This window comes from Coenobita brevimanus, chromosome 24 (genome assembly GCF_032717465.1).
Source record: "Coenobita brevimanus isolate Jiangsu-jjx chromosome 24, ASM3271746v2, whole genome shotgun sequence".
Classification (NCBI taxonomy): domain Eukaryota; kingdom Metazoa; phylum Arthropoda; class Malacostraca; order Decapoda; family Coenobitidae; genus Coenobita; species Coenobita brevimanus.
The window spans coordinates 822,223-966,401 of NC_136977.1; the positions used below are offsets into that span (position 1 = coordinate 822,223).

General features: G+C 41.8%; 4 protein-coding genes across 9 annotated transcripts in view; 1 reads left to right on the forward strand and 3 right to left on the reverse strand.

Annotated features, from left to right (window-relative positions):
* Positions 1-47,260, reverse strand: part of LOC145393465 (transcriptional coactivator YAP1-like) — a 156,921-nt gene extending 109,661 nt beyond the window's left edge. The window contains exon 1 of the mRNA XM_080267568.1: positions 46,690-47,260. Coding sequence (XP_080123694.1) covers positions 46,690-47,198 — 509 coding nt within the window. The 5' untranslated portion in view covers positions 47,199-47,260. The remainder of the gene's footprint in view (positions 1-46,689) is intronic.
* A 1,584-nt stretch (positions 47,261-48,844) lies between these two features.
* Positions 48,845-64,814, reverse strand: yps (Y-box binding protein ypsilon schachtel). 4 transcript variants are annotated; one of them, XM_080267564.1, is made up of 7 exons: positions 64,647-64,814; positions 58,081-58,316; positions 56,950-57,224; positions 55,909-56,104; positions 55,579-55,620; positions 54,439-54,516; positions 48,845-50,695 (listed from the first exon to the last, which is right to left on the reverse strand). In XM_080267564.1, the coding sequence occupies exons 1-7, from the start codon at positions 64,717-64,719 to the stop codon at positions 50,600-50,602; spliced, it is 996 nt and encodes a 331-aa protein (XP_080123690.1). In that variant the 5' UTR covers positions 64,720-64,814; the 3' UTR covers positions 48,845-50,599. The 4 variants fall into 4 exon arrangements, with proteins under 4 accessions (XP_080123690.1, XP_080123692.1, XP_080123691.1 ...); XM_080267566.1 differs by lacking the exon at positions 54,439-54,516; XM_080267565.1 differs by lacking the exon at positions 55,579-55,620 and having other exon boundaries at positions 64,647-64,813.
* Positions 64,815-80,782: 15,968 nt separating this feature from the next.
* On the forward strand, positions 80,783-106,806 carry LOC145393401 (organic cation transporter protein-like). Of its 3 annotated transcripts, none has more exons than XM_080267495.1 (11): positions 80,783-80,997; positions 87,742-87,877; positions 88,863-89,040; positions 91,260-91,363; positions 93,817-93,971; positions 94,421-94,589; positions 95,233-95,380; positions 96,443-96,606; positions 103,106-103,278; positions 105,511-105,695; positions 106,369-106,806. In XM_080267495.1, the coding sequence occupies exons 1-11, from the start codon at positions 80,814-80,816 to the stop codon at positions 106,795-106,797; spliced, it is 2,025 nt and encodes a 674-aa protein (XP_080123621.1). In that variant the 5' UTR covers positions 80,783-80,813; the 3' UTR covers positions 106,798-106,806. The 3 variants fall into 3 exon arrangements, with proteins under 3 accessions (XP_080123621.1, XP_080123622.1, XP_080123623.1); XM_080267496.1 differs by having other exon boundaries at positions 80,783-80,993; positions 88,874-89,040; XM_080267497.1 differs by having other exon boundaries at positions 80,952-80,993.
* Positions 106,807-121,426: 14,620 nt separating this feature from the next.
* On the reverse strand, positions 121,427-142,371 carry IntS3 (integrator complex subunit 3). Its single transcript, XM_080267498.1, has 14 exons — positions 142,276-142,371; positions 137,928-138,092; positions 136,503-136,771; positions 135,634-135,781; positions 135,045-135,168; positions 134,098-134,243; positions 132,990-133,221; positions 132,729-132,808; positions 131,659-132,290; positions 129,210-129,359; positions 128,312-128,799; positions 123,624-123,810; positions 122,517-122,994; positions 121,427-122,349 (listed from the first exon to the last, which is right to left on the reverse strand). Exons 1-14 carry the CDS (start codon positions 142,348-142,350, stop codon positions 122,281-122,283), a joined length of 3,243 nt encoding a protein of 1,080 aa, XP_080123624.1. The 5' UTR covers positions 142,351-142,371; the 3' UTR covers positions 121,427-122,280.
* Positions 142,372-144,179: the final 1,808 nt, after the last annotated feature.

Sequence of the window (144,179 nt, forward strand, 5' to 3'; positions counted from 1 at the left end):
GAGAGGCTTCTGTGAACAAGGGACATATATGAAGCAGTCATTTTCTTGAAGCCTCTCTCTCACAATTCACTACCTCATGCTTACTCACACTTGCTCTATCTCTCGCTCTACTACCCTGTCTCCCTCACTCTCTCACTCTACTACAGTATCTCTCATTCTATTACTCTCTCACTCATTCACTTAATCAGCTTAACTTCTCTCTTACTCTCTGTTACTGGGAACTACTCTCTCTCTCTCTCTCTCTCTCTCTCTCTCTCTCCCCCCAAACAATATAACGTCGAAGCGAGTGGGAATATAAAAAATAATAAAAAACACAGGAACTAGACGAGAGGGGAGGGAAGAGAGGAATGGAGAGGGAAGAGGGGAGAGAAAGCAGGAGAAATGGAGAGGGGAGAGAAAGGAGGAATGGAGAGAGAAGAGGGAAGAGAAAGGAGGAATGGAGAGGGAAGGAAGAGGAAATGGAGTTGAACAGATTGGAGAAAAGAAGGGAAGAGACGGGAGAGAATGGGAAAGGAAGAGAAAGGAAAGGAAAGGAAAGGTAGGGAAGGGAAGGGAAGGGAGAGGAGAGGAAAGGATGGGAAAGGAAGAAAGTGGAAAGAAGGGAGGAAAAGAGAGAGGAAAGGGAAGGGAAGGGAAGGGAAGGGAAGGGAAGGGAAGGGAAGGGAAGGGAAGGGAAGAGATAGGAAAGGAAGGGAAGGGAAGAGAGAGGAAAGAGAAGGGAAGGGAAGGGAAAGGGAGAAAGAGGAAAGGAAGGGAAGGGAAGGGAAGAGAGAGGAAAGGGAAGGGAAGGGAAGGGAGAAAGAGGAAAGGAAGGGAAGGGAAGGGGTGTGGTGGTAGTGTTTGTGGTGTTAACTGGAGGGAGGGAACCAACACGAGGAAATGAGTCACCCACTACCACTACTACCATCATCACTACTCGCCTTTTTACTACCAGGCTACTACTACTACTACTACCACTACTACTACTACCACCACTACTACTACGACGACTGCTACCACTACTACGATGACTACTACCACTACTACTAGACTACTCTTGCTAATACTCACTACTACTATTACGGTATGCGGTACTATAACACGTTGCTATCATCACTATCACTAGGATTACCATCAATACCACCACTACTACTACTATTACTACTACTACTGCCACCACCACCACCACCACCACTACAAACACACCACTACCACAACACCACCACCACCACCTTCAGACCAACACCACTACCTCTATCACTACCACACCACCACACACACCACAGCTACCACAAACATTGACCAACATTCCAAAACCATTACTACCACCATCGACAACAATGCCACCACTATTACCAACATCTCTAACAATAACAACTGCTTACAACAATCATACCATCACTACCACAACTACCACCACCAAGAGCTACCAGTCACTACCACAACTACCACCATCATCCACAACTACCAACATTTCAATACATATATAATTATTACAAGCTACCACAACTACCATCATCATCAACATCCTCCCCAACCACAACTACCACCATCAACTATACTCCCAACCACAACTACTACCATCATCCACCACCATAACCACCACAACTACCAGCATCGTCCACAACTTCTAAAACCACAACTACCACAACCACCATCATCCACCACCACAACTACCAGCATCGACCACAACTACGACAACCACCATCATCCACAACAACTACCAGCATCAACCACAACTACCACAACCACCATCATCCACCACCACAACTACCACAACCATCATCCACCACCACAACTACCAGCATCAACCACAACCACCATCATCCATCACCACAACCACCACACCTACCAGCATCAACCACAACTACCACCACCATCAACAACAATCTCAACCACCATTGTGCCCCATTACAATCAAATCAAGACCACCCATTCCCTTAACCTAGCGTCACCCCCTCTCTCTCTCTCTCAACCAATCTTCCCTCTTTTTTTCAACCAACCTCTTCTACAATCTATCTGTCTATCTATCTATTCAATATCTTTACCTTATAACCAAACCTATTCCTTCAAACAGCTCTCTCTCTCTCCCTCTCTCTCTCCGCCCACCCCTGTCTCTTCAACACCTCTCCTCCCCCCTCCCAACACCCCCACCACCCGCATATCAGACCCCCCTCCCCCACCTACCTGTTAAAGTATTACCACACACACTCTTTCCCCTCCCTCCTCCCCCTCTAAAACAGCCTGCCTCCCACACCCCTCCCTCTCCCTATCTTTCCCCCCTCCTCAAACCCCACCACCATCCTACCGCCACCCTTTCCCCCCCTCTATCCCCACCACCAACCTACCCCCTCCCTCTCCTCTTCTCTTCCACCCCCACCCTTCCCCCTTTATCCTCACCACCAACCTACCCCTTCCCTCTCCTCTCCCACTTCTACCCTCCTCTGCCTCTTATCCCATCTCCCCCTCCCTTCTACCTCCTATCCAATCTCCCCCTCCCCTTTTTCGCTCCCTCACCCACCCTGCTACCACACCCACCCATCCTCCCATTCACCTCTTAACTTCAATCCACCTATTAACCTAATACTAATTAATTACCGATTCATTCAATCCTCTTTTCATCTTAACCTGGCCTAAAACTATCTACCTACCAACCTATCTATCTATCCTGAATGCAGTAAAGCGATAGATTAACAAAGGAATATGGCGATAGACACAAAATGATGCAAAGAAGTAGTATTGTCTTTTTCCGCCAGTGACCTATGGAAAATGAGCTGCAACAGGACGACAATTTCTGTTCACTTAAAATAAATCAATCATCGTATTTTTAAGAACCACATATAACGTACTGGCCTTGGTATAAACACACACACACACACACACACACACACACACACACACACACACACACACACACACACACACCTTCCCACTAACCCATCCCTCCCTCCCCACCATCATCAGTTGTACTCTACTACTACTACTGCCTACTACTACTACGACTCTAACTACTAAATCTACTAGCCTACTTTTCTTTGTATTTCTGGCATATTGTGAAAAACTGGTTAGAATTATTTTTATCATTTTTTAGGTATAATAGTAAATGACAATTACATTAACATCTACTACTATGACTAGGCCTACTACCACCACCACTACTAGCCTACATCATCTCCACTACTCTCTCCACCACCATCACCACCACTACCACACCATCTCCACCACCACCACCACCACTAACACCACATCATCATCACCACTCCCTCCACCACCATCACCACCACTACCACAGCATCTCCACCACTCCCTGCACCACTACCACACCATCACCACTCCCTTCACCACCATCACCACCACTACCACAGCATCTCCACCACTCCCTGCACCACTACCACACCATCACCACCACTACCACAGCATCTCCACCACTCCCTGCACCCCTACCACACCATCACCACTCCCAGCACGACCACCACCACCACCACCACTACCACAGGATCTAATTCACTCAAATACTTTCTACTGTTCAACACCACGCTATTGGCTACAAAATGAACACACATTATCACTACTATTCTCCTTTCACTTTTACTTGGCCTAAAATTGACATCTCTCCTTCGTCAGTGCTGCACTACAACGAGAAATTCACACAAGAACACAGCGCTAGTCACGAAGAAGTGCCGTGGCAATGATATGGTCGCATTATCTTATTCTGCCACCGAGCTACGTGATAAAATAACTCACAAGGTCGAAATCTGGGCCAAGTTAACGTGAAAAGAGTATTACTGTCACTATCAAATCAAACACCACACTGTTCCAACCACTATCATCACTATCACCATCATCAGGATAGTAACACCATCATCTATCACCATCATCAGGATAGTAACACCATCATCTATCACCATCATCAGGATAGTAACACCATCATCTATCACCATCATGTCACTATAACCACTATCATTTTCACTATACGTAATAAATTCATCACTATCACTACACGTCTCTCTCTCTCTCTGTTACAGCTCACCCACACCACACCACACCACAGCAACTACATTACCTCATCACCACCCAGCTATCCACCCCCCATCTCTCTCACACACACACACACTCAGTCTCTGCATCACCACCACCCATCTCTACACTCATCCACACCCACACACACTCCACCCCGTCTCTTCACCACCACACCACATCATCATTCAGTCACCTCAGCTATGCATCATTCTCCACCCCAGCACTCACAACCCCACCCACACCATCACACAGCATAATCTCATCTCCCACACAACCCACCCGCCTCCCACCCACCCACCTCTATATACCCACACCCACACTAACCCACTGCCTCTGCTGCCCACAATTACGCTGCTCTACCTTCAGTCATACCATTAAAACACACACACACACACACACACACAACTACCTACCTACCCACCCACACACACACACAACTACCTACCCACCCACATCCACACCCTCACCTCTCCCACCCACATCCACACCCTCGAGTGGGCCTGGGCATCGCCAGTTTAGTGATCAGGGGTGAGGCGCCAGGCAGACTGTGGCGTGGGTGGATGTGTGTGTGTGTGTGTGTGTGTGTGTGTGTGTGTGTGTGTGTGTGTGTGTGTGTGTGTGTGTGTGTGTGTGTGTGTGTGTGTGTGTGTGTGTGTGAGAGAGAGAGAGAGAGAGAGAGAGAGAGTACCCTTGAAGATGACACTGGCACCATGACAATAAACACTACCACAACTACCACCATCGCTACTACCACTGCTACTACAACACCATTATACCCACAGCTACCACTATCCCACTACCACATCATCACAACAACTACCAATAGCGCTACTACCACAACCACCACACTATCATTACAGCCAAACTACCATCATAGCTACAACTACCACCACTCCTACTATCACAACTACAATCATCACTACTACTACAACTACTACTATTAAACACAACGACCACTACTACTACAACTACTACTATTAAACACAACGACCACTATTACACACACACACACACACACACACACACACACACACACACACACACACACACACACACACGGACTCAGATGCCAACTTAAAAGGAGAGAGAGGGAGAGAGAGAGAGAAATTCTGCTTGAGACAGATAGACTGTACACAGACTGGTAGACAGATAGACACACATAGATAGACAGGTATATAGTGTGTGTGTGTGTGTGTGTGTGTGTGTGTGTGTGTGTGTGTGTGTGTGTGTGTGTGTGTGTAAGTGTAAGATGGGTGGCGGGGAGTTGGGGAGGGGGAGGGGAACACGTGGGGACAGTGGAGTTGTTGTTATTGTGAGGGGGAGGGGAGGGGAGGGGAGGGAGAGAGACAAACAGGAAGGGGGTATGGGGAGGGAGGAGGGGGGAGGCAAGAACAAACTGGGAGAGCGAGAGGGAGAGGTAGGGGAGAGAACGGAGGGGGGAGAAGAAAGTGGGGATGGGAAGTGGGAGAGGGAAGCAGTATGATTTTGAGGGGAAGAGAAGGGGGAGGAAGAGATGGGTGAGAAAAAGGAGGGGGGGGGAAGAATGAAGAGGGGGCGGGGGCGGGGGGGGGAGACAAGAAAGAGCACACACAACACTCTACCCCTACCCTAACCCCCCCCTACCTTACCCTTCTCTTGCTCTCCACCACAACTACAACCACACTACCACCACCACAACTACCACAACCACAACTACCACCACCAGTTCCCAGCCAAATGTACCACTACCTCAATCAACCTCTACCACAACTACAACCACTACCACCACCACCACAATAACAAAACTACGACTACAACTACTGCTACTACCACTACCACAATTAGAACCACAACTACCACCACATTAACCACATCTTCCTTTTTCCTTCCTCTCATCCCTCCTCTCCCAAGCCCCATGTCCTCTCCTTGTCTTAAATCCTTCCTCAGTTTGATTTATTCTCTGTCTGTCTGTCTCTCTCTAACATAAACAGGCCTTGATTATGAAAAAAGTCACCGTACTGAAGGGGTTATTTAAATGTGTGTGTGTGTGTGTGTGTGTGTGTGTGTGTGTGTGTGAGAGAGAGAGAGAGACACACACACACACACACACACACACACACACACACAGGCTTCTGGCTAAGGAACAACAATTACTTTCCAAGAAGACCAATTCGTCAACGTGATACACAAGTCTTTCTTTAATCAGTTCTCCTTCCTGTTTTGGTCTTGATTTTCTTTATTTTTTTTCCTGTTTTCTTTTTTTGTATTTTGTCTTCCTGTTTGGGTCTTGTTTTGATTCTGATTTTCTTTAATTTTCTTTTCTTTTTTCGCTTTTTTTTTATATATATTTTTTCTTCCTGTTTGGGTCTTGTCTTGGTCCTGATTTTCTTTTTCTTTGATTGTCTTTTCTTTTTCTTTCTCTTCTCTTTTTCTCTACATAAGACAAACAATTAGACAGACGGAAGACAGCCAGCCTAAGACAGCCGCCGAGGGTAGAGTGAAAGAGAAAGAATACCGTATGTTAGTTTACAAGCGAGAACTTCCCTTTAGAAACGTGGGCCTCTCTCTCTCTCTCTCCTGAACTCCCATAGCTACCACGTGCTCCCTTCTGCCTTACCTTGTCCCCTCCTCTCTCTCTCTCTCTCTCCAAAATCTTTCACGTTTCTTCCTTCTGTTCTCTCTCCTCGCTTCTTTCCTCTCCTTCCTCTTCTCACCTTTCTTCCCTCCCTCCTCCTGTCTCTTTCTCTCATCTTTCTCCCTCCCTCCTCCTTTTGCCCTTCTTTCCTTTCTGCGTTCCTCCTCTTCTCACCTTTCTCCCTCCCTCCTTCTCTTCCCTTTCTTTTCTTCCTCCGTCCCTCCTCCTCTCACCTTTCTTTCCTCCGTCCGTCCCTCCTCCTCTCACCTTTCTTCCCTCGTAAGTCCCCCTCTCCTCTTCCTCCTCCCTTCCCTCAATACCCGATGTCAACAACGGATCACTCCAAAAACCGTTACTCCCCGATTTTAAAATCCATCTATATCAACCGAAGATGCCGTTTATCCTATTTAAACTTACCCAAGACTCCCAAATAAACTTTTACAAATGCTAAAATAATGAAAAAACTATAATTAGATGGGTTCCAATTCACAGAAAACCCAAAACCGTTACTACCCGATTTCAAAATATGCCTACGTCACTCAAAACACCTTTTTCTATAATCAAACTTACTCCTGACTCAAGAATAGAAAATGGTTTTAAAAAAGATAATTAGACGGGTTCAAAGGCGTACAAAAAAAAAAGGCCGTTATTCTGAATTTTAAACACCGCTACGTAACTCCAAGCTTATTTATTATTATTATTATTTTTTTGCAATCAAACTTCCCCAGCCTCCCTCATATACTTACAAAACGGTGAAATAGGAAAAATATATGAATCAGACGGTCCCAAGTCGTAGCTACGGACAAGGACAGGTGGGAGACGAAGGCGGCCGTTAGGATAAGTACAACGGTGGGGGTCAGTGTTCGAATTTCAAACTTGAACTACGGCATCGGCATCATTTAAAACACAATACTCTTCATTACCCACAAACTCACGCACACTCACCCAAACTACCCACAAAATCAACCTCTTCCCACACCTTGCCAATTAAATACACAAATCCAAACGCCAAACACGGACACAAACACACACACACACACAAAAAAAAAACACGCATTATCAAAGCCAAGACTAAGGGGCTTGAAAGTACACACACACACACACACACACACACACACACACACACACACACACACACACACACTAAAAAAAACTTGCCGACCGAAGACTACTTTCTCCCTCGGCTTAACTAAATCGCTTGCTCGCTGTTAATACGGTATAATAGTTGCACGATAACCTAAATATTGCTCAATGCTTTCGTAATCAGCGCAAAAAAAGAAAATGGAAATTCCCCCCCCCCAAAAAAAAAAACACACACGCTAAGTCAAACGATACTAGTGTGTTAATTAACCTGTTTAGTTTGCTTAGACGTGTGTGTGTGTGTGTGTGTGTGTGTGTGTGTGTGTGTGTGTGTGTGTGTGTGTGTGTGGCTGATAATGCGAAAGAGACGGGTGAATTAAACAACACACACACACACACACACACACACACACACACACACACACACACACACACACACGCACGCACACACGCACACACACACGCACACACACACACACACACAGCCGGCAGGTATTCACGATTAACCAGACAAGCAAGAGGACAGGTAAGGAAGAAGGGAATGGGAAGGGGGAGGAAGGAAAGGGAAGAATGAAAAAAAAAAGGGAGGGGAGAGGGAAGGGAGGGGAAAGGCAAGGGCGAGAATGGAAAAAGAGGGAGGGGGAGGGGGAAGGGGATAGGGGAAGGAGGGGAGGGGGTAGGGGGTAGAGCAAATGAAGGGAAGAGAAGGGAAGGAAGAGGAACAGGAAGACATAAAAGACCTAAGAAGAGAGACGAGAAAGAGAGAAGAATTAAAGTGACGGAAATGAACAAAAAATAAAGATAGGAGTAAGAGAAAGGCAGAAGTAAAGACGTAAAGGAGTAGAGGGTAGAGGGGGAGACGTGTAGCAGAGAAGAGAAGACAAGAGAAGAGCAGAGAAGAGAAGAGAGGGAAGAGAAATGGGCAACAGAAAGGAAGGCACTGGAAAAGAAAAGTGGCAGAAGTTAAGGAGCGGACGGTAGATGGGGGCAAGTGGAAGAGAGAAGTGAAGAGTAGAGAAGAGAAGAGGAGAATTAAAGGGAAGGCAAAGCAGCAGAAGTGAGGAAGAGAATTAAAGGGAAGGCAGAGCAGAGGTAAAGCAGTAATGGAGCAGAGGGAGTGGGTGGGTGGGGGGGAGGTGAAGCAATCAATAAACAGGTATTGTCAACAAGTTATGAGGTGAGGAACACTAAGGACAGTCCCGCTACGCACTCAACAACCACTAGGCACGGAACACCCCACGGAACAACCACTAGGCACGGAACACCCCACGGAACAACCACTAGGCACGGAACACCCCACGGAACAACCACCACGAAGCACGGAACGCAAGCAAGGAACCATAAGAAGCACGGAACGCAAGCACGGACCCACCACTACGTAAGGAACACCCCACGGGACAACCACTCAACACGGAACGCAAGCACGGAACACGCCAAGAAAGAACCACGGAACAATTTCTTTTTATACATTTATCTATACCTTTCATTTATTCATTTATTTCCGGCTCATTACAGAACCAGGTGTGCACTCAATTTATCCTTCAATTCTACGTATTTTGTAACGTATGTGTTTACTTCTGGATAAGGCAGGCTATTTCTGTCATTGCGTGTGTGTATGTGTGTGTGTGTGTGTGTGTGTGTGTGTGTGTGTGTGTGTGAGAGAGAGAGAGAGAGAGAATCACAACCTCCATAACATCGACAACCAATATACTAAAGAAAACCTCTCAGTCATGGCACTGTCGGTACGGCACTCAAGTAGCGGCGGGAATGGTTAGACAGCAAGCAGACGGGTCAATACGAGACGGTTTGTGCTGAATTAAAACTAGGTCTCTCTCTCTCTCTCTCTCTCTCTCTCTCTCTCATACAAGCTGATTTTTAACAACTACGAAAATAACAAAATGTGTGTGTGTGTGTGTGTGTGTGTGTGTGTGTGTGTGTGTGAGAGAGAGAGAGAGAGAGAGAGAGAGAGAGAGTTAAAGAGCTAGAGTGAGTGATTTAAAAGACCGGAAGGGATTTAAAGGGAAAAAGCAAGGAAGGTGGATTTTAAAATGGAGACCATTTAAACGAACAGGTGGATTATTTTTCATTCAATACGACGACGCCACCACCACTACTATTACTAACAACAACTACTACTACTACTACTACTATGACTACTACTACTACCACCTCCAGACAATTATATTTACCTTATGACCTCTAGGCTACTAAAGAGTGTGTGTGTGTGTGTGTGTGTGTGTGTGTGTGTGTGTGTGTGTGTGTGTGTGTGTGTGTGTGTGTGTGTGTGTGTGTGTGTGTGTGTGTGTGTGCTGAAGGGTTAATGAAGGCTGTATCTAACCCCCCCTGTTCGAAGCGTCCTAAGCTGAATAAAATCGTCTGTTTGAAGAAAAAATATACTGAGAAAACGATTGCTTCGAGGGATTTATGACCATACATCAAACCCCGGTCGCTCGAAAAAAAATCTCCTATCGCTGAAGAAAATAGTATGTGGGTACCTAGAATAACATAAAGGCGTAATCGTACTGAAAAGGTTAAGGAGGAGAAGTGAATGGGAGTGAAGGTGGCAAAAGGAGAGACGAAGAGACGGAGTATGCGGGGAGGAGGAGGAGGTGCGTGGGAGGAAGAGCAGAGATGGGAGGGAGAAGAGGGTGATGGTGGGAGGGTGCGTGGAGGAGGAAGAGAGAGAGAAGGATGGAGATGGGGTGGGGGTGGGGGGATAAGAAGTGTGTGTGTGGGTGTAAGAGATGAGTTAGAGAGGTGTGTAGGTGTGAGGGGATGGGAGAGGGTGCGTGGGTGTGGGTGTGTGTGTGTGTGTGTGGTGGCTGCGATAAGAGGAGGAGGGAGAGTAATGGTGACGTGGGCAGGGAGTTAAAACAAGACACACACACACACACACACACACACACACACACACACACACACACCACCTATCAATACACAGACACACACCACCTATCTCCACCTATCAACACACACACACACACACACACACACACACCACCTATCAACACACACACAGACACACACCACCTATCAACACACACACACACACACACACACACACACACACACACACGAGGTAAAATACACGGTACAATTAGGCAATCCAAATCCACAGTGATAAGGCAGGATAAGGCAAGGTACAATATCAGTTTTATCAGTGTGTGGGGGGAGGGGGGGGAGATATCTACTCAGCCCTGGAGCAATACTGTTTGGTGGCAGAAAGAAATATGACTGACAGAATGGGTGAGAAAGATATGAACCTATTTTAAAAGTATATGTGACTGGTGATAGCTGAGAGAGAGAGAGAGAGAGACGCACCCCTCAGACATAATACTCTTTTTACGCTCTTCTCCCTTCTCTGAGTCTCACTTCCTCTTCCTACTCTCACTCTCTCTCTCTCTCTCTCTCTCTCTCTCTCTCTCTCTCTCTCTCTCTCTCTAGCATTAAAAGCATCTTATTTGCCGCGGCAGTTTCGGAGACAACTTTGCTCCACCATCATGCAATGTGCAAAAGAACCATCATGCGGCAAAAACTTAAAGCAAAAGAATGAAATACACAACGACATGAGAGTACGAGTAATTAAATGAACAGGTCAGTCTACGATAAAACTAAGTAAAAAAAAATAGTACAAAAAAAGAAGTTGAACGAGAAAAGCCAAGAGAAAGGACAAGACGAAAAAATTAAAACAACGGAAAAAAAAAAACCAGGTAAAGTGCACAGGTAAAACATTACGGTAGGCAGCTTATATTAAAACACAAGAGTCAAGGGATGTCACACTGCTGGCTAGTGACGGCCTGTGCTGCACCGTGAAGAGGCTCAACTAGATAGAGATACACCTGGTTCGCGCGAGCAGAGGACTGGGGGGTCAATTCAACTGGACTCCGGACGATTTTCCTCAAAGGACTCCCGGAAGTCAAGGGGTTAATCAAGGCTGTGTCTAACCCCTTCATGTCTTAGGTCTAACGCCTCTTCCTTAGCGAGTTATTTTTTGGATATGGCTGATTAATATCCTTTTGTACGTTATTTATGCAGAGTATGGCAATATTGGAAGGATTTATACAGAATAGGACGGTACGGTGTAATGAGCAAATAAATCGCAGAGGAAAAGGTGTTAGGGAGCTTCCTTAACCGACGAGAATACGGGCCATAGAGGAAGAAGGAAGCAGGAGGTAGGGAACATGAAAGGGGGAGGTATAAGAGAGGGAGGGAGGAAAAAGGAGGGAAGAGGTAAGAGAGAGGGAGGAGGGAAGGGGAGGGAAGAGGTAAGAGGGAGGGAGGAGGGAAGGGGAGGGAAGAGGTAAGTGGGAGGGAGGAGGGAAGGGGAGGAAAAAGGTAAGAGGGAGGGGTGAGTGGAGAGGAGGGATGAAAGAGGGAGGGTGGAGGTAATACGTAAGAAGGAGAATGGAGGGAAGAAGTAAGGAGGGAGGGGGGAGTGAAGAGAGGAGAGGAGGGGAGGGAAGGTAAGAGGGAGGGAGGGAGGGGTGGGGAGCCAGCTGCTAGTACCAAAACTGACGGTTGAAAATAACACCAGGCTGAAGGTGAGGAGGGGGAGGGGTGGAGGAAGAAGGAAGGAAGAGAAGGAGGAAGGAGGGAGGAAGAAGGAAGAAGAAAGAGAGAGAAAAAGGAAGATAAAGAGAACAGTAAGAAGATTGAGAGGAAAAAGGGGGGAGAAAGAAAAAAGGAAGGAAGCGAGGAAGATGGAAGGGGGAGAGATGAAGGAAGAGAAAGGACGAAGGAGGGAAGTGAGGATGAAGGGAAGAGAGGAGGTAGGAAAGACAGCAAAGGAAGGATGGGAGAGAAGGAAGGAAGAGAGGGGGATGAAATGAAGAGAGGAGGAAAGGAGGCAAAAAGGGGAAGAAGAGGAGGAAAGATAAAGGGAGGAACGAAAGGAAGAAGGGGGATAGAGAGGGAGAGAGAGAGAGAGAGAGAGAGAGAGAGAGGAGAGAAACTGAAAAGGAATGAGGGAGGGTGGAAAGGAAGAAGTCAAGAAAAAAGGTATAAATGAAGAAAGGAAAGATGCGAGAGGAAGAGAAGAAAAGAGGAAGAAAAAAAACAGGAGAACGAGAAAGAAAGAAACAAAGACAGAAAGAAAAAAATATGTAAAGAATGAGGCAGGAAAGATGGTAAGAGGAAAAAATTTGAGATAAAGAAGATGAATGAAGAGGCAAAGGAAGAAATGGAGAATCAATATAGAGAGACAGACATAGAGATAGATATAGAACTTACACAGCGTGATTACTAGATAGACAGACGGAAAGTAGATAGCCACATGACATAATACACGGATAGATAGACAGACAGGGATAGACAGTTGAATATTCAGACAGGAAACTAAATGTATATACAAACAAACAAACAGACAACACACAGACAAACAACAATAAAATGCACGACAAAGGAAAAAGGAGACATGAGATTAAGAGCTAAAGACGATAAAGCCGTCAAAGCCACGATAAAGGGTGACTGTGGGATGAATAAACACATAAAGGGAGAAGGAGGAGGAGGAGGAGGAAGAGGAGGAGGAGGAGGAGGAGGAGGAAAGAAAAATAAGAGTAACATATAAAAGCAGAGATGACGAAGGAAAGGGAAGAGGAGATGGGAATGGAATCGAATGGGGAGGGGAAGTGAAGGGAAATGAGGGAAAGAGAAGGAAAGGAAAGGGAAAGAAAGGCAAGAAATGGAAAGGAAAGGGAGAGAAAGGCAAGAAATGGAAAGGAAAGGGAGAGAAAGGCAAGAAATGGAAAGGAAAGGGAGAGAAAGGCAAGAAATGGAAAGGAATGGAAAAGGAAGGGAAGGGAAAGGGAAGTGGGGAAGAGGTGAGAGATAAAGAGGATATATATACCGGGAAGAAGAAGGGGAAGGAGGGGGGAGGGAGAAGGGAGGGGAAGGAAGCTGCACCCAGAGGAAATTATTGCGGTAGCAGCTGGTGGGGGGAGGAGTGGGGGAAGAGGAGGGGGACGGGAAGGTGAGGGCTATGGAAGAAGAGAGGGAGAAAGGAGGAAAGGCGAGACAGGGGGGCGGGGGTAGAGGTAATACGCTACGGAGAGGGGAGGGGAGGGGAGGGGAGGGGAGGGGTGACAGAAGACAAACGAAGAGAGATGGGGGAAGGGAAGGGAGGGAAGGGGACGAAAAGGAAGGGGAAACGGAGCGAGACAAAACGGTGAGAGGAAAGGAAAGGAGATGGGATGGAAGGTGAGTAAAGGAGAAGGGGATAGAAAGAAAGCTGATGAAAAGAGAGAAAGAGAATGGGAAGGAAGAGGAGAAGACGTGAGAAGAGAAGAGAAAAGAAGGGAAGGGAAGGAACAGGAAGGGATGGGATGGGAAGTGAAGTGAAGTGAAGTGATGGAATGGAATGGGAAGGGAAGGGAAGGGAGTGGATGGGATGGGATGGGATGGGACGGGACGGGACGGGACGGGAAGGGAAGGGAAGGGAAGGGATGGGGGGGTCAGTAAACAAAAGAGGCACAGCTGTTCTCTCTTCTCACATCATCAACACCATCTCCTATACCACCTAAATCATTATACCACGTACACCACTACACGTAACCACACACATACACACAAAACCAACCTACACTTACACCAAAACCACCACTTACACCAACACCACCACTTATACCACAACACCCACACCATCATACCAGCTACGTCAATTAATCCTTCCCAAAATTGAAAAAAAAAAAATAAAATCAAATACAAAATAAACCAATAAAAGTAAAAATAAATCAATAACCAAACGTCATCGTCCTGAAATGGTCTTACAGATACTTAAAATCCTTCCTATACTCCTTTCACCTTAAATTGGCCAAGATTTTCGTCTCTTTGCAGCTTATTTCATCCTTAGCCTTGCACTTCTTCGTGACTAGCACCATATTCTAATGTTAATCACTTTTACACCTCAGTATTAGAGAGAGAGAGAGAGAGAGAGAGAGAGAGAGAGAGAGATTTACTTACGGACATACAGCCACTTCGGTAACTCACCTGTAAAAAAGGAAAGGAAAATGAGTAAAAAGATGTGATTATACAAATTCATAGAGAGATAGATAAATGGATATGGAAAGATAGATTAAGACAGAAGTAGATACACAAACAATAACCAACAAACAAACAGACAAACCAAGAAATCACAAAATCAAAGTAGCAGCTATTATTAAAAAGGCCAAAACAACAACAACAATAATAACAATAATAATAATAATAATAATAATAATAATACGTTAATAATAGTAATAATAATAATGATAAATGATAATAATAATAAAAATAATAATACGTTAATATTAATAATTACAATAATAATAATAATAATCATAATAATAATTGGTTTACCGTACAAAGCATAAAATGGAAGGTCAACTAAGATAAAATACTCAGCTCTCACTAAACGTTACCCTAATTTTGATATGTAGAATAGGTTATAAAAAGGCGGTGACCATTCTATAAAAAAAAAAAATGATCAGATTATTATACCGTACAGCCTAAGTATTATGAAAATGATGAACACAGAAAATAAAGGCATGTTAAAAGAAGAAATTAAAAAGTACGAATTTTAGAAGCTGCTCTCTCTCTCTCTCTCTCTGGTAAAGGGCTTTGTACTTCTTGCTATACAGAAATATATGCTTACGAAGGCTGGAGGTAAAAGGGGAGGTGAGGGAATAGGGGAGGAGGGAAGGGAAGAGGAGAGAGGGGGGGGGGAAGAGGAGGGATGAGGGGGAGAAGAGGAAGGGAGAGAGGAGAAGGGAAGAGGAGGGGAGGGAGAGAAGGATAGAGGAAACGAAGTGAAAGGGAGGATAAAGAATGAGGAAGTGAGGAAAGGGGAAAGGAAATGAGGAGAGAGAGAGAGAGAGTACTGTTTTGCTTGTGCAGTGCAATGAAGTAATTGTGTGTGTGTGTGTGTGTGTGTGTGTGTGTGTGTGTGTGTGTGTGTGTGTGTGTGTGTGTGTGTGTGTGTGTGTGTGTGTGTGTGTGTGTGTGTGTTTTACTGGTACAATGATGCTGAGAGAGAGAGAGAGAGAGAGCCGGGGGGGGGGGAAGGCTGACCTTGAGACCCCAAGAAGACCCGCGGGCCATCTTTATGCTCTCTCTCTCTCTCTCTCTCTCTCTCAAAGTTATGGTAGGGTACATACACACGTCTTCAAAACACTTGTATGATCTTCTCTCTCTCTCTCTCTCTCTCTCTCTCTCTCTCTCTCTCTCTCTCTCTCTCTCATCTTCATATCGTTGTCAAACTATAGAATTCTCAAATTTATTCATTCTAACCATCTTTCTTTTTTCTATTTCCACCAAAGTTAATCTTAAAACAATTATTATTATTCACATTTTCATTTCATTTTCCTCAGCTCACTATCATCACCTTCCTTCTCCTGTCCATAATATTTCGACCTGTTTCTCTTGCGCTCACTCTCCTGTTCACGATTTTTTGTCCTATTTTAGTGTTCACCATTTTCACTTCCATCACTTTCCTGTTCCATTTCCTTTATCACTGCGTACACTATTTATTTATCATTTTTTATTTTCTTTATCACTGCCTTCACCATTTTCTTTATCACTGCTCTCACCATTTTCTTTATCAATCAGCATCTTCTCTATCACTGCTTTCACCATATTCGTTTTCACCTGTGTTTCTGTCCACCCTACACAGGTAACTTCCGTCATTTTCACTTTCCCATGTCCATTCATTTTCCCTCCTCATTTTCCTGTCTAAAATTCCAGCTCCTCTGTAATTCACCTCACTTTCCTTACTCATTTTCCTTCTTAAAATTCCACTTTCTTGATAAATACCTTCACCGTCCTAAATGGATTAATATTTTCAGTTTTTTTATAACTTTCACCTTCCTACTTAATGTTTCGAGTCACCTTCATTGTATAATTTTCTACATTTTTTTTCCGTTCATCACCTTCATTATCACTTTCAATACTTAAATCTTTCCATCAACTTTCCGGTCATTTCCTTCATCACTTTCATTAACACTTTCTGTAATGCTTTCACCTTCCCATCTGGTCTTTTCGTTTTCAGTCTATCATCACTATCATCTTCCTATTCCTTGTAACTCATCTTCACCTTTCCCTTATCGCTATCTGCACGGTCACCTTCATTTTTCCTTTCTAATCTGCTTAACTGATTTATATTTATCACTTGCACTTCATTTTCCTTCTATTTCATTTCTTATCATCTTCCTTTATGTGTCATTCTTATCTCTCATCTTATTTTTTCTCCACAAAAATGTTCATTATTTCTATTATTTAAATTACTTGTATTTGTCACTTTCCTCTTCATTTTCCTCAGCTTCAATGTCTTAGCCTCTCTCTCTCTCTCTCCTCCGTCATCGTATTGCAGTGCTATTTTTGTGCCCACTTCACCCGTCAACCTCCCCCCCCCTCCCTCTCTTTCTCTCTCTCTACGCAATCTCTCCCCTCTCTCACTTTCTCTCAATTCTATGCACCCTTTCTTCCAGCCCTCCTTCTATCTATCTATTTATCTATCTGTCTGTTTATGTCTTTGGGTACACGAAACTCCTGAAAATTTTTGCATAAGATAGATAGAAATAGATAGATAGATAGATAGACAGGAGTAAACAGACGGATTGATAGACTGACAGATAGATAAACAGATAGATAATTAGTGTGTATCATCTATGTCTATTTTTAAGCAACTGTATCATCACCCATTAATGTTTTTAATGTTCACGTCTCTATCTATTTTACATGTCTATCTATCTATCCATCTATCTATCATTACGGACTAGGATCTGCCTCACCATCTTCACCATCATCTATCTATCTGTCTTATGTACATCTATCCACTCACCCATCTGCCTCTCTCTCTCTCTCTCTCTGGCCTGAATGCCGTGTCTGTGGTACTGTGGAGTGGGTGGGGGCGTTGCTGGGGTCAAGTGGGGTGGGGCGGGGTCACACGGGGGTCAGGGGTTAAGATACAAGAGGTCAAGGACGTGGGGGACACTCAGAAGTTGGGGGGAGGGGGGGAGGGGAGGGGGATGAACTGGAGTAGGGGAGAGAGAGAGAGAGAGAGAGAGAGAGAGAGAGAGACTAACTCGACAGAAGAGCGGATGAGTTTTAGATGGACAGATCCAGTAGAGGAAATGGAAAGATAGAAGAGTTCAAGATAGAAAGATATAAAGAGACAGAAGAAGGAATATGAAAAGACAAATGCACATATAGTGGATGATGGATAGATATATATAACCGATAGACTAGACGATACGGTACAGACAGATAGATAGATAGATAGATAGATAGAGAGGGGGGGATGTGGATCAAAATATATACTTGCAATCAGTCAGGTATATCACCATAGTTTGTGTGTGTGTGTGTGTGTGTGTGTGTGTGTGTGTGTGTGTGTGTGTGTGTGTGTGTGTGTGTGTATCCATTTCCATCTCACCTAATACACCCTATTCCACTCGGCTCAGTTCTACTCCACACACTCCACTGAAAAAAACTCCACATCATTCCACCTCTCGAGTATGCGCCAGTCTCTTGTTTGTTTCATTTGCTTGCTTTATTTGTTTATTAGTGGGTGTTTAGGTGGACGGAAGTGGAGCTGGTGGAAGAGGCTGCCTTGAAGTGGAGTAGAGGCAGGTGGAGGGAGAAGGCCGCGAGGAGGAATGGAGAGGAAAGGAGGTAGGGAAAGGGATGAGAAGGTAGGAGGAAAGAGTGTGGAGTACAGAAATGTGGAGAGGAGTGGACTGATAGGTGAAGGAGTGGTGAGGTAACTGGAGAGATGGAGGGGAGAAGTGGAAGGATGGAGGAGTAGCAGGTAGAGATATGGAAGGGGGAGGTGGAGGAATGGAGGATAACAGGTGGAGATGAGCAATGGAGAAGGTGGAGGAGTGGAGAGAGACGTAAAGGGGCATATGGGGGAGGGGGGGAGGGTTGGGAGGGTGATGGATTAAGTGGAGGGGGGGGGTGGAGCAGGTGGACGGAGTGGCACAAGAGGAAAGGGATAAGGGAGGGGGGTGAGGGGAGGGGGGAGTGAGAGGGGGGGTCAGCGTAGGGTCAAGTGGGGTGGGGCAAGTGGCTGAGGGGGGTGGGGAGGGGGAGAGGGAGGGGTGAAGGGGATAGGGGAGAGATGAAAGGGTGGAAAGAGAGACTGACAGACAGATAGATAAAGTGATAGATATAGATAAACAAGCCAATAGATACAAGTGACAAAAATAAAACCAAGAAATAATGATACAGTAATAATAATAATAATAATAATAATAGCCATCATCATCATCATCATTATTATCATCATCATCATCATCATCATCATCATTACTGCTAACATTATTATAACAATGAACTTATTTCTGACATACACGAAGCAGGCAAATTCCAAAATTTTGACAGCATAAAAGCACCTAAATCCAAAAAAAACAACAGCATAACCAAGAACAACAACAGCAACACTAATAGATAAGGACATGGGGAGAGGGGAGGGGGGGGGCAGGAAGTGAAGCATTGTATGTGTTTTATCTCTCACCCTATCCACCAATACACCCCCCCCCCCCGCAGGGTCAATGGGGGGTGTAACACGGGTATCGTTCACTATCTCTTATCACACCTGCTTATCGCTTCGGGAGGAGATCATCCGTCTGACTACAAGGGATAATCTGCTTTACCTGGTTATTGAGTCGGTGTTAACCCCTTCAAACCGGCGATCTGAGTTGTATTATTATTATTATTATTATTATTATTACCATTTTTATTATTATTATTATCATTATTATTATTATTATTATCCTCTGAAACGGGTAAGAGAGAGAGAGAGAGAGAGAGAGAGAGAGAGAGAGAGAGAGAGAGAGAGAGAGAGAGAGAGAGAGAGAGGTCAGTAAAAAAAATCTACGAAGGCAGCACCATTCTCTCTCTCTCTCTCTCTCTCTCTCTCTCTCTTTCTCTCTCTCTCTCTCTCTCTCTCTCTTGAGCTATCTTTCACCGACCCTTACCGTTTCTATCTTCTCCCTCTCACCCACTCTCTCTCCCCTTGTTATCTTTATCTCTATCTCTGTTATCTTTTCACTTCAGTATATTTCATCCCATTTTCCTTCCAAGTAGTCTCTCTCTCTCTCTCTCTCTCTCTCTCTCTCTCTCTCTCTCTCTCTCTCTCTCGCACAATGACAGGAGGTACTAGGGTGTTTGTCCTCAACGTCCCTCCCTTTCTCTCCACCTAACGTTTTTCCCTCCCCCCTCCCCTCTCTCCTTCCTTCCTCTTCCCTCCTCTTCAGTCAGTCTCATCACTTTCACCCTCTCTCTCTCTCTCTCTCCCTCTCTCCTCCATCATAATACCACCACCACCACCACCATCACTATCATCAACATTACTACCACTACCATCATCGTCATCATCAACATTACTACCACTACCATCATCATCAACACAACCAGCACTGATATACCCACTACCACCATTGATACAACCACAACTACTACTATAACTACCACAACTACCACCATCTCGAGTCGAGAGAGAAGTGACAAGTTCACCTTCAGTCACCGACCCGGCTATCTCTCTCTCTCTCTTATGACCCCCTTCCCCCTCATATCTATCTATCTGTCTATCTACCTATCAATATCCACGCATTCACTCAGTAACGCCAATATAATCAACCGTAAGTATTTATGTGTATAGAGACATCTTTATCCTGTAAATCGGTTAATACCCATTATAAATACGATACTGTGCGATTCATTACCTTAGGACCCTTTATAAATACGGTACAGAGGGATTCTTTGTCTTAGGACCCTTTATAAATATGGTACTAATAGATTCTTCGCCTTAGGACCTTTTATAAATATGGTACAAATAGGGTACTAAAGGATTCTTGTGGTTGGTACCGTTTATAAATGCAGCTCTACGGGAATCTCTACGTTAGGACTCGTTATAAATGCGGTACTGGGGGATTCTTCAGCTGGAGTCCAGAAACTTCACTTCCTCTGCCGGACTGACCAATCACAGACGGGCATCCAGGCCAGGCGGGGTTCTCATTGGCTGGCCGGGCAGGAGGGTCAAGACAACACACTGGAACACGAGTACGCCTTCCGCAACTTTTCAGATGTTCAAATACAATCGTTGAGACTTTACCACATTAGGCAAGGAGTTATTTACCGTCCCAATAAATAAATAAATAAAAACATGCCCTGGACGTGAGGAATTATACACTGCCTCAGATACACAGCGACATAAACACAAAATGAGATAAATCAGAGAGACCGTCTTCCATCAGTCACCATCTTCTTCCAAATCTTTTAAAATCACTACCTCTGGACTACATCAGCTCAGCAGGTCATTGCCGTTACTGAATCACCAAAACATTCCTGTATATTACAAATCGTTAAAAGCTAAAAGGGATACAAAGCCCACGAAAGCCAGAGCAAGTTAAACGACAACACTCCTTCAAAAACTTTCAAATTTTTCAAAACAATCACTGAGACTCGATTCAATTTACATGACTGGTCGCTGCCGTTCAAATACCGCCAAAATGCCACAGTACGTTATGAAGTGCTACGGGGAATACTGAAATGAGTTTTGTTGCGTTACTGATGCTAGCCAACATAAGTGAGGTTTGTAACAGTTTGGAAGGAAACATTAATCTATTTTTCGTGAAGGATTTCGTTCCAATTTCCATGTCAGTTTTTCCATATTGCGTGCTGATCCTTCTCACTATTTCCTGCCATTTGGGGAGGGGGTGGCTCACTGGTAGAGCGCTGGACTAGAGATCGCGCCCCGCCTTTGCTGGGAGGGGTAGCGCTCTCCTGTAATCCTAGAAGGGCTATATGATCTATCTAGGTCTAGCTCGGAGGAATAAACTTCCTGCCATTTTCGGCTGGACGGCTTGGTGGGTGGGAGAGCTTTCTTCTGTGCTATCCTTGTCATATTCAATGTCTAGCCACACTATTGAAGAAGCTAACAAGTGTGGGTCATCCAGCCTACTGCAGTTATCCTCGTCTCTTGTGTTCTTGTTATAAATATCACGTTACATAGATTGTACATGACTGACTTAGCTTTAGAGAGACTACACGATAACAGGAATAAGTTTTGTAGCGTTAGGAAGACTACAAGACTACTGAAGTGAAGTTAGGCAGAGATTTTCATTCGACCTGTTAAACTACAAGAGTCATGTACCTTAATAAAGACTACACAACTACAGAAATGAGTCTTGTAGCGTTAGGATGACTACAAGACTACTGAAGTGAAGTTTGGTGTAGCTTTGTAGTGTTAGGAAGACTACAAGACTACTGAAGTGAAGACTGGTGTAGGTATCCGTTAGGCCTGTGTCGGGAAGTGGGCGTGAAGGGAAGGGGGGAGAGGGGAGAGGCAGTAGGATAACCAATCAAAACCCAGCACTGCATCCAAGCGTACTTTATGATTGGCTACTCTCTCTCTCTCTCTCTCTCTCACACACACACACACACACACGGTTTCAGGAGTGCACAGGCAGTACACATAACAGGAGACGTACCTGTTCTAGCCCATAATGAGGGTAACTTAGAAAAAAAAAATAATAATTCCACTAAGATCCAACCAACGTGTGAGAAAAGGATACGAGAGAGAGAGAGAGAGAGAGAGAGAGAGAGAGAGAGAGAGAGAGGAGGGGGTATTTGTACAGGATGCCTACATTTTTACGACAAACAAGTGACAATATATCAACTATTATCACATCGCGTTCTCTTCCGTACTGTCACTTTAAGACGAGTAAGGACAAACCTATTTACAAATGATCTTATAAACACCTAGAGTCCTCAAAATGTCTATGAACTATTTACTTCATTTAATAATCTTCCTGTATATCACTGATGGAAAGGGTATCGATATTACGACGAGACGAATAACATACAGACGAATACCTGTTTAGAACGCAAAATAAATCGCCGACGAAGAGTTGCCACGACAGTAAGATTCAATATTCTTCCCTCAGCAAATATCTCAACGTCTCTGCATCTTACACCTTGACAATGCTATTCCTTATTAATACAAATTATGTCTATAATGTGAAAACATAAATAGCATACTAAAGTGTATTAAAGTGTAGAATTAAATCGCTGAGGAGAGATGTTACGAGGTGTCCCCCATGCCTTCGAGAATATGACTAGTTTGGAATTCTCGTACCGTCTCTGCTTTCCTTAGCATATTACACATCAAAAATCCTCGCGTGTGTTGCTGACATGTCGATACTAAAATGACATGAACAATATATACACACTTATGAGGAATGTTAAGCCGTACAATGCAGAATAAATCGCCGAGGAGGAGGTGCTAGGAACTCTCCCATGGCAGCGAGAGAATACAACTCATGATGGCACGGCTCTCGCGCTAGGGTGGGCGGCCATGTTCGTTTCCGCTCGCCTCTCTTCAAATTACCCGCCAAAATCCCACTTTTACGCCGAACCAACCCTCGAACACCAACCCTATCCCTCCATGCTATTCCAAAAATTCATAAAACGCCCTGAAATGGAGATAAAATAAGCGGAATTGGGAGAAATATGAGGTTAAATGTGAGATGAGGAGAGGGGCTGGCGCGGGTCGGGAGGCTGTGAGGTGAATTCTTGCCAGGCCAAGAATGTGGGTATCGCTAGAGGGCGTTTGTGAGGAGCTGGTTGGTACCCCGGGATGCCCCCCCACCTCCCCCTACCTCCTGTCTCACCACTACCATCACCACACCTTGAACATCACCACCACCACCACCACCACCTCTGTTCTCATGTCACCGTATAACATCAATACCCTCCCCTCACCTTCCCTACATCCTGCCTCACCATCTCCATCACCACACCTTGATCACCATCACCACTACTACTGTTCTGACGCCATTATCATCACTTGCCTTCACTACATCATCACTACTGTACCGTGAGTTCACTACATCCTCACCACCACCACCAGAACATCACCAACACTTCTCCACCTTCATGTTGCTCCTATTACCGTGTGACATCAACATTTCACCACCACTTTGACTTTACCACCTGACATCACTACATCACCACCACCCCCACCACACCCTTCCACCACTTGGATCACTTACATCAATACCACATCACCAATCTCGGGTCACCCCATCACTATTATCTAACATCACAGCAGCTCATCACCACTTCTAATTACATCACCACCACCTTGCTATCACCACCATCATATAACAGTTCTAACCTCACTTCGCCAGGTATCATTACATCACCCTCCTGACATTACAATTTCATCACCATCACCACCACAACCACCTTACATCACCAAATTAAAACACCAAATATTGACGCAAATCATCATCAGTCATCATCATCATCACCACCACACAAACACCCTGAAAAATTAACAAGAAAAAAAAATAATACGCTACTCCCATATACCTTCTGACTTACGACGCATATAAGACAGTATATATGGTGTATTTTTAATCCTCTCATGATAGGGGTAACTCTAGTATGCCATTCCACCTGACGCCAAACGATTTTATTCAGCAGTGATTTATGGGAGACACAATGCTAACAGAATCGGTAGACTAAATCCGTGCAGTTACAGGGTGGACGGCCATATGTCTTAGGCGCATCAGTTCGATTCTCTAAATGGGGGACTGGAATCTCTCTCTCTCTCTCTCTCTCTCTCTCTCTCTCTCTCTCTCTCTCTCTCTCTCTCTCATGTAATTAGGAGTATGGAATGGTATGGGTGGAACACAGCGGTCACCCACCCTTCTGTGACATTGGTACTCTATGTCTCTGACCCTCATACGTAGCACAGGGAAATGGAAGTTATTTTTTATTAAAGTTCTAAACACACACACACACACACACTCACACACACATACACACGCAAACTTCGATTACTGATAAGGTACACGATTGCAAGGCTTAACCGGTAAAAATATGCTACAAAAGGGGGGGGGGAAATCTAGGCCAAGTTAAGGTGAACGAACCATACTACTACCATCATCACCACTACTACTAATACTTCGACTACTACCATCACTACTACTACTGTCCCCATTCCTACCCTGCTCCCTCCTTCCTCTCACGCATACCCCAACTTCCTGGAAAGGTGTACAGGTGTAGTGATTTCAAACCAATTTACGGGGAAAACTAAGAAGACGAGTTTTTTTGCCCCCGCCTCATCAATCATACCCCACCCTAAAACCACCCCTTCCCTCAATATACCTAATCTGCCCTTACCTCACCCTGACTCGCCGGATTTAACCTAACTTAACCTAACATTCTCCAACCTGACCTAACATGACTTAACCTTGCTGTACCAAAATAACCTAATCTTATCATATCTACCACACCTTGACTCCTGATCTAACTAAAACCGGATGTAACTTCACCTGACTTCTACCGGATTTACCTACTTTAATCTAACCTAATTTAACCTCACATAACCCAATCTTGCTGTACCATAATAAAATAATCCTATACCTGGCCACACCTTAACGCCATACCTCACTTCAACGGGATTTAACCTAACTTGACCTGGCAGCACATAAAATAACCTAACCTATCCCTATCTGACCATATACAGCTTTATTTAACCTAACCTTATTTAACCTACACACACACACACACACACACACACACACACACACGCACACTGCTTCATCTCAACCTGGTATAAACAATCTGACCTAAGCAAACCTGGCCCAATCCAACCCTATGATGACAAACACAACCAAATGAAGCCAGGTTAAACCAACCACGCCTAACCTCACCAAACGCAACCCTAATCTGACATGACTCAACCTAATCTAACCCAACCTAATCCACCTAACCCCGTCTAACAAATTTATCTAACCCAACCCCTTCACCACGAGAGGACCTTCATAAGCAGGTAACTGAGAGGGATTTACACCTAACCAGTGACTGTAGTTCTATCGTCAAGAGGTTTCACGAATAAGACGTCTTTCTCAATCATAAAGGTCAGAGAGATTAGAGAGATTGTGTTTATCTTATCTCACAAGGAAGGCTGGAGTGTATTTCTGAGGTCTGTCTTCCTATCTCTGCAAGCATATACACGTGATAATCTCCCTCACACGTGTGGATTAAAGAGGAACAGACAGGATTTGAAGACAGCCACATGCACATATCAATAACAAGTCTCTCACCCACACCCACATGCATCCCTTCTACAAAAATTATACTACGAACTTTACGCATGTGTTTATATATACAGGTATACACATACATATATATACCCTCACCTGCCACCCCCTATTTTCCTTCCCCCCTAATCAGTCCTCCCCTGTTACACCCCCTCCTCTACACCTGCTCCCCCTCGTCTTACATCCTCCCCTCACCTGCTCCCCCTCCTCTTACATCCCCCCTCCCCCTACCCCTCACCTGCTCCTCCCCCACCTCTACCACCTGTTGCCCCTCTTATCTCACGCTGTTATCTCAACTGTGTAACTGATTAGGAGTGAGGGGAGAGGGGGATGAGGGATGGAAAAGGGAAAAGTAGGATGGAAGGAAGGAAGGAAAAGAAAGGAAAGGAGAGGAAAGGAAAGGAAAGGAGAGGAAAGGAAGGAAGAAAGAAGTTAAGGAGGATGGAACGATTGAAAGATCAAGAAAGAAAGGAAAGAATGAAAGGAGAGAAGAACGGACGGACGGAAAAGATGGAGCGTAGATGTCCCTCCAGCTGACTAAAATTGCAGTAAGAAGAATATAATACAAAATACACAAAATATAAGCTTAATACTGAAAGATGAAGCTCAGATAAAAACAATGGTGACAATATTAGGTCTGTGGCAGTATCAAGTCCACAGATAAAAGATACACTATCAGTCACACCATCACCTGGATCTCCATTGTTTACAGGTGTGTGTGTGTGTGTGTGTGTGAGAGAGAGAGAGAGAGAGAGAGAGAGAGAGAGAGAGAGAGAGAGAGACATATGAAAGTGTAAAATCTATCTATCTATTGCCAGATGCCATAATCCCGTAAGGGGTGCAACACAGCACAATGAAATAAATTAACAAACTTAGGAAGAAACCGTTGCTAGTCACGAAGAAGTGCTATGGAAAGGATGTTAGAGCCGTAGCACTTTTTCTGCCACTGAGCTACGTGAAATAAGCTACAAAATTACACAAATCTGGGCCAAAATAAGGTAACAGAATCATATGCACACACACATTACAAAAATAAAGTAATACCTATACGAATATAATGCCCAATACTCTTTAATTAATCGACAAAAATATCGCTGGGATAGTAGTATTACCCAGGTTAATAATTTTCGTGATTGTTTTTTCCCCTTAGCGATATTTACCTGCGCCGCGACAAGCTAAGCATATCAGAGCGATTTGTGATCAGTTGCTTATCGCTTTTTTTTTCTTTACACGTTTAATTGTTATGTGTGGGCGTGAATTTCCCTGCGTCACGATAAGCCGGGTATATGAGAGCGATTTGTGTTTACGTATCGGTTACTTTTTTCCCTTACACCATTAATCTTTATAATTTCGTTATTTCTTTTAACAGTATCTTTCGCTATAATAATATCTTTCCGCAGTAATTTATCTTTCTTATCACTACTACTTACTTCTTCTTCAGCTACACGCATTTCAGAATAGATTTTATGGATTATTAAGAACTACACATTCTGTGGAGTTCTTCCTGATATATATATACGATATATACTACGAGGGGGAGGGGGGGATCTGGAAGGCAAGCATTCCAAGGCCGTTCGAGATATAAACTTGAAATTTTCGGGAGTGATGTATGGTATCTTGGTTCCAGGCTTCTTTGGTACAACATTTTTTCCCAAGAACTAACACCGCACAACCGCCCTCTAGGTTATTTTTTTATTTTTTTTCAATTTTTGCCCTCCTGCGCAACAAAAACTGCTGATTCGATTGCTTTGGAAATGCTCCAGAGTGAAGTCGTCAAGGTATAATAGTTCATCTGGGTACTGATTCTGAAATCCAACGAACACTTTTTGGGATACGGTACTGAGGAAAATCAAAATGGCCGCCTCATGCCTTGAAAGAGCTAAATCGGAAAGTATGCGGCCGATTTCGATCACACTCGGTGGAAATGTTGTGGGTCATGAGTGTACATAATCTGCATAGCATGAATGCCCTTGACCTTGATCTCGTCACAGGTCTAAATCCGTCAAAAAATTGAAGTCATACCAAAAGTCCCTTAATACTAGGTCTACAATTATAACACAAGTCTTTTCATCTGGAATGTGCAGTTCTTTGAACATTGATTCAGCAATTTCAGAATTCTAGCTATTATTATTATTATTACTATTATTATTATTATCATTATTATCATCATCATCAGTATAATCATCATTACTACTACACTACTACTACTACTACTATTACTGCTGCTGCTTCTTCTATTACTACTATTATTACTACTACTGCTATTAAATCGCTGATGCTGCTACTACTACTATTAAAACGACACCTATGGTACTATTGTTGTTGTCGTTTTCATCTTGTCTCCCTCTTCATCCGCATTCCAACACTTCCTGAACTAAGAAGCAATTCTCCTCTGATGTTATATACTCACTTCCTGAGGCCCACCCCCCCCGTGTATGTATGTAGCTATGTATGTATGTCCGTACGGAAAGGGGATAAAAATACATTACGTGGGTATGGTATGTGTACGTGTGTATGATATGGGGACAATCACACAAACACAACCTGACACCAAGCCGCCCCACAGGTGTTTCGCGACCTCCTGTCACTCACTCACTCACTCACTCACTCACTCACACACACACACACACACACACACACACACACACACACACACATACACACCATCATCATGAAGTGTGTGTGTGTGTGTGTGTGTGTGTGTGTGTGTGTGTGTGTGTGTGTGTGTGTGTGTGTGTGTCATACCTGCCATGCATCCTTACATGCAAACTAGGATAAATATAACTGGTTCTGCCTGCACTATAATAGCAAAATAAGCAGCTACAAATGAATGCTTTAACTTCCGATCTCTCTCTCTCTCTCTCTCTCTCTCTCACCGGAAGGAACTCTACCTGCCCACGACGTTAATACCGATAATCATCCATGCTTGCAATTATCACAACCCCGACATTATTCAATTCAAAGTCACCTCCCTCTAATGCAACCAGGTAATCTTCAGGCAGGTGAGGACAGGTGACACGCTTGGCAGAGGTAATAGGATGGTTGTGCGTCCTGTAATTGGAGTTTTTTTTAATGCCCTCTTAGCGATGTGTTAACGGTGGGATGTGTGTTTGAAGTGTGTGTGTGTGTGTGTGTGTGTGTGTGTGTGTGTGTGTGTGTGTGTGTGTGTGTGTGTGTGTGTGTGTGTGTGTGTGTGAGAGAGAGAGAGAGAGAGAGAGAGAGAGAGAGAGAGAGAGAGGTCACTGGAAGACAGGAGAGGAGAATTTGTAAGAGGGAGAGAATGTTGGGAGGGAAGGGGGGGGAAGGGGGTCGCCAGGCATTTCCTATTACCTTCAGCTCCTGTTCCTGTGTGCCTGAGATCAAGCCCTTTGCAGTAAGTCCGCTCACAATCATCATCATCATCAATCATCATCAATATCATCATCATCACCATCAATCATCATCAAGCATTAGCAATATCATCATCATCACCATCAAGCATCATCAATATCATCAATCACCATCAAGCATCATCAATATCATCATCATCACCATCAAGCATCAGCAATCACAATCAATCATCATCAATATCATCACTATCAATCATCATCAATAACATCACCATCACCATCAACATCATCAATATCACCATCAACCATCATCAATATCATCACCATCAATCAATCATCATCATCACCACAATCTAACACGGATCTAAACGCTGCTTGTCTGTCTGTTTCTGTAATGTTTATCCCTTCCAGCACACACACACACACACACACACACACACACACACACACACACACACACACTACAATAAGTCACCCTTTCAGTCAGAAATGTCTACTTGAAGAGGCCTACAATAATTCTCATATACCGGTAAATATAAAACATAAAAGCACCATCTTCATAACTGGATAAATAAATAACAAACCATCAAAATTACCGTATTCATATTTATGCATTATTCTTTTTCGTTTACCTTCTTCATTTTCTTCAAGCTTCTTAAATATTTACTTATCACATCGTCTCTAAAATGTACATCGCTAAAAATGCTTAAACGGATTTCTTTCTGCAACTTTAAAACACAAATGTGCATACACTCATTCGCTTTTCATACCAACCGGAAGTATAATACAAATGATATGCCGGTATATACGGTAACTTTTCTCCCATCACCTATAAAATGCCCCCCCCCCCAAAAAAAAAAAAAACACTGAAAATATATATAGGCATGTAAGCTCTATCATTTATTTATTTGTTTATATTTTCGCTTTTCATTGTTCTTAGCCTGCCACCAAATTATAAAACGTTAACTTCTTTTACTACACTGACGACTAGCCTACATTATTTTTTTTTTTTTAGTTCTTCATTTGTTACCTTACCCACCAAATCAAAAAAGGGTTGACCTCTTCACTCCACTGACGATTCTAGTTCCGTTAATAATTTTGAAGATAGAGGGGTTAGGCGTTAGAGGGTTAGCTAAAACCCTCATTAACCCCTTGAGGTGCTAGGGAGTCATCGCCGGCGGAATAAAAAGGTCTGGTAGTGGCAAGAATATACCGGTATGTACTTCCTTGCCTACAGATGATAGTAATGAAAGTATTTATAGATGATGATAACAATAAAAATACAGATACAGAGAAAGAAAAAGAAAAGAGAAAAAGAAAGAAAGAAGGAAACGAAAAAACGAAAAAGAAAAAATGAAAGATAAAGAAAGAGAATAAAAAAAGAAAGAGAACGGAAGAAAGAACATGGAAAAGAAAAACGTAAACCTATTCGTTTATTCATTCTTCAATTTTATCCCTCCGCCACGTCAATTACTTTTTAAAAAATATCAGAAACTTTTTGACAACATGGAAATAAACGTAAACCCGAAAAAATAAAAATATAAAAAATGAAATACACAGTTCATATACTATGCGTTTTCAATCTTATTCCACCACGAAAATAATAATAATAATAATAATAATCACTATGGTACACAATAAGTAAAAAAATAGCACGGTATATAATTTTTTTATTGCAAGGAAGAAGGAACCACACACTAGAAGCCCGCAAATTGTTCCCTCCAAGAAAAAAAATAATACAGGGACAAATTCGTCACGTCCGCTAAAAATCTTATAAATATTTTTTTAAATGCCCATTTAGATATTTTAAGACCGATTTCCATTGCTATTATTATTATTATTATTATTATCATTATTAGCTACTACTATTACCATTATTATTATTATTATTATAATCATTATTATTGCTGCGGTAAAATTTTGTACTCGGATGTTTAAACATACTGTAAGCTACCTGATTTGAGTTTTAAGGTGTCACTTCCATTTTATTTCTTTATCAACTGAGGTGAAAGGGGTTACGTATCTCCACTATTTATGAAGTAGGAGCGAGTCTCCCTGGTTACTAGTCAAACCAACCCACCAATCTGACTACACCTCGCCATCCACCGAGGTGAAGAGGGGTTGGGGATCTGCCAGGTTATCAAAAAAATATATAAATAAATAAATAAACTAAACCACCACCCAGGGGGGGCCTTGATCTACATAACCATCCACGTTTCAAATTGTTTCGTCACTGCCTTCACTCACTCACCCATTAATGCAACTCGTAAATACTGAGGGCCCATTGTCACGAGCCGGATATTTCAACAAGGTGACATAAAGAAGGTAGATAACTGCTGTGAGTAAGAATGACAACAGTTACAAAAATAGAGTCAGTGGAAATATATAAAAAAAATATGTACGTAACTGTGTGTGTGTGTGTGTGTGTGTAATATACCGAGAAGTTACCTAAGAGGGCAACTATCTACTGAGGAAGAGTTAAGATTAGATTTAAAGATAGTGTAGCCTACTGTACAGGTCCCGTAACAGTAGTGAGTAATGAGGAGATTAATCAGATGTAGACTTTGAGGTTCGTGGTGTGGTGTGGTGTGGTGTGGTGGTATGGTGTGCAGGTTTTCTGGTGTGGTGTGTAGTGGTTGTTGTTGGTGATGTGGTGAGGTAGGGTGGGGTAAGGTAACACTCTTGAAATTGACACCTTCCTGAACCAACCACCCCATCTCACTCACCACACACTCACTCACTCCCCCTTACCCACCACACCCATTCTTTCCCCCCTTACCCACCACACACTCACTCACTACCCCTTACCCACCACACACTCACTCACTACCCCTTACCCACCATACACTTACCCACTACCCCCTTGCCCACCACAGACTCAACACATTCGCCCAACCCACTCACTCACTCCCTCACACCCACACACTCACTCCTCCCTTACCCACCGCTTACACATTCACTCACCCACCCTCCCCATATCACACTCACCCTCCCATCTCACCCCCTGACCCCCCCTCACCTGAATCATACTTTCTTAGGAAGGGATTAGTATTATGTGCAACCAGTCTCGTGTTTCATCCCTGCTTACAAAATAAATAAATAAATAAATAAATAATTACTGCTATCCTTTCTTCCACCACCTGTCCCCTCAACTTCCCTCCCTTATCCCTTAGCAACTCTCCTTCACTCATTCATCCCTGGCACCCTTTACTCACGCCTGGTATCTCTCTCTCTCTCTCTGGCAACTCCAACTCACCCCATTTAACTCTTACTCACCCTTCATTCACTTCTCCCTTATCCTTGGCACCCCCCCCCCTCGTCCCTGGCACCGTCCACCCTGGCCTACCCTACCCCCCCTTGTTTGGCAGCCTCACTTAATCACCCCTGGCACCCTCATTCACCTGTGTACCCTCGCACAGGCTTCCCACCAACTTTCAAACCACACCTAACCCAGCCAACAAACCCCTCTCAAGCCTCAACCTAACCCAACCAACAAACCCCTCACGTCTCAACCTAACCCCACCAACTACCCTTCTAACTTCACCTACCCTGACCCAACCAACAAACCCCGCTCCCTCAACCTAACCTAACCTAATCAAACAAAACCTAACCCAACTTGTCTAACCTAAGCCAGACCAATTTATCCATCTCTAACCTAAACGTTTTACTGTGAAAGATTTTACCTAAGCTGCAAGAGTCTCAAGGTAGACCACGTTACGCGATGTAGAAAGAGGCGCCATCCCCCTCAAGAATAACACAAGTTTTCTCAAGCCTGTCTTTCACGTTAGTCATGATTTTCAGAAAACATGACCAGTATATAACAGTAACAACAAACAATAATAATAATAATAATAATAATAATAATAAAAACATTCCTCTCGACCTCATTAACTAAACTGACCACCAGAGCACACTGAAAAAAAAAATAAAAAATAAAGTACTGTACATATATTCAACAGTGCCTGGAGTAATAATAAATAAAATCGTATTACCAGAGTTGTGTTTTAAAAAGTACATATATCTAATTAACTTTATCAGAGAGGAATATGCTTCACTCGTCAGAATCATGTACACTGCTCCGTTGCCCTCTCTGCTGACCGATTTTGACAGCACTTTTCATTCTCTCTTTTTATCTTTGTGTGTGTGTGTGTGTGTGTGTGTGTGTGTGTGTGTGTGTGTGTTCCTGGATCATACTAGTAATTTGGTACCGTACTAGAGGAATGCCTTCATGTGGTGGCAACGATATAACCGGACGAACCAACTGTCTTCTTACACAAATGTCTCTTAACTACGTGTACTCCCCATCTTCCGAAAGGTGGATGGGGGACTGAGAGCAGGGGAACTTAAGCCTGCTGTCCACCGGGTTCACATCTCACATAAGTCTGGCGAAACATCATCATCAACAACAACAACACTCAACCCTCTTAAAGTAATGAAAAATCAGTCTGGGATAATATGATAAACGACAATGACGAAACAAGTGATAGTCAAAGAGCGTGAAGGCTGTATGTACGTATGTATGATGTGTGAATGTATTTATCTGATCTACATGTGTGTACCAAATGTGTCTATATGCGTGTAATTACCGGGGGGAGGGGGGGATGTAGCCGGTGTGTGTGTGTGTGTGTGTGTGTGTGTAGACAACCTGTGTTCACGTGTACGTTAAGGCTATATGCATGTGGATGGGTGGGTGTGCATTACGCTATGTATATGGATGTGTGTGTGTGTGTGTGTGTGTGTGTGTGTGTGTGTGTGTGTGTGTGTGTGTGTGTGTGTGTGTGTGTGTGTGTGTGTGTGTGTGTGTGTGTGTGTGTGTGTGTGTGTGTGTGTGTGTGGACTGGCTGGAGGAGGACACAGGAAAGGGTGGGGTTGGGTGTACCTGCTGACCAACCTCCCCCACCCACTCCCCCTCCACCACCCCCACCTCCCCACCCCCCTCTGTGCCGTAACAAGTGTTTAATCCCGTGACAAACGAGGGAGGCTGGTGGTCCACAGGGGGCTGGGCCTTCACTACCACCCCCTACCACCCTCCTCACCCCCACCCTTTCACCCACACATACACACTCCTCCCCCACACCCAACACACATACCCACCCCTTCACTCACACCCCACACACATACTCCTCTCCCCACACACATCCCCCCTCCCCACACACATCCACCATCCCTACACACACACACACACACACACACACACACACACACTAGGCCTAAAACGGATAGGCCTATAGCAACAGGTGATGCATTACCGAAGCCTGTTCATGGATACAAGTACTTGAGGTTCAACTATTTTGTACTCTCTCTCTCTCTCTCTCACACACACACACACACACACACACACACACACACACACAAAGTACCGGTACCGGTATAATACTTCCGTCCTTAAATATTAGGTCAATTCCAAGGCACTGTACTTCACTGTACCTTTCCCTCTGCCTATGACCTCCAGTATTTCCCGCACAAGAAACTGGATGATATTGTGGGCTTCTAGGATTGTAAAAAAAAAAATAAATAAACACAATAATAATAATAATAATAATAATAATAATTCGTCGCTATTCTATCACACTGTTCCACTATTCCGTCCCTTTTCTCTGCATCTACCACTTCTACCCTGGCCCATCCCTGCATTCCCTTCCTTCCTTCCCTCCCTTCCTTTCCCTACCCTTCCTTCCCTCTCTTCCCATCCCTATCCTTCCTTCTCTCCCTTCCCATCCCTACTCTACCTTCCCTCCCTTCCTATCCTTACTCTTCCTTCCATACCTAACCTTCCTTCCATTCCCTTTCCCTACCCTTCCTTCTCTCCCTTCCCATCCCTACCCTTCCTTCTCTCCGTATTCCCTCTCTCTACTGCCGTGTCCTCACCTCACCGCTGCAGTGTCGCTTCCAGCAGTGTTATCCAGCCAAGACAATCAGGAATAGGGGGGAGTGGTCCACGCCCCCACCCCCTCCTTCCTCCAACTCCACATTCTGGTTGTAACTTAATATGGACGTAAGCCTTGAGGGGGAGGGGGAAAGGAGGAAAGACACGTAGAAAATGGAAGAGGAGAGGAAGCAAGGGAGAGGAGAGGAGAGGAGAGGAAGAGGAGAGACACAAAGGAAGGGGGAAGAGGACAGTGGAAATAGGGGGAAAATAAAAGAGAATATGGAGGAGGGGGAAGAATAACACAAGGAAAGATAGGAAGAGTGGAGAAAGAAGGAAGATGCAATGAAAAGAAGGGGGGAGGAGGAAGGGGGGTTATGACAGAGGAAGGGGAGAAGCATAGATGAGAGAGAGAGAGAGAGAGAGAGAGAGAGAGAGAGAGAGAGAGAGAGAGAGAGAGGAGCGTCTAAATGCTAATCAGTACCTGAGGCCCGGTCACCTGGAAGGGCCCGGAGGGAAGCATAGGAGGAGGAGGAAGAAAAGGAGGAAAAGAAGACGGTGTAAGGAGGGGAGGAGCAGCAAAGATGAGTGAATTACAGAGATGGATAAAAAGAATGTAAGAAAAATGTAAAATAAATGAGGGACAAGAAGAAAAAATGGAGGATGAGGAAGATAAAACAGAATGACATTAATCAGAAAGGTATTGAAAGAGACGAGGAAGAGGATATAGGAAGGGAGGAGGGGAGGGGAAAGTGAGAAGTAGGTGTGTAAGGGAAAGGAGGAGGAGGAGGAGGGAAAGGAGAGGGAAGGATGGAGAATGGAAGGGGGGAGAGGAGGATGAGGAAAGGGAAGGGCGAGTGGAGAATGAGAGAAGGGAAGAGGGAGAGAAGGATGGGGAAGGGATGGGGGAGGGGGACAGGCAGGCAGGGGTATTTCCAACCAGCGACCACCACCACCACCACCTCACTCCCCACCTACCGTTCCTCTTTGTGCTTCCCTGTCCTACCACACTCACAAAACGACACACAACAGACTACAGGACTTACAAAAACGACACTCAACAGACTACAGCACTTACATAAGCGACACTCAACAAACTACAGTACCCACAAAACGACATACAACAAACTACAGTACTCACAAAACGACACACAGGGAAGGATGTTCACAGAAGTAAGGCGCCGTCTATGTATTTACTCTTACGTGCTTCCTTTCCCAAACCACACACTCACAAACCGACAAGGCTCCTCACAAACAAGACCCCAAACACACCTTGCTCACAAACTCTACCTAATTCTAATGACGCAAGCTGGACATATTATTCGCTTCGTTGACAAGGCATGAGATCGATGGAAATACGGTACATAGATAAACTGAGAGAGAGAGAGAGAGAGAGAGAGAGAGAGGGCGGGATACTTAGATGCTGATAAGGAGAGGATGCTGTTTATTGGCAAGAGATAAGTCAGCCCCCCGGGGGTTGGGGATCAAAACACCCAGCAAAAACAAAGAAAATAAAGAAAACAGTGAACATGGTGCAATGGTGTGTGTGTGTGTGTGTGTGTGTGTGTGTGTGTGTGTGTGTGTGTGTGTGTGTGTGTGTGTGTGTGTGTGTGTGAGATCAAAACAGACCAAAAATGCAGAGAACATGGTGCAATAGTGTGTGTGTGTGTGTGTGTGTGTGTGTGTGTGTGTGTGTGTGTGTGTGTGTGTGTGTGTGTGTGTGTGTGTGTGTGCGTGCGTGCGTGCGTGCGTGCGTGCGTGTGTGTGTGTGTGTGTGTGTGAGAGAGAGAGAGAGAGAGAGAGAGAGAGAGAGAGAGAGAGAGAGAGAGAGAATCTGAAGGCTGGAACTGAGCACATCCACGAATAACAGAAATAAAACTCCCAAACAGATGAAAGAGAAAAGAATAAACGAAAGGAGACACGAGAAAAGATGAGAGAAAAAGAACACAAAATATGAACGAAAGGAAGAGGAAAAAGACACGAGGAGAAAAACAAATAAAAAGGAGAAATAACAGAAAAACAAATGGGACAAAGGGACGAAGAAGAAATGAAAAAAAGATGGGGAAAAGAACAGAAAATATGAACTAAAAGATGGGGAGGAGGGGGGAATTAATGATGCATGAGAAACAGGAAAAACTGAAAACGAAAAAACATAACAGAAAAGCAACTGAGAAAAACTGCGAGGGAGAAGGATCAGTGGAGGAAAAACAAAACAGGAAAAGAGGGACGGAAAGGTGCGACAAAGAAATAAAAAAAAAATAGAAAAAGAGAACTCCATGGGTGTGAAGAAAAGTGTAGAGATAAACTGACGCGAAATAATAATAATAATAATAATAATAATAATAATAATAATAAATAATGGGGAAATGAAATGTACAGAAAAAAGACGAGAAACTATAAAAACTGAATAATGAATGTAAGAATGGTGGATATGGAAGAAAGAATGGAAGAGGAAGATGTGAAAAGAAAACAGTAACAGTAAAAATAATAATAATAATAATAATAATAATAATAATAATAATAATAATAATGATAAGGAGGAGGAGGAGGAGAGTATGGAGGTAGGGACGGAGGGCAAGGAAGGACCCATGAAGAGAGGTCTTGTGTGGATGGGTAATGGGGAGGCAGAGAGAGAGAGAGAGAGAATGACCCTAGGGCCCACCTGTGAAACGTCACGTCTCACTCTTGACCTCCTCCTCTTCTCATCTCACCCCCTACCTCCTCCTCCTCCTCCTCTTCATCTCGTCTTCCGCCTCCCTCCTAACCTCCCCTTCTCTTCTCACCCTCCTCCTCACCTAACACTCTTACTCCTCCTCTTTTCACCTTCCTACTCCTCCTCTTTCCCTTCTTATCATCCCTCTTCTCTTCTCTCCTCCTCTTTCCCCTCGACTCCCCTCTTCCCCTCCCTCTCTTCTTTTCCCCCTCTCCCTCCCCTTTCTCCACTCCTCCTCCTCCCTCTTCTCTTCGCCCCCTCTCACTCCCTTTTCTCCAACACCTCCTCCTCCCCTCACCCTCCTGATTTACGAAAGGGGGGGGGGTTGGGTCGTCAGGTTACAGGGGAAGGAGAGAAGGGTGAGAGAATCAGTGAGAAAGTGTGAGAGATAAAGCGAATAAGGAAACAGGGTGAGGTAAAATGTGAGAAAATCTACGAGAGGGTGAAAGAGAAGGGTGAATATGAGAAAAATGTGTGAAAATACTGAGTCAGAGAGAGAGAGAGAGAGAGAGAGAGAAACCCCCTCCTCTGACCTCCCGAACCTACGTCCAAATTTGGGGTGAAGGAAAATACAAGAACAGGCAAATAAATACTGTAAAATCCGTAAACATAACCACACCATACCTGATGCCCATAATAATAATAATAATAATAATGATAATAATGACATCCGTAAATACACACACACCACACCTAACACCCAAATTACTACTACTACTACTACTACTATCGATGGTCTGTCTATTATTTTCCTGTGACTGAATTTTACTAAGCTAATACAATCTCTACAAATAACAATAGTAACGATCTTATTACTACCGGTGCTGTAATATTACTAATAACATGTAACTAACAATAACGACAAAACAAACAATGATAACGGCAAAAATTAGTAATACAAACAGTAATAGTAATAGTATTAGCAGTAGTAGTAGTTGTAGTAGTAGTAGTAGTAGTAGTTGTTGTTGTTGTTGTTGTAGTGGTATAGTAGTAGTAGCAGTAGTTGTAGTAGTAGTAGTGAACTATATTAGGAAGGTTGTTTTGATCTTCACAATATAATTCCCCAATGGATGGAGGTGATTATAGAAAAAGTAGTAGTAGTAGTAGTAGTAGCGGTAAAAATAAGCCTAAGAACAAGCTTCCCCCTGCCTTACAAAAAAACAAAAAAACAAACAAACCCATGATTGCAAACAGTCCCAACTTTGCATAACCACCTAACTAATCTAAACTGAAACTAAAGATGGCATGAAAGAAGCTCGTAGGCGTGTGAAGGTACGTGGATGAGAAGCAGGTGTGTGTGTGTGTGTGTGTGTGTGTGTGTGTGTGTGTGTGTGTGTGTGTGTGTGTGTGAGAGAGAGAGAGAGAGAGAGAGAGAGAGAGAGAGAGAGATGAGGGGGGAGTCGAGGTACTGTGCCTGGAGAAAGCTAGGATGAAGAGGGAGAGGGGGAGGGGAAGAGAGGGGAGGGGAGTGGGGAGAGGAAGGAGCATCATCATTACGTTGCATCACTACCACCATCACTGACGCAAGCATAGTTCACAGGCAGTGTTAATCATCACAACACAAATTACGCAAAGGCTGAAAATATAGCAGAGCAAACTAAAAATCACTTCAAAACCCAATTAATTCCAGAAGCCAGAAGGTCATAGGCAGTGGGAAAGACAGCGAGGGAAAGACAGTATTAGTGTTGAGATCCTGCACACACACACACACACAAATAATAATAATAATAATAATAATAATAATAATAATCGTTACCCCTGAGTGCGATGAGCTCTGAAATGATCTGTAAAGTGAAACAGTGTTCATTTGGTAGTGTTTGTAGTTCAGAATCCTTGGTCCGTGTGTCATATTGCATCACACAATACCACACATAAAAGACAGATACCAATAATCGCATCAGTGCTTTGTGGAAGAAATTTTAGGAGGGTAATCGATTAACAAAATTTTTACCCCACATATGAAAGGCAGCAGGTCATTCCAAAAACTAATATATGGCAATCAGAACTTTTTGAAAATGGATACGTGAAAGGCAACATTCCAAATGTATAAAAAAAAAGGCCAAGAACTCAGTCATAACAAAAATATTATACACATCAAGGTAAAAGATGATTCATTAAGATAACAGAAATCCAAAGAAGTATAGACACAGAGCAGGAATCAAACTACAAATAAACACATCAAAGTAACGGTACCACATCAAAGTAACGGGTATTTCGTATGGTAGGCTAACTGTGAAATCCGCAATACCACATCAAAAGAAACAAATAATCCTCACTAGTAACAAAGACCAACACAACGAAAGCCAGCAGAGTAAAACACATCAAGGGTATAAAGAGTAAACACAGCAGCGTTAACAGGTATCAATGGTAACAGAAGAAACACATCCACGTTAACAGTAACCTCAAAGCGTAACCGAAAGACACCGAACGGAAAATAATCGCATCAAAGTAACGAGTACTTCCAAAAGGTAACAAACGATAACTACAGAAACCATAAAAAAAAAAAAAAAAATCTAAGTAACAAGGAAAGTACATAAATAACTCCAGCAGAGACTTTAAATACCTATATAAAAAGGTAAATCGTAATTCCATGTAACAAATAATAATGATACCGGTAATAATAATAATAATAATAATAATAACAATAATAGTAGTAGTGGAGGAGGAGGAGGAGGACAGGCAGTAGGAGCAGCAGCAGGAGTAGCAGTAGTAGTAGTAGTAGTAGTAGTACCGTAACTCGAATTCAAACTACAACAAAGTCAAGATGTAATTTTAAAAGATAGGGGGGAAAAACTTAAGAAAGCAGTAAGGAGGGAGGGAGTGAGAGAGCGGTGTCTTGGAGCGCCCGACCTACACGTCTTTACTACCTCTGGAATCCACCCAGAACAAGATGGACGGACGGTAGCCAGTGGGTGGGTGGGTGGGTGGGGAGCTGCACCACCACCACCACACTACCTACACCCACTACCACCCCCTACCTACACCCACCACTACCCTACTACTTATACCCACAACCACCACTACCACCCTACCTACACCCACTATTACCTACTTGTATGCACTACCGGTACCTACACCCACAACACTACCAGTACCAATACCTTCATACGGTACTGGTGTATTCGGTATTTTTTGACCTTTTCACCACCACATCTACTTTGGTTACTGGATGACGAGTAGCAGGAGAAAGTGATGGTGACATTTTACTTCTGTTACTACCCTAACTTATTCCGGGTGTCTGCTTTAACTCATGGTGAAAAATTAACAGCCTACACTACCATTAACAGCCTACACTTAAAATACACACCTTACACTAAAAATACACAGCCTACACTAACATTAACACAGCCTACACTAAAAATACACAGCCTACACTAACATCAACACAGCCTACACTAAAAATACACAGCCTACACTAAAAATACACAGCCTACACTAACATTAACACAGCCTACACTAAAAATACACAGCCTACACTAACATTAACACAGCCTACACTAACATTAACACAGCCTACACTAAAAATACACAGCCTACACTAACATTAACACAGCCTACACTAAAAATACACAGCCTACACTAACATTAACACAGCCTACACTAAAAATACACAGCCTACACTAACATTAACACAGCCTACACTAAAAATACACAGCCTACACTAACATTAACACAGCCTACACTAAAAATACACAGCCTACACTAACATTAACACAGCCTACACTAAAAATACACAGCCTACACTAACATTAACACAGCCTACACTAAAAATACACAGACTACACTTACATCCTTCCAACTTAATATATTAGTGATCTGGCCTGTTATATCAGGACAGGTCTGCCATTAATATTAAGCCAATAAATAAAAATAAATATATGAAGAGGAAGAGGAAGAACACGGTCAATGCACAAGGCGTCTTGAGAGAGAGAGAGAGAGAGAGAGAGAGAGAGAGGCGAAATACCAACAAGGGAATTCCCCCCCACCCGACGCATCACCCCTTCGCTACAAGTTCCACCTGAGTTAAAAATAGAACCGCTGGGCCGCAGTAAAAAAGTCATCGTAGGGAAGAAGTTGCGATTATTTTTATTCGTATTTTTACAGGTCTTCACTGAACTAAAAAAAAAATCGACTAAAGATAACCGGAACACACACACACACACGAATACGGTAATTAAATCTTACCTGATTACACCTACAATTAAAACACCTGTCATAAAGGAGAGAGAAATTAAACTAGCGAGAAAAATACGGGAAATATTTGCTCATAACTCTTGAAAAACAGAAACTCACTATGACGAATATATCCATAAACAAACTCCAGTTCAAACGTTCCCTGTGTATTTCACGCACAAGGCGAGTGACAAGCAAACATTACCAAGCAAGATATCAAACACTGGCTCCTACCCCAGCAAATAGAGTCCAGCTTGATTTGAACCAACTCCATCATTTTCCACTTCTTACATCACCTATACATTCCACAACTTATCACAACTATTAACAGTATAATAATAATGATTAATAATAATAATAATAATAATATCTAAGTTACTCCCAAAGAACAATAACCACACTTATGTTAATAATAAACCCTGCAAAATATTCCAGCAAATATTACTTATATCACGTCTTATAAGTAATATGGAACAAGATACGAGGAAAAAAAAAACTATCAAAGCAAGAAAAGTAAACAAACAAGAGTATATTCAATTATAAACATCCCCATTAACATTCTCACTTTCCAGTCTAAAGGTTACTCGTACATAACCGTTTAATCACAACGGTAACAGGAAGATAAAAACAAACAGCACCAATCACAAACGGCATCAAACAATACCGCTATCTACTATTACCGTACGTGAAAAAAGACACCATGATGTATTAGTAACATTTAAACAGTATTCCAGTCCAAATATTACTTAAGGATTTCAAACCTTACAAGCAACCTGACATAACAGTAACGGAAACACAATCATCACCGTATCAAACAAACCGATATCTACCACTTAATGGCTAAAAAGTAAACACCAGAATAAATAAAACGAAGAAGCAGACATCAGAATTAAGAAAACCACAAACAATACCCACGACCAAACGTTACTTTTTAAATTTCAAGCCTTTTAAAGCAAGCTGGCACGGCGGTCATGCCGGGGACTTGAATTTGCCCTTCAGGAATGCGCCAGCCAGGCTTTGTTCGTTCGTGTGTCTGGGCCGTGCGTATGTGCGTGCAAGTATGATAGGCTCTACACACACACACACACACACACACACACACACACACACACACACACACTAGTCTTAAATTAGATACCGGCAGCAAATCTTGGGTTAAAAAGAATTGGCAGACACAAGGCTGGCAAAGGAAATCCATCACCTACCGTACCTCAAGTAAACGAATGTAACTCGTCTAGGCTACACATTTTTTGCACTGCTGTAAGATATCTAATAACGTGATATATCAGCTTTTTGCCGGTCCTAACAGCCTAACTCTAGTAATAAAAATTACACAAAATACAACTTCCTACAGTTACATCTTGTCAAACACAATACTCCTCTTTGGTAAATATATGAAGATCTGGAGCTGATTTGCAAAACTAGTGCTTTCCCCCCATTATTCCGTCCTCTTCAGTTACCTAAAGCCACACATTAAATACTTAACAGACTTACCACTTCTTTAAAAATAAAATTTCACTTTTTGTAGTATTATTATTTAGCACTATACCGGTATATTTTTTTGATTATATTCTTACTGGTAGCTAACTACAAGAATAAGCACTGCAAGTTACTTTTTTTTTCTCATGGCAGGTGTATCTGTAAAAACAATAGTCACACAGCATAAATCTCAAGGCTAAATGAAAAAGAAGCACGTTTAATTAATAGAAATACCATAGGGTTAAGACTGAAAGCGATCAAATTACCGTCATAACTATTTCTTTTAGGCTTCATGGGAAGACAAGGTGAGTGCACATAACTGTCACTTGAATTCCCTGCAAAAGACAATTTTAGTTACGAAGAATCTTGTCACAAACTGGGCATCCGAATGAAGAGAAATGCTGGGGTAAAAAGATGTTTGAGAGGAAAGTAATGTACGTTTGTCAAAGAGTACGCTACGTTGGTTATTTCGTACGTTATATCCGTTAGAAAATCAGTTACGTCTGTTCTTCTAATTATCAAAGCCCCCAAACATGCAGGTGTCGCCAAATACATGATACCTGAACTGATACGAAGCAACCGCAGAGTCGGAAATTGGGACTGGAATTAAAGAAACCTAAAGCGATGCATGAAACAGGAAGGGAAAGCACATTATGTCGTTATAGTGCGAGAATACGGTACATAAAAAAAAGGACTTTGTCAGCTATTTTAAGATTGGGACCTAATCATGCAGACAAAGCAACTGATATTAAATTACCAGGGGGCTGGGAAGTAGGATTAAAATGAACGCCGAGAAAAGTCCGAGATGGATATTTAAAGCACTGGCATATTATAAGGGTTATATTAAAATGCCGTGGCCCCCCATACAAGCAGCCGAGGCAGAAGACGTGGTAGCCTCCCCCTCTGTCCCTGCGCCACTAAAGGGCTGCAACTTTTATCCCTCAGGAATGCTGGACTTCCCTTCAGCGCCTGCGTCCTATCCAGCTCCTGTGCGCAGGTCCTCCCCTCACAGCCATGGACTCGCACGCAACAAGTTCTCCCAAATATGCACGCTTAAAAATCCCCGAATCCGCTTTCAAACTTCACCAACTTCAAGAGCTGGTATTAAATCATATCCACATACCCTAAATGAGTCTTATACTACCCAATTCAAGTAAATCACTCGAGAAAAAAAGGTGGCTTGCGAGATATTGGCTTCGAGGCTCCCTTTCCCGCCAAAACCTTCGGCAACCCCGCCGCCTACGCGAGTTCCTACCAGTTGCCACGCACCTAATATTTCCCCACATTCCTTCCCCTAAAATTTTAATGCATGACCAAAACCCTACTCGTTACTTATCACAAACACTGCCTAAAAATACAGTGACTCCGTACGCGAAGGAGGTTTTAGCGAACTGTTGATATGAACGGGTGCGTCACAGTCAAGCAAGGATAACTTTTTAAAATATTCCAGTTTCTAGCAACTTTCCAGCCCGGCATACCACCACGTGTTATGCCCCGAAAGTTCACCTCCAATACTGCTAGGCTACAACTTACAAGGAAAACCGTAAATAAATGTCGACGACCTTCATCAACGTAACGTGTTTTAACTTGGTTTCTCTAGCCTTGCTTACATCTTTAATTATAATACTTTAACAAAATGTAGAACACGTATTTAAATCCACAAATATACCTGAAACTCCACTCTAATTTAGCAGCCTGGAATTCGTTTGACATTTACGATGGAAACTGGTTACCTCATCAATGCCACACATGTAATGCCAAGTACAGAAACAATCTATGCAGGATAATATTTGATGTGGCTATCCAGTGTCATTTCCACTCCCTAACCATCCTCAATTTCACTTATATTAAAGTCGTTACTTACGTTCTAGCTCATCAAAACGGGAATGCCATAAAACGAACTGGCCTAGATGAACCTACTTCCCAAAGATTTCATAACGCCCGTTTAAAAAAGGACAATAATTAACCTCAAGACTATCGTAAAACCTCTGCCCAATATATGCCCATCACTTGAAGCCCCAGAAACATAATGCCGTACATTTTCTTATTATTTTCTCACACCCAGGATGGTACAAGGAAGTGACGCACATGTATCCTGATTTATTTATAATAATCGTGTAGCCTGAGCATCCTAGTCCCTGTCTAGCTCTTCAATAGCCCAGGGGAAAAAAAAAAAAAAAAACATGGTAAATTGTAGGCTAGTTACACCACATGTAGCCAGCCTATACTTCAAAATTATGATGCAACCTACACTCCCACTAGTACTACTTATGAGATCTTTAAACATAAGAAAATAAAACAAAAGCCGAGGTTTCAAAGTCATAGTGTTCTTAACATCCTCAAAACAGAAATCTACGAAGAATGTGGCTTTGAGAAACAGGTCGAAAGTTATATACATCCATTCACTCATCATTCGAGAATACGTAATTCATCGCTCTACCCCCACAACATCCACACAACACTCCAACAATAAAAATAACCTAAAACCACAACTCCTTCGTAATCCTTTGCTTATCCAAGTGACCAAAATATCAATGTCTTCGAGAGCAAATGTATACCATTTTCTCGAGGTTGGTAAACACACTACCGTAATCCTATAAAAAAAATAAAAATAAAAAAATCCTTGACGTACCGTAAATATATTAGTAAATCACTGAAAACCTCGCTAAGTACAAAAGAGATAAATCAAGAACTTCAACCATGTAGTATGTGGTAAGTTAAATATTAACCTTGACGTAATAAGACCTTTCTCGCCAGGGAAGGTAAGGTATAATTCGACCAAAACTTCCTTGTATAAGATATACGACAAAAAACGTAAAATTTTCCTAAATGCTAAATACTGTAAATCGCCTCTACAGATATTTGCGGCAGTGGCATTTAATTGACTTATATACTTCCTTGGCGGGAAATAAAAGTAATTTCAATCGACAATATGAAAATCGTGTGCCTACTTTATCGAGGTTGTAAGACTGTCAACACTTCCTCGCGGCTGTAAATGTATTTCTAAATAGCATCGTTACTTGAACTAATAAATACTTGTAAATCGCACTTAAACTTTGAGGTTGTAAAGTAAACCCCTTTCGCCCGGAACTAAAGCAGATCATATTCAAACTTTACCAGAGACTGTAAACAAATCGAAATCGTTTGGGAACTGACTTCTGGTTACTGAAAATAATGTACTTTAAACATGCCTCTTAACAGTAAATAATCCTAAATTGTTCCTGAACTCAAAACAAATGCAAATAACTTGGCAACTTAACATAAACACTTCCACAGGGTTAAATGAAATGTAAATCGTTTGGCAACATACTCAAATGGTAAATAACCTTGTAAATCTTTGGCAAACTTACTTGAGGTAGTAAATCTGTCCCTGTGGAGTCCTTGCCTGCTCCCAGCCGGGGGGAAGACTACCCAAGTCGTCCTGCACGTCGTAACTCTGCTGCTTGAGATGCTGGGCCACCTGCTGCTGCTGCTGCTGTTGCTGTTGCTGCTGGGCTACGGCGAAGGTCTGCTGCAGGGAGGCGGGGGAGGAGTGGTGGCGGAAATGTTGGGGGGCGGTATTGGGGGACATGGCGCCACTAACCCTCAGCCCACCTCCACCGCCATAAGTCGAGTCCGCGGAGCCCTCCCTCGAGTGGGTGACAGTGGGCGCCGGGGACTGACGGTGGGCGGGTGGCGTGAAGAAAGATGCTGGCAGGTTCCGCATCTTGAAGGGCTTCTGCAGGGGCACTTGGCTCGAGGGCTTGAGCACCACTTCAAACAGGGCCTGCAACTCACTGTCACTGTCAGCGCGCACGTGCACGATCTGGCTGCCCCGCTGCTCCATAGACAGCGAGTCATCTTTGTTCGAGCTGGCCATCTTGGCTACTAAGGTCAACACTCACACCAAGCACACACCATAACACACGCCTCCTCTCCCTCCAGCTGCCACCCGAGAACTGATGCTGGAATGTGAGTGTCCCAGCCACTGCGCATCCAACCCGCGCACGCCACATTTGCAAAACCTCTCACCAGATGGCATCACCACCTCACATGCTTTTCTGAAATAAATATTTTACATGCACTCGTCTTCCAAACGACAACATACATCAAACGCATTCTGAATATGCTTAGCTTATGATTTGCTACTGATTCTACATAATTAATGCGAGCTTTAGCTGCAATATCTTCCGTCCGGGCGATATTTTTTGCTCACTGCAATCACTTCCAAGTCAGTAAATTAATTTTTATGCATGCATCAACACTTTATTGCTTGAACTGCATTATGCCTCATATGCATTTTGCACATAAATTCAGGTTCGCTGAATGTCATACAAGCAGCCACCAGTCAATAAAAGCTATTATTGCGAAACAAAGCATTGCAAAGTGCAATAATCGCCACTTCAGTAATTATGTTTATATTTCATACGAGCCCGGGAAGGCTAGCAGTGCCTGTACCCTGAGGGGCTAAGTGGCCAGGTTTAAGATCCTTATCACCTTCAGTACGGAAGTCTGGTATATCATTCTTGCTGCTATCGGACGGTTTTACTCGCTTTAAGGGACTTGCAGGGATGCGACAGTGAAGGAATTAACGGACTACTCCCTTGCATGAGAGGTCTTCCTTAAGTTGATTAGCATAATCTGGTGGCATCAGTACAATAATGGAGTCTGTCGTCAAGCAGTTGAGGAAGGTGTTGACACTTGCTGGATTGTCTCCTACAACAAACAAAATAATAAAGACAAACTGCCTCAAAAGGACAGTGTTTGTTGCTGATTGCATTACTTCGTATTCTTCGATCTGATCTTTTTGAATTCCTCTATGGAGTAGTCCCAAGTTCCTATGTGGCCTAGCCCTAAATTCCTCAATGGCCTGGTCCTCCTAAGTTCCTCTATGGTCTGGGGTTCCTAAATTCCTTCATGACCTGATGCAGTTTATAACCTAGCCTAACCCTCAGTTCCTAAATGGCCGAGTCCTACTGCAGCACTTACCACAAGGCTTAACCCTTAAAGTTCCTCCGTGGACCTTGCAAAATCCTTTATAGATGCTAAAGTCCCGTGAGATCCCTCTGAGCTCTACGACCAGAACGATCTATTTTCTTAGTTCAATCTCTTGCTCCATTCAGTGTTCCTTTGACTATGATGATGCACTTAATGATACTAATAATGTTATACCTCATGACCCTCATTTTAAACGACAGTAGGCCGTAACCAAACTTCTCAAGGCTCATTTAAAGCCAAAGGGCTCCCACAGCTCGAAGTAAATTCTACAAAAACTGACTGCTTGTTCCTTCCTGGCAAAAGGGCAGTGACAACTGCCTCCAAGCTATCTTCTTTCATCATTCCTCTTCCTTCTCGCCAGTGTACTGCTCTACTCTTCCAGCATCTCAATTTCAATTATCATAAACTTGCACCCACCTATGGGCTTTCTTTTAGTATGTTCGTACTAAGCTATTCTGTCATACAGCAACTTCAATATACAACCCCTACCACAAAAACTCAACTAAACAAGGGTACTGGAAACATAAATTGCATTTTTATGGATTTTATTGGTTTATTGCAAATGCACATGTTGTGGCACAATGATTTCCTACAAAATTTATGTAGAAAAAGTGTCAAAATAGGGTCTTCCAAAAATAATAGCCAATGTTATATTGAAAAAACAAAAAATTTAGTCTGCTATTGCCCATACCAACTATGGAAAGCCGGCAATCTTAACTTCAAATAACAATTTGTGGGAAAGTCATTTGGGCCCCCTACATGTAAACCTGAGGACACTAACGGGACAAAGAATACCTGCGCCAAGTTGCCCAGTTCTACTAAACACCAAATTAAGACAAAGCAGTATTCTAAGTGGCATAGGAGGCTTCAGTCTCTTCCTTAGCAATCTCTTACGTATTGCACCTTTAACATATCTTGTACATATACATGTCTAGTACCAACAGTTGCATCAATATACAAGGTGACATTGGGCTGCAATATGCAGATAAATCACCAAGGTGGCATAAAAAAAAAAATACCACTTAGAACACAACCGTTTTTTTAAGAGGCAACCCTGTATCAAAAAGAGCACAGCATCCCTAGGCTTGATGTAGGGCCTACTTGAGGGGGCAATTTCATCATTCAACATGTGCATGAGGTTTAATTCTTGTGATTTTACACTTTTTTTGGTGGAACCCAACCAGCAACAAACACACCTCAGCACCATGGACATGGAACAATCAAAAAAACATTCATGAGGAATCTGCTGTAGTTATGTATATTTTTTTTTTTTTATTTTTTACCACCCATTGTAGATTATTTTGAAATTTGTTAACTGCACTTCATTCCCCACCCATAGACTAAAGGTATCTTGAAGTGTTTGTTGCATGGCGTCATCGGTGGTGTTTCGTGACAAAGAAAGGGCCATTCTTCTCTATGACTCCAACCCTTAACCTTGGGAAATTATCTGTTCTGCTCAGTGTGACCTCGTTCATTACCGGACCCGGAGTGAGGACACGCTCGTATATCCTTCTATTAGTTGGTCAGAGCCGACTTTCTCTGGTAACCGGGAGCAGCAGCATGTTGGCCTAAGTGTCGTCTCAGCCGCTACTCTGTATTACTCATAGGGTCGTATTCTTGTTGGTCCAGGAGGCTTCCTAGCACCTCTCCCTTAGCGATTTATTATGCATATCACAACTGAACATTCCCTCATGTTAAATAATTTCACTCACTGCATAATTAACATACAAGAGGATATTAAAGTGTAATGTGCAAATATAAATCGCTAAGGGAAAGTGTTACAAATTCCCCATGGCCACTCAGAATACGACCAATAATCCCTTTCTTCCGTCTCGGTGGTTTGTTTGCCGCTGGGGGTCCCGGGGGCAGTGGGTTGGGCCACTCCTGGGGGGTACTAAGGGCTGGGGGCGTGCCACAGCAGTAACCCAACCCACTCTTACATATTAGGGCCACATCCTACATGGCTTTGGAGATTTCCTACTGCCCAGTTCTCAGTCGTTTATAGTGCATACTACACCTTCATATTCTCTTGCTATCTATTTCCAGTCCTGACTGTGCCTCAGTAACATACAACAGGATTAAAAGGTGCAATATCCAAAATAAATTCACAGAGGAAAAGGCATTACAAAATCTCCAAAGCCAACCAGACACAGCCCACAGACTCAATTGCAAAGTGGCTGCCATCCACAGCAATAATTCTACCGCACACAAACTTCAGCCACTTTTCAACAGAGCCTTCTTAGCTTTGGTGGCGTGACTTGAGGGAAGAGGAGGGGACAGGGTTTATGCAGAGCTCTCAGCTGTGGTGTTCTCCACTGGCTGCTGCTGCTGGGACTGAGCAGGGGCTTGGTTCTCCTGTCCTGACTGCTGACCTTCTCCCTGTTAAAAGTTGAATTTAAGAATTAGTCACTAAGTGAAATTATTAATATACTAGTTTTTTGGTATAAAACCTTACAGCCATTACTTTAAGCTAATCAACCCAGGCCATACCAGCTTCAAATTTCCATTCCATAAAATTTCTTGATGTAAAAAACACCAAACATACAGGAAAAACTCATTAGTAATCATTTGTATAAAACCAATGTTACAATCAACCTGTACCATTAAAAAATACAAAGCTTTAATAGCTTCAAACCTCCATTCCAATTGCCTTTTCATGTAAGCCAAATAAAGGTCACACAAGGCAAAGCTACCACAGTACCCAGTGTCATGTCCTTCTGAGCCAAAAACAATCCTACTGACACTCCCATTATCACATTATTTTATGAAATGCCAAATCTGAAATTACCATAAACCAAAATTTGGAGGTTCTTACCAAGACCGATTCTCTAAGAAAATTTTTTACATAATACAACAGTTGAAACATTTCATAAAGCAATGTGTGACATAAGTATGGATGAGTACAAGTCAGGAACTGTAAAAACAATTAAGTATAGGGTCTCAACTGCAAAATGAAATGGGCAATATACCCATTCACCAGAATTATTATAACCTTTAAAACTCTGCTCCACCCTACAAGCACGCCATCTATACTATGTACATGTTAAGTTAATCCTTACTCCTTTTAAGGCACAAGAACCAGTGGCTTGGCTGCTGTACTTCCAATACATTTCTGAGTAATAAATCACCCAATGTCTACCAGAAGCATTACATGGCTAATATACTGGTCACCTCTTACTGACTGAGCACATCTGCACAGCAAGACAGGCACCATGACCTGAGGCTTTCTGTTACTAAACAACAGGGTATGTAAGTCTATGTAACACTTATGACGTTCAGCTATACTTACTGCAACTGCTCAAAAGTAATTTTCACTATGTGCATCTCAAATAATTCACACAATTCTATCTCTTAATTCCTCTTTTTGTGCATTCACCCACCAAACGCCAATATTCTTCACCTTCCACGACTCCTCCCATAACCCTAAACATATCCCATAACCATTTTGCTATGTTTATCCATACATCATCCAATCCTGTGTTGCCCCATGAGGAGCAAAGAAGCCTAGGACTAGGCAAGTTGGTCCTGACATTTAAGATGCGATTGACCAGCCTCTCCTTGAGCGGCATTACCTGAGCAATAAACCGAACTACCCCTTGCATATAAACCTACAGACTCAATCCGATTGGAGCGGCTTAATTACCCACAAAACCACCAGGTGCCATAATATGGTTATATGGTAACCACCCAGTGTAGTAAATGGTTTCCTGCTGTACAGAAAACCATTTGTCTTGTCACTCAGAGCAGTCACCCATAGGCAGAAAGAAGAGAAATGAATGAAGGAAAGAAAGACAGAAGAGTGTAAAATCACCTGCTGGCAGAAGGAAGAGGAAAGAATGAAGGAAAGACAGAAGTACACCAGAAATACTAAAATGTATATTTAAACAACAGAGAATATATTAAATAATGTTTCCTGTCCTCTGCATATGTAATCCTCACTGCCATTATCATGCCTGGCTTAGATTTTGTTGCTTAAAAAAAAAAATAATAATAATAATAATAAATAAATAAATAAAATTGTTCACTCAAGTTCCACCATACCCTCGTCATCATTGCTGTTACTAACACCAGTATAAGCAACTATCACTTTTGGCTCCTTTCACAACAATAATTCAAACAACATATTACCAAGATCTTGTCATATCATGTAATCACTTACACCATCACCCCTGGCAATTGTTAAAAATCAGTAACAACTACAGTTAATCATTCACACCACATTCTCATCCAAATATTGGTTAATGATCCGGAAAAGAAGACATGAGTGGGTGAACCATCCAAAGAATAACAGAAAAATGGACAACACAATATTTTGTGCCTTCAAATTTTTATTCCACCTCCCAGGTATAACCATATGTAATGTAATCACGGTATTTACTGTATTTACATTAAGAGATGTGCTTTACAAATCTGTTAGACAGTATCACTCCAAAGTTAGAGTAGGGGTGCCAAACCCATTTCATCAAACCAAATCAATTCCTTAGCTCTGTTTGCATAATTTGCTCTCGCACCCCCTTCCCTTATCCAACTTGGCCTACCACGCCTCAAGCCTCTGCACCCTCTCACAAGTAACAGCCTTTACCCCCATATTTATAACCACTCACCACAAAAACATTTAAGCAGTCTAACTACAGCAGATTTCAGTAATTTACTTTTCATCCAACAGTAGAATGTTCAACTCCACTCAATGCAAACTACATATTCCTTGCCAATCCCATTCTAAAGCAATGGGAGAGCCATGTTTAGCTCATCTCAATACTAGATAATCCTGTACACACACTTACAGTATCCTGAAATCCTCAATACTGTTAGCTTATTCTGACCTGCTGTTTGGACGTGGTTTAAAACATCTTGCTTAGCCAAAGTTCTGGTATTGCAAAATGCTAAAACTTAATACACAATTTTACTGAACAACTAAATCAGATTGGCTCCAGATGTATCTCGCACAAACTCTGCACCAGTAATTACTCCACTAGAGGGCTGCCAGGTTTGTCACTGGAAGGCACTCAAGAAATCAAAATGAAGCAATGTTTTAAAAGATTTTTACAGCTGCAGCTACACCACAGTATGTAGCACAACACCTTGAATGCAACAAAGGATTTTTAAATACTCTTTTTATTCCCACAAAATATTTCAGTTGAGGGAAGACTTCATGCTGAGGGGGTTACTTAAGTCTTCACAAACCCCTTCAGTACTGAACAAAGATAAATGTAAAAAACATTCAAGGTGTTAAGCTAATCAGGATAAACTACGATTTCTATAATGACAGACCACATCATGAAGTCTTTCCTTAAGCGAGAACAGTGAAATCCACTGGAATCAATTTCTGGTAGCTTTGCCTTGTAAAAGTACAGCAGGTCTAGAGCAGCATAATAAATGTTAGCATCCGAGCACTGGTTAGAGGATAACGCTGAATACTGTAAATTTATATCTAAATAATCCCAAACAGCATCTGAATACCTTCAGTATGATTATTTTCTTAATACCTCCAAATAATTTTATTCAGCTTAAGAAAGTTTTAGACCCGAGGGGGTTTAACAACAATCATACGCTTCAATATGAAATGCCTATTCAAATTTGAATAAAACCATCTGTTAATAGCAAAGGAAAAATAAATCAGTGCTCAAAGGGTTAAGACTGAGGAAACTAAGCACATGCTTATCATTCCAAAGCAATGTGAACAAAAAGCATCCCACAAAAAGTGACAAAACAGTTACAACACAATGTACAGCAGGAGAAAATACCAAATAATTAGAATCACTGGTTTGTTAAAAGTATGTAAAAACAAAGCGACTATAATCTCTGATTTGCAGCAAAAGAGATCACATTGCAATTAACAACTCCAGTCTGCTGATGTACTTTATGGGTTGATTCTTACTACTTCCAGATTTTCTTCAAAACAGGCTGGTTTCATATACAATTCCAAGTCTCCCTAAGCCTAAAATATCTGGAAGAGGCAAAAAATACTGAAAATACATCTGTAGAGTGAAGTGGTTAAATATCCCATAAGCAAACTGTAAAACATTTAAAAGATGTGGCTTGAGAATGACTGCAATCTTAGGCACTGCAAAGCATTCACTGTAAATAAAGTTTCAATATGTAGGTCGGAGGCCTAGGCTTACCACCGCTTCAGTTTGAGCTTCATGCTGCTCTCCCCCAGTCTCAGAAAATTCTCTACGCTCATCTGCTGACGCTTCAGGCTGAAAAAAGCACATGCAAAAGCTGTCTATAAAGCAGTAACAGCAATAGAGTTCACAAGCACAACTACAAGACTAATAAGCATTGAATACTTGTTCCAGCTCTTGATAATTACAGATTATAACTATCCTGACAAATCTTTAGTTTGTAAATCAACATTACTGCACAGCATCAAGTACTCTTAATCACAGTGAAGTAATAATGGAGAAACCAGTAACTAGAATACATTATTCTAAGGGAAAGTGCTATTTGGAAGGAACATTCCAGTCACATGCCACTGACGTACGAAGTAGGTAGTTGATTAAAGGACATGCGCATGAACTTTCAGTTATTCTGTGCAGTCAACCTTACCAACAATTTCTTATAGACATCAATACAAATTAAATAAACTCTTAATATCAATAAATTATAATTGTAATGCATGTACCAGTATTTTTTTCTTTTTTTTTACAATCAATATTCCTCAGTGCTCATCAGAAACCTCCTAACTGCAAAGACAATATGTAAATCAGACTTGGGCTGGCAAGTAGTACGAAATACCAGCACAATTACCACAGCTCTAGTATCAATGTTAACCCTACTAGTCTTCTTAACAAATTTTATTCAACCTGGGAGACCTCACACTAAAAGGGTGTATTAAGGATATATATCACCTGACAGTTTGACAAGTCTAACAGAAGCTGAATAAAATCAAATGGCAGGAATAAAATTATATCCCCCACCTTAAGGGGCTGACAGACATGCATCAATGAAAAAGGATGATCTGAAATGGTATAGGACTGAGAAAAAAAAGAAACCCAATACAGTATGCAAGGCAAAAGCTTCCCTTTTTGTATACAGGAAGTTTACTTTCATAAGCTTCATTCCCCCTCCAAACAGAACAGAACAGAAAAAAAAACAATGTCATAAACTGCAATATATCAAAAGCTGGCACAGAAAACCACCAGTAAACATTTCAAAGCAAAACACAAAAAAGGTATTTATGAGCCCCACAAAGTCTTGCAGTGGCTAGCCATGCAACCTGGCAGCCCAGCTGTAAGGGAAATGTTGAAGGATAAACTTGCCTTCTGTCCCTCAGCCGCTACCTGAGTCTGCGTTTCCGATGTCTGTAAGGCAAACATGCATTATGATGACATGCTTTAGTCTAAGGGATGGACTCCAGATATCAACATGCTAGTGTTAATGTCTACATAATCTACACAGTGTGGAAAAGTGCAGCTACATCTGTTTATGAGAGAAAGGAGAGATCTTCCATCCACACTTCACATAGTATTATCCTATCCAAGTCTCAACCACAGCTACACAAAGCACACTCTTCAAATTAGGTGGAGGAATATTTCTTCTTTCTAATCCTGACTTAAGGTACAATTATCACAGTACAGTAACTGTCTTACCCTGGTCTCTGGGCCGGAGAACCTTCCTCCCCTGGCACGGCCCCTACCTCGCCCCCTGCCTCGGATCCTGCGGCGAGGCCCCTCATCTGGGTTCATCTCGTCATATTGGGGTCGACCACCTCCGTAAAAGCGGCGGAAGTACCCTCGTGGTCCTCGGCCCCTCCCCCTGCCACGTCCCCTGCCTCGCCCCCTGATGCTAAGGGTGGTAGTCTCATTATGGTCTGTTCTTGACTTCAGCTTTGTGACACTCATCATATGCTTATATACTATCTCCTGTTACAACTATGCAATCAAGAGAAACAGACTGGAATTTTAGGCCAAGTTAAAATACAAATATTACAGCAATCTAGTTCCTAACCAATTCATACCTGCATAAGACACACTAGTGACTTTTTTTTTTTTTTTTAAAGGGGTGACCAGTAAACAGGACTTAAGTTATTAACTCATCTGGCAGTATCCTGTCTTGTGGGGACTGCCGAGTATGCCAGTGCGGGCAAGTGTAATTACAGCAGTGGGTGGAGGAAATGGATATATGAAGGAAAAAGGTCATAGCAGATCCATCCCCACAACAAACAAGAAACTGTCCAGCAGAGTGGACTGTCTTCATCCATTTGGTGTTGAATACATGGGAATATGGGAAATAGCACGAAGTGCTGTTCATTAGGGAATCTGGAAATTAGCCTTCCAAGTATCAATGAAGCTATATTTCTATAACTAATCAAGGAAGTAACTGGGAAAAAAAAAAAAAAAAAAAAAAAAAAAAAAAAAAAAACAAGGACATATTACATTTCTCTGGGCTTAGCAAGTTTTCTAGCACCTTTTCCTCAGCCATTTACTGTATTATACTTCACTAATAATGTATGTTTTCCATATCTTATATACCAAGTTGGCATAATTATCCTCTCCCCCTCCCTCCCCCTCCTCTCTTAAAATCACTCTCCATTCAAGCTTCTGTGGTTAACCATCTACACATGTACACTTGACACTATAAACTGAAAGTAAGACAGCAATCAATTTTTTGCACAACAAAAAACTGCACACCTGAGTCCCTCCATGCCCTCTGACACGTCCGCCTCATAGTCGTATCCCTGGTAATATCCGCCACGCCCGCCACCACGGCCGCGTCCACGCCCAAAGTAGCGGCCGCGGTAGAAGCGACGAGGGGCACGTCCCCTAAAGTTACCACGACCACGACCCCTCATGGTTGGTGCATATTCCCCTCCCTCCTCCACCATCTCCCCTTCCTCCCCCGGCGCAGCACGGCGGTAGTAGCGGCGCCGGTACCCTCGGCGACGGTCAGCAGCGTATGGTGACCCCTGTGGAGGAACGGCAACATGCTGAGCACAGATTAGCCCCTGTGGAGATGTACAACCTGAAAATAGCAACCAGTTACATGGATCACTTGCAATACAACCCAAACAACTAATTACTTCAGACTTGGAGACTGAAAACATTGCCCATGCACACAACCATGTAGCTTACCAGTTTAAGCACAATCATTTGCAATACAATTTAAATGTAAGCACTCACACATCATACTTCATCATCAATAAATATTCCAGATTTAATGCAATTCCACCAAATACTTTTCCCAGAAGCATAAACGAGCCAAAAGTATCGTAACCTCCATGACAGAGGCTGCTAACAACTAGCTACTGTAGAAACTACTGGAATGGAACAGGTCATATTTATGCATGGTTATGCAGATATAAGAGTTAAAAAGAATGTGTACTGCAGTACGTAGATTTAATTCTTTCATTACCACAGACAAAGACTAAGACAATGTAACTGCAGCCTGCTATTATATAAAGTTTATGCACTAGATATGGGGTAACTGTTATTCACTCCTCAGCTGGTCAGAATGAAGTGCTTTGTTTAACACATCAACCATGAACCAGAAGCAAATCTCAAAACTGTTTCACTTAAAGTACAGGTAGCATTTGGCCTAGTAAGAAAGGATCAAGTAAATTTAAATTCTGAAGTACAGGTACACAATACCGTGGTACCTCACTCGCAAAGCCGATGTTCAGTCACAATAAAACAATCATTCTCCCCATGACTACCACTCCAAATTCTGCCTCCTCCTCACACCTAAACATCAAGTACTGTAGGTGTAAAATACTATATTCCTAACCAAGCTTACATCAAGTTGCACAAATCCTCAGGACTTACCTTTACTGCTTCACCTCCAGGGCCAGTCACATTAGCAGCTTCATTCCCCTTCTCCCCAACGACAACATCAAACTCCACTTCCTCCCCATCGCCCACTGACCGCACATACTTCCGAGGGTTATTTTTAATGATGGCCGACTGGTGTACAAACACATCCTCTTTCGTGTCGTGCCGGTTAATGAAGCCATAGCCACTCTTAACGTTGAACCATTTTACGGTGCCGGTTACCTTGGTGGCTAGAGGGGAGGGGAGGGGAGAAAAAAAAATTACAAACTTACACAAGTGTATCACTATTAATCCTGGCATTTAAAGAAGTAGAGTATATGAATGTACCAACTTCACTTTAACTTTATAGGAATCATTTCACAATACAGTACACTCCCAATTATCCATCTCAGCACTACCCGGCATCCGACATTATCTGGCATAGCCAATGGCTGAATTAAAATGGTACCCAGCAGTAGGCATAAAATCTTTGACACTATCCAGCATGAAGGACACTTTCATCTTGCTAAAAGTACATTGTTATCCTGCATGACAACGTTTGTCCTGTTGTCCTCACACATCGAGCCATAAGAAATAAAAAATAAAATAAAAGTACACAAAAATAATGGGAGGGAGTGAGCGGTGACGGTCGGTGGGCCTAGCAGCTCACAAGGTGTTGGTGGGGAGATGCAGTGGTAGGAAAAAGTTTTGAGTGGCTGAAGCAGGGGAGGAAAAATTCTAATGCAGAGTTTTCATTTGCCTGGCAGCAGGAAGGTGAAGGTTCTCTCACTCTCCATTGTATTCCTCTGCCACTATGGTGCCAATATACAAACGAGCCTACACTGTACAATACTCTCTCTCCCAAAACATTCTTATTATTGAATGGCAATGCTACAATGGGCCTTCCAAAACCTGTCTGGCCTTCTAGTGCTGCTGTCACATTGTACTGCTGCACCCTCCCCCCCTCCTCTCCATTCTGGTGAGTACAACTTAGTGTTCTGAAGTGTATATTACTGTACTGCATACATGACTGCTGGATTATGCTAAGGCACCTATGAAATTGTATTGGAATGAAAAGTCAAACTGTGTTAAACAAGAGTTGATGAAAATGTGTTTATTTTACTATGCAAAATAATCATACTACAAAGGAACCATTAACACAAAATATTAAATCATTTAGACAACTGTTTCTTCCCAAGTGAAGTTTGTCCTTGCTACTATGAGACGAAAGTTTTGTTTTGTTCTATGTGGCAGAGTTATCTGTTTAAACTTCGACTGATGACAGTACAGAGTGGTGTACACAGTACAGTAAAATAGTGAAGCATGCTTCATTTTATTATTATTATTTTTTTTTAATTTATTTTGGGCATCATTATACAGTATTCTCCAATAATTTTAAATCATCACCAACATGAAATGTACTTCTGTACAGAAAATTACAGTGCATTTCACAATACACACAATACTAGGAATTTTTTTTAGCTGCTTTTCAATAATTTATAGTGTTTACAATGACTGTGTTTATACATTACCGCTGGGTGAAAACTGCTCTCCCAGCTGGGGGGGATTTTGATATTACCCCCATCGTCAACAAGACTGAAGCATCCGGCAATAAATAGTCAACAGGAAATTGCTTTGTACATAAAATTACTGTGTGCTTAACAGTACCTTACAGTATTTTACTATTAGGAACATCTATTTGCTGTTTTTTGATGCTTTAAAGCATTTTGTGGGAGTCATACATTGGAAAAGTGTTATAGGGTTGGGGGTTAGGGGCCCATACAGGGGACTTTTGCATAACCTGGCATTTTGACAGTATCCGGCAGCCCTTTGGCTCTATCATGCAGCATAATCAGGAGCTTCCTGTACCTGGTTACCTTGAAGATTTACTGTATTTAGTTACCTTCCCTAGTTTGCTTCAGAAAAATAAACTCGGGAAGGAATGATCTAACCCTCCAATATACTGTACAGACTAAACACTTTATACAAACCACATACACCACAGCTTATTCATACTTCAGATTAATGAAAAGAAATTATCAAATATGGCTGTATGTTCCCACACCAACTTATCCTGGACAGCCAAGGTAGTTTTAAAAGGGAACTGGCAAATGAAGCTGCTCAAACAAGACTGTCAGAACAAGTCAGTGTTAGGATGCTCTAAGTACATTTCTCTGCCACTTCAGTAACACAAGACAAGCATCAGACAGCTCACCTGCTGACTTTGATGTGGCATACAATTATACTGATATTTGTTCATCTACATATTGAACACATGAAGTTCTTGTAAGTAGCCACCTTCCCCCCCCCCCCACAATTTTTAAGTTTGAAGTTCACAGCTTAAAAATGAGAATGCACATAGTTCTACTGCTACTTGTAATGCTAACTAGCCAGTTTCCTCCAATTCACAGTACAATCTATAAAGCTGACAACGTGGAACAAATAACATCCTTTTAATAAGCACTGTACATACACAGTAAGCCGGGAAGCCCTTGTCTTTCCCAATACTCAACACTGCTGGCTCAATTTTTCACTGGTGAGTCAATCATAAAATTCACTAGTTCAAGATGTATTTTGGGATAACTTTAAACTATCATCCAGACCTCCTCTCCCACCCTACCATTATAAATACAGTTTATATAGTACATTCTAAAGACTGGTGATGTTTGGAGGCACTATAAAAGATTTTTAGGCCATTATATAAAATATGACTGTGGGAAACTTCCTTCTATAATATTAATGTAAATCCTCCAGTTCTCTCCCCTACTGTAATCATCTTGTGACATCAAATTTGTTGTACTAAAGGATAAAAATTTGACTACTTATAAAAAACAATAACACTCTCAAAAGTGTGATTTTTTCATTTTAAGGAGTTCTTTAAAAAGTTTTGTGAATTACAAACCCCTTGACCATTCCATACAAATTTATTACTGTATACAGTATATCCAAATCTTGTAATGTGCTGATGAAGGAAGAAACCTGCTGGATAAAGCCTTTATTAATCCCTTACCACTTTCATTTACGAATTTTAAACCTTCATTTCTGCTACCACCACTAATGTAGTTTTGATGTGGACTCTCACTGTCCAACTGTTGTAATACAAAATACAGTAGTGTACTTCCTAAGCCAAATATAGGCCATACTCTTGTTGGATAAGGTGACTCCCAAGTAGTTCTGCCTTACCAGCACTTTTCTGAATACAGTATATGTTAATATACCTTCTTTGCTATCCTTATCTCATTCTAGTAGTTCAGTTACTCTTCTAGGAGCTGCCTAGCATGGGCCAACCGGCCTACTGCAGTTATCCTCTCTTCTTATGTTCTTAAACCCCCAACCAGTGGGGAACGTGATATGCAGTTGTGATTTAGGTGGACAGAGGCTGCCGGGTGACGGTGCATGCCACAAGCTTCATCCCGTCTTGTTTGAATTGGCTCACGTTTGATCTCGTCACCAAAGGGTAGGGACAGACTCCCACCAGTGCACACAAGCGTGCTTCAGTCTGTCCCGTGACTTTATTAGGAGTAGAACGATGTCTTCTGGTTCCTCCTTGGTCGATTCAGTTCCCACATCATGCAGGCCCCTTGCCTCATCCACCCCTGCCAAGCCTCTGCCCAAAGATACTAGGAAGGGCTCAGTGATAGTACCATAAGGTGTGCCCTGGATGCCACTGTGTCTAGCTTATCTAGTACAGCAGTGAAGTTATTTCAATACAAGTGAAGCCAAAGTCAGGGCTGCATGCACATGCACGAAGGCATCCCACTTCAACTGCCGAAACTTGCTTGTATTCTTCACATCCTTACTCGACGCAACCACCTACAGACCTGGGGATGGTTTCTTTCGCAAGAAGTGTTTGTAATACAGTATGGTCTTTGTTTCCCTAACTGCTATACTTTCCGAGATATTAAGGCTTGAAAACTAGCAATTTTGGGAAAATTGCTCATACTGACAGGACAACCGCAGTATAGCCCAGCATCTAGGGGTTAGGCAATCTGTGCCTATCGACAAAGCCACAGCCATAAATAACAAACATGGTAGAAAATACAGTACATTATTCAAGAAGAGGCACTACAAAATTTACCTTTAAAAACCACAACCAGAAATAAAGAGAAAAAAGACAGACATAGCTGAATAATACATTACAAGGCAGCCATCCCAGAGTTGTTTCAATATCATACACGCTGTAATTTCGGGAAGAACGTACCATCCCATTAACAAACATTTCTGCTGCCACAGAGGCTCTCCCCCCTCCCAACTAAATGAGAAAATATCATTCAAATCCATACTCAAGGAAAAAAATAACGTTTTTACCTTTATCAATTAGCTATGACTGATGCTTTTTTTAAAACCAAATGTGTAATGAAATTAGCAATGTAGCAATCATTTAACTGCGAATTCATTCATGTTTGAAGGCTCCAACATGCTTGCACGCGTCAGCCTTGGTCACCTAATAACGGCTCTCCATGCTGTTCGATCTCTGGCAGCTTCCCGATTCAGTCCCTCATTCCTGAGGTCACACTCAATCTCATCCCAGTCTTTTTTGGTCTACCTCTCACAACCCTTTCCCTAACATTAACACATCTCACTTTCTGCACCCAATTATCATCCCTCATCCTCTCCCCAAGCCCAAACAATTTCAATCTACCTCTCCTCATCACAACACCAGTACATTCCAGTCCCATCCTACCCCTCAACTCTTATCACAAACCTAGCCCCCACATCTCACACTCAGGGACGCACTGCACATCCACCTAATCCTTGTCATTTCTGTACATCTGAGCCTGCAAATATCCTCTTCCTTTATTGCCCAGGCTTCACACCATACAGCATTACACTCCCAACACATGCTGCATACAAAGATCTCTTAGCATGGAGGAAGAGCCCTCCCAATGTCAGGAGTCAACAGCTCCCTGAACTTCTTCCAACTACTCCTCACTAGCCAGAGCTAGCTCCAGCCCCACTTCCAGCACACATCTCCCAAATAACAAAACTCTTCCACACACTCAAGAGACTCATCAGCAAGTTCATGCCTTTCACGCTTGACAATCTCCACCTGCTCTCCCTGACACACCGCACACATGAAATTAGCATTATTTCGCAGTCTACCTCAAATATCACTACACCTCTTATGCACTCACTGATAACAGACATTGCAAATGAAGGAAAAACTTCCCACACCCTTGTGGCAAATCGCACATGGCCACTCTCCCTCTTCTTTGATGGTACCGCCACCAGCCCTAGATACAATCACTTTTGTTTTATCTGCATTTACTCTTAAGCCCTTGTGCTCCATACCATCCTTCCACTTCCTAAATCTTTCCTCCACCTCCCTTTCAATCTCTGCAATCAACAGTAAGAATTTGAGCATCTGTGATCATAAAAGTAAAAAAACAATCAAAAATAAAAAGCTAAATTTATATCGTTCATATACTGAGCAATTGTGCAATGTGGTTATACTGTAATGCTACATATATGGGACAAAAAAATTAGTTTGGACATTCCTTGGATACCAGTTCTACCCTAACTTGCATGATGAAATGTTTGACCATCAATATTACCATTCATTTCCCATTCCTGCTTCAATCTAAATAAATAATTAACCATGAAACAAATCTATGACAATCACCCCACAGGAATAATATGCAAAGGTTAAAAAATTTCACCCAAAAACTTCCAGACTAGTGGATTCCACTTAAAAGTAGTTAAGTTTTATTAATTTAAAAATTACTGGACTAAATACAACAATTAATGCACACAGTGAATCACACTTTAATCCAACTTTAAAATTGCCACTACTTTTAGATAAGCTGATCTAAAATAAAATCTACACTAGGGAAACAACAGTAATGCATAAAGCTACCTAAGATGAACCTTCAAGTTTCCAAAAATTATAAATCTACTTATATCTATACCCTATGTCATAATGAGTTGTTACAATATCAATACTAGGCCTATACCTATCCCCAAGACAAGCATGGAAAAAAAATTTTAAACAGTAAATTTGTAAAATTCTTTTCTATTAACCTTCTGAACTCTACCAAATCAACAAAATATATACAGAAACAAGTATTTCTTAACCATATGACCCTCTGACATATATTTATAGCCGTTATCGGCCTCACAAACAACCATGGAAGCCGAAGAGGAATTTAGCGTGTAAATGTTCTACTGAAAAAAGGGTCTGCTTATCCTTCAATTTCTTCACTTTCAGAAGTTTGTGAAATCTCGCACTACTAAATCACATGACTCAGAGTTTATTAGCAGCGATTAACGGCCCCCAAAACTCTCCTAAAGCCAAAGTGGAATTTAAGGTGTGGATGCGCGCGACATCGAGGTAGCGCCCGATCAGCTGACGAGAATCAATGCTACTGGCCTGCCCAATCCTATTCCATATCACACCCTCCATCACAATTACATTACTCAAGTGATCCACCACGAATATAGATCCTGGACAATCTAGCGGGAGGCGTACATGAGTCTGCCCACCACGTGCTCTACACGCTGGTGATGGCTGCCGGTACGCCAACCTCGTCCACCATTAACCACTTATTTTACGCTTTTTCCCCACCTTCCTGGTCTCTTACCAAGGACTTCTTTTTCTTTAACTGGAGCCTTGGGTTGTTCTTCAGGCTGTGTTTGTGTCTCCGGGTCCGCCATGGTGGTATAGATGGAAAATGGGTGGTTAATTGGGTGATACCCCTTCCCTGATGTTTCCTTCACTCGGCTCTTGCTCTTCCAGCCAACATTGCACGAGGGGGCCGTAAATACACATCGGTCGAGTCGCTCCCTGATTGGTCGAGCTGTATCTACGCGACATGGAACCCCTCATCTGATTGGCTCCCTCCTAATTCCCCTTACTACCTCCTCTCCCATTGGCCCATCGGAATTGTACTGTATTCGCTTTCAACGGAGTCTCCTCATATACGGGATCACAAAACAGACTTTAATTTGTATATTACCACTATGGTGATGATTGGTGAATTATTAACCTTCAAGAAAACCCTAATGAAATTATATATCACTCTGGATATATGTATATGGAAAATTAACCTTTGCCATGCACCCTATTTATTCTATGATTCATTCTCGCTGTTTATCGTGTGGGATTAAAAATATCTGGTTCATCTTATCAAACTATGAGGTAGCAATAAACAAGTGAATTACTTTTACCCTAAATAAGTTTGAAAACTAACATACAGTCATGTAAACAAACCAAGAGTTTTCAACACTAATATTATAGAGGGAAAATAATAGTCCACTGCATTTCATTACCGGAAAAACAGTTGTGGTGCGCTGCTAAAATCAGTCAGAAAAATGTAACTTTGATAATCAGCAACGTTCATTTTCTTCTAAAGAAAATTAACATATCATCTGGCAACTAACGTATGGCAGCCTTACAAGTGCCAATGAACGTGTTGCCTTACCAGTGCTACGCAAGACGTGGCGATTTATAGCTCCCACTTAGGATTTTAAAATAGGCTCATGAACCTTTCTTTGACTGTCATTGAAAGTCAAAAATACACATGTTCCTGGGTTTCCTCTACTGTATGCCGCCTTTGTTCTCATCCAGGAAATGCAAGTAGCAACTGTTCAGCTCTAAATTCGGGGAATCGGATGCACACGGAGCTCACCCCTCCCACCTGAGCCAAGCCTGAGCACATGGCGTGAGGGCCGAGTCCCGATCGATAACTACATGAATGTTAGAGTTTGGATATACGAGTGAAACGATGAACCGTTTGCATCACTACATCTATTACTCCTGAGGTTCAGTCATCATATACAATTAGACCTGGGCCTCTATTAATGGTATCCAGCTCTGACTCATTAAACTGTGAAGATTTACCCTCAGTTTCCCTAAAACACAGTATTTCCAAGCCGGAAGACCTAACACAGTCTAACTCTACCTTCCATCTTTGACACACTGTAAATGTCAGGACGACTCATCTATCTGTTAATAGCAGGCTGGGTCAAAATTCATTATTGCCACTGACCCTTGACTCAAAGGAAAAACCCGCGCTTACATCAGCCACGTGTATCACTGCGGGATGCACCAATTATATTCAATCCCTCTAATTTAAACGTAAATCTCGGCACGTGAATGATGAGCTGTAACGGTAGACTAATCTCTCTCTCTCTCTCTTCCTTGGCGACTTATTTTGTCCTAGTACACTTTAACATTCCTCTTCATGCTATCTGAAACTTCTTTGTATAGGCATAATTTTACCAGAGGAACATACAAGACGATATGGTCCCGAATAAATCACTAAAAAGTACTGGCTAAGGAGTAGGTGTTATGAGATCTCCACATTCAGATATACGAGCTAGCCATTGCTACTGTCACGTGTCCATCCCCCATCCTCCCCCCCCCCTCTCTCTCTCTCGGGTATTTTTTTTTATTCCTCTCTCTCTCCGGCAGAGGTGTGGCACTGTACTGTACACACACACACACACACACACACACACACACACACAGCTGTACGTGTCAGCAGTAGCACGTGTGGGTGTGTACACGTTCACCTGAATCAGTACATGCTACCTCACGTCATCTGTATTTTATTAACCTCTCAGTGAACAAAGTATTCCTCATAATTTTACGACCTACGTAATTTTTCCCACTGTCAATTGTCCTCTGTATCCATGAAATTATTTCCATCGCATCATTTCCATCCTAACTTAATTTCCAACCCCCTACAGCAACTAACTTAATTCCCTTTTCTCCAGTCCCTAGCTTAACCCCCCAGCCTCAGCCTTCTTCCCCACCACTCCTATCTCCTCCCTAGCTGCTCCTTTCCTCCCCAGTTCCTTCATTCCTCCCCTCAACTCACACTCCTCCACCCGCTGTTTACGTTGGCGGGGGTATTTTTAAAACTGTAAGCCCGTGCTGAGGTTCGAATCCACGCACGCATGCAGGCCAATCAGCATTTTTATTTTTACTCATAAACTTTGCCATTTTTCGTTAGGCTTACCTTAATTATACACTCAAAATAATGTTATAAGAACAGACTAAAGCTCAATAAACACAAATTTAGAAGAAAAAATTAAAGACGCTATTAAAGAAGAAAAATAAAGATGTTCTGCGTGGGATTCGAACCCATGTTTATCTTTGGCCAGCCCAGCCAAGGGGTAATCGTACGGTTTATTTCTGACGTTCTTTTGTTTGCGGGACGGCGTGCACACCCTACCTTGTCTACTTCCAACGTTTTGTGCCTTTCTCTTAATATCTGACTTATTTTTATTTTCTCTCTCTTTCTCTACCATCCTCTTTCCCTCTCCACTCATCTCCCTTCATAGTCATTCCCCTTCCTCCTCTCCTTCCTCTTATCCTTCTCTCCCCCCTTTCTCCTTCCTGTTTCCCCCCACCCCCTTCTTCTCTTTCTCTTAACTTCCTCCTCGACTCTAACTCTTCCTCCCCTCCCTTCTCCCCCCCACACCTCTTCCCTCCTTCCTCTCCTGCTCTTCACCTTTCCTTCTTTACTCCTCCCATCTTCAGCTCCTCCACATTTCCACCCTCTCTCTTCTTTATCCCCATTCTCTCCTCCCCTCTTCTCCCTCTCCTCCTCTTCCTCCCCTCACCTCTCCTCTCCCCCTCCCCCTCTCACTGATAACCCCTTTCTTGCCTCATTTATTATAAGCATCACAGTAATCAACATCTAATTATCAATATTATGACCTTGATAATGAACACCAATCTTTTGCCTCTGTACCATCTTTTGTCTCTGTACCATCTTTTGTCTCTGTACCATCTTTTGCCTCTGTACCATCTTTTGCCTCTGTACCATCTTTTGCCTCTGTACCATCTTTCGTCTCTGTACCATCTTTTGCCTCTGTACCATCTTTGTCTCTGTACCATCTTTCGTCTCTGTACCATCTTTCGTCTCTCTGTATTATGATTTGTCTTTGTACCACCGACTCTACCAACTTTTACCTCTCTGTACCATTTTTTCCCCCTCTGTACCACGCCTCTGTACCAACTTTTGTCTCGTACCATCTTCTGTCTCTCTGTACGACGTCTCTGTACCATCTTCTCCCTCTGTGTACCCTCTTTGGTTGTACCGTTGTTGTGTATCACTGTTCACGGCACCACAGTAGTCATCATTAAATACACCTATCCTTACTTACTTACTTATAACAGTCACGTGGTTTACACTGCTGTTTACTGTTTACTGAATGAACTGTATATATAGCACGTCAGCTCTAACCTCACGAATCCCTAATTCCCTTCAGCTCCGTTTATGGCCAAGTTTGGTGAATGAATTTGGGACAGTGTGTAGGAGGAGGAAGCTGAAAGTTAATGTAAACAAAAGTAAAGTTATGGTGTTTGAGAGGAATGAAGTCACAGAGTGTGCAGTGAGGTTGGATGGTGAGGATATGGAGAATGTGAGTGCATTCAAGTACTTGGGTAGTGTGATGAGTAAGGATGGAACTTTGGGGGATGAAGTGCGTGAAAGGGTACAGCAGGGAAGAAAGGTTGTTGGTACACTGAAAGCAGTGATGAGAAATAGGGAGGTGAGTATGGAAGTTAAGAAGTCACTGCATGATAGTATTGTGATCCCTACCCTGACCTATGGAAGCGAGGCATGGACCTTGCAAGAGGGGAACAAGTCAAGAGTGAGAGCAGTGGAAATGAGTTACTTGAGAGGAGCATGTGGAGTGACGTGGAGGGACAGGTTGACGAATGAAGAAGTGAAGGAACGTTGTGGGGTGGATGTGGTTGAAAAGATTAGGAGAAATACACTGAGGTGGTTTGGACATGTGGAGAGAATGGAGAGTGAAAGACTGACTAAGAGGGTGTATGTAGGTGAGGTGGAGGGAGGGAGAGGGAGGGGTAGACCGAGGATGAGGTGGAGGGATGGAGTTGAGATGTATATGAGGGAGGGGGGGGTGAGTTGGGGGGAGGGGAGTCAAATGGTGGGTGACAGAGTGACTTGGAGGCGTTTTGTCTGCGGCCACCCTTTGCGGGATTAGGGCGTCGGGCTATAGATAGATAGATAGTAGTCAGGCTGGACAGTCACCACCACTTGTAACTCTACGTAACTCTATCCAACCTTATCTTTCCAGCCTTCCTGCTTTCCTATCCTTGTTTTTGCCTGGTAGAGTAGCTACGTAAGTTACAATCTACCTTACAAAAAACGCCTTGTGAGGAGTGATAAATCTGTTGTTTGCTTTCCTTTGTACTCTTTTGCAACTCTCTTCATCTTGGCCTTCCACATTTTCTCCCGCTCTTACACCTATCCACATCCACCCTCTCAAACCCATCCACCTCCACTCTCTCCATCTCCCTGTTTATACACACGTACTGTGTGGCTCTACTCTTTTCACCTTAACTTGGCCCAGATTTTCGTCCTTTTGCAGCTTATTTCACGTAGCTCAGGGGCAGAATACGGCAATACTACGGCTCTACATCCTCCCCGCAGCACTCCCTCGTGACTAGCATCGTATTCTAGTATTAATCTGTTGTTACACCGCAGGATTCAGGAAGGAGATATGACAATTTTAGGCCAAGTTAGGGTAAAAGGAGTATATTTTTATCTATGCACAATTACTCTACCTTCTAAGCAACAGATTTCTTTACCTTTGCTTTTTTTCTTTTTTTTTTTTTAGTATTAACCTATTATTAAAGTTTTTTTTTTTAACGAGGAGTGGAAGACCGAAAATGATGTGGAAGAGTAAGAAAAGAGAGAGAGAGAGAGAGAGAGAGAGAGATGGAGGGAGGGAGGGAGAGAGATGCATGGTGGAAGTTGGCCTGAAGTGGCGGGACAAAGTAAGTGCTGATAACCATAAACCAATGAAAAGAAAAAGATTAATGGAATTTTGATAACAATACCTAGAAGAAAAAAAGTTAAAAAAAAATAAAATAAAAAAGAAATTATGTATCCTAACTGCATTATCAATTATTATCCAGGTCTATGAAACAACTACAGGTATTTGTACTATTAATAAGCCTAAATAATTCTCTGTTACTATACTCCTATTACTCCAGCTTGGCTTAAAACTGTCATCTTTCCATCTTGAATGCTGAGGTGTAACGGAAGAACGTTATAGAATACGGTGCTAGTCACGAAGAAGTGCTAAGGAACGGTTGCAGAGCACTGTCTGTCACTGAGCTACGTACAATGATCTGCTTAAGGACGAAAATCCTGGCCAAGTTAAAGTAAAAAGGGTACAGGCGCTACAGAGGGAGGCCTTCACATGGTGGCACTGATATCGCCCCTCAACTTCCTCCCCATCCCCCAAAAGGAGGATGGTGCTGAGGTAAGCCTGGGATTCACTAGGTTTACATCCAACTGATCCAAAAGCTACAACGAATAATAATAATAATAATAATAATAATAAGCTCGAAATGTTAAAAAAAAAAAAAAAAAGTATCTTGTATGCTGATGATTTGGTGTTGATTGCAGAGAACGAAAGGGAGGCGGAGGAAAGATTTTGGGAGTGGAGAGATGGTACGGGGCATAAGGGCTTAAGGGTAAATGCAGATAAAACAAAAGTGATGATATCTTGGGCTGGTGGCGGTACTGTCAGGGACGAGGGAGAGTGGCCATGTGCAGTTTGCCACAAGGGCGTGGGAAGTAATTCCATCTTGTGCGGTGTTTGTGATAAATGGGTGCACAAGAGATGTAGTGGTATCAGAGGCAGACTGCGAGATAATGCTGATTTTATGTGTATGGCGTGTCGAGGAGAGCAGGTGGGAGATTGTCAGGCGTGAAAGGATTGAACGTGCTGGTGAATCTCTTGAGTGTGTGGAAGAGTTTTGTTATTTGGGAGACACGTGTGCTCTGTGGCTAGCTCTGTGGCTAAGGTGAGAAGTGGGTGGAAGAAATTCAGGGAGCTGTTGCCTCTCCTGACATTGAGAGGACTCTCCCTACGTGCTAAGGGGTCTTTGTATGCAGCATGTGTTAGGAGTGTAATGCTGTATGGTAGTGAGACCTGGGCAGTAAAGGAAGAGGATATTCGCAGGCTCAGACCTACAGAAATGACACTGATGAGGTGGATGTGTAGTGCGTCCCAACGTGCAAGGTCTCGGGGGGCTGGGTTTACGATGGAAGAGTTGAGAGGTAGGATGGGACTGGAGTGTATTGGTGCTGTGATGAGGAGAGGTAGATTGAGATGGTTTGGGCATGTGGAGTGGATGGGGGATGATAATTGGGTAAGGAAGGTGAGAAGTGTTAATATTGGTGGTGTGGTTATGAAGGGCAGACCGAGAAAGACACGGGACGAGGTCATTAAGTGTGACCTCAGGGTTAAGGGACTGAACAGGGAGGCTGCAACTGATCGTGCAGCAGGGAGAGCCGCGATTAGATGACCAAGGCCGACGCATGCAAGCATGTTGGAGCCTACGAAACGAAACGATATACATATATTTTTTTCTCTCTCTGGCCACGTTGCCTCCCCCCGCTATCACTGAAACAGCATTCCTATCTCTATCTCTGACCCTGTTAGATAAGAGATAACTAATCCAACAAAACAGAGAGAGAGAGAGAGAGTAGTTAGACGGGTGCTGCGTGCCCGCCGTAATGGGATCGGGAAGCAAGCAGATAGCCAGATTAGCAGAGACTGTTAATGGCAGAAAATCTCTTTCACCTCTGACCTATACCTTCTTCACTTTAACTTGGCCTAGATTTTCGTCCTTTTCCAGTTCACTTCAAGCAGATCAATGGCAGAATTAACGTTACAAGCGGACATCCCTTCCACAGCACTTCTTCGTGACTAGCCAAGTTAAAGGAGTATGGTGACAATTTCAAATACCTTTACTGTGAATGAGAGGGAGAAAGGGAGAGAGAATGATGAAGTGGGGAGGGAAGGGGAGAAGGAGAATGAGGAAGTGAAAGAGAATGGGAGGAAAGGGGAGGGGAGTAAGGAGGGAAGGGGTGAGGGGGGATATGAAGGAGGGAGAGAAATGGGAGAGGAGGGGAGAGGGAGACAGAGGGGAGAGATAATGGAGGAGGAGAAGGGGAAACAAAGAGAAGGAAAGGTGAGGGGACGGAAGGAAGGAGAAATGAAAGGGAGGAATGGAAGAGAGGGGAAAGATCAAGAGGGGAGGGGAGGAAGAGGGAGAGGAATGGTGAGAGGGGAAGGGGACGGGAGGGAAGGGGAGGTGAATAGGGGAAGTGGAAGAGGGGAATGAGGAGGGTGAAACAAATCCTTCTCCCCTCGTTTCCCCTCTTCAAAGCCTCTTAAGTCAGAAGGGGGAGGAGTGATTCTCTCTCTCTCTCTCTCTCTAACAACCATTATTTGTTCATTCATTTACTAATTTTAAATTTAAGTACTGCCAGACACGAACTCCACTACTGAAACGAGAGAGAGAGAGAGAGAGAGAGAGAGAGAGAGAGAGAATCAGCAGAGTAGCTTCCCCTTAAATTCAAAAGGCTTCACCGTTTTCATCAATTTCTACTCACGTTTTTTTTCTTTACATTCTTCTCAGTGACTCTCCTATTTTCATTATAGTCTTTTCACGTATTATTTTTCCTTAATGTGTTCGTAATTGTACTTAATATGGTTATTTTTGCCCTGTATATGCATCATTATATCCCTTTGCTGTTATCTACCCTTCCTGAGAGAGAGAGAGAGAGAGAGAGAGAGAGAGAGAGAGAGATCACTCCTTTTCAGTTTCCTCCCACGAGTCAGGTCATCGTTTTTCCCATTAAGGTGTAACAACATCCCTTGACCCTGTGTGTGGATGTGCTTTCCATCAACACTCTCTCTGATCAAAAAATGCATTATTTCTCAATTATTCCCTAGCTCTACCTCACTCATTAATTTCTCACCACGCCCGGGAACTTCCCTGCATAGTAATGAAAAAGAAGAGGATTATATTGGATTACATAGGATTACATAGGAAAGCACACAGCAACAGACATTACAGTCCTCTCGAGGCTGCTTGTTACAGAGAAAACTATGACTACAAGATCTAACTCTACATGCTGAAGGATAAGGATAGTAAAGCAAGAAGGCTCCCCCCACCCCGAAACCCTCCAGGAAAAAGTGAGAAAAACCACCATGCAGGAGGAGGAGGAGGAATAATATAAATAAATAACAATAATAATAATAATAATACGACAATTATTCAAATGATGATGGCGGACAAGGAGTAGGAGCAAAAGAAATAGGATATGATGATGATGACAATGATGGTGATGATAATGATGATGATAGTGGTGGTACACCTATCAACCACACGCGTCATTAAAGTAGATAAATAACAGTGAATTTCCACGTTACACTTAATTAGCGTCCTCTCAATCATTTTATATTCCTTCATAATCTCTCTCTCTCTCTCTCTCTCTCTCTCTCTCTCTCTCTCTTGGTGTCCTCTAATATAAGCAGTCGTTCCTGTTAAACATGTGGCAACTTTAGGTACTGGAAAATGGTGTGCGTGTGTGTGTGTGTGTGTGTCTGTGTGTGTGTGTGTGTGTGTGTGTGTGTGTGACAGACGTAAGTAGGTATAGATACATTAATACATCCTAAGACGAAAATATCCACTCCTTGTAGAAACTATACCCCCCTCACTTTTACTTGGCCTACATATGCCATTCATCCATCTATACAACCTAAAGTTGTAGACGTAGACTTCTTAGAAATTCACTCCCTTCGCTTTAACGTGGTAAATAACAGGGTTGAGTCCGAGTACAGTACCTGTACATGGACTTAAGTACAGTTTTTCATGTACTTGTACTTGGAGTTTAAAATTTTTGTTGTACTTGTACTTAGACCCTAAGTACTTGAGAAAATACCAAGTACTTTCAAGTACAATCAAGTACTGTACATTATATTTAACAAAAATATATATACTCTATTGGACTTTATAAAGGTATTAAGTAGACTTAATATTGTGTCTTAGAAGAAATGGTTTGATCAATAAAGGATACTTGTATTCTAATACGCTACTTTCTACCATGATAACGTAACCTTTAGAATGTGACGATCATTTTATTTCCTTCTTTGAAACAGGAGCACTTTTTTGTGGTATAAAGTACTCGTAATTAAGTACAATGACATGTACCTGGATTTGGACTTAAGTAAATTAGAAAAAGGCTGTACTTGTACTTGGACTTGGACTTGAAAAATTTCCGGGTACTTGGACTTAAGTACCGTATCCTGTACTTGGACCCAACCCCGGTAAATATGCCATCTTGCACTCTGATCCTGAAGCGACAAACTTTTGAAATTTGTTGCTAGTGAAGAAGAAGTGTTGATGGAATGGATGTGGAGTCGTTTCATTCTCACTGATCTAGAGGAATATAGGCTGAAAGAGGACGAAAATCTGGTGAAAAACTCTTACTCTTAAAAAAAAAAAAAAAAAAAAAACAGCAATAGCGAATGCAAGGATACGAAAGCTGGCACGATATATTTGCACCATAGCCTGATATTTAAACCTCTACAAAAAAATAAATACCCACCTCTGCAATCTACAAATATAATTCATTACAAACACCATTTAATTATCCAAATCTATTTTATATCTATCTGTAAAAGTGATCTTCGCAGGCACAATAACAACAATTAATATTCCAATTCAATTCAAACGCCGTGGTACGGAGGCTTAGACGGTACGATATGTTTCCCTTGCGACTGTGTGCAGGTGAAAAAACCGTGCAGGTGGCTCGGCTAGCTAGTGATCCAAGCCACCTCACTCAAGCCAGGAGGAAGTAGGAGAAAGCCATGGACTACTAGAATTACAAGCCATCGTAAGTAATCCACTAATAAATATGTCGCCGAGAAATAGGGGGCGTGGTGTGTATGAAAAGCAGCTGAGTACAAAACAAAGTGACCTGCGATGGAAAGTTTAGTTACAGGGAAGATACCTGTAATGTGTCACGTCACCTTTTCTGTACAGCACTTTTGTGGCTATTTCAGGGGTTACAGAGGATGAAACTTAAATAATTTGTGCTGGAAATATCTGCAGGAGGATTAAAAACGATTTGTGTTAAGTTACGAGATGATAATGGTTTGAATCCGGTCTACCAAGGACACATAATTATACGATCGAGTAACGAGTCATTAAGTATTGTGTTTGCAAGGGTGGCCACACATATATTGTTACCTTACGACTGATGATGATACGGTTAAACTCAGCTGCCGTAAAATATCCCAATTATCGACTTATTTTCTATTTATGCCATAACCTATTTCGTTTCACTTCCACAGCGGAGAAATTTCGTATATATTATAACTCCTCACTGCAAAGTCCTTCCCCAAAAATTAAACAAACCAAATCGTCCTGTACATAAGCAAATAAATGAATAAAAATAAAAATGAAATGAAAAAGACCATCGATTATTATTATATGTCAAATTAACACGGAAATATTACCATAGCTCTTTCAATTTAACTTCGCCAAATTTTCCTTTTCCAACTTGTCACAAGGGTTGAGAAAGAAGTACTGCGGCTCTCCATCCTTTCCATAGCACTTCTTCGTGACTAGCATTAGTGTTGATCCATAACAGCTCAGTATTCACGATGGAGATGGTAACGTTAGGCCAAGTTAAAGGAGGATAACTTTTAGGAATTATAATTATTTTTGTTCATCATCATCATCATCATCATCATCATCCGGACCTCCTTTCCCACCCAAGGGCAGGGTTAGGAATTATTATTATTATTATTATTATTATTATTATTATTATTATTATTACAGGCTATGAAAAGATTTATGTCCGCCTGAAATATTGATACAATTTGCCTTTATAAATTAGAACGAAATAAAAATTAATATCATCATAACTGAATATTAAATAAAACTAGAAAAAACAAATCACACACACACACACACACACACACACACCATCACCACCACCACCATCATCATCATCATCATCCGGACCTCCTTTCCCACCCTAGGGCAGGGTGAGCAGTAGCACTATCCAGACAGCCCAGATTTGCCCACTCCAAAGGGCCACGCTTCCATTCACTCATCATTCAAGCCCCTGGAATCCTGGCTCTATCTAATATGTCAGAAACCTTCACCACATATATGTAGTTTCACATAAACGTATCCGACAGTCAATATCAATACTCTGTTCACTTACCTTGGCGTAAAACTGCCATCTCTCCATCATGAATGAAGAGTCGCAGCGATACATTTACCCTAGAATTTGATGCTAGTCACGAAGAAGTGCTATGGAAAGGTTGTACAGCCACAGCATTGTCTTTTTCTGCCACTGAGCTACGTGAAATAAGCCGCAAAAGGACGAAAATCTGCGCCAAGCTAAGGTGAAAGGAGTACAGTTATCCTTTTTTTTTCTTCTATTGTCGAAACCTAAGACTGCGGTACTTAATTTATGAAACATGGATTTAAACTAATGGTGCACTACTACTACTACTACTACTATTACTACCACCACCACCATTACTACTGCTACTATTACTACCACCACCACGACCACCACTACCACAACTACTACTACTACTACCATTACCACCACCACCACCACCATTACTACTACTACTACCACCACTATTATTACTACCACTACTACTTCTACTACTACACCGGAAGTTGATAATGGCAAGTCTGACAGCGAAAAGTACAAAACAGCTAGTGACTTGAAAATCATGAGCCTTGTCATACTCCATCAAAACTTCCGCTGAGACAGGATATACTGAACTAAAAAAAGAGAAAAAGATGTAAGGTATAAAAATCCTGCACTGAAATTCACCTCTCTCTCTCTCTCTCTCTTTCTCTCTCTCTCTCTCTTTCTTATGCATATACATCTTTACCCGTCTATTTTTTTTTTTGTCTCATGCATACACATCTTTACCTCTCTCTCTCTCTCTCTCTCTCTCTCTCTCTCTCTCTCTCTCTCTCTCTCTCTCTCTCTCTCTCTCATGCATACACATCTTTACCTGTCTGTCTGTCTGTCTGTCTGTCTCTCTCTCTCTCTCTCTCTCTCAAGCAGTATACAAGAAGGTGTTATTTCATTCATTTAGCGTCTCACTCAGCTATCAGTCTTCATTATGGCAAAGATTTCAACTTTTTTACGGTCATATAAACATAACGGAAATATAAACATCTTCTTATGGTGAAAATTAATCATGCACATAAGGTCCTAAACACTGATTGGCCGATGTAATGATGACGTCACACTTAAGAGATGACGTCACCGCTGGCCAATTAGTGACGTCACCGATGAAGTGAATAATTAAGACTGATATGGCGAGATTAGACGCTTTTGGCAGCTTTCAAGTATTTCAACTATCTATCTGTCCATCCATCTATCTACTGTAAGAGTTGGCCTGAATCAAGCGCCTCCACGTCGCCCAGTCCTCTGCTATTTGGATGCCCTCCCTCCAACTCACACACACACACACACACACACACACACACACACACACACACAATCGTGACTACACCCTTGCTCGTCTGCGTCTGCATATATCATCACTGCTTTGCATATCATCACCTTTTTTGTGTACCACAATTACCTGTTATGCGTTTTTTTTTTGCGTATCATTTTTTGCGTATGTCATCGCCTTTTGCATATCTTCACCTTTTTACGTACCAGCACACCTTAATCAGTAGCCAAGGTCATACATGCATAATAATTTACGTCAAACAGCGGTATGAAGTGACAGGTTATAAATTATTTTGTTTAGTCATAGTTTAAAAGGTTCCTGTTTTCTCTACTGCTGTGTGTTTGGCAACGGGAGAATCTGAGACTAACTAGGAGAGAGATGGTGGGGAAGGGGAGGGAGGGAGGCCTAGGACGAGACTGAGGAGAAGGGGAGAGGGGGACACTGAGAATGAGACACAGGAATGGGGCGGAAACTTGAGGCTAACTATGAGTGCATGTGAGAGGTGGAGGGGAAGGGGAGAAGGGAAGACCGAGGGTGAGATGGGGGGACGGGGCGGAAAGGGAAGACCGAGAATGAAATGGAGAGATGGGATGGAGAAGTCTGCTGTTGATGGCTTAGTAACATTTCCTCGGCGATTTAATCCTATGTTACAAATGCAATGTTGATAATAAAATGAAATATATAACATGCAAGAGTTTGTCGAGTTGCAATGAGGATAATACATCGCAAAAAAAAAAAAAAAAGTGCAACGACCTCTGAAGCTTATGTCTGTAAATCTGGTGCCTGCAGTTCAAGGTCATCACTGGCTGCTTAACTCTCTGAACCGAGGACTCTGAAGTTAAAGAAGCTCCCTAACACCTTTTCCTAAGCAATTTATTTTGCTTATTACACCTTACAGTCCTATTCTGTTACATAACTCTTTCCAGTATCGCCAGACTCTGTATAAATAACGCACAGCGGAATATTAACCTACATCCAAAAGTTAATCGGTAAGGTGGTGGTGTTAGGGAGCTTTTGTTTTATGCAAGGAAGAAGGAACCAAAGGCCAGGAGCCCGCAAACCGTTCCTTCCGAGACAGAACAAAAACAATACGAAAGACAGCCAAATTCAAGATCCGTTCATTTCGAGATGCCTGGACACACTGCGTTTGAAAGACTGGAGATCGTAGGAAGTAGGATAGTTTTAGCTGACCTGTTTCATAAATGAAGGACAGGGAGTAACGGTTAACTCTTGCATTAGAGAGTTGGACAGAAAAGGGATGAGAGTTTGCTGCTAGACAGGTGCTTCCAAACCCGACGTGAATGCAGGCTCAATATTCATACACACATCTGCCGTGATACAGAATACAGACCTTGAGCGTTAGGGATGGATTAACCTTGGATTTACTGATTACATTACAAACATGGCAGTGTAACGACAGCGAACACTGACCCAAGCAAGATGGTAGAAACATATCAACCAGCCTGATATGAATACAATCGCCAGTCGTGATGGCCCACAGAATACAATAATAGTCATAGAGTTGCTGTGATCGTGAGGGAGCAAGGTTAACATATAAACACTAAGGATGGCATGGTCAAAATTATCGCAATAAGGAATGCCTACCCACAGTGTTTATTTTCTGAAGCACGTAACGGAGTGCAACGTGTCTGTCCTCTGCATATCACTGCTAACCGCACTGTACTATGGGATGCAGGCTAACCGTACTTAAGAACCACAGGCGTTCCAGTAATGACCATCACAAATTAGGGTGTTGCATTCCACTTTGTCTCACTTGAATACAATCATCTGTCGTGATATAGAATACAGTACCTGATTTGTTCCAACTGTTTATTTTTATTTATTTATTTTACTTGACAGGTGGATAAGGGAAAACAAATAAAAATAAATCCATACACCACACTATTGGTGACCTCCATTCATTAAAAAAATGCCACTGCTTTTTCATTTACTGATGAAAGTGCAATTTAAAAAAAGATTCAATTTTAGATACAACGAGCCTTTTTTTACATATGGGTGATTTTAATTACTTTTTTAAAATAGATTTTTCGAATTAATACCAGAGTACAATAATTCACAAAATAAATTAAAAAATGCTTTATCTAACAGAACTGGCCAAAAATGCAAACCCCTGATAAGTAACGCACGGGCAATGGCGGTGAAAGTGGTGGGGAGGAGAGAAGGGGGGAGGGAAGAATGCAGTCGATTTTTTGACCTTTGAGTTCTCCCTCATTGTCCTTGTGTGGCATGGTCTTCGTAACGCCTTTCTCAGCGAGTTAATCTCCATATTAAATTTTCACCTTAATATTCTCCTTTAAGATTTTTATATCGTTTTAAAGGTCAACTGTTTTTGTTTTTTCATGGAGGGAAAAATTTGCGAGCTCCTGGCCTTTGGTTCTTTCTTCCTTGCATTAAAAAAAAAAAAACATACACAAGGAATACTGAGGGGTAATGTACAGATTAAATCGCTAAGCAAATGGTTTTACGGAATCCTCAAAGCCACTTACAATGCGACCCCTTAAATGCAAGTTTTTGTGGCCTGTGTCCATGAGAGAGAGAGAGAGAGAGAGAGAGAGAGAGAGAGAGAGAGAGAGAAAAAGGAAACATGACCTTCACACACACACACACACACACACACACACACACACACACACACATCAGGAAGTGGGTGATTGGCAGTTTGGTTGGACAGTAAACAGATGCCTCTTCTCGTTTTTCGTGTGTGTGTGTGTGTGTGTGTGTGTGTGTGTGTGTGTGTGTTTCTATTGAAGCCACTGTGCAATATCTCTGGATTCTAGATATTACCATCATCGTCGTCGTCATTATCATTATCATCATCATCAACATCCACAGCATCACCATCATTACCATCACCAACTTCCTAAGCATCATCATCATCGTCACCATCACAACTAAAATCAACATTATCACTGCCATCATCACCATCATCTACAATATCATCACCATCACCACCACAGGTATCATCACCATCTTTATAACTACCAGGTATATTTTTTCTTTATCCTGCTAAGTTACAACAGGAGACGTGACTTTCTTTGTTTATCATCACTATCATCACCACCATCCTCTTAATCCGTAATTCAGAGGCATCACCATCATAACTCAAATCCTCATGTCCACTATTGCGATCCTAATCTTCAGCATCATCGTCACCCTCCTCATTAACAAAATCCTCCCCATTCCTTACCCTCCTCCTCCTCATTCATCACCACCACTTCCCTACAGTCTATCATTTCCACTAATTACTGGTTTAACACTATTCGTTTCACCCTCTCCATAACACCTGCCTAATTATATCTAAGTAATGAAATAGCAATCCCTATATATTACCCTTGCCTTTTCAGGTTTCCAACACACAGGCAGAACGGGAAAGTTAAAGATAAGTAGCATACGACGAGATGAACGACAAGGCGAAATCGGACGAACTGGAGAAGCAAATGAGAACAGAGAGCGAGGAAAAAATGAATGATGGCGTGAAAGAGAAGAGTATGGACAAAGAGGCGGGCAAAAATCAAAAAGTGACGGACATCGAAGACGTTATGACTTTCGAAGACCTGCTGACGCTGGTGGTGGGGACGAGAGGAAAGTGGAATCTACTGCTCTTCCTACTTACATGTGTTGGTATGGTGCCATCTTGATCTCCGTTTCTGCTAGTTTTTGTCTGCTTCTCCTCCTCCTCTCGCTTTACGGGAAATGGCAGGGAGGGACTTGGGGCTGGTATCTCTCTTCCTCCACACTTTGTTTATGTCGCCATCTTTGCTCGCGTCGTCTCCTTCTTCCTCTTTGTGGAGAAGGGTAGTGCTTTTGTCTAAAAAAAAAAAATAATAATAATAATAATAAAGTTGCCTCACAGCAAATTGACTAAAAATCTCTCTGGGACATGCTGCTTTTCCTCCTTAGTTGTGTTTAAAGACGTCAGCTTTGATATTTGTTTATTTCGTCTGCTACTTCATTTTCCATGGAGATAGGGTACGTCTTTCTATGCTCTCGACTTATAACCTTTCCTCATTGTAAATTAATGACTAAACTCTTTTTTTTTTTTTTTTAATAGAATCAACTGCTCTTGCTAATGACTTACTATGTGCATGGTGAAGCAGTGTGGGATATGTGGGGAAGGGTTGGTTCTGCGTTGAGATCTGGGTTAAGTGTGTGTGTGCATGTGTGTGTGCGTGTGTGTGTTTACGTAACTCGTCAATCATCTACGTGTATATCCAAACATTTGACTTGGCTTCCTCCCCCCTCACGCACACGCACATACATACATACATACATACACACACACACACACACAAAACCCATGCGTGTGTGTGGCAACATATACGTACACAATTATGATCAGTCATTGTGTGCGCGTGTGTACTTTCCTGTGTACTGTTGCGATCATGCGCGTATTGTAGTCCTCGCATGGCTGCTCCCACGGTTAGAATGTGTGTGTGTGTGTGTGTGTGTGTGTGTGTGTGTGTGTGTGTGAGAGAGAGAGAGAGAGAGAGAGAGAGAGAGAGAGAGAGAGAGAGAGAGAGAGAGAGAGAGAGAGAGAGAGAGAGCAGCGTATCTTTAACACAATCTGCCTCATGTGTATCAAAAATTGTGGAAATGTTGGGGGTCAGACAAGGATGAAGTTACTCTATTTTGAGAACACATAGGTCAGAGGTCAAGGTCACAGGAAGAGGTCAACCAAGCAGTAAGAGGGATGTTGTTCTGTGCGCTGCTCCCTCTTCTCCCATGTAGATATTTCGAGAGACGTAGCGTGGCCTCCAACGGCTTAGATGGTCTGGATTACGGTAGTCTAGGTTCGTTGGTCCACATCAGAAATATTTACGGGATGATGATGGTGATAGTGGTGGTGGTGGGTCCGAAATAGTTAGGGAAGATGGTTGTGGTGGTGATAATACGGTAAATAAAACCCACACTCGTAGTCGGAGAATATATTTACCAAACAGTTTCGGTGGACACTGCCACCATCTTCAGTGGTCAAGATAGAGGGAAGGAATGACGTGTTGACAATACAAGGGCTCCTTTTTATGCGTGTGTGTGTGTGGGAGGGTGGGGTGGATTGTAAGGGGGAAAGAGGGAACACCAGACAGGTCAGGTGTAATTCCTTTCTGACCTCACCTGTGTCGGTGCGGGAAGGGACATTTCCACCAGGGACCTCATTATAGGATCTAGCTTGTGCATGCTTTCGCTAAGGTTGAAATTTTCGTATTTTTGGATACAAATGGCTTCAATAAAACGTTCGTGTCTGGAAAGCATGACTTTCATACAGTAGATGGCTACCTTGCCAGTCAATTCTGTGGTTGGCTTCACAAACATGATTAAATATTGCATTATTCAAATTGCATGTTTTAATGCCATACTTGTGTTCCTTGATCCGTGTTTCCAAACTTCGACCTGTTTCTCCTATGTAAACTAGTTCAGTCTTTGCAAGGAATTTTATATATCCCTGCTTCTGAAAATGTTGTACATTTGTTCTTTACTAACATTGAGCTGATGGTGGAGGTATACCAAAATGCTATATTTATGTCGCTACTGTGACCTATTAACCATATTCAAGTCTGCAACGTACAGTAAGGCAAAGTGAGGAAGCGTTTCTTTTCTGTGGCGGGTTTTTAGGTACGTATTAAGATTGCCTAGCTTTAAGGTATGCTTTTGTTATGAACCATTTGGGATACCGTAAGTTTTGAAAGATTTCCCAAATGAGATTATTTTCTGACATTGTGTGCTGGACAGCAAATTCTAAGGGCTCTAAGGAGCACTGATGAGATAACAATTTTGTGGCAGACTGATGATTCGAAAAAGAGTGAACACGTTACAATTGGTTGGTTTCCTATATGCCTTAAGGCTAAGTGAATGATTTTTCATCACCATCAGTACATCAAGAAGAAAACCCCCGTTCTCCTACTCAACTTCAGATTTAATGGACGGAGCAATGAAAATACGTCATCAATATAATGAAACCGAATGAGTTGAGGGGGAGAAACTCGTGGCAGTTGTTCTATCTATATATTTCACTGCCCTGCTCCCAACTCACACCCCCCTCTCTCATATACCTCTCCACTCCATCCCTCCATCTACTCCATATAAAATGGGTGACAGCAGAGAACCCATACCCATATCACAACGTTGCATGTAGAAGTTGTTGAATGAAAAAGCATTCGAAGTCACATAACTTTACAAGTTCTATGAAACAGTCAGCCGGCATACCCAGATCAAGATCACATTCTGGCAGTTTGTTAGCCAGAAATTCCAAAACACTGTTAACGGGAATTTTGGTAAACAATGAATCGACAGTGAAGCTAACCATTTTACCGGAGAAAAGGTAAAGTATTTTCTTGAAAATCATGAACACCTGCAGTGGCCGTGTGTCAGTATTGCGCCGTGCATTTTTAGAGAGAAATAAGTCAAGGCCATTAGAAACAAACACCAAAAGATAGGGTTTTCGTTGTATTTAGTTAGCTGCAAATTTTCTTCGGATAAAACTGGGAAGATAATAGTTTCTGTGACTATATTTCTGTAGCGAAGTCGTGGTGTCTTTAGTGGTGTTTGTGTACCGAAATGTTTACAAAGACTTACTTGTGTTTGTGTCGAGGTTGTGATGTTTACACCATATTCTTCGTGTACTTTGTTTGTAGCGTTGTTTTGTGTTTAGTTTTCATGTGTTTAACACTTTTTGTAGCGGTTGTGATGTTTCTTCTTGTGTGTGTGTGTGTGTTTTCTTTGTAGTTAATGTGTGTGTGTGTGTTTACGCAATAAAGAAGGAACTAAAGGCCAGCAAACCGTTCCTTCCAAGAAGAAAACAAAAACAACAGAGAGCCAAATTCAAGATCCGTTCATTTGTGTATGTGTAGCGTAGCGCTTGTGTAGCACTGTTTTTGTATTTTAGCTTAGTGTTTGTGCATCATCGTGTCTGTGGTGGAGGGAACATGTGCTGCATCGAATTTTCTGCTCATGAAAGGATGATGATGATGTGTGTGTGTGTGTGTGTGTGTGTGTGTGAGAGAGAGAGAGAGAGAGAGGAATGCATCTCATTGCTTCCTGACCCCTCCCCCCCATCCACCCAACCGCAACATCTCCCAACATTCATGAAGACCAAAGCACCTACGAACACACACACACACACACACTTACGCGCGCGCGTTTCCTAATTAGAAAACAAAATACTATACTGTGCTTGCACCAGCACTACTACTGCTGCTGCCACTACTACTACTACTACAACTGTCATTAATATTAAAAAAATAACTAGAAAGCACTCGGAAAGCGCATACCACCGCCAGTGCGATTCCAGGATCCAGATCCACCCCTAAATTTAATCAATTATTTCCTGGCCCATGAACCATCCTTCCACAAAATTTCATTGAAATTCATTGAGAACTTTTGGAGATATCGTGTGGACAAACAAACAAACGGACATAGGTGAATACATAACCTCCTTCAACTTCGTTAGCGGAGACGGCATGACCTTGGCAGTTGCGCCGCCAGTAATGTTTTAGTCAATCAATCAATCGTTGGTGAAGGTAGCAAGTGTTAGTACCTTATATAATGTAACGTCTTCTCGTTTGGCAAATTATAGATGCCAGATTGAACTGCAGCATATGAATAAACACCTGAAAAACATAACATTTGGCTGTAGCCTATATGTGTGTGTGTGAGAGAGAGAGAGAGAGAGAGAGAGAGAGAGAGAGGTGAGGAGAACCAGGTACAAAAAAAAATCCCTTCTCCCTGTCCACATCCTCCTACCAATTTTCCCATCTTCCTTTGTGCAACCCTGGCTGACCCTATACTTTCGTAGGATGTGACGTTACGCCTCACAGCCACACACATCCCAGAACTACAAGCAGTCCTAATATACGGTGAAATTTCATCAGGGTTTTTCCTAATTCATCCATTGTCACAAGTTACTAGTGTGGATGTTTAAATACCATACATTCCATGGAACTGGTAGTGTGTAACGAAGGAGAACTGAAATACAGTATAGTAGCCTACTTGTACCTGAACACAAAGAGAAAAGAAAAAAATCCAAAATCCAAAATGTCCCTCCTACTCCTGCCTCTCCCTCACCTAGTCATTTTACCTTAATTTTGATTGTACGCTGTTAGTGTAACATAAGCTTCATATACTTTTGTGCAGGCTAACTAGAGGAAAATGTTTTTGTGCTTATGCTGGCCTACTCAGTGACACAGGTCAGCAAATGGCCATGTGGAGAGGATGGAGAGAGACTGACTAAAGAGTATATATAATAGCGAGGTGGACGGGGAAGAAGGTGAAGGGGAGACTGAGGATGAGATGAAGGGATGGAAAGAAGTATATGAGAGATGGTGGTGTGAGTTGCAGGAAGGCAACATGGAGGAGATTTATCAATGGCAGGATTAAGGCGTCTGGCTACGAATGGACAAAAAGAAAGGTCATGAATCACCAGCTTTCCACCCACTTCAGGAGTACTGTTTCTTTCGTCTGGTGCTTTAGCCTTCCCCATGTAAAGTATGACAGTTCAAATAATTGTTTTCTCAGTGGTTTAAAGCAGGAACTGATGATAATAATGATGGTTTCTCCTACTTTTAGTTTCTGTTTCTGGATCGTACTCTACCATATCTTTCAGGTGGGAACTATGGTTGGCATGATGATAATGAAAATGGAAGATGAGTTTAACTTCTACACAGCTGTGACATTGCTAATAATTCCTCAAAACACACACACATTGGCTCAGGGGTAACGTTCTCGCTTGCCATCTGGTAGACGGGAGTTCGAGCCTCGCTCAGGTTGCGAAGTTTCACTGACGAAGTGGGTGGTTACTGTCCCCCTGGAGCAAGGGGACGGGGGGGGAGGTGAAGGTCAAAGCCTTGCCCTTAGATCGGACTATATGAGCTCTCAGCTCCCTTCTGGGAAGGTAAAAGCTGACGATCACGACCATCAAGTGATCCTGACCGACCAAGTGAATTACACACACACACGCACTGCACCCTCCACCATGGCACTCACAGGTGTTCTCAGAAACACCTGCTAATAACATGGTGCTTTTTTATCTGCCTGTGGCCTTGGTAATATGTTTTTACATATTTGTGTGTGTGTGTGTGTGTGTGTGTGTGTGTGTGTGTGTGTGTGTGTGTATCCTTCATAACAATGACGTTACTTCGCTCTTGCCACAAAGGTTTGTTATAGGATTTGCCTTTTTTTTTTTTTTTTTGTAAATGCAGCCTAATGCATAGGTTAGTCTCCTACCCTTAAATGTTCTGAATTACGGAAATCTAGCCTCGGGCCGGTACACTCCAAAGGGAACAAAATGGGACTGACAGTTACCTTTACTCTTGCCTCCACCAGACAATTCTGTTCAAGGTAGCAAGGCCCTGTAGTAGTGGGGTTAATGAACTCTCTAAACCCTGCAGCTCAGTGTCTCTCTCTTTATCCCCTTCCCACCTTTTATGTTCCTCTGATCTCCATTTCCCCCATCACATTTTTATTTTTTTGTTCATACCTCAAACTTCCTCATTCCTTCAACCTTTCTCCCCTTCTCTCCCCACCCCCCTCCTCTCCCCTCTTTTGCAACACTGTCCTCCTGTGTTGAGTAAAACCATGGTATGAAGCAATTACTCTAACCTGACAGAGATCCCTAACTTCTTTCAACTCAGTTAATGGCCAAGTATAGTCGACTGGAGGGCTGATTTGACTATTAACCTAAGAAATTCTTACTTATAACTAAGGCTTACTGAATTTTATGCAGCCACAGTTCATTATGTAGTACAGTTATGTGGGAGCAGCCCAGTTTCCCCAAATTAAAACAAACCCAGGTTTGCCTGAACATGAACCTGGTAGAGAAGTTGTTCTCTTGTTGTCCATCATCACTCTTTAAGGGGACAGGTAGGGAGTTGACAGGTGACTGTATAACTAGGGAGCTCCACCTGTTATATCACTACCAGTGCATGGAGCCACTCTCTACCAAGAATATTGTACCTCATCCCATCTTTAGGTGAGAAAGAGTTCAGTATGATTGATGATGATGATACAGCTGCAGGAAACTGCCTGTCTCCCTAACAATAACCTTCATTACCATGCAGCTTTGTGCCACTGTTTCAGATTCTCTTGTATCAGTTCCTTGGTGCCAGACTGAACTAATGGTATCACACTGCCCTCTCCTCCACCATCAAACAACCATCCCTCCATCCCACACCACTCTCACTCATATACAGTTCCCTCCCCCCTCCTCTGTCTAATTCTTAATCTCCCCGTCTCATTCTATCCCTTCATCTCACATACGCTCCTAGTCAATCTCTCATTCATCATTCACTCCACAAGCATTAATAAAAAATATATGATGTTTCTTGTGATGGTAACCAAGAGTCTATCTTCCTGACAACGACTTTCTTCCCCCAGGCAGCTTGGTGGCACCATTCCAGACACTCTCATACCAGTTCCTTGGTGCCACCCCAGACTACTGGTGTAATATCCCATCCCTGGTTGATGCCAACTGGACCACCAAGCAGATACACAACTATGCCATACCTTACGAGTCAGTCACATTATGCTCTTTGTTTTTTGTGGTCTTAACCACTTCAGTCCGATACTACAGTACAGTCAGAGAAACAAGTATCTTCCCATGGTTTGAAAAATGCACAGCAGAAAAGTTGAAACATCCAAGACATGCATGAGATGAGGTAGGATTTTTGTTGTTTCATCAGGTGCAAATTTTCTTCAGACAGAAATTGGAAGATATTTGTGTCTGACTGTACATATAAGTGGTCTGATAGAAGCAATAAAGAAATATAAGATATTCTACTGAAAAGGTTAATGGATATTGCTTCTAGCTCCTTCATTACAGATGACATTTCCTTAGCTGAATATGTCTAGTATGCAGTAGTGTAGTGAGAATGAAATGCAACACTGACCATATACTGAAGCGACATACAGCTGCCCACCTTTGCATTTACATCATGACCAACTCCCCTCAGCAATGCCTGCCAGTGAAAGGATCATATAAATGTACAGATATACATAAAGATTTAGATAGGTTGATATAAATGGATGTCAATATAGATATATACAGTATATAGACAGACAGATAAATAGGCAGACAGATACCAGTAATACATTAACAAAGGTAGACAGACGAGTTAGGTATATATGGATAAACAAATGGGTCCACATACGTAGCCTACATAGAGACAAATAATTGGATGAAGCAGTAGCATGTAGCTGCCTATCCTTGCCCTGACTCCACAGTTACTAATTCTCTCAGCAGTGCCACTGGAAAGTAAGGGAAGCAAGATGTATTTGATACAGACAGACACACAGAAAGGCAGATACTGGCAAACAGAGGGATAGAAAAACTGTACATAGACAGACAGACAGCGATGGGTGGACAGACGGACACGGGAAGTCGGATAGTATGTGGATAAACAAATAGGGATGGGCAGCCAGACAGAAACAGGCAGGCAGATAGTAAGAGATGGGCTAATGAACAGACAAACTAATCACAAAATTATCGCCTCCCATAGCAATGCCACAGGGAAGTATGATGGGTGCAAGATGTACAACCACAATTACACTGACGCAGCGAAGATGGGGTATGAGATGGCCATGAGTACATTTCCTTCTCCTCCACCCTCCACTATACCATGCCAAAATGGTAGAGATTTTGACCTGTCTGAATATGAGTCCACTGTCACTATCGAGGTAAAGTTACAAGTCCAAAAAAATACAGTACAGTACAATACATAAGAATACTGTAATTAGAAAAGTAAACCAAATACCTGTAATTACTGGAAAGAATTTCCTGCCAAATGAAGCACAGCATTTCCTCTTCAGTAGGGCTGCAAACATATGTAACAAACTGCCTAGGAATGCAGTAGGCTGTAATACACTACCAATAATAACATTTTTAATAATTGCTTGGCTATGCATCTAGCTTTAAATCTTTAATTACAAATATTCATACGTGAATAATGAAAAACATGACTTCCGTGTTCTCCCCTCGTTCAGATCATCAAGAATACATCAACAATATAACATCCTTGTGCAGTTCATTCTACTTTTCCTATACAGTTTAAGTAACTATGGAATACAGTTTTCCATTCATTTTCTTGTGAAATTTCCATATATTTTTTTCTGCACTGCATGATCATCGTTCTCAGTTTTTCCAGGTAGCTTTGGCTCGAAGGATGCATGGCTGGAGGACCTGCTTGCTTTAATAACCTTATATTAAAACCACAGAATCACATAGTGTAGTCACAGTTTTTTCTATCACAAACAGCAATGATAGGATCACACAGTCCGTTGCACTTCCTTTTTGAAAGAAATCCCACCTAATGTACCAAGTGATGAAGCAGATGGAGCTCTCCATCTGCGCAGCAGCTTGGATGGTACTGTAGTGAGGCAGAATCTAGATACATCATCATTTATTTCCATCAAAAGATGGGATAAGGTAGAATCCAGAGACAAGGAAAGAGAAAGTACCCTATGAAAATGGGAGGACTATCAACAACATATCCAGTGAAATGGGCCACACACACTCATTCACCTATCAACTACGACCCAGAAATCCTGTCACCAGCTCTCAAACCCAACCATCTGTACGTGTAGTTTTTTAAATTAATTTTTGCCTTCCTAACTTGTGCAGTATGTCCTTAAAGCTTCACAATTCTTCAAAACTCAACAAGCAGTAGCCCAGGTCCTACTGTGCCTATACTCACTAGAACACTAGCTAAGACCAAACAGAATGGCTGCCTCACCAACCAATTCATCAATTACCCTCCTCGCTACAGACAGACATGAATTTCAGACACATCCACAAGTTCCCCTCTTTAACCAACGACTCCCTCTGGAAAACCACCCCAAAATTCCAGGACTTATTTTAAACATAAACTTGACCTTTTCTCAGCATACACATAACCTCAATGCCAAGGCATCTCATAAGCTCATTGCTCTGAAATAACTCGCAAGCAGTACCTTTGGAAAACGGAAAGAATCCCTAAAAACCATCAACGAACAATTAATTAGAAATATGGTGAATAACGCTAACCCAAGTTGGACCCCAGCCTCCTAGCCAGCATTGTCCTTCCTTACCAGCATTTGTCCTTTCTAACCAGAATGTTTCCTTCCTAACCAGCATGAGTCCTTCTTAACCTGCATGTGTCCTTCCTAACCAACATGTGTCCTTCCTACTCAACATGTGTCTTTTCTGATCAACATGTGTCCTTCCTAACCTACATGTATACTTTTGCAACTCAGGTATTCAGTCCTCAGTGTCATTCTATACTAATTTCCTTCCAGCCCATGTATCTGTCCTAACTTGCATAGCCTTTATAATCCGGGTTCTTTCTGCTCATTGTTTCCCTCTTATCCTGTAAACTCTTTGCAACATTATCCTTCATAACTTGTGTCTCCTTCATAACACTGTCCTTACTATAACTTCATATATTTTATAACACTCTTTCTTAACATCCATATATTTGTAACATTATGACTGTCCCTTGTAATTTGTGTCCTAAGTCCTTCCTACTATGTGTGTTGTATGCTAATCTGTGTTCTTCCTGTCTTGTATGTCTCCCTATCTATGTATCTATCTATTGCCAGATGCCCCTTGTATGTCTCACTGTACTACCCTAATTTGTGTTTTTCCTAAGTCCTACTAACACTGCTCTTCATGTTCTGTGTCCTGTCCTAATTTATGTCCCTGATAACTTATGTGTCCTTTCTAATTTGTCCCTTCTAAATTGTATGTCCATCCTAAATTGTATGGTCTAATGCAATGTGTGTGTCTTTTATCCTACATTTGTATTCTTCCAAACTTACATGTCCTCCTTAAAGTATGTGTTCATTCTAACCTGTGTCCCACCTTCCCTGTACGTCCGTCTTGCTCTGTGTGTGGTACCCATGCATCTTTGCCGGCTCAGTGGGATCTGGTGTGTGAGAGGCGGGCGCTGTACTCCACCACACAGGCCGCTGCTCAAATTGGAAAGCTCCTTGGTTACCTCACCCTTGGATACTTTCTGGACACGTGAGTGGCAGGATTCTAAAAAGGAAATGCCAAACCAAATTATGTGGTAGGTCAGGGAGAACTTCTCTGATAGGGTTTCAGGGTTTTCCTCCCAGATATTAGGGGTGCTCCTCCTAAATGTCTGGAGTGAGTGACTAACTGTGCAAGAAGTGAGTGTTTATGTGAGTGAGTGATGGTGATAATGGTACTAATGATGATCATTATGAACATGGTGATGATGACAGCAATGACAATGACAGTTAGGATATAAACTGGTGGTGTGCTGCTGATAGCTAAGGTCACTGTGTTGTGGTCCTTGAGTGGATGTGAGGCTGGTGTTTACTGCTGACTAAGGAATGGGGTAAAATGGGATTGGCTCTTACCATTTTCCATAACCCCTCGGCTGAGAACAGCATTCCGGAAATGCCGATCAGTAGACTGCATTGTATACCCAAGGAAAGTTCCGCGTTATACACTAGCTCACCACTTCAACATAGTTAATGTGAGACACATGGTAGCGAAGCAGTAGCCAACATCGTCTATCTGATAACTGTGTGAGAAGGATGGGGATGGAAGAGGGAGGGGTAGGAACTATCAGCTTCCCCAGCCTTCCTCCTCCCTTAACTTCTCCCCTCCCACAAAGTGGCATCAGACGTTTGTGTGTCTGGCTACTGCTTCACTAATGGTTGTCCCCAAGCATAATGGTCCAAATTAGCAGGCAGGTGTATAAGACGGAACTTTCCAGGGGTTTACATTCCGGAGCCGCGTGAAATATTGTGAACTTTTTGGTCATTTTTTGCGCCTACTGCATGCTTATGCTTGATGAGTGGGTCACGAATCATAAGTGGGAGTGTAAAACTTTGTCTGACTAAAATTTTATCATGTCTGGTTTAGTATATGTCAATCAAAACACATGATGAAAACACGATTTTTAAAACCCGTTTTCCCCAGCCACAAACATAAGAAATGTATAGGCCCCCGCAGCCTAGGGGTTCAGCAATCAGTCCTCACAATGTCAGAAATATTATGTTAAAATTATCACAACTTTACTCGTTTTATTTTAATCTGGCCTAAAACTGCCATCTCCATTTGAATGCTGAGTTGCAGCAATATATTAACACTACAATATGATGCTAGTCACAAAGAAGTGCTCTGGAAAGGATGTAGAACCACAGCATTGTCTTGCTCTGTCACTCACCCACACGAAATAAGCTGCAAGAGGACAAAAAAACTGGGCCAAGGTAAAATTTATATACTGTAGTACCTTATGTCTCATACTGTCAACTGGGGGTCCTAGTAAATCAGCTTTTAACCTCTTCAGTCTGGTGACCCATTTTTTTATATAATTCTTAGTCCCTTCCTATAATTTATTCAACTTAGGGCCAACTTTCCTACTGAATGGGTTAGGTTTAGCCTTTATTAACCACTACATAATAAAAAGTACTATATACCCAAAAATGAAAACAATCCCCTTGAGCAAGAATACTGTAACCCAACAAATTAGATCACAAGATTGAATGGGTTATCATTGAAACTTGATTATTCCTTAATTTCCGGCAGACTTAGCATCAAAAATGTCAAAAGAATGAATTAAAATGAGCACTTACTGTAGTAGTTGCAACCCACACTCATGTAGACCTAAGCCTAGTGAACGATAGGAAACTGGTCACTTCAATGGGGCATTCCCAGGTCTTGTCGAAGGATTACCTGCCTTGAGATAGTGTGGGAGGGTAAGTGCATTGTGGTGTAAGGGTTGCACCGTGGTGAGGACATAATGGATTGTTTGAGTTGTATATTGTGTTGGTAATGCAGCAGGGAAGGGTGATGGTGGCTTGAGTCTGGCTTACTGAGTTATAGTTAATTCATTACCAGTTGTAACTTGGTGCTATGCAGAATCTTCCAGTGTCTCTAGTTCTTCCTCCAAAAACAAGCTACGACAGAGAACCACGTGCAAAAATGTTCAGGAACTCCACCCTGAACCTTGATGCAGTGTTGTGGTACCACTGACAGGTATGGTTATGATGTGGTGATGTTGTGGCTGTTGGGTGGCACAGTGGTGGTGGTATTTGCTGCTGTCCTTAGATAGTAGCAGATGTCCACCTCATCCTACTGGTCCTGTGTTGTCAATGACATACATGATCATGGTGTGGTGGTGGTGTATGTGATGGTGTGTATAGTGGTGGTGGTGGTGGTGTCTGCTGTTATACTGCTTTTACTCCCTCTTGGCTTAAAATTGCTACCTCATCACCCTGAGTGCAAAGTTGTAATAACAGATTACCATAATACATGTGCTAGATTTTGATATTAGTCACAAAAAAGTGCAGTGGAAACTACATAGTCACAGCACTGTCTTTTTTCTGCCAATACACTGTGAAATATGAAAAAGCCTGAAAATCTGGGCCAAAGTAAAGTGACAGAATTACAAAAGCTGGGTCTCGGGCCACTACTGTTGTGACGTGGAACTGTGTTGACAGGTTCGGTCGTCGTGTGGTGGTGCTGTGGTCATCACTGGCCATCTTTGTGGCAGCATATGCAGCTGCACTTATGCCAAACGTTATTCTCTTCATCCTCTTCAAGATCGCCATCAACGCCTCTGGATCGGGAATATACCTTGGTTGCTTCATCACTCGTGAGTGCAGAACTGTAATAAAATTCGTGTTGAATTTATCCTTCAGTTTCTTTTATCTCTTACCTACCTGTGTAAGTTGTAAGCATGCAACCAATACTCACGCCTAACTTCACAGCAAATTTACAATGAATCATGAGCTCAGTGAAATTAAGTGTTGTCACTTCAGCAACTTTATAATGAATTAAGGACAAATTTCAGTGAAACTAGTTCTGTCTTTAGCAGTTAATCCTCCTCTCTCTCTCAGCTTTGAAAATGTAAGTGCATTTTTAAGGGTGACGGTGTTAAACAGCTTGTAGAATAATTTAATGGTTTTGATGGTTGTGTGTGTTGCCCAGATGGAGACTGTTGATGCTAGTGAGATGTCTCCGTAGGGTAATTTGGGTCCACTTTTTATAACTTGGTAGGCTACCTACTGAAAAATGAGAAGTTTGTAGTGCTGTGTGTTGCAGAGATGGAAACGGTTGCTGCCAAGGAGAGATCTCTGGTGGGTACAATGCTTGCGTTGCCATGGGCGCTGGGGTATATGATGGTGCCGGGCGTGGCCTACCTGGTGAGGACCTGGCGATGGCTCCAGGCTGTTCAATCCATACCCACGCTCTTCCTCATTGGATACTATTGGTATGATCTTTCCTTTACTCACACTTCCTTGTATACTGGTACTACTGGTATGATCTGGCATATCTGTTAATATCATCATCATCACTGCCATCACCTACTGCTGGTTCAGTCTCATTATCCATACACACTCTCCTTTCTCATTTACAACTGGTATGCTGTCATTCACCTGCTGCCCAACCAGGTTTAAATACAGCAATAATATCCCTAAGCTAGGCTATCAGTCTTGTACTGTACAGTTAATAGTAGCTAACCATCGTACCCTTCTTCACAGATGGAAAGGGTTGCTTTATGAGGTGATACTGATATACAGTAATATGCATCTACTGTATATGCAAAACAAACTGTTGAGGTGCTGTTGTTCTAACGTGGCCTAAAATTGCCATCTCTCCATCTTGAATGATGATTTGTAGCAGCAGATTTACACCAGAATATGATGCTAGTAATGAACTTCTTCGAAAAGGATGCAGAGTCATAGTATTGGTTAATTCTGCTACAGAGCTAAATGAAATATGTTGCAAACTGGGCCAAGTTAACGTGAAAAGGGTATAGACAACCTCCTAAGCTGATGAGAACACAAACTTTAGAATCTGAACCTTAGAATACAAACCTTAAACAAACACATACTTCCCCTGGCTGCCACCAGGTTGCTGCCAGAGTCACCACGATGGCTGATCCTGCAGGGCCGACATTCCGAGGCCCTGGAGGTGCTCAGGAAAGGGGCTGCCGTCAATGGGAAGACCATGCCATCTGATGCACTTGTGCTGGCAGCCATGAAGAGGATCAGTATTAAGGTGCAGTTCAGTACTAATATCATTATCATCATAACTATTACCATATTGCCTTATCACCGTTATCATCATCATTATTCTCACAGTCCGCCATGCTTATAGCTGCATATCATATCATCATAAAATCACCATCACTATCCTACTGTAACTACTGTATTGTTGGATTACTGTCAATGGCTTTCTGATCATCATCCTTCTCACTGTCATCCTATCATGCTTATCGGCCATAAATGCCATCAACCCCACTCTCATCACTGTCATCAGATCATCACCCACATCATCATCATCATCACTGTTATCTGAAAATCAGTCATCACCATCATCCATCTTATTTATCTATTGCCTGACACTACATTCTGTGAGGGGTGGCCTTAAAAGAACCCCTAGGCCTTTCTCCCTACTCTTTAACATCTCAAACATAATTTCCTTTCATGCAGCACACCACTTTCCTTATATACTACTGCTTTATATCTCCCAACCTCATTATAGGTCTTACTCTTCTCCTATTAACAGACTCACTCTCACAGTCACTGTCTCACTCTCCATTCACTCCACATGGTTGACTCATCATCATCATATCCAGTTTCCTACCAAAATCTGGGAAGGATTTTAATACTGTCAACATCTGATATTGGGGTGATATGGAACCAGCTTGTATTTATTTTTCCAGTTCATCAGTCACCCTATTCTCTTTCTTCTTTCCTCATCACATCTCTTTCTTTACTGTCTCCCACCTTCAATAGTATTTCCCTCACTCCCTCTGGTGGCATCGTTATAACAAGGCTGCTCCACTGCCTGGTTATTTGAACATCCCTCAACTTCTGTCCTGTCCCTCAAAAGAAGGGAGGTCAACTGTAGGAGGGCAACACTGGCCTGCAGTCCACTGGGTTCACATTCAAGTAAGTCTGGAGCTGTAACTACTACTATTACTGCTACTACTAGTTCCCTCACCATCTGTCTCCTTCCCTTCCTCCTCCCCTCTCACACTCTCTCTCTTCTTCCCTCCTTCCTAACCCTCTATCTCTCTTACTCCCATCTCATTATTTCTCTCACATCCCCAAGCAGGATGAGGAAACGAAGAAGCAGAGGGCGACAGAGGTGCTGGTGAAGTTCATTTTGGCAATTGTGAGGATTCCCGAGATGAGGAAGAGGACGCTGACTGTCTTCTTTTGCTGGTTCACCTCTGCTCTCGTCTACTATGGGGTGGCTCTCAATGCCACAAATCTTAGGTGTGTGTGTGTGTGTGTGTGTGTGTGTGTGTTTTATGCAAGGAAGAAGGAACCAAAGGCCACGAGCCAGCAATAACTGTTCCCTCCAGGAGAAAAACAAAATACGAGAGAGCCAAATTCAAGATCAGATAATTTCAAGATGCCTGGACACACTGCGTTTGAAAGACTGGAGATCATAGGAAGCAGGAAATACAGACAGAGGGAGACAGTTCCAGAGCTGACCTATTGCATAAATGAAGGACCGGGAGTAACAGTTAACTCTTGCATTAGAGAGGTGGACAGAAAAGGGATGAGAGTTTGCTGCTAGACAGATGCTACGCACCTGTTGTAGAGGTGGAGGAATTCATGCAGACAGTTCAGAGGAGCAGTGACCATTGTAGTGACAGAAATGACATAAAGAGGCAACAGTGTGGCAAAGAGACAGAGGTTGAAGGGAGTCAGTAAGAGGAGGAGAGTTAATGAGACGAAAAGCCTTTGACTCCACCCTATTGAGAAGAGCTGTACGTAGGGAACCTCCCCACACATGAGAGTTGTACTCCACACAGGGGTGGATAAAACCCGTGTACAGAGTCAACAATAGTGCAGGGGTAAACAAGGAACGGAGTTGACTTAGCACACTTAATCTCTTAGAAGCAGATTTTACAAGATATGTAATATGATCTTTCCAAGACAAGTCCTGTGTAAATGAAACCCCAAGCAAGTTCAAGGATGATGCAGGATTAAGCTGAATATTATTAAACATTAGTGGGTACACCTGTGGAAGATTTTGTCAGGCTGATAGGTGTAAGAACTGAGTCTTTGATGCATTAAAAACAACAAGATTATTTTTACCCCAGTCAGAGATACGAGCCAAGTCAGACATTAGGTGTGCCATAGCCTCATCCCTTGTTTGTTGAAGTAACTGCTGAGATGGACGTTGCGGGAACCGAATGGAAAGGTGAAGGGCGAGTCATGAGCGTATGAGTGGATTGGGTTAGATGTACAGCTTAGAAGGTCATTGATGAATAAAGGAAGAAAGTTGGTGATAGGACAGAGCCCTGAGGAACACAACTGTTGATAGATCTAGTAGAAGAACGATGGCCATCTACAACAGCAGCTATAGAACGACCAGAAAGGAAGCTAGAGATGAAGGCACAGATAGGATAGAAACCGCAAGAGGGCAGTTTGGAAATTAAAGATTTATGCCAGACTCAATCAAAAGCCTTTGAGATGTCAAGTGCAATGGCAAAGCTTTCGGCAAAGACCCGAAAGGAGGATGACCAGGAGTCTGAAAGGTAGGTGAGAAGATCGCCAGTGGAGCGTCCCTGACGGAAATACCGTATATTTTAGTTTTACTATAAACATCCTTCATCCAATCCTATGTTGCTCTATGAGGAGCATAAGAGCCCAGGGCTAGGCATGTTGGTCCTGACATTTAAGATGAGAGGGACCACCCTCACTCATCCCTGAGTGGCAGTATATGAGCAGTACACCCCAACCACCCCTTGGATATAAACCTACACAGGCTTAATCTGACTGGATTGCCATAATTACCCACTAAACCACTAGGCACCATTATTTGGTTATATGGTTACCACCCAGCATTGGAAATGGTTTCCTGGTGTACAGGACTGGAGATCATAGGAAGCAGGAAATACAGACAGAGGGTGTACAGGAAACCATTTGGTATGTCACTTTGTGTAGAGTCACCAACAGGCTGAAGGAACTAAAATAGATCTCATTCAGTAATACTGTAAAAACAATTTCCAAACTTCATAAAGCCACCTATTGTTAGTCAGAACAGAGTAAATGAAGATGTATTTGTAGTGGATGAGTAACTACTATAGAGGATTTTTAACTCTTTGATTATGAAAAATATTATCGCAAACTTAATAAAATCCTCGAAAGGTATCCAGAATAAAATGAAACTGATGCCATGGTACTGAAAGGGATAAAAATGGTTTGCGTTTACATATGCATTTGCGGAACCGCAAATTTCAAATGGTTTGCGGATTTGCGCTTGCAGAAGGTAATGGTTTCAGTTTGAGGATTTGCGTTCGTGGAAGTGAATTTTCACTTGCGGTGCCTAGCTTTGGTGTGTGTGTGTGTGTGTGTGTGTGTGTGTGTGTGTGTGTGTTCTTACCTTATCTAATTGTATCTTTACAGGAATGAGTCAAGCTCGTACTGTCCCGTGTCTTAAACCATATTTATCGTACATATCCTTAAATTTGTGAATTGTTTTGGCACACATTATTTCATTTGGTAGTACATTCCATTGATCAATTGCTCTGTTTGGGAAACTGAATTTCCTTGCGTCTTTGTCACCTCTCTTCTTATGCAGTTTTTTGCAGTGTCCTCTTGCTGATGCTTCTCCATATGTTAAGTAACCATTTATGTCTATTTTCTCCTTTCCTGATATGCACTTATATAGCATTATCATGTCACCTCTTTTCCTTCTCTCCTGTAGTGTTGGTAGATTCAGTTTATTTAGTCTTTCTTCGTAGCTTAGGTCCCTTAAGCTTGGTATCCATCTTGTAGCGGCCCTTCGAACTTTTTCAATCTTGTCTATATGCTTTTTGAGATGAGGACTCCAGACTACTGATGCATATTCCAGGGTTGGTCTAATGAATGATGTTATTATCCTTCTTAGCATGTCTTCATTTATGTATGTGAATACTATTCTCATATTTGCAAGCAGTGTATACATGTTCCGTACCTTCTCGCTGATGTGGTCAGCCGGAGATAGTCTGTTATTGATAATCACACCTAGGTCTTTCTCTCTTTCTGATGTGTATAGAGTTTTATTTCCTAACTTATAATCCCAATCAGGTCTTTTTCCACTTTTACCAAACTTGATTACATGACACTTGTCCACATTGAATTCCATTTGCCATGTACTACTCCATTCATGAAGTTTATTTAATTCTTCTTGTAGCTCCCTACAAGAGTCTGTGCTAGTAATTCTCCTTTGTATTTTTGCATCATCTGCAAACATATTCAGATAGCTCTCATTTCCAGTGTTACTGTTTATATCATTTATGTACACTAAAAACATGATTGGTGCCAGCACCGAACCCTGTGGTACTCCACTAATCACTTCTTTCCATGATGAGTAGTTTCCTCTTAGTACTGTCCTCATTTCTCTTTATATGAGAAAGTCTTGCATCCAACAAAACAGTTTGCCTCAAATTCCTCCTTGATGGTACAGTTTCCATAAAAGTCTTTGGTGTGGTACTGTGTCAAAAGCTTTCTTGAAATCTAAATAGATACTGTCCACCCATCCTTCCCTTTCCTGTATTGTGTTTGTTACTCTGTCATAGTAGCTCAACAGATTAGTAACACATGATTTTCCTTTTCTGAAACCAAACTGTCTTTCTGTTATCATACTGTGTTCTTCTAGATGATTTACCCAAACTTTTCTTATAAGTTTTTCTAATACCTTGCTTACAACACTGGTCAGTGATACTGGTCGGTAGTTGAGAGGATTTTGTCTATTTCCTTTCTTGAATAAGGGGACTTGGTCAGTAGTTGAGAGGATTTTGTCTATTTCCTTTCTTGAATAAGGGGACTATATTTGCTTTTTTCCAAATATCAGGTAGTTTCCCTTGACTCAAGGATTTCTTGAAAATTAAAAATAATGGTTTACTTAACTCCATTGCACATTCTCGTAATACCCAACATGAAATTTCATCAGGACCACTTGCTTTTCCTCTGTCTAATCTACTTAACTCCTGCTGTATTACTTTTTCTGCTATTTGTATATCTGGTAGTATGTGTGGACATGCGTGTTCCACATAGTCCCTCTCAAAATTTTTTTCTTCTGTAAAAACTAATTGGAAATTCTTATTTAGTGCTTCACAAATATCTTTCTCTTGTGGATAAGTGATTCCCTCGTCCATAATGGATTGTATTATATCTTTTACTTTGGTTTTGCCTCTGATATAGCTGTAAAACAGCTTTGGTTGATCACTACTTTTATTTATTACATCCTCCTCAAACTGTTTTTGGGCTTCCCTCCTTATTCTTGTATAGTCGTTTCTTGCCTGTTTGTAATTATTATAAGCCCTTTCACTATTGTGTCTTCTGTATCTATTCCACAACAAATCTCTTCTTTCTTTTGATTTTTTACATTCTGTATTGAACCATTTCTGTATTTTCTTATCTGCTTCTTTGTGCTGTGGGATGTACTTCTGGACTCCTATTTTATAAAATTCACAAAATTTTCTATATACAGCATTTAAATCTTGTCCTCTAAGCTCATTTTCCCAATCAACTTCTAAGAAATACTTCTTTAGGTCTTGATAATTTCCCTTTTTATAGTTTAGGCTCTTTTTGTAACTGTCATTACTGTTTACTATGTCATATGCTATCCTGAAGTTATAATTTAGTACTGCATGATCGCTTTTGCCGAGTGGAGGGTGATATATTAAACTGTCAATGTCATTTTCTTGCCTAGTAAATATTACATCTAGCACTGAAGGTACATCAAGTCCTCTTTTTCTGGTGGTTTCCCTCACATGTTGCGTTAAGAAAAACTCTTGTACAAGATCCAGGAGCTTTTGGTCCCAACAGCTTTCTTGGCTATTTATATCTAGAGTATTCCAATTTATATTTGTATTGAAGTCTCCAGTTAGTATGATTCTTTCCGATTTCTCTTCCATTTTATGTAGCAATGATCTTATACTCTGAATTGTACTCTCTGCCAGGTCCTCATATTCGTCTCTTTCCCATGTGTTTGATCTGGGTGGCATGTACAAATGGGCTACAATTACTTTACCTTCAGATGTGTCGATCTCTACTGCAATCAGTTCTACTTGTGATGGTATATCTAGGTTTATTTCCTTGACTTTTAGATTTTTCTTAGTTAATATTATAATTCCTCCTCCTTTTTTAAAATTTCTGTCTCTTCTCCATATATTGTATTCCTCTAAGTTTAGTATGTCATTGGATATCCTTAGTGTTAATTTTGTCTCAGTTAGGCATATTATTTGTGGTTCATTTTCTCTGACATAATCATTCATCTCTAGTAATTTAGATACCATTCCATCCACATTTGAGTACATCAACTTTATCATCTTGTTTATATACTTGTCATGACATGGTTCTACTACCTTCCTCCTTTTTCTTCCATCCTGTTTGTGTACCACTTTCGTACCTGCAATCCTATTACTTTGTAAAAAAATTTCTTCTTCTCCTCTTCTGATCTTCCCTCATTTTTTGTTTTTGCTTCCTCCCTTTTCTCTTTCAGTAATTCCAGTTCCTCTTGTGTTAGGCATCTTTTTATCCATACATTTTTGAACACCTCTTTTTCCATAAGATTCTTTGCATTTTTTAGTATCTCTTCCACAGTGTTTACACTCTGGAAAGTCACCTTTAGAGGTCTTGTCTTGCTTTTCTCGTATTTCCCTAACCTTTTGTGTTCCTCTATGTCTTTACTACAGATTTCCTCTGATACTTCTTTCAGTAAGCTCATTACATTTGCCATCTCCTTTTTGTCTCTAGTGATCTTGTTTTTAACTTCTTCCTCTTCTATACCAGTGATTACTATTGATTTATTTATTTCTACTGAATCTCTGACTAACTTTGGATTGTTTTGGATTATTCGTTTCACTTCCTTTTTAATGCTTTTTTCCTCCACCCTTGTTTCTAAGTCTTTCTTTACTTTCACCATTTCAGCATATGTGGTCTCTACATCATTTTTGTAGCTTTGCACAGCTTCATTCACCTGTGTTATCTTCTCCTCAATATCACTGCTCTGGTCCATAAGACTGCTTGCTTGTCTAACTGTCTCTGTGTCATTTTTTAACTCTTCCATAACACTCTCGTGATTGACTACTGTACTTGCCATTTCACTCACTTTCTTCCTAAGCGTACTCAATTCCACTGTTAGTTCACTGATGGCTGTGTCTTTCTTATTGGCCTCCCTTCCTAGTTTTTCTATCTCTTCCTTTTGCAAGTGCATTTGCTTCTTTATTTCATCAATTTCATTTTTGAAAGCCATTTTTAGTTTGTGTACACGTTCAACCAGTCTCTTGTGAGTCTCCACTTCAACCAGTTCTTGGTAGAAATCATCATTTTGCTTTTTACTTTTATCCCTTTACTTTTCCAAATTTGTTTTACTGAAGTATGTATCCATTTGTAATACTAAATGAACAGAGTATGTACTTACAGAGTATGTACACTTTCCCCGTGTTGCTGTAGTATAAACAAACCCAGCTGACTCAACACATCGTGGTTCTTTGTTCTGTTTGAACCAGTCTTATTTAAACTTATTATTTCTTTTCCTTTTAATAATGAAAAATCATTTAGTCTAACCTGGTACAGAGCTTGACTCATTCAAAGATACTAATTTAGGTAATGCCATGTTGGTCTGGTATGGAGCGCCGGTGACGGACGTCTACCTCCGATGATTCCCTGTGTGTGTGTGTGTGTGTGTGTGTGTGTGTGTGTGTGTGTGTGTGTGTTAAATAAACAATCTGAATCAATTTTAAGGCCATTCCCCCTTCCTACCTTCCCCCAGCACCAACGTGTACCTGTACATGTTCCTGGGTGGGCTGTTGGAGATCCCTTCGTATGTGCTGCTATGGCCGGCCATCGTCTTCCTTGGCCGTGTGAAGTCACTGGTAGCAACGTACTTCATTTGTGCCGTGTCCATCCTCATTGTTATGATCCTTATTTTGACTGTGCCGGGAGGTGAGTTGAGGAGTGTAAGATGTTATATTTATTTATTTGGTTCTTTTATAGGGTGGGGAGATACAGTACGTGAGTGAGGAATGTGAGTTAGAATAAGGGCAGCAAGATAGCAGAGGACATGGAGGCAGTTCATCTGTGGACACCCCTTATGGGCCTAAGGTTTCAGGCAATACACAGATGGAGAGATTTTATTATTTACTCAACTTTAAATACAGTATTGTTGAGTGAAGATGAATGGGAGTTGCAAGGTTTGGCGAATGAATTTGGGACAGTGTGTAGGAGGAGGAATATGAAAGTTAATGTAAACAAAAGTAAAGTTATGGTGTTTGAGAGGAATAAGGTCACAGAGTGTGCAGTGAGGTTGGATGGTGAGGATATGGAGAATGTGAGTGCATTCAAGTACTTGGGTAGTGTGATGAGTAAGGATGGAACTTTGGGGGAGGAAGTGCGTGAAAGGGTACAGCAGGGAAGGAAGGTTGTTGGTACACTGAAAGCAGTGATAAGAAATAGGGAGGTGAGTATGGAAGTTAAGAAGTCACTGCATGATAGTATTGTGATCCCTACCCTGACCTATGGAAGCGGGGCATGGACCTTGCAAGAAGGGAACAAGTCAAGAGTGAGAGCAGTGGAAATGAGTTACTTGAGAGGAGCATGTGGAGTGATGTGGAGGGACAGGTTGACGAATGATGAAGTGAAGGAACGTTGTGGGGTGGATGTGGATGTGGTTGAGAAGATTAGGAGAAATACACTGAGGTGGTTTGGACATGTGAAGAGAATGGAGAATGAAAGACTGACTAAGAGGATGTATGTAGGTGAGGTGGAGGGAGGGAGAGGGAGGGGTAGACCGAGGATGAGGTGGAGGGATGGAGTTGAGAGGTATATGACGGAGGGGGGGGGGGGGGGTGAGTTGGGAGGAGGGTAGTCAAATGGTGGGTGACAGAGCGACTTGGAGCCGTTTTGTCTGCGGCCACCCTTTGCGGGATTAGGGCTTCGGGCTATAGATAGATAGATAGATAGATAAATACAGACTAGGCATCTAGCTTGCTTCTGAGGTCCAGCAGTCCTCCCGCATGTCAATAGATGACTTCTGAATTGTAATAATCCATCACTGCTTGGGCACCGATACTCTCTGTACTTACTGTAATCTGCTAAAGCCATCTCCCTTAGGACCGGTGTCACTGTGTTAACCATTCACCTTGGAAAGTTCTGCAGTACTATATAAAATTAACAAAAGAAAACAAGTTCCCAGCCAAGGTTTAAAGGTTAAAAAAAGATACCTTCAAAACCTTAACTCTCAGGGTAGCTTCCCAGTGCTTAGTAAAATAGTCTGACACTATCCAGGGGAAAACAGGTAGAATGTCAACCATGGTTTACAGGTTAATGGGGGTTATTTCATGCTGGGTTAGAGTGGCAATGAAAAGTTGGCTCTCTTTTGTATTATTTTTGTTTTTTTCATGGAAGGAATGGTATTGCGGGCTCCTGGCCTTTGGTTCCTTCTTTCTTTCAATTTAAAAAAAAAAAAAAAAAAAAAAAAAAAAAAAAAAAAAAAATCCAAGCTGTTCCCTGTGAGAACCTTAAAAACCGTAATGTTATTTATCTGTCGTCACCTGCCTTAATCCACCAAGGCACTGCCATAAACAAATCATCTCCATGTCACCCTGTTCTCTGCCATCTTGCAGCCTTTTCTCCCCACTGACACCTCCTCCGTCAAATAAGGAATGTGCCACATTTTTCAAATAAAGTGTGTGCTGTAGGTATTCATCATCATCTAACCTGCTGTTGCCCCATGGGAAGCATAGGAGTCAGGGGTTAGGCAAGTTGGTCCTGATGTTTAAGATAATAGTGACCAGCCTCACTCATCCCTGAGTGGCATTTCATACATAATTAACCCCAACCACTCCTTGCATATAAACCTGCACAGGCTCAATCTGGCTGGAGCACCTTACTGTAATTACCCACTAAACCACCAGGTGCCATAATTTATGTACATGGCTACCACCCAACATAGTAAATGGTTTCCCGGTGTACAGGAAACCATTTGGCTTGTCACTCAGTGTAGAGTCACCCGTAGACAGAATGAAGGAAAGCAAGACAGAAGAGGAAGGAAGGAAAGGAGGGAAGGAAGAGAGGAATGGGCAGTCACCTGAGAGTAACACTACTTCAGGTGAGCGGATGGTGAGCGCCCCTGGATTTGTGTATTGAGAATCACTGTAACACCCACCTCGTCCACAGTGCCGGTGTGGTTGCCGATGGTATTGTCACTGGTGGGTAAGATGGCCATCACTGCCGGCTTCCATTTAATCTGGATGTTCACCACCGAGCTCTTCCCAACCAGCTACCGATCCCTTGCAGTAGGCTGGTCCAGCGTGATAGCCAGGATCGGCAGTACAGCATCACCGTACATCAATGACATCCTGGTGGGTTGATACCGTATTAGGATGGTTATAGGAGGGCTGTTGTTGATGTTGCTGTGGCCCAACTTTGCTCTAAAGTACCACCATACATCAGCATCTTAGTGGATGGCACAGGCAGGGAATATTGTGTTCACTGTTGACAAAAACAAGAGACTTCTAACATTTCAGATTTTAAACACCCTGATTATAGTATGGCTGTGATGAATTTCACTGCTAGGTAACATATTGGTAATTAAACTGAGGGATGGATCATACCAACATTCAGACTAAAAGATCTCTTCAAAGATGAGTCGCATACCTGGCGGTCAGGGGTCCCTCTTAAGGTGGTGGCAGGAATGTTGTTCTTGTTGTTGTGGCACAAGGCTTACCTGGACATATACCCCATGGACTGTAGGTTGAAGCTGCCCTTCTGTGCTCCAAGAATACCCTTCGGGAGGATTGGGGGGGAGGGGGAGGTTGAAGAATATTTGAATAGAGCTGCCCAGTTATATTGGTTTCCACATAAAGTTGTCCCTTTCCAGCACTTCAACTGAATGGCTTTCATGGCGTATTTAAGAGGTAGTTAGTAGCATGTTGAAGTTATAATACAGTAAGTCTAATTAGTTATGCACTTTCAGTAAATTGGGCAAATGCACTTATATCGTGATAGGTACTGACGTTACATCTCTTGTTGCAGGGTGAGCTGATCACGTGGGCTCCATCATTGGTGTTTGGGGCTGCGTCGTTGGTGGCTGCAGGCCTGTCCCTCCTGCTGCCCGAGACCCAGGGGCAGAACATGCCTGAGGACGAGACATTTAAGGACAAGGCAAACCAAGGAGGTGGCCAGGTGAACCCCGCATTTACTTCGGACTCTGGTGATCAGCAGCTGCAGGAGACGCCACAATCCAGTCAGGGAGATGTCAAGGGTCATATAGATGTCAAAGATAAGGGTGATATTAAAGGCATTAATGGAGACTTGAAGAGCAGTGAGGATGATGTCAAGGGCAGCCAGGGAGATGTGAAGGGTAAGGAAGATGTCAAGGGCAAGGAGAGAGATGTCAAGGATACTGAGGTGGACAGAGAGGCAGGAGTGGATAATGACAACCAGGATGGAGGAGACATATAGTTCTAGGATGACCAGAGAAGGAGATATGCATGTCTTACTTAAATTTTTACTTTTACTAGATTCCAACAATACTGTCATTCCTATATGACACTTACACACACTCGCTCAGAAACACAGCCACTCCAACACCAATATCCCCATGCATTTCTCACACTACACTTCTAAAGTCTTACCCCTGCATGATGCAATGGGTGAATACAGTTCACTTCTTAACAAACAGAAAGTGGTGTTCCTCAGCTGTCCATATCAGTTTCCCTTAAGGAAATGTAAAGTAAAACACAGCTTAATGTGTAAGCAGAGCTGCCTGCTTATGTCAGGCATGTATAGTACAAGCCCTGCACAACAACACATTCCTTCAAATGAATTTTAATCAGCTTATGAGAGCCTTATCAAACTGAAGGTGTGAGATACAGCCTTCAGTCTTTCCTATGCTGAATGATGTCATCTGGAAGTTCCAATGAACAAAAAATATACTGCATATCATAACGAACAAGCTAATATGTAAATGATTGACGCAGGTGGATATCTGGGTCTGGACACTGAGGCTCCGAGATCGAACCCACGAAGCAGCATAATAGGGTACCTGTACAAAAATATTCTTAAATATTCTGTGATGAAGTTCAAGTATATATCTAAGATTGCTGAGTGTGAAAAATGAGCTGGGGTGAGTGAGACAGGCTGAGCTGTGAAGTACAGTAATCACTCGATTAACCAGACGCTCCGTATCCAGACGTACCAATGGCTGTATTATGTTGGATAATCAAGGGATTACTGTATTTATGAGTAATGTGCAACCATTAGAAATAAAAATATATTGCAGATGTTTTTGTTAGGAATAAACTGTTATGATTATTACAGAGGTGGAGAAACACTTGGCCAGGAATTATGAGATTTCTTTCCAAGTTGAACATCATCATCTGGAGGTAGTAAGAAAAAACTATACAACGATGTAACCATATTAATGGAGTAGAGTTTTGCACATTACATGAGGATTTTGTCAGCATGTGGAGTGACATGGAGGGAAAGGTTGACGAATGAAGAAGTGAAGGAACATTGTGGGGTGGATGTGGATGTGGTTGAGAAGATTAGGAGAAATACACTGAGGTGGTTTGGGCATGTGGAGAGAATGGAGAATGAAAGACTGACTAAAAGGGTGTACGTAGGTGAGGTATATGAATGTATGAGGAGGCAAGGTATGGACTCTGACACAAAAGAATTGTTGAAGGACAGAAATGAGTTGGTGATGCATGATGATGCATATGATATGGGTTGCATCCCCTGGGATTCATCTCTCTTATTGCAGTGTACACTCCAACTGAGATGAGTGATCTTAAAAAGAAAGAGCTATTCTACACCAAACTTGACTGTTGTGGAACAGTGCCCCTCACAGGACACAGTCCTGGTCTTGGGCAACTTTAATGTGGTTAGCGACACTGACAGGCAGGGTTTCAGGGACTGTGTAGGTCCACATGGCTCTGGAACCAGGAATTCCTGTAGTTCTTACCTTCTGAATTTCACAAAATCCCATAAGTTAAGAATTGCTGAATCCTGGTTCCAGTGGTCAAATCTACACCGCTGGACTTGGTATCCCAATACTAGAGGGGTTGCTAAGGAGATTTGATCACATTCTTGTTTTCACTAGCTGGAGGATCCTTCAGAACTGAGGGTTTACAGGAGTGCAGAATTCTTTGCTTCTGATCACAGACTTCTTCTTGTTACTCTATGGGTACAAATCAAAATTGAGAGATTCTCAAGATGCCATTAAAAAGGGTCTCATTTGAAGAAGCTCAGGGATTAGTGTGCATATGAGTATCCAGTGGCAGTCTCATATCTATTTGAAGGGCTCAGTGGTGTTGAGGATCCTGTTGAAAGATAGGATACCTTTAAGAGACCTGATAGCAGCTGAGGAGTGTACTGGAGACTGCCCGAGATCAAGAAGAAGATTCATCTCGAGGGGGACGCAGACCACGGTTCAGAAGAGTTGTGCTGCTAGACTGGCTGAGGATCAGGAACAGCACAGATTTCTGTCTTGACGGGAACGAGTTTTACTGAGAAGGGACAAGGAGAGTATGTTAGGGAAATTGCTGCAGAGGTGGAAGGCCGTTTTCACGCAAATGACCTTCAACCTGCCTACTGAGCCCTGAAGAAGCTCCACTCCAGACCTGCATCTCAGGTTAACTCTGTTCAGACAGCAGATGCATGGCTCGTGTCGGGGGCAAGTGAGTATAAAGCTTGTTGGGCTGAGAACTCTGAGCAGCTGTATATGGCTGAACCTCCCAGTGGAGAGCTTCTGTTGGCAGGTGTACAACCACTGACTGCTGTCCCACCAACCGATGAAGCCGTGCCTTCTCTAGAAATAATCAAGAAAGCAAAGGCTAGGTTGAAAAGTCATAAAGCAGCTGGTGTTTGTGACATCCCAGCAGAATTGATCAAAGCCGAAGGCAAAGCCATGATCACGGGATTACATGCAGTCATAGAAGCCGTTTGGCAGACAGGTACCACTCCTCCTGACTGGACAAAGGGTTTGGTCACTCCCTTCTGGAAGAGAAAAGGAGACCAGGATGACTATAGTAGCTACAGTACTGTGGTATTACAGTGCTCAGTGTGCCAGGCAGAGTTCTTGCTCACATTCTCCTGACACATATCCAGGACCATTTGCTTAACTGAGCAAACCGGATTAACGCCTAAGAAGTCTACTGTTGACCATATTCTAGCTCTTCGAGTACTTGTGGAATGCTGTCTTGAGTTTCGACAAGGTCTGCTAGCAGTCTATGTGGATCTCGAGAAGGTGTTTGACTCAGTAAATCGGCAGGTACCATGGGCGTTCCTGCAACTCCGTGGGATCCCCACAGGGATAATCTGGCTGACTGGTGGCTTGTACTTAAACACTGAGAGTGATGTCAAGTGTGTATGAGGGGGGTGGGGGGCATCCGACTTCATCCCAGTAAGTTCTGGTATAAGACAGGGATGTATCCTTGCTCCCACACTTTTCATCACATGTATGGATGGGGCACTGGACTGACCTGTGCATCGGAATCACTGTTGGGTATCAGCTGGCAATTTCAAGGTTATCAACCTTGACTTTGCTGATAATGCAGTTATCCTAGTGGAGTCAGTGGAGATACTACTGAGAGGCCTCAAGGAATTTCACAAAAATGCGAAGCCATTGGGATTAAAGGTCTCGTTGGCCAAGACCAAGGTCCAGGCATTTGGTGGCTTGTTGGATGAAGCAGTTTTTTTTTTTTTCCCCCCAACTCTGGACAAAGGCTTCAGGGCCTATATCTTGGGTGCAGTAGCTTATCCCAAGGTCCAGTAGTCCTCCTACACCTCCACATGTCACCACTTCGGCACTAATAGCCACCGTCCATACTGAATACATGCTAGGGCTGTCTCATACAGGGCTGGTGTATTGGTATTAGGGGGGTATTTTTACGACATGTCGACGGGTCATCTGGTAGATCAGGAAAGTCTGCTTTTTTTTTTTTTTTTTTAAATGAAATTCAAATCCTTAAACTGTTCCCTGCCCCAGCCGGGATTCGAACCTGGGTCCATCAGGACTGCAGGCCGCCTCTCTACCGATTCAGCCACCGGCTCCCCCATGTGGTGAGGATGTAGGAGTCTTGGAAAGATTCACCCATCTTGGTAGTGTGGTCCATAACAATGGTAGATCACGCATTGGGATCTGTCGTCCCATTGGTTTGGCCTGTGGGGTTATGGATTCATTCAGTTTGGGTATTTGGCACAGTTGTCATTTGTGTAGAAGGATGAAAGCTCGAATCTTCAAGGCGCTGGTGCTCTCTGTCTTTATGGCTAAGAGATATGGACACTAAACAGTGACTTGAAGCAGTGAATTGACTCTTCTGGTACTAAGTTCTTCACAGAGTCATGGGATATCGCTGGTACAACCAGGAGTGTAGCAAGTGACTACTCCATGAGACTGAAATGAGACCTATTACCCACATAATATGTCAACACTAATTCCAGCTATGTGGGCACGTGGTCCACTTTCCTGAGGCTGATCCTTTCCACAGGGTGATCTCTGAGCGAGTTAACCCAGGATGGAGGAGGCCAAGAGGAAGGGCACGTAACTCATGGTTGGAGCAGGTCAATCATTCCTGTTGGGAGATACTTAGAGGGGGGAAGAGTCGCTGCCTGGAGGGTTGCACAGAGGGATTCACGTGGGTGGAGTCAGAGAGTGAGTGAGGCTATGCCTCCTGTGGAGTTTGCCCCTTCTTGATAGGTTGATAGATTAAACTTTGTACAGTCGTTGATAAAATGGTCTTTACCCTAAAAGCACTGTGAGTGTGCCAGATTCCAGCAAAACATATTTTTGTGTGGATCACTGGCAGTGAGGCAGAGCCAAGAATTTCTATAGTTTGAATGATAAATGACTGGGTGTGAAGCCCATTTCGCTGGGCACTCTGTTCAGAATTCTTCTTTTACTGCTCACTGTTCCTATTTTGGATCCTACCCAGTCTTGTATTAACCTCATCAATCCAGTCGTGTCTTCCACTTTATTTTTGCTGTCTCCAAACAGTTTTATCCATCCTGAGAGAGACTTATTGCAGCTGGCAAGTTACCAGCAACCCTATCACTACAAGCACAGTAAACTACAGGTACGTACTGAACCTGGGACAGTCTGTGTGAAGCAGAGGTCTATCTGTACATTCTGACATACATCACAGTTACTTGACTATTTTATCTAGTAATAGGCCACTCTTTTCTTTCATATTACTGGCCACCTAAAAAATGTAAAAGCATTAAACGCTGTCAGGTAAAGTATACCAATTCCCAGGGTTCACATGTGGCCAACTGTAAAGCCATCAGCAAAGGTTTGCTGACTTCTGTACCAGGAGTGGCAATGGTAGGTGTTGCAGGAATAAGGAGGGAAGGACACTCTTTGCAGTCTGTGGAGGAATGAGAAATATGGAGGCAGGACACAGTGCTGGCAAAGAACTGTTGGTGAGTACCTGCTCATGGCTGTGCATAACTGACGTGAAGGGGTTGACAAGATATGGTTAGGATACTGAATGTCAGTGTTGTCTTTCCAGTACAGTATATAATTTTTATACTAGTGATGCTGTAATGAAAAAGTTCACTGTAAATAATCAAGCAAAATGGGCAAACCTGGAAGCTCAAAATACTCTCTTAAAGTTTTACTGTACTTAATAATACATGTACTATTATGACCTCAAAATAAATGTATTTTGAAAGAAGTAAGGAGTTTTCAGTGTTATACTGTTCCTTTAAGAAATCCATTGTTTAAATATAACAAATGGTGAGGGAAGGGATGATTATTTAATTATAAATACTGTACAACTAATTATATATGTTGTGGATTATGAATTACATTACTAAGATATGATGCAGTAATCCAGCAGTACATATGCTTCTGTCATTATACTCACATTCACTTACATAACAGCTGATGAGAACTTCCACTCCATGCCTGTCCAAGTCAAGATTCATGTTCTATAAAGCATTCTGCTTCATCAAGATCTCTTGAACTGTGGCTTAGGTTTATCCTGTACCTTCCCCAGTGGTCACAGGAACAGCCTGCTTCAGAGCTGTTGAGGGGATTAGAACTGAAAGACAGGCATAGACATACGAGGTGCTACCCAAAAGTTCCAGTAATTTGAATACTGTAGGAAAATAAGTTACCTTACCTCCTAGTTCTCACTATCGCCTTCAAAGCTGTCCCCTTGGGCATGTATACAGTGGTCCCAGCATTTTTTCCACAAGTCCATGCATCCCTGGAAGGCTTCAGGCGTGATGGTCTTGAGCACCTCTTGCAATTCTGTCTGGATCTCCTCAATTGAGTCAAATCGATGCCCTTTCAGCTGTGATTTCACCTTGGGAAACAGGAAAAAGTTGCAGGGGGCAAGGTCAGGCAAATGGCGTGGGTGGGAAATGACTACCGTGTTAGTGGAAGCCAGGAACTGCCAGACAACAATTGATGTGTGGGAGGGGGAACTGTCATGATGCAGGCCCCAGACCTTGTTCTTCCACTATTCTAAACGTTTGCAAGGGATGTTCTCCCTCAGACGCTGCATAACTTTACAGTAAAACTTTCCGCTGACAGATCAACCGGGTGGGATGAATTCCTTGTGGACTATCCCTTGGATATCAAAGAAAACGTTCAACATCGACTTGACGTTGCTGCACTATTGGTTCGCCATTGCAAAACCGCCAAACCACCTACACACCATGTTACAATAGTAAGCGTAGCTCAACAACACGTCTGCTCACAGACACGGCTAGGGCCACACTGACGCACTAGGGGTGCTACTTACTCCTCCTAATGGCAAAAGGTAAAACTGCAAACTGTTGGCTCCCTCTGTTCAAATTATTGGATGTTTTCGGTAGCACCTCGTACACCTAGCCAATGTCTGAAGTGTGCAATTCAAATTTATAATGGCAGGATGACAGGGGGAAGCATTTTAGCAGAAAATGACCAGATTGCACCAGTGTCCTATACAGTACTCAGTCCACTCCAGTTTGGCCTGTCATCTTTCTATCTTGAATGCTGAGTTGTAACAGGAGCTGAATATTGAAATATGATGGTCGTCATAAAGAAGTGCTTTAGAAAGAATGTACGACTGTAGCACTGTCTTATTCTGTCACTGATCAAAGGAAACAGACCACAAACAGGTGAAAATCTTCAGGGCATGGTAGCTGAACTATAGAACGAGCAGGTAACACAAACAGCATTACACTCCTAACACATGCTGCATACAGCCTGTACATGAGGAATGAAGAACATGAAAAAAATTTCAGCTACCAGTACTTACTATAAAGGGAGTATAAAAGAAAAAATATACATAAGCCAGGCTCTGCAAAAGAAAGTTACCAGTAAAATATAGACAGCTGTTCAACCTTCTGCAAAGATATATCGTACAGTGGAATCTCTTAAATCACGCATTTCTAAACAGTGAATTCATAATACTGTACACGGCAACATCATGCACCAGTTTGAAATATAAGTTGTTTACCAACCACTGGCCCGACTGGATGCGTCAGTGTATCATGCATTAATCCTCATTTATAGCTTTCAGAGGTATGTTTATAAAAATGCCCAGTAGCTGTGGTAAGCCAAGAATAATAAAAAGTAACCTGTGAAAGACTCGTTTCAATGGAATACCTGTCTGGTAAAGAGTTAATCACACAGTGTAATTCCTCACTAGCCACGCGCAACGATTTCACCTATACAATAATAACAAACTCATGATCTAAAGTAATTTTGGCATATATGTAACATAGATAGGTAACTGTTGAATTGTGACTGCAGGATGTGAGTGGATAAAAACTAAACTGGGATGTTTAAGGAAGCTGGCAGGTTGCCATCGACTGTTTACGAACGATCTCTCCAACCGGCTCTAACTAGATGCATCAGTTTATCACGGATTCTAAATCCTCATTCATAGCTTTCACAGGTAAGTTTATAAAAATACCCAGCAGCCGTGGTAATCCAGGAATATTATGTAACCTGTTAAAAACCCATTTCAACAGAAAATATGGAAAGGCTACGCCTGTTTGTTAAGCTCAAAGAATTAACGACTCTTATGACGTGCTGAAAGGCTGTAATCTGCCTCAAGCCTTGGAACCCCTCCCCTACATCCTGGATGTTTCAGCTGTAAAGCAGTTTGGCCATAATGGCCTAAAGTGGCAAATGGCTAAACTGCCATGTGGCTAAAATATATGTTGGGTAAGGTTTGGTTAGGTATGGCCTAAACATCTTTGGCCTAACAGGATCACGGCCAAAAATAAATACAGCCAGATAGTCTCAAACTCCTCCCCCCTCCCCCGTCAATTCAAGCAATGCCATCAGCCAGTCAGGTAAGAATGTTAAAGTAATGACCATTTCCATTAAATATGCTTTACTAATTCCTTTTCCAGGTTGTCTGTGTTCGCTGGTGAGCAGTTTGATGTAGGTTTGGAGGTAAGGGGGGCAACTTTTCCACGATGGCAGACATAAGTAAATTCCCCCATATAATAAGTTATTTCTAACTGGCACAATTCTCCAACCGTGGCCTGTGCCCAGTTTCATAAGACTGTGATTTAGAAGATTCCACTGTACATCTTCCGACACAAAATATTCTTAATGGTGACATTAATGTAAAGATTATCCCAATACAGTACTGTGACACATAGTACACAACTTTGGCCACACCAAAACCTGAAACCTCTGTACTAAAAACTGATATTTCTGAACACAGTGTGTATTACACAGAAAAAATATGCAGTACCTATGGACATTGTCTTGCAGTTGAAATCAGCAACTACAAGTAAAATAATAACAATACTGTAATAACAATAATTATATGAAGATGAATACCGTAATATGATGATAATCATCATTACACCTAACAGTTTTTTTCCCCACCTAAGAATAGTGTAAGGCAGGATTAAGAAACATTAATATCACTGAAAATAAGAAGCAATAATTTTAACAAAACAAAATGTACACAAGGCATATCAATTCCATAAATACATTCATCGTCTGTAATCTGAGTCATTGCAAATACCATGCTGCTTAAACTACAATATATCTAAGTTGAAGATTGATATAACTGGTTCTTTTTTAGTTTTATTAATAATCTTATATAAATCTGTTTTAGCACATCTAAAACTGGTTGAAGTTTGGCTATCTTAACAAAGAATAGAGTGTTTGTTGTATAAACAGACAGCAGTAAGGCATTGTCTACACGTCTTCAATCTTCATAATCTTTCATCAAAACTGTTTTACACGTTTTGGTATTCCTATAACTGTACAGTTATTTGTGCTCCTTAGGTTATTGTAGTGACTGAAAAAGGATAAAATATTCTCCACAAAGCATCAGTCTCCCTCTGGCGGGTTTCTCAAACATATTTACGACTGATTCCCCAACGTAAATTAACCCCTTGTATCTGACTACTCTTTCCTGCTTTATGCTTACTATCTCCAGATGATTTACTTAAACTTAAGATACACTTTTCAAACCGGAGGGGTTAGATATTGCCTTCATTAACCCCCTCACTGCAAATGTCTCCCCTAAACTGAATAAAACCATCCAGTTGTAGCAAGGAATGATAAACTAAATCCAACCTCAGGGTGCAGGGGTCAAGATTAATTTCTGAAGGGGGAACTAGACACCTGGGGAGTTTCCGCACTTCTCCAGCAGAAACGGATAGAACCTATGACAGTCTTCCTCTCATAACTGAGAATTTTCATAGGGGGAACAGGAGACTTAAGATTCTGCATTCTCCACTCCCCTTCCCTCCTGAAAAAACAAATTACGTACAGTCTTATTACGGCAGGGAACTGATCATAAGGATGTCTGTGTATCTCAGCCTTGGTTACCATATGTCAAGATAAACATTAATGCCCTTGAATCCGGGTGACATGTTAATTTTTGCTGCTAGTGATTTTATTCAATTTAGTAAAGACCTCTTATACTGAAGGGGTTATGGCTGTAATAATCTAATCCCTCTAGTTTAAAAAGCCTACTATCAGCTAAATAGTAGATGACGGAAATAAAACAAAAGGTGTTCCAGGTCTCAGAATCAGTTAAACAAAAGACATCCCTGGTAACTGGGTAACCTTTTGAATCCAGTAACATACTTTCTGGTTTATTATTGCTGCTCTGAGACAGTTTAATTTAGCTAAGGGGAGACTGCTTGCATTCCAGAGATTAAATACAGTCTTCATTTACCAAGAGGTCATTTATTCCCCCAGTTTTACAAGTCTCTGCTAAACTGAATAAAAACATCCTGAGACAGCCAAAATACAAAAATACATCACTAACGCAAGGGATGTGATAAAAAAGATGAACTTCCTTCCTAATGATTAATTTTACCCTTTCTCCAACAACAGTGTGGGCCAAGGGTACGATCCTAAGCATACAGCCAGTCCTCGTTAGAAATAGCCCTTTTCTTTCTTTCTTTTTCCCTTCTTTACATTAATTTTTGCTATTAACCTATGAAATGCGGTAGTCTTTACCAATTTAACCTTGCTACTTCCCAATGAATTTATTAATGTAAGATACATTTCTTGTACGAAGGAGTTAATTAGAAAATCTAACAACTCCAATTTGGACAGTCACACAAAGCCAAATGAAATAGTCTAGATTGCACAAGAGACTTAACAAACTAGAGGCGTCAAATATACTCTCCAACGACCCCTCCATTCCAATTATGTATTTTCCTATATTCTTCTTATTACTATACTTGTAGATAATTTTTTTCAACTTTGGTGGCAGTGAAGGTTAAAGAAGACTATGTGTATCTAACCCCTCAAGTTTCCGAAGACTTCCCATGGCTGGAAAAAAAAAATAAATAAAATAATAATAATAATAATAATAATAATAATAATAATAATAAAAAATGTTACCAGATGGGAGGGATAACTTGTTTACTAAATATCTTCCCTAGAAGAAAGGGAAGGGGGGGGGGGTGACCATCTGAAAATTTTAGAAGTTTTTCTACAACCTTTGCTTTTTGTGTGCCTAAATTTACACACTTGCATACAGTGAAAATCAGATTAAAATATAAAATACAGTATGGTAATAACTGTTTCCAGGTCTGCTATTTATTTACTGCATTACAATATGAATGCAATATTAGCAAGTCCTCATTATAACACCAGACAAGTGTCCTGAAAATATTGTAACTGCTTTTTCCTACAAAATGGCTAAAGTGAATTTGGGGATACTGGCAATCAACTTCACAGGTAGCAAGAGAAAAAGTACTGTAGGCAGTTTACCCGATTTACAACACCCAATCCCATGTTAATCTCTCAGAGGAGTAGGGGCCTGAGGCTAGACTATGGTAGTCCAGTACAGCATATTTAACAGGAGCTAACCAGCCTACTTCCCTTCATGGGGAAATAAAATAAAATAAAAATAAAACTCGAGGATTGGATCTGCGGAAGGTTAATACTCCAAATGAGGCGCTGTAATCACTAAACCAAAAAAAAGCTGACTCATAACAAGGACCTATTGTAAAATACCTAATATTTGAGCAATCTCCTGAACAACTGGTATTGATGTATTACAAAGCAAGTTATGCTCAGGGCTGTCATTTGTTTTTCGTACAGGTCAGTGATATACTACTGCTGATTATGAAAATTTTTCAGTAACATACTAAAATGCCATCTGATTACCCCTTCACCCTAATGATGTTTAGTATTTCATTCTTTCAACCTCCAGAAGATTTTATTCCACTTAAGACAGTCCTCTGGTACCGAAGGGGTTAATGAAGGCTATACCAGTAGCTAACTTCCCCAGCTGGAAAAGTCCAACCTAGAATAACTTTGTCTGGAGACAGCAAGGATAAAGCACAGAACATGTTATCAGACTGAAGGGGTTAATTCACTCTTAATGATGCAGTCCTTATTCATTTCTTGTTCTTTTGAGGGCTTTCACTCAGCATAGGATGCTTTTTAACTGGATAGTTTGATACAGTCTCCATTAACCCCTTCACTACTAGGGTGCTCTCTTGAACACAGGATAACTTTCTAAAGACAGCAGGAATACTGGTGGGTCCTGTCATACGAGCATCCGCTATACAGGAAACTGATGATATGAGAATGGGTAATTTTGACAGATCGATCTGATGATGTGAGCAAGGTCAGTTAACCTAATCTGATTTTCTCCACGTTATGTACTCTGCTATATGAGTCTCATAAGCCATGTTTTCCAATCCGATATACAAGTATCTGCTATCCGCATAGCCCTCTATTAACACATCCCACTCATATAACGGGACACACTAGTAAACCAATACCATACATCACTGGAGTGAAGGATTTAAAAATAATCTATGTCAATCAATTTGCATGGTGTACAGTGGAGTTCCTATGACCCACACAAAATGATTCCAGAGACCTTTTTCACTGCTTAAGACAATCAAACAATTTCACCTTTTGAAGTGTTTATATTATGGCTGATCAGAGAATGCTACTTTGCATCAGAATACTGATAAACCCAATTTCTCATGGGAATATATGGAAGTAAATACACCTGGGGGGGTGGGGGGGGAAGGCAGAATCCTGGAAGAAATAGGATTGGCATGGGACTGCAAAAGGTAATAAGAGGGAAATGGCACCTAACAAGTCCTCTGGATGACTGCATTTTGTGTGGCTAGTTCTCTACTGTACAATTAGAAACAAAAGTTCATCTACCAATTTACTGCATCTACTGTACTTCACACTAGTATGTGTACCACTCTCCTCCCCGACACATTAATGGTATGTCCAAGAGGAAATCTTGAATAAAGAACCATATCAAGTCTCTCTCATCTTAGAATTATTACCCAAAAGAACGAAGTTTTTGTTGCTGTAGTCCAAGGCTAATCAACATGTAAACTTGGACTGCTGACTGAAGCTTCTCTTTGGCAGTCCACCATCCCTCTTCCATAGGATAAAGGAGACTCAGAACACATATAACCAGGCAGTAGAGTTGCCCAATTATATAGGTGCCACTGTATGAAGACGCCCCTCTCCACCACCAAAGAGAAGAAAGTGAGAATGTTGATGCAGTAGAATATATAGTGAACTTATGTCCCCGCTATACCTGGCTTCTATTATGACTGAGTTATATAGCATTTAACAGCGAATTAGGACATTTTTCTGTGTTTCTCTTCCAGAGAGATGTGTTTCAAAAATGCTCGCAGATAAACTTAGTTACGTTATCTCAAAAGGGTATTGGGTATTCCTTCTCTCTGTGCTCAACACACATGTACAGTACAGGCAGCCCTCATTATAAATGAAGGATGTGTTACAAAATGACAACCACAGTATATCCATATACTGTACCTGGCACTGTAAAAGGGGTCAAACTGGCAAATCAGCTTTAGAGGCACCAATTCAACTTTAACCCACTGAGACACTGAGATGTCTATTTCATTTTATTCTTATGGTCTTCGGAAGATATTATGCTTTGGACAGACCTTCTGAGCCCCAGAGGTTAGATACTACCTCATTAAACCCCTTCAATACCAGGTCTTTCCCAAGTCGAATTATGTTATCAGGCAGCAACAATAAACTTAACCCTGGATGATGTCATCGGGACTCATGGAGTTAATGGGCTATCCCTCTCTTGTTTACTGTGAACCAAGTTAGCTCCATGAATCTGGATAATGTCCTTGATGACATTCCTTACCAGATGATTTTTTTCAACTTAAAAAAAGGTGTCCGGTAATGAACAGGTTTATGAGTGTACCCAGTCCCTCCAGTTTTAGAGTCAATGCTATGCTGAATAAAATCATCCTGATATGGCAAAGATAAAATAGACATCCCCAGACTCTGTTGGATAAAAGCATGCAATAAAGTAACAAATGTGGCATATAATGAGGACTTCTGCACTACCATCACAAATTTGCCAACAATCCCCATGCCAGCATTGTGTCCTGCCTTCCATATTCCTCTTTCCTTCTTTAATGTTGGGCAGCATCCTTCCTTCTCATACTCACTGCTGTCACATTAATAATTGTACATAAACAGAGAGTATCTTTCCTTCTTATACTCCATTATCAGGTGCTTCATCTATCACACAGCCTAAAAAAGAATTCCCTTAGAACAGAGAATCCTTCTTCCTATTCAAATTCCTATGAGCTTCTAACTTTTTAGCACATAATAAATTTTCACATAAACACTGAGCATCCTTTCTTGTCATATCCTCTTGTTGTGAGTTTCATACTGCTACTACTTGAAAAAAAAATTATGAAACACCTTCTGCCATCACAGCTGGCGTAGGAAGTGTTGGTGAACTTCTGATGGTTACAGTACCAACATGACGAGGCAAATTATAAATCTAATGGGAGACGTGCCCTGATTAGCTCAACTGTCCAAGTGTGTCTTTGGCTGGGAGGTATTAGAAATTCTTGGCTTGTTTCACTCTCCTCATCTTGATATGGAAAGTCTGTTTAAGTTCCTCAAGTTTTCTCATTTTTTCCTAAAAAGTGTCATTAATTGTAAAAACTTTCATCAACAAATCAGCAGTCACATATACAGTATTCTTTCAGTGATAACTCGTACACTTTTTACTGTTATCATTATTAGTCAATTTTTGCAAACTCTTTCTTTCTCGTCACAATGAAATTGTTTTTCACATCTTTTATTTTTTTTTCATCACAAGGTTTAACAATATCCAAACTATCTGTCTACTATGCCTGAGGAAAGTCTTGTTGAGTCCACAGCTCAATTATAAGGGGGTTCGGGTTGGGGTCTTACAGTATAACCGAGAAGGCTCCTCGGGTCGGGGCGTTTATATCCATGAAGTACACAATTAGCCCTCCATACTCACGGGTCTAGCATTTCTGGGATCTAAAAATACACCTTCAACAAGTACATTCTAACATCCGATGATGCTTTGGGGCACTGCAGAGAGTCTGAGGCAATCCCATAATTATGACAAGAGGCCGTTTTGGAAGGCCACTACGTATTCGCAAATTTTTGCATTTCCAGGCATCTTTATATCACCAACAAATATGGAGAGCCAACTGTACTCGGGCTGGGGCTATATTATCTGAGAAGGCTACTGATGCTCCTCCACACAAATTAATGCATATTCTCTCAGTGAATGCATCAATAAATGAAAATTACAAAAAAATAAGGCTACCACTATATCACATCACAGATGAAGAGTGCTGGGGTTTGTTCCCGGAGGCTTGCATTTCCCTTGTCCTAAGCCGACGGTCAGCTATCACTCTTTCTCCTTTTTTTCTCTCTCCAGTGACTCGGCCAGTACTCATGACTCAGGCATCACCACAGGGACTGAAGCTACAAAATGGTTTGCTTGTAATAATAAAAAGATTAAATAAAAATAAAAGCACAATTTATTTTCCAATACAGGTCAGGCTGCACGACTATCATGAGGGCAGCACTAACACAAAAAAGAATTTATTTACTATATGACAGTGGCAATGATCAATCTTCTTTTAGACAAGTACAGTCCACTCCAAGTTAGAGCTACATTCAGTCATGACTCTCACCCTTCCACACCTGCCCATACCCCCTCACTCTAACTACATTCACTTTAGTCCACCTCAAATTAATGTTATAGACACAGGAGTTGGAATGAAAAAGTATGGGCATATGTAGATGAGTGGAGTTGTGACCTCGTGTAATTCCAGTTAGGAACAGACCATATCTTACCAGTACTGGTTATTTATATGTATTACAGAATATCAGAAAGATTTTGAGGCTTTCAGCCATCCAAAGATCACATTAAATTAGACTGGATTTCGAGACTTTCGGCCATCCAAACATCACGTTAAATGAGAGTGGGTTTGCCAGCGTCGGAGTAAACTCTGGTGGTGGGAGTCTGCACGGAGGCCTTGCCCAACCCTGGCCAGCCCGCCACCGCCACAGTGGTCGGGCCAGAGCAACAGGGAGGGCATCCAGCCCTGGGGCAGGTCGAGGGATCCGGCCTTTGCTGCTGCTGCTCCACCCGGCTCGACTCGAGGGGATCAATCCATCATTCGTCTCTGCTCCCACCAACACATCTAGTCACTATCAGACCCAACCTGGTTATTTTTCTTTCTTTTTCTGGATGGTTTTTTGACATCTTCTTCCTGAAATACAATACAGATAAAAATTATGGTTAGGCAAAAGTCAAGGCCATATCTAAGGAACTACTGTATATATAAGGTTACGCAAAGGTCAAGGCCTCATATCTAAAGAGCTACTGTATACAACAATAGTTCTTTAGATATGAGACCTTGACTCACACCTCACTCACCTCGCTGCTCTCCTCCTCACTCTCAGACTCCTGCTTTTTCCGCCCCTTGGGTTTCCTGCCTCGACTGGACTTCGTTTTCCGTGCTGGCTCGGGAGCCGGCTCCTCTTCCTCCTCCTCCTCGATGAGCGCAAAGAGGTCACCGTATTTCTTCTTCTGTGTCTCACTGCACTGATTCTGCGCTGTTTGTAATGTGTCCTGCATTGTCTCTAGCGCAAAGAATGTCGTCTGTCCACAGGCTGTCCTCAGGTGGTTTAGGTGTGACAACACTTGGTCCAACGGCACTGCACTGGCTTTTGTACTTTGGTTGCGCTTTCTCTTGTTTGGTGAGGGCTGGGGCTTGTTGTTGACGACATCGTTGATGAGCTTGGCCATCTTATCCTCATAGCGCTGCACCCAGTACTGCAGGATGGTGGCCACTGTTGGGTCTTCCATCCGGAACTCCCGCAGCAGCAATGTCCGCAGCAGGATCTCTGATGGCCTGACAGAAAAATATAGTTACAGGGCCACTCTACCAACACTCCACTGAACAGCACATCATCAATAATCACGAAATAGGAAAAAGCATATACAGAAAGTACCATATCTCCTGCTCCACTCTGCTACTTCTGAGTCACCCATGACTAACTTTCCATTCATAACACAGTACTGTGCTATATTAAACTAAGAAAATGTCTTACAGTAGCTACCATACTGAAAAACATCAGGCATCCATTATGCTTAATTATCAGAATCTGTCTTCAGGACAGTTTAAAACGAGATGGTTATATAATTATTAGAAATATAACGCAAGCATTTCGCTCCGTCCAATAATGACGCCCTCATGATTCTGTATACAGCATTTCCTTATGATTCTGTATGCAGCATTTCCTTATGACTCTGTATAAAGAATAAGCATGATATTCTTACAACTCTAAACATCAAACACAAGATATTTTTATGGCCCTCAGTGCATCAAAAACATGGTATCATGACTCTACACAGCATAACCAAAGCATTCTTACAACTTTACACAGCATACAGTAAACACGATATCTTTCAGACTCCTTACATGCCGTAAAAACAATACAGTACTCTTTGATCTATTCAGCATAACTAGGACATTCTTACGACTCTCTACGCAGCATCATGAGTATGTTGGACAGAGCCTCTCCGTGTGTGTTGGCCACGTTTGCCGAGTGTGAGGTGAACTTGAGCTTGGGCATCACAGACAGGCAACAGTCCACAGGGATCTCATGGGCCTTCGCCAACTGCCACAGAAATAACTGTTCCACCGTCTCCCACTGTAAACTTTTTTCTGAAAGACAAACACATGCACTTTTAGAACAATCATCATTGTCACCAATATCATCTTCACCCACTTCTCCATCTAAAGAAGGGGCAAGGTAGGATCCACAGAAGAGCAAATAATATAACAAACTAACAGCATACTCAATAATATAGGCCATTCATTCATTCATGTGCATGCATGCACATATATGCATGCCTGTAAACTGCAATTTTCTTTATAGATGCACTTCACATACACCAGCCAAATGGGGTCAATCCATTAACATTCAAGTTCCTAACAGACATAGATCCTTGTCAATGCCTAACCTACAACAACTGTGTATCTATGACCATCCTATTGAAGCACACACTCAACTTCCTTACTCAACATCTTTCATGAATCACATAATTTCTCATCCTGCCTAAGCTAAGCACTCAAATTCCTAAACAGCTCTATTTGCCCTGCAGTGCTTGGCAGACTTATTCAATACAATCTTATTAAGCTTCAAACGGACTTTTCAAACTGGAGGGGTTTAATGAAGCCTTAACATATCTCTTCAGATGGATTTGTTTCCTAAATTGAATAAAATCGTCTGGCATTAATAAGCTAGCAAGGACGTTGCCCAAACAGAAGATTCTCAGCTCACTTACCAACGAGTCTGCTACTACGTCCTCAGCCCTATACACTTCCCTTCTCACCCTGTATCCAGCCACTACCTGATCATCATCATCTTTCCTCTACCATGCCTTAAAGGGTCACCTTTTTTTCTACACTGCTATATCTACCTTATTATCCAATCAACATAATGTCATTAATGCTTTGCTGGGCACTTTGTCCAATGGCTGGCCTTCTCAGCAACATCCAGCGTAGTACACTTTTTTTTTTTAAATCATCCTACCTTTTATTATTATCATTAAAAAAAAAAAAAAGCCCTATGATTTTTTGTTTTGTCATCCAAAAATCTCGTACCAAAATACTTCTCACCAGACTAAAATTTTTGAAGTTCAGTAACGAAAAAGAAAACAAAATGTTTCTCTTACATATTTGCAGACAAATTTCCTGATCTTTTTTCCTGGAGCCAATGTCTTAGTGTATCGTACTGGCATGACACAATATACAGTACAGTGCATCGTTAAGTTTAATCCCAAGGCAAAGTAACAGTACTAGTACCGGTATATGCTGCTGGGTGCAATCCTCACACTGTTTAACTTTTCCATTGTCCCTTAAAAAAAAAAAAAAAAGGGGGGGGGGGATTAAAGATCTCCACAAGCAACACCAAACAAAGCTTTTTTTTTTTTTTTTTTTTTTTTTTTGGGGGGGGGGGGGGGGGAGATCTCCATAATGTAGTTTTTCACCAAGCATTTCCCCTCTCAACGGACAAAGGCACTGCTCCTATTCAGTGGGCTTTGGCTGGTGCAAGCAAATTCCACAAGTATATGTGCCCAGTACTCCTCTACCAGTGGTGAAGAGGGATATCTTCATGCACTGACACCAACATAACAGGGTGGTTCTGTTACCTGATTCTACAAGTGTCCCTCTACTCCAACCCAACCTCTAAAAGGAGGATGGTGGACTGCAAAGGGGAAACCTCAGCCTGCATTCCACCTGGTATTATAATATATTGTATATTCCAGTATATATATTCATTCATTCATTATCTAATCCAGTGTTATATATACCCAAATCTATTCCATATGGTGTTCCACAGGGTTCTGTCCTCCCATCTTTATTTTTCAATCTATAATGTTCCACAGGGTTCTGTCCTCCCATCTTTACTTTTCAATCTATAACTCCACGACCTGCCCTCCTTCCCCTTCCCCCTCCCCAATCTGTAAGTCTTATTCTACATTGTTTATCAGCAATAGCTGCACATTTCTAAACCTATTAGCTAGGCACCCAACTGGCTACATCATAACCTCTCTACACAACAATGACTTACCTGAAACACAATGACAGCTTCAGCAACAAAATCAACCATCAGTCTTCACTCTAGATAGCCACGAGTTTTACAACTGATATTGTACTTCTTTTACAATGACCATCCTCAAATTCTTTGACTCACACAATTTTAATTCAGTTATGTAAGTATAGTTCTTCCACAGACTTACTGGATTAACACACACACACACACATATGTATATTTATATATCTATATATATACACACACTGTATATACAGTATATAAGTGGCATCTCCTAAATTGAGCGATCCTAAATAGTGGATTCATAATATACGCCAACATCATGCAAAAGTTTGCAGTATCAGTACCCGGTAACTCACAGGAATTATACAAAATTCATGAATGCAGCCTCAAAAGTGACACTTTAACAATGCCTTGTGTAATACGCACAATTATTACCTCAAACCCATGCATCTAGCCAAGCATAATCCAATCGTAGTCAAGCATGGCAATTACTAAACCAATCATAATTAAGTACAGCACTTAATAAAAGCCAATCACAGTTCTTCCCTTCCACGCCATGCATGAAGGACGTGTTTGCTTGATGCCCCAGCGCCTGGCTCAGTGCATTGTCTCCTCTCCGTTGTTGGCATGTGGTTCCAGTATGGTTTAGGAGAGCATTCCCTCCCCCCCATATTTCCTCCACCTGCCCAGTGATACCATGGTCATTGTAACCCTTCTAAGCCTTCAACTTCTCCGAGAAAGGGGAAGAAGAAGAAACCAACGTTAACTTGCCCGAAAGTTAGATGTAATAAGGAGGATTGACAGTGGTGACAAAGACAAAGCCAAAGCTGCCCACCATTACAGACTCAATGAGAAAATTCTTTACCAAACAGGCACAGCGATTCCACCTACTGTACAGCGTAACAAACGATCTCAAGTTAAGTAATTTTGGTACATATGCAACACTGACAGTTAACTGGTGAATTGTGACTGCAAGACGTGAATGGAAAAAAACATAATACTGTATACCTATCTGGGAATATTTAAAGAAGCAGGCACGTTGCCCACAGCAATGTTAACCAACGATCTCTCCAACTGGCCGCACAGTTTCCCAACCACTGCTCTGACTGGACAAATCAGTTTATCACGCATTCTAAATCCTCATTTATACCTTTCAGAGGTAAGTTTATAAAAATGCCCAGTAGCTGTGGTAATCCAGGAATAGTAACAGGTATATAACCTGTGAAATACTAATTTAAATAGAAAATTTGGAAAGGATGCTCCCGTTTGATAAAGAAATAATCTCAAACAAATCAATGGGCTCTTATGACGGCACAGGCAGCAAGGGTGTCGGCAACAACAGTTCCGTTGTCTCCACACTGGACTTCGAGGGGTTCGTGAGGGAGGATGATGAGGAGGAAGCGGCACACTCCCCTCAGGCTGAGAGACCGTAGTCCGCCTCAAGCCTCGGAACCCCTCCCCCCTCTCCTGTCCATTCAAGCAATATTGTCAGTCAGTGTCAGGGAAGAATCTAAGAATACTGTTTATTCCCATTAAATATGCTTTAATAATTTCTTTTCCAGGTTGTTAGTGTTTGCTGGTGACCATTTTGATGTACTGTAGGTTTGGCAGTAAGAGGGACAACTTTTCTGAGATGCCAGACCCATAAGTAGCTAATTTGCCCCATAAGATTAGTTATTTCTAACTTGAAGAATTCTTAAATCGCGGCATGTGCTCAGTCTCATAAAGTCGCATTTTAGGAGATTCCACTCATTTTTTTCAACACAAACGTCGATGCAAAGGCCACTCATAATCTTCAAAGCTCTGTGAAGATGAAAACCATCACCTCTGGCCAAGAGAGGGACTCTGAAAAGTGAAACAATTCATGGGTGCAACAGCCCAGGCTTGACTCCTGCCAAACCAACCACAGACATAAAACTTGTAGGGGTGTGGCCGGCTGACTTATCACCATGTTTGTGTCATTTGAAGAAGAACATGGGTTGCAACAGTTTATAAGAAAAGCATCAAATGCTGAGAAAAGACCTAAGATTTATTCAATGTTTTGCCCGTGATGGCTTCTTCATGAAAAAGACACCACAGACAAAACACTGAATAAATCCTTGGTCCTTTTTCTGTGGTTGGTGCTTTTCCTCATTTGTGTCACTTTGTTGCCTCTCCCTGCCATGAGTCTTGTCAGTACACTGCATGCCAGTCAGCATGACTCATCTTCAATTCAGATGTGTTCACGTAAGTCAGGCATTTCAAAATAAGAAATTATTGCAAAAGATCCATGAAATCATAAATAACATCACAACTCATGTTCCCACCTAAAAGTCTTGGGTGGGGCAGGATCCAAAAACAAAGAATAAAAGTGGGAGAAATATCAACAGTATACCTAATGAAATGCACCACAGAGTCATTCACATATCATTAAGCCTTTGGAATCCTGGCTCCAACTCAAAAACCTGCACATTTTTTTCCATCTTCTATATACATCTGCCTCATAGCAACACAATTGTTTGATGGACCATTCTATCAATTACTACAATGGAAAAATCTAAGGGGGAAAAAAAGTTTCATACAAATGTATTACACATTTATGAAAAAAAGAAATTGTGTACATACCTAGTATTGCTCCGAATGAACTGTTGTCGAACATCTGAAGAGATCCTTGAAGAACCATACACACCAGATCGTGAAGCTGTGACGAGTCTAACCGCTCTAACACTAATTGCAACAGTTCCGCATTGCCCCGTGTCTGCTTGGGGAAACTATTGTATATGTCCGGTATTATCCAACTTAGCACTCTGGGATCTTCTTCACTTAACAGCCTCACATCCTTAATAATAAATCCGGCAAAGTCCTTCAGTCCCGCTGCCTTGCACAGGTCCCGGTAGGTGAGGATAGAACACTCATTATTTTCCTGCACTTTCTCGGTTTTGATATTGGAGGCTTTGAGGAAGTATAAAAAATGGTATCCCACTTGTTGTCTGAGCTTGTGCATCTCAACGATGAGTGCAAGGAGGGGTTGACGGCGGTGGTCATCCTCATCTAAGGTGGTAAGGTTGTCAAACAGCACATACAGTGGTCGACCCAGGCTCTCTTGTATACTCCTGAAAAACAAATCCTTTCATTAACTATCATCTTAATTCTCTCTTGTATACTTCTGAAACACAAAACCTTAACAACTAATAACCCTTGGATACTAACTGCTAAAACCCTGGGTCAACAGCAAGCACTCTAACCCACCGGACCACAGACGCAACTCATAACAGCCCAAGGAGTGTGCAATTACACACCCTAGTAGCCTCCTCAGTGTGCAGTTATGAAAAACAGGTTTGGCAAAAAGCCTAAGATGACTTGCACTCCCTCATAAATACAGCTGAAGCTGACTCAAGCTCCACAACTTAAAATACAAAACGTTACAATGCCACGTGAAGACAAACTGGTAAAAAATTTGTTCCAGGATGCCATCCAAGAACAAGAAAATACAAATCTAACAAGGAAAGTGAGTGATGCCTACTCTGGTGAGACGTCCTGTGGGAGAAGTGAGGTGCTGCGTGTGAGGTCGTCATTCAGGAGGGGACACAGACAGTTGGCCAGGTGCAGTGCCTCCTCCTGGTCTAGGTCCTCACTGAAGATCAGGTCACACAGCTTCTGCAACTGGTCACATCTGTTGGCACACAAGGTCATGTGTTACTGCCATCAGTATTCATGCTTTGATGATATTTTTTATCTATAATAGTGTCACTTTATACCACCACTGAAGTTTCAGTGATTTTCAAATTCTGCTCCTACAGAAATAAATGTCTGACAGCCCTTCAATGGGTAGTCACCCTTCACAGGGTGCAATGTTAGCCAGTACTGATATCATACACATATTTTAAGGTTCATGATGTACAGGGAGAAAATGGGAGAAAGATTTTGGAAAAACAGAATTATAGAGACAAACTACCCTCAAGAGGTTATGCCACAGCCTTCCATCCTGTGTCACATTCTCAACTGGGAGTAGGATATGGGACACTGAAGATTAATGCAGGTACTTTTCACAAATGTCTAGCAAGCATACAGGCAGAATATTTCAAAGTCAAATGACCTTTAATGGTACTGGTACTAGAAACATAAGCTTCTGGTTTACTAGTGTGAGTTTGTAGACAGAGCAAACTACGTCTGACTTCAAAGCAACTTTAGCCTATATAGTCATATCAAACTCAACAGTTCAGAGGCAGGGTATTACTTAGATATTTTATTTTGGCTAGAACCAGCTGAGGGAAATCCCTGCCCTCTACAGAGTTAACCTATCTTATATACACCTATAGAGGGCAGGGCCTCACATTTGTGCTTCATTCTGGTTACCACATGATTTTACTCAGCTAAGAGAAACCTATACATTCTAGAGTAAAAATGAGATGGGTAACTGACCAAGACAAAATGAAGAATAAAAGTTGGGGGCAGATGCTATAAAGTGCTTAGCAGCAGCGCTTATCTCCATACCTCAAGTGTTTGTGCCTGTGGTAGGTAATTCACCCACTCCCTGGGATGCAAAGCCCCACTATCATCCAGTTACCACAGCTACTTTCCCCAGGTATTATGTCAGGAACTCAATTTGGCCATCAACCTACAAGTGGTGGATGGACATCTGAGCATCAACCGTCTGCACCAGGATTTGAACTCTGGCACTATCAGGCTGGCAGCTATGCAGTCAGTAAAGTTAACCACTCAGCCACCAAATTCTACAGATCGTGTTACAGAAGCTCACGTATAACCATGATATTTTAATTTTGGTTCGGTACTAAAGCTTATTACTGTACTTCCAGACTATGAATGACTGTAAAATCATACAGACCAACCTAACAACACTAATGAGTAATGACAGTAACGAGCAGTACAGTCCTGTAAACACAACAGTTAACTTTGGTACAGAAAACCACCAAACTACTCAAGGCACCCTATTCTATCTATCTATCTATTGCCAGACGCCTCAATCCCGTTTGGGGTGGCCACAAACAAATCGCCTCCAAGTCGCCCTGTCCCCCGCCATTTCACTGCCCTGCTCCCAACTCACACCCCCCTCTCTCATATACCTCTCCACCCCATCCCTCCATCTCATCCTCGGCCTCCCCCTCCCTCTTCCCCCCTCCACCTCACTCACATACACTCTCTTCGTCAGTCTTTCACCCTCCATCCTCTCCACATAGGCACCCTATTCATGGGTTATATTCACAAGCAAAACTTCCACTCAACTCCCAGTCATAATTCTGATTTGAGTTTGTAGGAAGGACATGAAAAACACAATGAAGAAATTTTCCATGTCTTCCGGTACTCCTACAAAAACCAATCTTCATTAGGAGGAAAATAATAGGCTATATGTTTCCCCAAAAAGGAGAGAGAGAGAGAAGAATACAGGACCTTGCTGCGTTTCCAGTTCTTCCTGTAAAAACAAATCTAAGTTACAAAGGAAAATCAACTACAAATATCTTTGTGAATACTGCCCTACATTATCAGCACAACGTTATAAAAAATTAACACTGGTCTTTTTCCCTCTCACAGGATGAGACATCAGACATTAGATATGCCTATGCTTGGGGTTTGAGCTATGATGGTTTAATACTGTAAACAATGAGACACTACACACAACATAAAATATTTCACTGATTAACAATAGGCAGGAGATGGAAGCTTACCATCATCCCTGGAAGAGAGTTTCTTTTTAGTTACAGGCATGCAAGCTTAACACTTCATCTTGGTAGAGGAATGATTACTGGTACCTCTTCCTGTACACCAGTACTCAACACAACAGGGCACAATCTTGATTACACCAAACTTAACTATTCTTACCTCTGTACTGTTTCCTTTTCGTACTGATAATCTATTAGAACTGTCAATACATCAATATTCATATATTCTACACTGGTGCTCAGCACAAGAGATCAATTATTGCCCTTGCTTACATCAAACTTAATTATTCCTACCTCTGTTTTGTTTCCTTTTCATTTTGAAAATCTATTAGAATCGTCTGTATGTCATCATCCAAGTACTCTAAGTGTTTACTTAGGTCCACTTTGTCCTCCACACTGGTCACATCATTCACTTTGGGTTTCACATCAACGAGGTCTGGCACGTTGGGCGGGGTGGTGAGGGCAGGGGTCGTTGCATCCTCCACCTTCACCTTAACGGGTGGGTTGGGTGCTGGGGTGTTATTGGACTTTGCTGGAGGGGCTGGGGGCTGTTCCTCCTCCTCATCACTGAACATTGCCTCGTCCTCCCCTATGTGGTTACTATTGTTGACCTCGTTATCGCTGTTTACACCCGAGGTGCCAAAATCCAGCCCTGCCTCTGCCATGAGGTCCATGCGGGTGACAGAGGACGTTGACACAGGTGCCACGAAGTCCTCTGGCTTTACATCTACCCCCGGGGCTGAGTTGGCAGTGCAGAACTCTGGGAAGGTCTCACGTATAAGCTTCCTCAACTCTCCATCCATGTGTCTGTTGTCAAACAGTGGTTCTAGAGATTGCACAACACGCTTCTCCAGGATCTGACGCAACGAGTTATGCATCCCCGACCGAACCTTGTCCGCTAGCGGAGGGTGAAAGTTGGGAATTATCTGAAACAACAAAGTACTGTTAAATATTGGATGTGTAAAACTGTACAAATCTCATAGTCCAAAGAGTCACATACAGTACATTAAGATCACAGCCAAAATTTATAGCAAATCCAATAAGTCAGCTGCTTTGACACTTTTGTTATAAGCGCAATTAAGCATGTAAATAACAGAAACAAAATCCATGCTTCAGTTCGATCAATACTTATTGAGCTGATCTGCCAGCTTCCCTTAATTTATAAAACCCACCATGGGAAAAAATAAAAAAAAAAAAAAGCTATATTTTGAAGCACATCAATAATTTCTAAGTACAGTACTATTTTCTGACTAAATGTGCACTAGGATCACCACCAATGATTATCCTTACAATTTACACAACAGTATGCATATTACATATTGCATACCAGATCACACAAAAATTCAGATAAACACAGATATTACCCTGCAGATAAAATCCAGGAGGGACGTGGTGAGCACTGGGTGGGGTCGCATGGAGTGGTACATCACTAAAATTCCCGGTTCTGTCAGAGGAAAACAGTACTGCAAGTCAGAGCATTTACCGTATATCTATTCTCTTTTCATCCTTAACTAAGGAAAACTGCTTTGACTTACACAATGCATTATCACTAGTTACGATATCAATTCATGCTGTACAAAATCAAAAAGTGTATAAGGAGCACAAACTAAATACCAACAACTTACCAATGTTCATGATGTTGTCTGTTTCAGTATTGTACAGTAGCCAATCGTAAAAAAGGGCCAGTTTAGAATTAGCGGTTGCAACAGGTGAGGTACAGGAGGAGAGGAGCCATCCAATTACGGCCCAGCGGGGGATGATGTCTGAGCACAGGACCTCATTGGAGGGGTGGATGCAACCGATGATGAAGCGGATCAGGTCACACCGCAAAGTCTGACTCTCCGGTGTGTTCAGGTACTATTGGAATAAACATGATGCAAATTAATACAACCACAGGGCCAAACTAAAATCACAGACTTCACCAAAACTGTTTTTCAAATATGTCAAGGTCTGTAAAACACAACAGCCTCTTTTGTAGACAAAATTGCTAACAAAGTTTATTTTCTTCCACACCCAAGCTTTAACTGCATTCAAGTTTCCATGAGGTATAATTTCACCACTCCTATTACACTTTTTTCTTTCAGTGGACCTCTACACCTCAAAGTAGGTAAGAAACTTTGCATCTTTTTAATACAGGTACCAAAGGTGTACCAACTAGTTCAAATTAAACTAACAAAACAAAGCACAATCATCTGTGACGGTAAAACAGAATGCCCATATTTACAGTAACATTACCCTCTCTCTCTCTCACCACTTTAACAAACAATCCAATGTCACCCGCAATTTTAATAAAAGGAGGAAAATACTCTAAATCAGAGTAAACTTTAAACTTGAACGAATAATATCCTATGTTACCAGCAATTTCAGAGAACAGAGAGAAGACCTGTTATATTAATTATAGAATACAGTTGTTGAACACTAAGTTATATAGTCATTCCTCACTCATTTCTACTTTGTGTGCACAGTGCACATCAACTGCTACTTTCTATCTAAACATTTCAAGAGAAATAGGATTCTGGTTCAATATTGAGGGTTTAGACACAAATACACAATAATAATTTGATTTTAAAAGACCTTCCTAAAGAATAACAAACACTTTTAAATGAGGAATACGTTTATTCATCTGCAACATGATACTGAAACAACTATGAGTGCAATGACTTCAAACACCAGATAAATTTTCTTTTACTTTTTTATCCCCCCAACAACACAACTCCTTCCCAGCACACTCACCTGTCTCTGGAACCACTCCTGGTATCTCTTCTGCATTCCAAATTTTACATCTGTACATAGGAACACTATCTTCTTCTCCATCTCTGGCGTTAACCTTACAACGAAAAATCTCCGTGACGTTCTCGTTTGTAGGAGCTGAAGAATCCCTGTTATAAACAGCAATGCATAAATAACCACCACCATCTTAACCCTAATTCCCACTGTAATAAACATTTTTAATATAACTGCACACAAAATCACTGGGGAGTTTCTATTTATAGCTGACATTCCACATATCTGCCATACTGATGTCCTCTAAGGGGTGTTTTAAGCCTTGCAAACTGTAGCTGGCAGGGTGAGCAGTCTTGTAAGTGCACTAAAACTTTATATAGATTTATTAGCTGGTGTGTATGTGAGACAGACTATAATGATGTTCACTGAGGAGATGGTCTGCCAAATATGTGCTCCTGCGACACTGCCACGCTACCAGCAGGCAAAGTGCTTTTAAAGATGTGTATGTATGGAATATACACTAATGTTATGGTCAACAATATAATTATCTTTCCATGTTTTGATAAATAAAGAGAAGTCAAACATATGACACATGCACTATTCAAGCTATATCTGCCCATTAGTAAAGTGTAAGTTTAAAGGGGAAAACAATTACAGGTTATCCTTGAGTGGGTATACATTTTCATCAACAACCGTTCATCTTTTGTGCTGGTGTCTGAGAGGATTTTTTTTTGAAGATTTTTTAACTCAATCAACAAAATAATGTCTAACTTTCGGGTTACTGTCTAAGGCTGTTACTAATTTTATCTGTCAATTTTTGGGCTCATATTTGACAGAGTTAACATTTACCTAAAACTCCCTAAACATCCTCATCTGCATCTCTCAACTTTTTATCTACCTATCTTCAATAACATACAATCCCCAAATTCTAAATGTAATGAAACTAAATCACTCACCTGTAAAATTAGGACATAGTGAGGTGGGGTTGTGTATTAGGTCTCTCCAGAATGCCTCTATCTCCTGTATTTTGGCAATGTTTTGAAGCAGTCTCACCAAGTCTCTCCCAATCATCAAACAATCCTGGAAAGATATGCAAAAACATTCACTAAATACTTTGACAAAATCAGCAATTCATTCACCATCAGTTTGAAAGACCATTTAAAAATAGAACAAAATGGTCTGGCTGGTGCAGCTGAAGTTGTGTGTGCAGTACTGAAACAAGCTAATGCTCAAACCACCAACATACTTTCCAAAGGTGTAGAATGAACAGGGTATTAACTTTAGTTATAGCACTGTAACCCTTTCACCATTATAAATTCTTTAAAATTTGTTGTTTGCTGCCTCCTAGCTATAATATTCAGCTGAGGATAGATTTTGACAGCCGTCATTAACACTTCACTACCAAGGGACTTTCTTACACTGAGTATAATAATCTGGCAGCAGTGTGTGTGTGTGTGTGTGTGTGTGTGTGTGTGTGTGTGTGTGTGTGTGTGTGTGTGTGTGTGTGTAGAAACATACAGTTAACAGCTCTTGCCTCAGACTCACCTGAAAACGTTCCCTAAGCAGCCCCACCACAAAGTTCACCTCTTTTTGTCTGAGGGCTGCAAACTGTGGGCTGTGATGATCCTCCAGTATGCGCAAGTATGTGTATGTTACTGAGGCAACAATGACTGGGAACTTGTCTAGCCATGACCTGAAATAAAACATGACAAATATTTATACTTCCTGGGACAAGATGTTCTAAATCTGAAATACAGCCTCTCCCCCAGGTCCAATAATAACTACCTATATATATATATATATATATATATATATATATATGTATCAGTAGCCAGACACCTTAATTCCACTGGGGGTTGCCAGTACATTACCTCCTCACCAACTCTCCCTCAGAGTATCAACTAGTCTTTTGGCACATCACACATTCCTGACAAGATGCTCCTCCCTTGCAAACAATATCTATTTACCTGCAGCCAGACATCTTAATCCTTCACAGAGAGGACAGTACACAATACTGTGCGAACCTTCACACTTATTCTCGCTTAGTATGTCAACCAGAATTACAGCCAGCCAATCTATCACCTGTATCTATTTATGTAACAGGTCAACTTTAGGACTCTCTTCCTCTGTCTACTGCCTATGACCTCCAGTCTTTCAAACACAGTGTGTCCAGTCCAGTCTTTCAAACGCAGGGTGTCCAGGCATCTCAAAATGTATGGTTCTTGAAACTGGCTCTCAGACTCTCAGTTATTTTTTTTCTTTTCTTGGAGGGAACAATCGTGCAGGCTTTGGCCTTTGGTTTCATCTTCCTTGCATAGAAAAAAATAAATAAAAAATAAAAACAACTGCAATACCTAACTACAACCAGATGCCTTTATTGCAAAGGATGTGGCAACAGCACAGTATCTCCTCACCTATTCTCCCTCAGTATGTCCACCAGACTCTCAGCCAGCCACACATTTCTGGGAGAGACATCCCCCCCTGCAATCTGTCTGAGAAGGCACCACACGACACCCTCTACATTGTTGATGCCTGTTTTCACCAACTCCCGCACCAGCCACAACAGCTGCCGCCGCGTCCCCTCAGCCAGCCGGGAGAACCGCTCCCCGATGATCTGGTGGATCAGTGTCTCCGTCACCACCTTAAGGGAGTCTCGTGATACCAGCGTCAGATCATGGTAGTGCTGTAACAAGGATTACACTCAAATTAATGTCATATACAGGACTATAACAGCCTAAGCTTAGGCACTGACATATTAATGGGCACATGTATTGGATGGCTGCTGCAAGCACACTGAGTGTATATGCACCAGTGATGATAGTAGTAGTAGTTCCCTACGCAGTCTGGCCGAACAGCCCTGAATGGCGATTGTGTGCACCATTAGTATATAAATCACACTGATAATCTAGTTATGTTTGCATAAAACTGCATGAAAAGAATATAAGGTTATGCTTCTGTTGATGCTGCAAGAAAGCAATATACTGTATACCTGAAATGCAATAGCTTGACAACATGGATATGTTTGTGATAATGCTGTGAGCAAGAATCAAGCATTCACTAGACTGATGACTGTAATCAGTATCAAAACTGTATGGTATCAAATTTCAGTTTTGATCATTCTCTACCTGAAATTAAATGTCACAAACTGCACCAAAATTCAGCTCTGACCATGCTGTAGCTGAAATTAAGTCAGGCCCAAAACAGTTGGCATTCTACAAACCCACCTGGCAAAATGACATCTGTTTTTACCACAACATGGAAATTTTATTCAGTTCTGGGAAGACCTCTCATATTCAAGGGATTAATATTATAAGCACAGCATTTAGCATCACATAAATTAATGAAAAGGGTATGTACAAAAGGGAAAGCAGACCGTGTGCAAGGAAGTGATGATGAGTAAGGGAAAGGGTAATATATGTGAGGGAGACTATGTATTCAAGAGAAACATATGAAAGTAGCAATAGCACTAACAGTAGCTCCAACCCCAGGCTCATTTGAAACATGAACCCAGTAGACTGCAAGCTAATTCTGTCCTCCTTTCAGGGAACAAGGAAGTCAGTGATGAACAATTATGCCGCCAAGCAGACAGCTACCTGGTCATACCAGTGCCACCCCATGAAGGTGTCCCTCTCCATCATCCATGTACGACAAGAGGAAAACCATGTGTAAGAGGGAAATGGTACAAATAAGGGAGGTTGTTGTTCTTAAGATCGTCTAAAAGGTTGAACTGCAGGATAATGGCAACTTCCACCTGCAGTCCACCAGATTCACTTCCAGATGTGCCTGGGACTGGAACTAACTTCTACAGAAGCAGATATGAGGAAAGACACACTGCTCACCCTTGATGCAATGGAAGGGTCTGCAAGGATGCTGACGAGGAGGCCAAGACACAGTTCATCGTGTACCTTGCGGTCATCTAAGGCTTTGTTCAGCACGTGGTGGGACTCCTCCTCTGTTAAACCCCGTGTCAGGTTTATCACATTGTTGTACGCCTTGTCATATTTCTGAAAACACAAAGGATTATTATGTATATACAATGTAGCGTGCAATACTTAATGAACCAAATTACCACATTCATCATCATCAATGCAGCACTTATTCCTACTAATTTTAAAAAATATTATCCTAACCCAACTTTTAGAGGGGGGAGGAAACATGATCAATAATAATGATTATATTCAGAATATGAAAGACCACAGTTTGATGATGTAAGAAATTATGTTAATTACAATACTGTCTTAACATCTTATTCCTGCTATCGTAAGATAATTTAGCTTAGCACGGGAAAGTCCCCAGACTGAAGGGGTTACAGACACTTGGTGGTCTATTGCCAGGGTTCCTGAGTCAGTGAGGGTTGTGTCTTAAGCATAATGATTTAAATTTCTCTAAGTAACTGAAGGATGTTTCTGATATGGGATATTGGGAACGATGGATTATTTCATTTCCAAAAAGTTTTATATAAATACTTACTATACATTAATAAAAAGTATCACATAAGTAAGACAATCTTTCTACTTGCAAATGAAACAAACTGGAAGACTCTAGGTGCCCATGTTCGCGCGTAAAGATGAACTGAAAGCATCTCGTATTTGGCCATTTTCGGTAGTCACTGCATGTTTGGTTGTATAGTGTTCAGGTGGGCAGAAAGTAGCCCACAGTGAGCACCGTGCATGTAAAGCCGTGTCACTAAATGCATACGTTCTACATGTTGGGGAGGCAAAACCAATCCCAGTGAACAAGTAGTGTTCAGTTAGAAAAGGATGCATTTTGATCTCTATGCTCAATTTTACCCACAGCAATGTTCTGCCACATTTTGGTGTGTCTGGTCATTCCAAGAATGTAACAATGTATTGAGGGATAAAGCTTAATCCAAGCATTAATCCCTCAACCTTCACATCTTGGAGATTACATCAATCACGGTGGACAACCACAAAACAGTCAACAAAAGAAACGCAGAGACTCCTACATTTGAGGACTATGAGCCTGAGTTTTATTCTGCCATATGATTTGGTATGTCTGGTATCTGAGTGACAAAAAATTCAGATGAATGTCCCACTATGCTACTGAATCCCATGAGAGAATAAGCAATTACCAGGTACTGAAATAGGTTATAAAGTACTACACAGTAATTCAAAGCTCTTTATCCTGTGGTTAAAAATGTTAGGTGCTGAAAGAGCGTATACCATCTTCGTTGACTATGCATGGGTAAGGCAGTGCATCCCTACATGTGCTGTCACATATTATGTTTGTAGCCAGCTAAAATTAGTCTCATTGGTGAATACACATCCACAAACCTGCCACTCCCATTCCACTCATAACTAGGCTTTTATACTTAACCCTTTCATTCCAACAGATTTTTCATAACATCAAATGATAAAGATCAAGAATTTAATAGAAAATTGGTCATCAAAGTGAAGGTGTTCATGAATATGCCTAAAACCTTTAAGTACCTCAGGTTCTTCTTCAGTGAAATAAATCTGTAGGGGAAAAAAAAAAAAGTTATTGGACACTTTCTAACCACTGGTATGTGGCACTTAAAAAAAAAAAAAAAAAAAAAAAAAAAAAAAAAAAAAAAATCATAGGAAGTGGCAAGTATAAAATAAAAACAGCCATATCATATTAAGGGTTAAACACTCATTTTACGCAATAAATAAAGTTCTGAAACACGAACATTTATATGTGAGTGAGGTGGACTGGGGAAGAAGGAAGGGGGAGACCGGGGATAAGAGAAAGGGAGGAGACCAAGGATGAGTTGGAGGGATGGAGAGGTAAACAGAAGGTGGACAGCAAAATGGCAGGGGACAGGGTGATATGGAGATTTGTTTGTGGCCATCCCATACAGGATTAAGGCATCTGTTGATTGACAGACTGATAGATAGATACTGTACACGGATACATTACTTGCCACATAGTTCATTCTATGATGACCCTTTATATGTTTTAATTTTATTCTTGCTACCCAAAGTTATTCAGCTTGTGAATCATCATCCTGCCTCTTTTTCCCATCTGCTGGAGTGTGGTAGTGTCCAGACAGCAAGGAAAACTAACCAATACAAGTGCGAGAACTAAACATGTCAAATGAAATGGACCACATATCCATGTAGACACATGGTTAGAAAATTACCATTAACTCCTATGTAATAAGACTACTTTGATTCTGCAATGCCAGCCACTTTCAGAGAAGAGGGAACTCTACATACTCTAAACAACCACTTCATCAATCCATGCCTAATTCTCACCTCAGAAATTGGGCAAGGTTTCAAACAAACTTATATATTTTTTTAACTGATTTTCAACACCTCTGCATTCTTTTTCCTGTTTCTGCATTCTATCCATCTCATTCTAGTGGGCAGCTGGGGGTATGATGATGGTGATAAAGAGTACAGTAAAAGTCCTCCAATCCGACCACTAATAATCCGAATATCCCTATGTACTCTGAATTTTTCAAGGCAAAATTTTTCAAAATTTTCTGAGCTTTATCTAAGGATTTATCTGGCTTGGATGTACCTGCCTGCAACTATTTACCAACAATCCTATGCATTTCCAGTGAGTAAAACAATAACCTATTTCATTTAAAGTGTTTATTTAATGATCAGGTACATATTTCTAATGTTTTCAAAGGTCCCTCCCCATAGTCCGAAAAAACAATAATCTGAAAGGCCTTCGGTCACCTGCCATTCAGATTGCAGGACTTTTACTGTATAATGAACATTCTTCAATTTCTAAAAATCCTTAATCCAAATGCAGGGTCTTATGCAATTCAGTAAGTTGAATCAGAAATGAACTGGCAAAGTCAAATCCCTGTTTTGGCAGGAAGGTTGGTGTGGTGAGGGGCACTTATTCACGGTGGCACCAATAAAATCAGGCTTTGCTGCCTGGTTATATAAACATCCCTCACTCCCTCCCTAACTCCCAAATGCAGGGTAGTCGACTGAAGCACAAGAAAAATTTCCTCCTGCAGTCCACCAGGTTCACGTTCAGACAAGTCTGGCATCAAAATTACTACAACTTACAGAATGCTCAAGGAAAGCAAATGCAGAAACATCTAATCCCTTTTCCATTAAAACTAAATATATATGATGCAAGGCAATCAACTATGTGTGTGAACTACTGAGGCGCCTATCATCAAGCAGAGAGGAAGGAAAAAATTGGTAGTACTGTAATAAAATAGACGATGAAATACCCACACCAGTATAGTCACTGACCTATAAACAGTAATTCCCTTCATTCCCTATAAGTCTGAAAAGAAAACCGAGGCAGAAATGCACAAAGTATCTAGATATGTTTTCCAATATTAACACATGTAATTCATATGAGCCCCTCAAAATTAAATGCAGGCAAGTGCCAAAAACAACCACAGTCTACTGAGGTTCTTTTCCAACCTTTTAACACTGAAATTTAACTCTATGGCAAATATACTGGTGCTTGTCCACCTATATTTCTGAATGGCTCACACTTTCCAGTGCTGAACACACCACATATACTTCAAAACACCACTGGTTTTAGTGGTGGGAAATGGCTACCTGCTTGTCCTAGGTCTTGGGGGTCAGTAATCAAAATATTGACATGATTGATGAACTTGCTGTAATGTCTTATAATTAGGTACTGACAAAACCCATCTGCATACACTACTTATATTCTAAACTACAAATGTATGTATACATGTACATCTTACTCATCTACCTGCAGTGTCTATAGTGAATAATAACAGGCCACTTATTTCACTAGCATTAAAAATCTTGCTGGCCAGTTTTGATGTGATTTGTTTGGCAATTAACACCAATGACACATTAATAGCTGGTGGCTTTATTGAAAGTCACCAATATAATGTTTATGCGTTCTGCTTGATATGCTTGCCTGTCTATAAATCGTGATAATAGTTATTCAGCAATTACTTAGTACATCAAACCACAGAGTACCCTGCCCTTATCTTGCTCTGTAGAATCCTAATTAACGCCATTATAACCAAAGCTAGTGTGCCCAAAGCCTCTACATGCCATATTTTATCACTGAAATAGTAAAAATCAGGTGAAATGAGGTCTGAGAAGCAATGAGAGGCAGGTATATGGGGATGTTGACACGATCAGCTGTTTGTAGTGTAGGAGCCAGTGCGCCATGATCATGTGTGTGCTTCCCCCTCGCTGCCCTCCCTGCCTCCACACCCTCCCTTAAAACCCAGAATTTTACCTCGTCTAGCTCGATGCGGCCTTCAATGACCGACGTGGTGAACAACCGGGATGTTACGGGCCTCTCCGTGGTCATTTTGGCTGCATAATCGTTCAAATTCCGTGCGAAATCCCGAGATAAAGGTAACACTGGAGCCAGCACAACCGTCACGAGAGCCGCGCAGCCATGGCGCGGCAGAATACACAGACGGCGGAGTCGAGGCGTTGTGCGGCTCACGGCCCTAAGCGGGGATCATAACACAATTTTAGCATAATTATTCATCTGTCATCTCATAAACAGGGTAAGCATCCAATACCATCAAAACAGTCTTATTCCTATCCAAACATACTAGTAGATTAGGCCATCTCCTTTAAGAGTGAAAAATACGGTACAAAATATCTGCCCGGCAAATGATTGTACCTGCCAGACCCCTACTTCAACCTTCCTTTTTCTCTCTCTTTATCGTGCCAGTTGCTCGTAGGATGGAGGAGGGGATATTCGCGGCTATTTTCCTCCCGCTTACATTGCTTAATTTCTTTATGAGGGCAGTATTATTCCATAAACTCCACCCATCTAGATTACCCCTAACCCATGACTGCATCTCGGAACCCAAGTAGTGGATATTACTTTTTTTCCTTCGAATATTACCAAAGAAATATAAACATAAAAACACTAGTATTTCCAGCCCTCTACTGCATGCTACGTAGACTCAGCAACGAATCCTAACACCCGAGCATTTGTAGAGTGACACCTCGGCTCTCCTCCCTAGCCAGAAGTTACACGTTATTTTTACCCATTATGGAACCGCCACTACCCTACTGGAAGGGAGTTAATCCTTTGTATTTAAGCTTAAGTGTCACGCATAGCACGAGCCCCCACGGAGCTGGCTTTTGTGTGCACAGGATATTGCCAGTTGGACATGACGAAACCACGCTGAGCTATCAAGTACATGCATTAGTACTGTGTTGCTATAGGAGACTCCGTAGCAACTACTTCCCTGAGCGATTCAAATATAAAATATATTGCACCTTCAGACTGAAATATTGATGTTGGACATTACGAAACCAAGCTAAGCTCTAAAGAAACTATGCAGTAAGACGTATTCGTATTGGTATAAGAGAATGCACTAACTTCTTTTAAATGATTTACTTCCCAGTTTACACATTAACATTCCTTACATGCTATTTATATCACTATGATATCAGTATAGGCTAGTTTGCACCAATAACTTGTAATGGGATATTGAGGTGCAACTGGAAAATAAATTGCTCAGGAAGAGGTGTTGCAAATCCCAAAATCCTCTTTGATTACAACGCAAACCTACTTAAGTCGCATATTGCACCTTCTCAGTGCCTTGTAAGTTAACTGATATCAGTATAGTTCGCATCTATACCTTGCAACAGAATACTTTTTTTTACATGCAAGGGAGAAGGAACCAAAGGCCAGGAGCCTGCAAATTCTTCCCTCCAGGAAAAAAAAAAAAAAAAGCCAAATTTCGCCAAGGAAGGGTTGAAACGAAATCTCCAAATCGAAAAAGTATACGCCTATAACTCCATTTTCCCCCTGCATTCCCTTTCATGTCACTTACCGTATGTTTTCCAAGGGTCATAATTACCTCCCCCTTCCCTCCAATGCCTCCCTCTCTTCTTTTCTTGGCCGGAAGTGTATTTAATTAGGAAAATATTAGCTGAGTCAAGAGAGAAACTTCGCAACATGGGCGTGAATTTTTTAAAGCAAGTTCCGCATCACAGTCGGGCTGGCTATGTGCGAGTGTAGACGTGTGTGTGTGTGTGTAGACCTCTAGTTGTAACAGGCGTATGTGCGTACTTCAAGCATGTACGTGGGTATGTCTGCGAACTTTGCGTGCATGTGTACGACGTGTATGCGGCGTATGAGCCTGTCTAAGCGTATGCACTTCGCGTGTA

Coding starts and splice junctions, on each gene's coding strand:
- yps (XM_080267564.1), bottom strand. CDS start 64,719: ATGGCGGACCCGGAGACACAAACACAGCCTGAAGAACAACCCAAGGCT. Junction 57,225..58,080: donor CTGGAGGTGAAGCAGTAAAG/GTAAGTCCTGAG, acceptor GTTCCTCCACAG/GGGTCACCATACGCTGCTGA. Junction 55,621..55,908: donor TCTCCGGCCCAGAGACCAGG/GTAAGACAGTTA, acceptor TTTGCCTTACAG/ACATCGGAAACGCAGACTCA.
- LOC145393401 (XM_080267495.1), top strand. CDS start 80,814: ATGAGAACAGAGAGCGAGGAAAAAATGAATGATGGCGTGAAAGAGAAG. Junction 89,041..91,259: donor AGTCCACTGTCACTATCGAG/GTAAAGTTACAA, acceptor TTGCCGGCTCAG/TGGGATCTGGTGTGTGAGAG. Junction 95,381..96,442: donor TGAAGAGGATCAGTATTAAG/GTGCAGTTCAGT, acceptor ATCCCCAAGCAG/GATGAGGAAACGAAGAAGCA.
- IntS3 (XM_080267498.1), bottom strand. CDS start 142,350: ATGACCACGGAGAGGCCCGTAACATCCCGGTTGTTCACCACGTCGGTC. Junction 123,811..128,311: donor TTCATTCGGAGCAATACTAG/GTATGTACACAA, acceptor TTTGTCTTTCAG/AAAAAAGTTTACAGTGGGAG. Junction 122,995..123,623: donor ATGATGCTGCGTAGAGAGTC/GTAAGAATGTCC, acceptor TTTTTCTGTCAG/GCCATCAGAGATCCTGCTGC.